The following is a 130,339-nucleotide window of genomic DNA, read 5'->3' on the forward strand; positions in this document are numbered from 1 at the left end:
ATAACCTTATGGGACTGCAGGTCATGTGACTATGTATTCACGAAACATGATTACCTTTTGGAAGGAAGCTCGTGAGGGAGGAACAGATAAAATGAATGATGCATGCCTGGAATTGTATTTTTTGCACAACCTTATCAGATCAGCATATTTTTCCCAAGGGATTTGGATGTACTCAGATCGATGTTGCTGAAGATGCAGAGTGAGGGGGTTTGGTATTTCTCTAAGCCGTTACCCTTGGAACAAGTTAACCTGATACGACACTCCATCATAGATTTTCTGGCACTCCAACTGATGTGGGAGTATAGTTCAAGTTTTAACTTCTTGATTGAATTCCAGTACACCTTCTCATTATTGGAATCGACTTCAAAATTTTTAATGTGTACGGACATTTCTTTAAAATCATAAAAGTCCTCTAAGGACATTTCTTTGACAATGTAAGACTGCTTCAATCTAGCCATTCTGATACAGGCTGCCCATTCTGGAGATGAGGAAATAGGTTTTCTGCCAGCCGTGGCTCTTTCAATAGATGAATGTATAGAATCTCCCTCATTGAAGGTATGTCCCTTTTCTAGGTATTTATGACTTATAGAATTAATTTGTAAATTATGCATTGCAAACCATAGCATGGTAACATAAAATCTGTTTTTATTCTGTGATGTGCAATTATCACTGCATAGGATAAACTCCTTTCCCCTTTGGGACATTGTTTTAAGAAAAGAAAACACACAGGATGCTATTTCGCAGCCACCTCTGCTTGCAATGGATTCATGCCAGACATAGCAATAGCCATCTTTTGTGGCAACAATTGTATGTGTTAAGTCTTCTTTTATAGTACATGCACCGATCAAAGGCATAAGGTGTCAGCAATATTTCCTGCAAGTCAAAAACAGCAACAGGAAGGCTATCAAATTTTGCAGCACTTTGCTTATCAATTTCCTTTTCTTTTTTAGCAAGCTCTTTATTATTTAAGTGTCTCTCAATTTCAGCCTTTAGTTTGACTTTTTCATGCTCAGGTGCATATTTGTATGAGTTACGGAGATCACATTGGTCATTAAGAGGCTTGTGGACTGCTAGATTGTACTCATTATTATACATATATCTGTAATAGGACTCTTTAACTGGAAAAACACCAGCATTGAAACATTTTTTTTTTCATAAGCCTAATGCATTATAGAAACACTTAGTTCAGAAGGCAGATATTTTTTCTTGCTGTTTTTTTCTACAGTAATGACTTTCCACAGTTTCATAAGAGTTAATGTGATCTCGTACTGCCTGTTTGCATGATTCACTGATCTTATTGGCCTGTTTTGATGTTTACCTCTACTGTCTTTTGAAATATCTGCAAGTTCAGCTTTTTCATAGGCTGTTCTAACAGTCGCATCTGAAACCCTAATGGTATCAAGAAACATTTTTTACAAACCCTTTTTGCTACCTTCAGGTTTCGGCAAGAACCACTCCTTTGTTTTTATCTTCTTTTTTCTGATTGTGTTTAATTGACGAAATGTATGAAATGCCTTTTACTTTGTGTGCTATCTAAATGGTAATAAGCATGAAACAAGAGTTTGTCTATCTTCAAATGAGAAGTTGTCATAGCATCTGTAACGGCATTTCAAACCATACCCTTGTCCTATGATTTTAGCAGGCCTTACTCTACCTGTTCTATCAATATAACTTTTACCTTCATTTCTTCTTCTCATTCTGACATTTCGTTTCCAACTACTTGGATCCCTCTTACGTCTACGAAATTTAATCGGCCAATATTACCTTCATCTGAACAAGACCGACCACAGCTAGCTTGTACAGGCTCTTATATGTTTTCCTGTTCTGTGTGTGTGTTCGGGTTTAACGTCTTTTTCAGTCATATAAACGACGGGTTCTCCTGTTCTATATTACATGTAATTTCATTTTCAGTTCTCGGCGGCTGCTGAGTATTTAAATTACTGTTTTCACATTGATTTACAGAACTTACCCTTTCTATACATTTATCTACAGATCTGCTAGGCTGAACAGCAGAACGTAATGCAGCTAGTGGTATATCATCTTCAGTGTCATAATTGGTATTGCAGTTTGGAATACTAGCATTGCCATTATATTTAGACTTTAATCTACTTAATGGAGTATTGTCATCTAACCCTGACTCATCAGTGTCACTGACATTCTTAAAATCAGTAAAGTAATCATAGTTTTCATCAACGTTACTGTCATCATCGTCATTATCATCATCATCATCATTCTTCTGATCACCAGCATCATTATCTCCTTCATCATCACCATCATTTTCATTGTCAGACATATTGTCCAACTCATTGACATCAATAGACTGTAAGAACAATGAGCTATCATTCAATGTCTCTAACACTTGATCAACATAATTAGAATCAAAAGATTCTGTGTCAGAATTTTCTGAGATATCTACAGTTACATCAGACATCTCTGAAATGTCTGTGTTTTCTGAAAGCCTTTGCTGTGCAAAGAGCAATTTCTTCTTTGCAATATTTTCATCTTCAGAGACAAATCCAGAAAACTCTGACCCAGAGCTGTAATCTAAAGTCCACAAGTTTAAAGAAGCCAACTCCAATTGTGCATTTTTACAGTCTAGTGAAGCAGATAAATGTCTTAGGAAGAGACAAAGTGCTGCTAGATTTTTATGTTTAGTCATACATGCAAAACCATCCGGATGTAACATGCCAGGTCAGAACGACTGTGTGGGTTTAAGAAGTAATACTTTTCTTCTTCTTCCACTTTTTGCGTTAAAGTCCCATGAACAGGTTCAGAAACCCGTATTGAGGTACCATCAATTTCTTTAGGTATATCATCAATACATAAGGATGAATCCTTTGATATTTTTGAAAACAGTTTGTCACCACCATCTAGAATTGTGTACATTGTTGATCTGTTCCATTTAGATGGAGCAAACTGCCTTGTTTTAAGAAGGCACTGAAATGCATTCGCCATACATTGTCTACCATTTGCAGTGTACCGTGGGTGACCCTCGTGGTATGATGCTAACATTTTAGATCTGGAATCAAAATTGGAACCTTAATATGGAACCTTAATACGGATTGCAGTAAAGCAACATGAGCCACGTCATGAAAAACCAACAACAAGTGCAATTGCGACCAGCATGAATCCAGACGCGCAGTATGATCAAGATCTATACTGTTTGATACAGTTTCTCTAACTTCTGTAGAGTTTGAAAGCGAAAAGTATGGATCCTGATCAGACTGCGCAGATGCGCAGGCTGGTTTGGATCCATGCAGGGTGCAACTGCAAATGCCATTTGTTGGTTTTCTCATGGTGTGGCTCATATATTTTGATGTATTATTGAAGTTTGATAAAAAACAGTGCTGTTTTTAAAAATGCAGTATTAATTTTTGTATTTTGTGTTTTATATCAGTTCTAGATTTTACCAATGCATGCCTGTTCAAAAAATGTATTAAAATGTACCAGTTTCCAGGAGTCGTTAAGAAAATCTAGATGTACAAAATTAAACTAATTGATACATGTGAAAGTAAACTTGTCGAAATATTATCTGTAGATCATTTGAATTAAATCAGGGTACCTGGTGTTTATTTAGCTTTGAATAGACTGTCTCACAGTAGCATTTTAATTCTTCTTGGAACAAGACAGTCTGTAAAACGATATTTATGATAAAATTATATTATATATTACTCAATTTAAATGAAAAGCAAAGGAACAGCTCGATTCTAATTTAAATCTGAATTTGGATTGGTTTCCAATTACAATTAAGTTATTTACAAGTATAAATGATTTAATTATGTCAAGATTAAGAAATATGAGGCAATGATTATAAAAAACACATTTCAAATCTGTTTCTAAATTTACAATATAGATCTAACACTTAGTAGGTACCCACCCTCTTTTAATAGTTGATCAAACTTTTAAACTTATTAAAGTTTAATCGAAATATGATTATAAATATAATTATATTAATTGAAAATTCTTTATAAACATGAATTTAAAGTAAACTTACCACTCTTTTTCTTGCTTGATAAAAAAATGTCTTGTCTGGACTTACGAGGGTAAAAGTTATGTCTGGACTTTTGAGGACAAGTTATGACATCATGAATAATAGGTAGAGTGATGATGTCATAAGTAGTAGACCATGTATTATCTACACTCATGTCTACTATTTTATTGATTTTTTGTGCTTTTTATAACTCTATTTACCTACTATACTTACAACAATCATGCACAGAACTGTTGGAAAGTACCAGTGTGCGCATTTGTTGTAAGTTGAGATACAACATTCATGCACAATGAAATAATATAAGCTGAGATACAACTTTGGTGCATTTTCTGAATTTTGCTAGTTACATTTAGAATATATTTATAATGTTTTGTCATATAGTGAATATGTCTAAAATATGTCTAAAAGATGTCTGGAGTAGCAGCATGATGAGCATATCTACTTGGAGTAAAAGCTATAGGCTTTCCAAAGAAGAGGACAATTTTGAAAACAATTGACATTAATATCGGAAAGATTTTCATTGTTCCGCTTCAGGACAAGTGACCACCTGTCGAAGCAGAGAGGTAGACATAGTCTTATGCACTGCTTGAAAACAGAAAGCCCAGGCTTTGTACCGTAAATGTTTTGTTTTTACTCAACCCGTTTAATCGCACATGTGACACCCTGATCCATGATTTTCTTCATTCATTTATTTTCCAGTCGAAAGATAACAATGTGGAACTTTTTGCTTTTTTGAGTATTGTCAACACCCTTTTATATCATAAAACGCATTCACGTTGAAGTCACGTCGAAATAAATCATAGTACGGTCATTAGTTGAACACGGAAATGGTTATACGCCGAGTAGAATAATTCAGACAGCGCCCTTTTAAAATCATTCCGCAAGTGTAAAATATCTTCGTCGTCTTTCAATGTATCAATAATGGTTTTGCTGAATGTTATTTCTTAATTCTAAATTAACATTTAAATATAGGCATTGGCTTAAGTAAAATGACATTTAAATGACCTTTAAATGCGAAATATATTTTATATCTATTTACCGCAGAATGGCCAAATAAAAACTAAAATTGACACAGTAGACGGCAATAAGTGTTCTGGTATTGACTACAACGTGACCGCGTTTTATTAATATTTAAACACGTGATCTAACACATCCCGCAGATAAATTTAAGAGTGCGCAGATGTCCACTATTAAATATAATACCGTTCGTTTTTGTAATTTCGATCATGAAATGTCTTTTATAATGATTTATGTAGTAGCACTTTCGGCGCTTGTATGGCGCCAAATAATATTTCGACCTAACGTTAATACTGTCGTGATTTAATGAAAATGTGCATGATTTTGCCATATTAGAATAATGAATGAAAGATTTTTCGGTGACGGCTTCAGTAATAAAAACAATTTTAATGGCGTTCATCCCGACACTCGCGTTTTCTTGTAGTACTGTTTCATATGCTTATTATAATGCACCCATGTACTTCAGTGAAATTGTAAAATATATAAAGAAATATTTTTTTAATTAATTGGCAGAAGCAGTCATTTACGTTTTACGAAAACATAAATTGAGCCGTGCCATGAGAAAACCAACATAGTGGGTATGCGACCAGCATGGATCCAGACCAGCCTGCGCATCCGCGCAGTCTGGTCAGGCTCCATGCTGTTCGCTTTTAAAGCCTATTGGAATTGGAGAAACTATTAGCGAACAGCATGGATCCTGACCAGACTGCGCGGATGCGCAGGCTGGTCTGGATCCATGCTGGTCGCATACCCACTATGTTGGTTTTCCCATGGCACGGCTCAATTTATAATAGAACAATTTTCAAAACAGTAACAACAACACTGTATTTCTTACGTTTCTATCATATAAGTAAGGGCCAAATTTTTCAACGCGTCGAGTTAAATGTTAAGTAGTACCGAACTTACGTTAGAGAATATACTAATAACAATAATATATTTCATTTAAATACTTAATTAGTAGTATTCATGTACATTGTATATTGTCTGCCATTGAAAATGACACATATTTTTGTAGACTTTATTGCAACATTTTATGCTTGCTACTAAGTTGTGTATATATAGTTATCTTTGACAAAAATAAGTAGTCTGAGCTGGTCATTTCATATATCCTTTCCGCAGCCTTAACGTACTAAAACGTATTATCGTCTGATGGCCCTTTCACGCTTCCGTAGTAACAACATTTATGACACGAAACTTATTTTGAAAAAATTTCTGAAATGTCTAGGTCTGCAGCTCTCAAATACGGTTATATCTTACATCTGAGGCATATACTGACTCTCTCAGACAACATCAAAAATGACATTTTGAGCGATTTGAGGAAGTTCCAAAATTATCAATGTACCCTTGGTCCGTTACGGATCCCTGTGGGATTTGTGTTTATCAAGAGCTCAAATAGTGTTTCATAGATTAAAAGGTGACATGCTGTACTAAAGCCCACGTAATTTCAATTCGTAATAAAGTGCTGAAAATTGGCTCCCCAATAGCGCATACATGTAGACGGGGTGACCCCTGCGCGTGACCCCTGACTATCTACGAATCAAAATGCGGCTTTCGTTTTCAAGTCTAGCATTTCTACTTTCATTTTATTTACTTCCGGAAATAGCTGAAGGTCGAGTGACGTCATTTTCTGTGTTGTCAAAAACATACATATGCCTGGCGAGATTGCATAAGTATGTGCTGGCCGTCCTAAGGTTATCGCAGTTATAGCTGATATCGTATTCACACTTTCTGTACATTGTAGCACCTATTTCATTCGCATATTTTCTATACATGTTTTACATAATTTGTGCTATTCGCATATTTTCTATACAATGTTTTACATTTTGCTTTTCGCATTTATTCACATACAAGTGCTGAGAATAAACTCCTTTTCATTTAAAGATCACTAAAATGTGTTATCTTTAGATATTTACTTCAGATGTTTAAAGTTCTCATCAAAAGTATTTAACTTGCATATAGAGCTACATTCATAATTAAATGTCATTCAGTAACAGTTGATTGTTAAAACAAATACAGTTTTTACAGTGAAAGTACACATCTATACTGTTTAGTATTGTTAATACACATAAACTTGTTAATTTTATGTGTATGCATATACTATATGAAGTAAGTTTTCATGTTTTTCAATATGAAATTTGGATGTAAAATACCTTTAATAATTTTCCCTAAATTTTATCAAGTATCCACGTACAGTAGAAACAAATACTTGGCGTGGCAATAAAATTACAGTTTCATTTCATAATTCCTCATGAAGTGACTCAGAAAAAAAACGAGCCTATGATTGGTTTGCCTCCATGGGTAATATGATGTCTACATGATATATTTTAAAAGAATATGTTCATAATTATATTTCTTTTAAAATGCATATGGTACAGTTCATTGATTAACAGTCCCATCCATTAACAAATTAGAAGTGCTTTTTGTTACTTGGCTGTAGGTACTCTTATATTTATGCATAATTTGATGGCAGCTTAGACTTTAAAATTCCATCCAAGACGGGATTTGAATTTTATTCAACTAAACGTATGTACTTGGTCTCATCCGTATTCAATGCGAATACAATGTGAAGTCCTTTGTCCAGAAGGAGCACTAACGCCACTGTTTTGCTCCTACATTCCGTATGAAATACAAATGGTCAAGCTAATTAATACAGTATCAATGAACACATACAAAGAAGTTATTATTCTGATGTTATACGATTCCGGGCCTCTACGCAACACAGAACAATGTCTCGCTATGATAAACAATCTACAGTGTTTATTGTATTTGTAGTCAATAAACAGTGTATACAGTTTCTTATAAATCATAGATTGAATTGCTCTGTTATTAACGATAATTATATTGTTATAAGTATATATATGGTAAGTACCCAAATGTATGACGAAAAGATAAATGAATAAACACTCGTTGCCAGTTAATTTGTCAGTATTTCTTGTCTAGATTTAAAATTCAATATTTGTAATAAAGAATGATTTCGAGGTATTTTAGATTTTTTATGTAATTTTACAATCCAATTTGTGCAAAAATTGCCTCCGTACAAAGATCCCTAGGGTAAGACTATTTTATGAAGATCACTTTTTATATTTTCTCGTTTAACCATGAATGATAAGATTAAACAGTACAAATTTACTTGTGTCGAGAGATCGCTTGTCAAAACAGACAACATTTTTGATATTCTTAACATGGACTTTAGAGACAAGTTTGACGGTGAAATGATACTAGATATAAAGCTTGTATCTTAATACGTATTTAAGGGGCATTCGTGGCCAAGTCGTTATGGTCGCTGGCTACAAATCACTTGCCGCCTACCGATGTGGGTTCGAGCCTCACTTGGAGCGTTGACTTCTACATGTAAGGAAGCCATCCAGTCGGCCTATGGAAGGTCGGTGGTTTTACCCAGGTGACCGCTCGTGATGAACCCAACAAAAATCCTAAATACGTATTTAAAATCAGATTTTAAATCATTGAAATATTTTGTTCGAAGACAATATTAATACAGCACGACTAGTGTAATTATACTCTTTAGGTTAATATAAAATACTAATTTGATTACTGCATAGCAAAGAATTCGATCAAAAGAACAATCACAGTTTTAAAGCTCTGAGGAAGAAATACAGGTAACATTTTAAGTACTTGTGCGTTGTAACTGATATCTTAGCCTTCATACATACAATTTAGATTTTGTGGAGTGAATACACGCAAAATTTTATTGACAATGTAACTATCACCCAATGGTTCTCCGTAAAATCTAGCAATGCTCTGATACTCCATATTTTCCAAAAATGACCAAGCGGCCGATAACATATCAACTATCAAATAATAGTTTATTACCAACCTTACGAAGCATCCAAAAAGGGTATGTGCAATAGAAACTTTCAAAATTCGGTCCATAAAAATATTCTCACTTTTCGATATTATTTGTTTCGAAGTAGCTTTCCAAGAAATTAACAACAAACTACACTATAACATTCCCATCACGTCCACGCCATTTCGGCAAACGTGTCGTCAGTGGCATTTAAATTGCGTGGCGGAAATGAATATATCTGACAGTATAGAGGTTTCTAGAGGGAACCAAATGAAGCTAGAAAGTCAGAGAATCATTTCAGACTGGACTATGGGGACATTTGTTATTTTTCGTGGACGATGTTTTATCATTCTTGACGAAAAAAGAAAGAATAATGACAAAAAATCATGATACCGATTTCTTTCAAACGAAATGAATTGTATTCAATTGCGATTACATTTCTGTTGCTTACATTTTATTAGAGGTCATCGAGTACATGCAATAATATTACAATAGCGGTTACATAAGTACGATTACTTTTGATTTAAAGATACACAAGAAATGATAAATATTCATGCATACAGTTATTTTATTTACATTTATTTTTGATATTTTTATCAAGACTACATAGAACTGGACATATTTCTGCACGCAAGTAAATTTAATCTTTTGCATATATTGCAGTCCAATATTGTTAAAGAAGATTAAGGCATTTGTTATATCGCTAAATAGTTGTTCAGCAACTGAACAAATACAAATTTGCTTTAATTTGATTTCAATAAATTCAACAAACTTATAAGTAATACTGACTGTTCCTTTCTTTTACTAGATTCCTTACATACTGCCAGTATAACGTTTATTTCGACAGTTTGGAGCTTGCCAAACAATGTATACCTATATGTTTTTGTAACCGTTCGACCAAAGAATCAGCCCTTGTATGATAGTGAAATACGTCGTTATTTGTAAAAGAGAGGCCGGCAAAAATCAAAATCTATTCGTACTAAACTAGAATCTGACTAGAATTTTTTTAAAAACTTTGAAACAAAGTAAATAACCTAAAGAAATATGCAAAGGAATTATCTCAATACAAATAATCTCAGGCAATATTGGAAAATGGTAAAAAATGTTGATAAAATAAAATAAAACAAAATAGTGATAAATGTGAAAACATACTGTCTTTAAAATGTGAAATGATAATGATATGTATGCTTTTTCAGATTTAGAAATAGCAAATTGTTTAAAAGATTATTTTGTTTCAATATCAAGTATTGAATTTGAATCAACCCTTCCACCTTTTGCAAGAAAAACGTATACTTTCATAGAAGATATTACTATATTACTATAGCCGGAGTAGAAATGTCGGATATTCTACAGTCTTTAAACACAAATAAAGCAAACGGTCGAAATAAAATAAGTCATAAAATATTAAAGGAAACAGCAAAAAAAAAAAAAAAAAGAGTATATATTCAGACATATGGCATTTTGCTAATGTAATGCCACTTTTTAAAAAGGGGGATAGGAACTGAACCTCATAATACAGACCTATGTCTTTGATTATCTGTATGATTAACGTGATGGAACGTGTTGCATATAAACATATATATAATTACATACACTTTAATAATTTAATTTTAATTAATCAGTCAGGATTCTTAACGGGCAGACCCACCGTATACCAATTTATAGACATGTACAATCAAGTAACATATGGACTAGATAATAAAATCCCAACATGCATGATCTTCTGTATATATTTTATATATCAAAAGCGTTCGATAGGGTGTGGCACAAATGTCTTTTATTCAAAATTAAATAATATGGTATTGAAGGATACTTATGGTCCTGGTTATCTGAATATTTTACATTAGGAAATCAAAAAGTTTTTATCCATTTTAGTTTCTCACAATCAAAGTTTATAAAAGCTGGAGTTTCTCAAGGTTCGATGTTAGGCCCTATAATGTTTTTAATCTACGTAAATGATGCCGCAGGAAACCTTTTCATTCAAACAAAATTATATTCACAACATTACTATAGATGGGTGGGGTACTTAATAATATCAATTATATTTGTTCATAAGTCATAAACAGTTACTGCAATTATTTATAAATTGCTTCTTGAACTGTTTTATTATGTAATGCATGCATGTGAATAAAGAAATGATACAACTACATGTATTTCATTTAAATGATTCTTTTAGATAAATTTGTTTAATAAAAATCTAAAGGAAGCTGCCCTTTAATGCCACCTAATTTTCAGCGTTTTGCTTGGATTTGTTTTAAGGTCTTTTTCCCTTATATCATACGTAACTAAAGATTATACTTTATGTTGGAATTCGTTTAAGGTTCTTACAATTTTTAGGATGAGATGAAAATTAACCGTGACGTGTGATGTCCACAAATTCTTGCATTGATTTCCTTTTTGCTTAATCTCACAAGCGTTCGTTCAATTTCAATGCGAGTATACATCATTTGATGGATAAAGTTTTTTTTTAGTATTTAATCAAACTTTTTCAATATCTAATCAAACTTTTCAATATTTAATCAAACTTAATTGTAAAAGCAATACGGTAGCAGTCATAAAGACTCGCCTTTCCATTTCAAAATATCCTGAAATTCTTTTAATATCGCTCAGATTGGCACCACAAGACTATGTCTATGCTGACATTTGATTATGTGCCTTTTCTATTGGTAACATTTAATTGAAACGTTTTACAAAATTATGTGTGGCGTTTAATATCGGACAGACGATATTAATTAAGTACACAATTAGGTTGAACAATGTCATATTGAAAACTGTCTAGGTAGTAGACTTTTTCCGATTTTTGTTAAAACGATCGTTCTTTAAATTGAAGTTTTGTCATATTATGAACATTATAACATAATGTTTTGTTTCTGATCTATCTCAAAAAGTAAAATCAAAAGGGAAAACACGTCCGCGACGAGAATCGAACCGTTTACGATAGATACCTGTTATATTTATTAATTTATTCGAAGCAGAAAGCAAAACACACATCGGCCCTATAACAGTATACCGCTTTTAGGTATACACAAAACAATAGACAGAGTATATTCAAGAGTGTGTGTGCACGCGTGCGTGTGTTGGTTTTGGGGTTAAACGTCTTTTCCAACAATTTTTCAGTCATATAAACGACGGTGTCTACTTGTAGCAGTGAGCACAATGCCCAACTTTATAGTGTGCCTCAGTGGAATATCACAGGCTGACCAGTCCTAGCACTATCCTCTTAATGCTGAGCGCCCAGCGAGGAAGCTACTAGTACCATTTTTACGTCTTTGGTATGACGCGGCTAGGTATCGAACCAACGGCCTCCCACACTCGAAGAGGGTGCTCTACCACTAGGCTACCGAAGGAATCTGCATGTTCCTTTCCACTGTATTGATCTGGTGACTTGTGTAAATACAAAAGAATTGTTACGTTTAGTGTTGAATTAGACGCCGTTGAATAACTATAATTTTTGTTAATTTTTGTAGTGTTACAAAGAGAAGTTTAAACAGTGGTTATAGTGGCTGACTGAATATCACTTGCCCTTCAAAGTTGTAGGTCCCAAAGCCCCATGGTAAAAGACATCCAGTTGGCCTAAGGGAGCTGATGGTTCTACTCAGGCGGCACTTATCCTATTGAAAATGCTCATGTTTGGTCTTAATCTACTATTTAGGCTGAAAATCACTATATGACCTAAATTGTGTAGTGTTGCTTAAACCGCAATAAAAGCAAAACCTTTGATCAATGATGGTTTCTTCTTTCAATAAAAAGTTTTTCTTATGACTTAATTTTCTTCAGTCCACCGTGTATGATGCAAGTACTTTTCTAGAATATGTTGATGCACTTTTGTAGAGAATGGGTTAAATATTGACTACAAATTATACCTTATCAACATGTTATTTTAGTTCCAAACACAAAAGTGCTGAGTTAATTGTCGCATGAAAGTGTAGCTTACTATCAAGTAATTGAATTACTGTGATTAACGATTGATTAGACCATAGTTTTAATGAGTGCACATCAGTTAGTTCCCATTTTATACATAGATTTAAACTGTATTTGTATATTGTTACGTTTTTCAAATACAATTAAGTCTATTTTCAGTTACGTAATACATGTTTTTATAAGTGCCAAGTAGCAGAATATTCTATTGGCACAGCGTGTCTATGAAGATCAGCCAATACTTACTGTTCAGGTTGATTGCCTGAGTCTACCACTGAAATTGATTGATTACATTTAATACGGTTTGTCGGTTTCCAAGGACAAAAGGCAAGTATTTGTACATAATGTGTACTATTTAACAAATGAACTTCAGAAGAATTGAATGAATGTTATATTCGTAAAAAATACATGTGTAAACTGTCGCTTAAAATCAATGATTTGCTTTGAAGAGATTCGAAATAAATATGCCAATATTTAATAACCACTGCTTTTAAGTATAAGTAATTTACGGAACTGACCTTTGAGATAAAACCGCAGTACATTATAAATTGTTCTTTACATCGTTGTGAATATTTATAACACACGTTTGTTATAACTCAGATCGTTCAGCACGATTTTTATGTCGTGTTAATGGTACTGTTTAGTTTCTCAGCATGACTATTTCAGCCAGGGTGGTTCCAATACTCCCGCTTTCATAGCCTTGTGTATTGTATGATCACCCCTTTGATATGGTGCCTGCTTTTTAATTTTGTATTTTGACAGTTCCTGTGATATGCAGGCTCCATAACCTCAGATCCCCTTTCTAAATTCCAGTTTGTTTAGTTCTGCCCATTGTTTTCTCGTTTGGGGCAAACCCATTTTTTTATCTGGGGACCAAACGCCGCTTTTCATGGAATTACACGCCACAACCCGTGTATCATTGAAGGTTCCATGTTCACCGCCGTTTGAATACATCTGCGGATGTCTCTAAATTGCGTTTTGTGCTTTTAGCATGTGTAAATGTTGAGTTCTGCTCAACCCGGGGCTAGAGGGCGTGGACGGTAACATGCATTTCCACTACCGTCCATGAACAGGCTCAATCAAACCGAGCCTGCAACATTTTCGTTTTTGTCGTGTTGAGCGACCTGTGAAGTTTCCACTTTTTCTATTTTAACAGTGAACATGTTTGTGTCTCACATAGTGGTACAAATATACATTAGATGCGTAGGCAATTCTGAATAAAAGTCATTGTCACAGACTAATAGAACTCTTACGTATCATCGATACAAGCTACTAGAGAGCTAATACTCTGCTTGCTTGTCAATATTCATGTTAATGAGTATATTGTAGTTGACTTTCCATGCTATATATAAAAGTTCGAAGGATAATTACATGCACACGTATCCAATCCTAAAACGAACAGGTAATACAACTTATGATCCCTTAAATAAAGTTAATTTATAGTGCATTGAATTTCTTGAATATGAAGCCTTACATTTGCTATGTATGATATATCAATAATAAATATTTCAATATACATATTTTTACTGTTTTGTGTACACATTTTCTTTAAAAGGGCAAGGGACAGCAAAATCAAACATCCCGCAAAATAGCGTTGAAACCAGTGCGGCAAAAAGGATAAATTACATATTAGATAATAGGCGTACGAAAACACACACCAAACGAAGCAGTTCACGGTGAACTTGGTAGGTTTCCACTATGTTAGAAAATTTAGGATATTCATACCTTTTAACTGATTTTGATGAAAATATTAATTACTCCAATAGTCTAAAAAGAGGTCTTCTAGATCAGTCCATACAAAACTGGCATGTTCCTATTAGTAGTAAGCTTAAACTTGGCTATTATGTAAAATTATTATGAAACTTACTTTGTTTTAAAAAATGATACATTATGTAAACACTACATGTTTTAGAGTAAGTCCACATACACAGGTCGATATAATAATAACAGTAGAAAAATCGATTATGAAAATGTTGTAATCAAAACAATATTGAATCAGTATAACATTTTCTCCTGTGCTGTACATTGTATTCTAACATGTGCCGTATGTATCTTGGGTCAGAGTCCTGGCCAAATATGCATAAGAAAGGTCTTTTGATGAGAAATTCTAAATATCTGAAAGAGGCTATGGTTAAGCATTCTGATACCCCAAGAGATTTGACTGTTTCTTAATATGCATTTGTATGAATTTTGCGTTATCACATTGTATGATTGTATTATATATGTCTTGGCCATATTCACTGACGTCGACGGCCAAGGGAAATTTGCCAATAAAACTGAAACTGTTAATAAGTGATCTGTCAGTGCCTTTCCTTACACAAGCAGTAACTTTATCTTCGGGTGATTCGTTTTGCTTGTAATGCTGATATGTTATATAGGCAATGGCGGGCATGAAGTGGTAATTGGCACGACTAAGCTTTATTTGTACGAGGGCGTTGACCGAATGCCATTTAAGGCTTAACAGTGATAATAACCAAGTAAGGAATGTCACTGTTCATAAAGTACAAAACACGCTGGTTTCAGTCATTAACATGTCAGCTATCGACGTTAACAAACTTTTAACGCCACGACACTTGGTAAAATGACATCAAACACCTGTGGCAGTAAAAAATGATTATTGTGCCGATTCGGTTAATTGGCTTGGATAACAAATTTATGGCCTGTGCATTTTTTTTTTGCTTTTTATTGTACGGTATATGACCAGAAGTATTATCTCGACAACATCTGCACAATAGCAGCTTATTTTAGTGACTGATCGCCCATTACTGAATACATCAAGCTTATTACTTATCAGTGTGAATTACTGCATAATTTATTGCTATTTCTTTCCTAAGGGATTCTTCCTTTACGAGGTTGAAGTAATCAATTTCTAGTCACTCCTCACTAGACAAAGTAGCAAAAAGTGTTTACAATTATTTTGATATGGATATGCTTCATATTCTCGGAATGTGTTAGAATAATTTCCTTACGTAAGAACAATTAGGCTCTAGTCGGTTTGAAATACTTCAGATGCCTGTTGAAACATCATTAGTACATGTTTTTATTGTTGTGATATTAATTGGAAACCAGCTATTCATTTGTTTCAGCGTTGATGAAAATTAATTGCCATTTACTTCCGCGAGGAGTTAGTTTTTACTTTTTAATTGAAAATTATCTGAAATGCAAAGCCGTGGTAATCATCACTTCTAAAATGATAACAGACCTGACTTTGACCCTTATTTAGTTTTGCATTATTTAGAATCACGTTTATATTGCTGTTTACCCTAGATTTATGACGGAATTTCTAAATGATTTAGAAGATAAATGTCATCGTTTGCAGAATACATTAATTTACAGCTTCAAATCTAAATTTACAAAGAATATTCCCGTCGTCAAACTGTGAGACATCAGAATTTGAAATATTCTTTATCCAACAAATTGAAATTCAGCAAAACATTTTTCTATTTTCTAAAACATTTGCGTTAAAATGGGAAACTACGTGCAATATAACAATCCTTGTAAAACGAATCGGTAAATATATAAAATTGTTAGCATTACAACAATGGTCTAAACTGTCAGAAAATGGTTAATCAATTATATTAAAGGGAATTCCTATAGTTTTTTATGCGCATCTTTCTGCGCAGCCGACACTTTCTATGGAAAACGGAACTGAAGTCAACATTTGTTGAAACATATTACATACAATCTTAAATATGAGGAATCTTGAATGAAATAACATTTTTGATAAGTTTTATCAGTAATCAAGTGTTGATACTGGTATATGTTGTATTGACAAGTATCATGCCTGACAGGTATCTTGCTATTTTTCGGCGACGCCGTCTAAATTCGTTTTCGTTACCTATGCCACGTGACTTCAGTTTGCAAATCAAACTACTTGATAACGCATTATAGATAATTCATCAAAATGGAAGATTTATGCAACACTCTGCCTGATTGGACGAGAGCGTCAATTTCTTTCACTCTGTTGATTGTGCTACGCTGAGTGAAATGTAGACAAAGCGTTTATCCTAAACGACGCTGTTCACAGTTTTAAAGCTAACTTTGGCTCAGTATATTTAGCAAGAATATTGATATACCTCAAAATGATAAGTAAGTTTAATAAATATGATAAAAACCTGTTCAAATACCAACATATATCAAATTAAAGAAAGAGCTGAATACGGTCTGCGTATCACATGAATAAGGGTGTGATAAGAGTCTTTTATGTAGAGAAGTACTTTTAAAAAGATTTTCCTTGTTACAATTGTCGTCTGTATATGAAAATGTTTCTTGCTTTTGTGACTTATTTAGATTGCATATTAAAATGAGTACTTGTTTGCTTTGATATATTTGTTATAAATCATTTAACAGATTTATTATATATGAATATATTTCTTTAGTATGGTATGCAAATATTGAACTCAGTTGAAATCTGTGTGATTATATATATGCTATATAATGACTGAATCTCATTACTCTGAAATGAAGGTACGCTGTATACAGTTTATCTATGTGATATGACTACGGTCAAACTTTGCTTATGAAACAGAAATATTGAAATAATTACAATTGTATGTTTTGCTTGACCTTTACTTTTTTATAGGTGTGACGTCATTGTCCAAAGATTGATGAATAGCGAATATGCTATTTGTTAATGCGGGATCAGTTGGCCTATTTTAGAAATAAATAAAAATAATAAATAAAAAAATCCTTTGATTTTTTTTCTCATGTATTCTAATCAAACTTGATTTGTAGCATCTTTATTAGGCCCGCAGCCAACTTTGTTCAGCTGGGACATTTAACCCCTTTTAGGGGCTGCTAGAGCTAAAACTAGAAATGCCTTTATACAGGTCTCATGAACAGCTTGGTGGATCTTTGTCATACTTGGTCTGGAGCATCATTATAAGGTCCTCTTCCAAATTTATTTATATAGGAACTTGGACCCTATTAGGGACCACTATAGCTAAAAGTAGATATGCCTTTCTTCGCATTAACCACTAAAATGTAATGGATTTTTATCAAACTCGATGTGTAACAATATCGTAAGGTCTCCTGCTATTTTGTTTCAAATGGGGATAGGGACCAATTTAGCTAAAAATATAAACACGTTTAATGACCTCTTCTCATGAACCGCTTCATGAATCTTCATCAAACTACTGCTGTAATTATTCGTCTAAGGATAAACGAAACAAAATTGCAACCCTACGAAACCATTGTGAATAATTAAAAGAGAACCATTTAAATTGTTAAAGTGCGGTGTTTAGTTTTGCAATTTGAAAAATGTTAGATGAAAGATGAATGTTAGATGAAAAATTCATAAACTTCTTTCCTTATTACAATTCGCCGACTATCATTTTTAAAGATATTTCTTGTTGTGGTTCTGTTTTCACATCGCATTTTAGTACAAAGACAGTGTTGTTCATATAACGTAAGATAATTGACTTAGTACTGATAAGACAATATCACCTTTCAGACTATTTAGTATTCAATTATAGAAAGAATTAAGAATTTTTAAAACTTTTTTTTTTAATTTTTAGCAGACATACATGTAATCAATTTGGCCAGGTTCGCGCCATTTCCGTCCGAACAGGTGTTGTATTCTAGCGGTCTGAACATAAAATTTAACCTGGTGACCCATACATTTTTAGTAATTTTTATACTCACAATACAATTATCTATACACAAGAAAAACAGGAAAAAGTTCTATGAAAGAGTTTTCTTTTAATTTAAAAAAATATTCTTCGCTATGGGTATTTTTCATTGAAAAAAGTTCACAAAAGTAAATATGAAACAATATTTTTTTTTCATTTGTACCCATTATTGTAAGGATAGAGTATTACAAATATGACTATGATATCAAATAAGTATATAATAAAATCTTTAAAAAGAAAAAACCGTATTGTGCTGTCCTGAAGTATATTTTGGTTGGTATTTATAAAAAAGCAGACAATTATAAAAATGTTGAAAAATCGCTGGCAGTTTCAGCAACAGTGGGTGTGTTCAAACCATTTTTTTCACAAAAACAAGCCTGGTGACCAATTGTTTTTATTTGTTCATTGTTTTCAGCACAAATTTTCCTGTCATATATGTGAATTAAAAAAAAATCTATGAAAGGAAAAAACTATAGGAATTCTCTTTAATTGAAATATTCAAGAATGCAGTTTCTCTTGATAAGTCTGTTTCTTCCGTTGTATATTGAATGTGTCATTAACAGAATAGTTTTCCTCTCAATACTTATTTAAAGTTTTAGTGTTGATTACATAGCTTAAACGATTCAGAAATATATCATTAAGTTCCTTCCAGTAGACGTTTTACTCTGTTTTACTATAGAAATAAGATATTGTCTTTCTGAGAGTGTCAGGTAATTAAAATAAGGACTTCTCAACATTTAAGTATAACAGCCTCACAGATTCATATACATGAATTGTAATTCATACAGACAATCCTAGTAAAATATGTGATGGTCGTGCCAATTCAATTTTGATATTTTGATCGTCAGAATGATACGTTCAGCTACAATTTAGTGTTCATTTTGCGATTATGGTGTTCGAACTTGAAATATTTCTTTGAACGACATTCATATTTTATGTAAATAACGACAGATCAAACGTGCAAACTCGCGAAAAAAGACTTCATTTATATATTTGTACCAGCGTTGCTAAGTACGAAGGTAAACGATTGTGTTCTGTAAAGAACATATAGAGCATGTATATTACCGACAGTTATTAAAACAAAAGTGATATTTATGTCATTGATATGCTCATCAAAGTTAAGCAGTCACTAAACAGTTTCGCTATTTTTTTTAATTAGTGATAATCAGCTTCAACTAAAACAAACCACTTCGTATTGACAATCTTTTAAAATGATTTTGCAATGATGGGAAGATGTTACAGATTTATAACTGCAAAAGAAAGAATCATTGTAGAATATTTGTTTCAAATTAATTTATTTTAGATCATTTGGGTCAATTTTGTCTTTCTTGCGTATGGTTTATAAAAACGTATTGAAATAAAGCCGGGTAAAAAGTTAATATTGTTAATAAGTGAGCTGTCAGAGCACAAGAAGTAACTTTATCTTCGGGTAATATTTTTAATTGATACGTTTTGCTTGTCATGCTGATATAATATATAGGCAATGGCGGGCCTGAAATAGTAACTGGCACGATTAAACTTTATTTGCACGAGGACGTGGACCGAATGCCACTTAAGGTTTAGAGTCTCATTATTTCTCTGAAATAGCATTATTTTCTTTAGAAAGAAGACCAAGAAACATTGTCAGATTGTAGAGCTCCCTAAATGGTACAAAAACAGCATAAATTTGGTCTACGTTGACATTTTATCCTTCGAAAGATAATCGCCACAAAACGCCGTTTAGCATTTTGTATGGATGACAAAATACTGCCAGTGTTTACATATTTAATCGGCGGGTCTTTCCGATGACAGTTCGTAATAACTCGGAAGGACGCATAATTGAATGACGTCATTTGCACAAAAATTCAAGATGGAAGCTATGCACACACCAAAAAAAAAAACCCGAAAAAGTAGCAGGGGCCAGTTACGTATTTGGCCCGGGTACGATTAGATAAAATAGATAGCTAGTCTTTAAAGGCATTTATATTCAACTGGTTATTTATGATGTTTATAGAACTAAGGATTCCTGCGTACGAGTAATTATTGGGTAAAATAAATATGTGCTTGAATCGATTTTCCTAGCTCCGTGAAGACGGTCGGGTCCAAAATCTTACCTGAGGTAACCGAAGTCAGAAGAAATGGAAACGGTCATCCATCCATCCAGATTCAGCTCAAAATTGCAGAAAGGTAAACGGTTATGAAACACTTCTCTTCCCACCATTATTTTCGCCTGGTCACATGCTTTAAAAAATATACATATGTTTTAGATCAGTCGTTTTCAGATAATTCGGTACAGGTCGCGCAATGTGTGCATTTTGGGCCATTTTTGCCTCAAAATTTTGTGTCCTGAAACCGGAGTTTACTCGTTTTTATCATAAAAACAATAGAATCAGCAGGCTGAAACTGTCACATAATGAAGTGCTAAGTATATGCAAAACATCCGCTCAAAACTTCCCTGGAATGTCTCAAAATTGGATTTTTTATGATTTTTTTGTTCGCACTGGTATAAGCTCAGATTTCCCTTGTCCCTTGCCCCTAAAACAACTTACTCCGAGCGTTTCAACCAATGAATATGAGAATAGATCCGAGCAGAGCCGGGACACAGACGATATCATCAGCGGTATAATAAAAATACTCACTCTAAAAGTCAATTGCTGCGGTGGCCGAGAGAGAGAAGGCGCTGGTACAGAAAACTCTATTTCTGTCAAGGCCGCGGGTTCGCTCCCTGCTGAGGACAATCTTGTTTTTTTTTTTGTTTTGTTTTTTAATGATTTTTTATTCTTGAGATTATATCGTTAAAAGAATATGAAAATAAATAAAAAATTTTAAAAAAAAAGATTGTCTACAGCTGGGAGTGAACCCGCAGCCCTCACAACAACAGAGTTTTCTGAACCAGCATCTTAGCTCTCTCGGCCACCGTGGCAGTTGGCATTTAGAATGAGTATTTTTATTATAACCACTGATGATATCGTCTGTATATTAATTTTTCATCAATGAATAAATATAGCAAGTTGTGCCAGAAAGGAAGAATGGTTGACGATTAAGCTTTTACCTTAAATTCCTTATTTCACTAGTCCAGACAAGGCGACATTACTTATAAAACAAACGTATCAATTTGAATCACTGCATAATTTATTGCTATTTTTCCCATGGGATTTTTCTAATACGAGGTTAAAATAATCACTTCTCCACCACTTAGTAGTGAATAGACAAAGTAGTAAAGAGTGTTTATAATTACTGTAATATGGAAATGCTTCATATTCTCGAAAAGTGTCAGAATGATTTCCTTATGTCTGAACAATTAGGTTCAAGTCGGTTTACAATACTTCAGATGGCTGTTGAAACATCATTCCAGTGCGTTTTATTGTTGTGATATTAATTGGAAACCGGCTATTCATTTGTTTCAGCGTTGATGAAAATCAATTGCCAGTTATCTCCGCGAGGAGATAGTTTTTTAAAAAATCTACCGCAGCTGGTTGCTGAAAATTGAATTTGAGGTAAATTCATAAAAATGTATTTAAGCCTGTGTTTGCCATCTTAATGTAGTATATGAATCGTATTTCCTGACGAACAATATGATTTGTAATATAGACATGTAAGTGCTGGAATCAGACTGAAATCTTTTTATTTTGTAGAAGAGGCCATCATGCTGATAAGTGAGGTAGTGAAGCATTTTGTTTATTTACATTTTCGGCCCGTTCTAACCTCGTTCTTATAATTCTAACTCTAGTTTCGAGACTAAAACAAGATTTAAACATTAACCGAAATTGCTATCGGATATGGAAATATTGTATCAGTTTACTACAAAACACTTTCACCGATTGGCATTATTACGGAAGCCTATAAGGGACATTTTGTCTTAGTTTTTATGCATTACCTCTTATGTGTGATGTATTATGCGTTACGTATTATTTATTACCTCTTAGATTATACACGTAAGGTAGAGGTGAAGCGGGAAACATGAACTGAATCCTTTACTGATATGTGGAATGTATAAAGTTTTCTTTCACAAAGCTCGACCGAATAACTCTGTTATCTGGAATCTAGATTCCGCATGGAAAGCCTGATCTTATGCACTTTTTTACCAAAGTATTTGATCGGTATGATTTTGGCAAGAAAGTACGCTAAGAAGATAACAGTATATGCTGTGAAATGTGTGGTTCCCATAGGAAGATATATAGCAAAGACTCAGAACGTCTAGTAAATAAAATCTGTAAAAAGATCCTTTGGAAGCAAAGAATGCGACCAAGAAGAATAATAGCAGACTCGGTTTGATTGAGTCTGTTCATTTGGGTAAGACTGCTCAAACCCATAGTGTTCAAATTTCCATACATGTACAAGATGCTATACAGAGAGCTATTAACACTTGTTGAAGAAAAGTTTGATTTAATCACTTATTAACATAATGAAAAAATCTTTCATTTCATCATATCAGTTTTCATTGCATCTGTAAAAATAAAGATACCATTGGATATGATACAGGGGACACTTCTATGACGTTTGAACCAATTCCTTTGCCTCAGGGAAGTTTTATGTAAATTTAACTTGGGTTTACGCAGAACATTTTGTAGCAAAAATCGCACGTACGCTTTAAGAATATTTTCATCGAAATTCTTAGCTGAAAAAGGGACACTAAACTGTCGAAGTGAAGTAGTATATGTTTTGTTTGGTGTAAGGTGTTAAATAGCCTTTAATACTGGTGAAGTTTTAAATACGCTGGAAAAAAAACTTCAGTCCTTAGTGCGGCGCGAACTGCGAATTCCTACTATCAGCTCTTGCATATATAAAATGTACATAATTTTGCATTAGGTGTTTTATCTTACATCTTATGTCTAAGGTATTAGGCATTATGTATTTCATCTTATGTCAAAAGTATTAGAAATAGGGTATTTCATCTTATGTCTAAGGACTTATATACTCTCTATTGTGGCTATCGTACTTTATAATAAATAAAGTATATAGTTTGTATAAATATAGTGTTCAGTTACAGACATAAGTTAGTTCAGAGATTACTAACTGTGCAGTTAACAAAAGACGACGCACAAGATTTGTAATGAAATATATAATGCAGCAAGACAACAAACCGAGAAAAACAAACAAACAAAAAACAAACAAAAACAACAGAAAATAAGAAATGGATTTATTTAGTCTGTTCATGGGCAGTAATGAAATATATATTCCTCCAAGACAACAAACTGAAATGAATCACTAGGAAATAAGAAATGGGTTTTATCGGGTCTGTTTATGGGCATTAGTGAAATATATAATACGGTCTGCACATGCCTATTTGTGCCAGTTTAAGCCATTATCTATTTTTTGAAACAGACAAACCCCGACTTCCTTTTACAATAAGTATATTTTAACTAAGTCATGGCCGTGGTCTGGCTTTGTAAACTCCAACCACAACACCAGAAGTACAACGTAACATGTTTAATAATAATCCTAGGTCTGGTGACTCTAGGTTAAATACATTTTGAGATATACATGACATATATTCAGATAGACGTACCGACAAGAACAATTTTAGGTCTCCAGTAAAACAACAAGAAACAAAAGCTGTCGCTTGACAGCGCACTCGACTATTCGAAGAATTGTTGGAAGTATGGGTTCAAAATATTAACAGAGATTTTCTGACAAACGATAAAAAATAGACGAGACAAACAATCTAACTGTATTTGTGGATCTGGATATATCTTGCCCTATATGGCAATGTGTGACTATGATGGTAAGCAAGTGTTCAAAGTTTCGAAGTTATATATCAAAAAATATTAGACAAAATATGGAATTGTATGCGAAACGTAACTAATTTCTATGCCAAAAGAAAACGCCATAACTGAGCTAAAGACCTTGTCCTAGTTATGTAGTCTTACCTACATATGTATACTTTGATGGTAAACAAGTTGTCATCAGAAAAAGTTGTTTAAAGGTACTTCTATTTCTGTCTCTAATGGCTTCAGAAAGGAGTCAAATGTCCCGTGTTTAAACTACCGACAAAGTTTAATGAAAATTCAGTAAAAAATGTTTAAAGGTATTTCTGTGTTCAGCTCTAGAGGACCCTACAAGGGGACCATTGCGCGTTTTGAAACAAATTTGGAAATGACCTTATAATGGTGGTACTGACCAAATTTGATCAATATCCATTATGCTGTTCATAGCATAAGTCGTTTAAAGCTTTTTTTTCCTAGTTTTAGCTCTAGTGGTCACCAAAAGGGGTAAAGTGCCACAAGCAATAATCGTTAACTTCCGCAAATTTTGTTTCCCTATTGAGAACTAGGCAAATCTAACTTTTGATAAGTAACACACAAGATGTAACACCTAAAAGGTAATACATAACATGTAAGAGGTAACTGATAATACGTAACACATAATATGTCATACATAAGAGGTTATGCATAAAAACTAAAACAAAATGTCCCTAATAGGCTTCCGTACATTATTGAAATATCTAAATTAAACACATTTATAAAGTCTTGTATTAAATACGCAAAACGTTAAAATTTAGTGTCTTCATATCACCTAACTCTGTTATTAAACAGCTCAAGTGTTCCTAACCTCATGCCTTAAATTAAATTCCCTTGGAGAATGTACATTACTTTCTCTCAAATAATTAGCAGGATGATTTTGTTTTGATTTATATCATAAGTAACTTTATCAGGAAAGAAAAATATCAAAATTAAATACCAATCAGAAATAAAGTCAATAGAATCTGCCTATTAATATTTGTGCAGTCGAGTTCTTTGGAGCAAGGTCGTTCAAAAATGCAAAGATACATACACTGTGGAAAAATAAAGCGCTCTTCTGTCGAGATACCTCAGGACAAGTATTTAACCATTTTGATGTTATGAACAAATTAGAAATACAAAAAATCATTTCAGTTTCGAATGTTCCAGCGCTGTATTAACGGATGTTCAGCAAATAAAGGTTTTATTAAGACTGATTATCTTTAAGTACTTTTTTCATTTAACCGTTTCTTGTAAATAGTTTTATCCGTTCTTATATCCAGTGCAACATAACTTTCAGTTGCTTCTGTTATTGGTCCACAATGAAAACGCTATGTTATGTACAGAGATTTTATAAATAGCCAGAGTATTCACTAGGCTTCATTTTCTGATTTCCACTGCAGAGACCAAGTGATGTTAGACGCAGTATTTTTATTGTATTATTTGTATTCGACAACTAGTACGCGATATATGGTTTGTTCATTTAGCACAAAAAATTAGTGATCGTATTAAACTATAAAAAAGCGATTCACTTAATAATAATAGTTTCTATACTGGATCTATATCATTGTGAACTAACATGTGAACTTTATTACATGTCTTATTATGATATATTGTTTTATATAAATAATATCGTCGTTATACAAAAAAATGGGTTGCTTATATTCCAAAAATCGAAAGGATGCGTTGCGTAAAAATAAGACTGTAAATACACAGCCACGCAGAAAATATTTACCTGATAAAACTGGTGATGAAAATGAAAATGGAAATAATAAAGGAAGTAATCTACCAGAATTTACAGATGAACAAAAAGAACTTGTTCTCGAATCATGGAAAGAAGTAAAGGTTGATATGGATAAAGTTGGAATACAAATGTTTATGAAGTAAGTTAATAATTACTTTAAATGGAAGGTAAAATGATAGTCAGTATTTGCTTGTAGGAGACATGAGAAATGTCTACAAGCGCATTTAATTTAGAGCTACAAAGAATGAAAACACATGCATAACACGAAACCCTTACTTATTAATTTCTCGTTTAGAGTTGAAACTTACCTTTTCCGAATGAGAATAGAAGGTAGTACCAATAACTCAAGTAGATCAAGATTGCTAACCTCAAGGGTAAAGAACACCTTTAGATTGCTTGGTTTGCATTATATCTGTCCAAACAAATGACATTCATTACTATTATTTCCATGCTCAGATGGAGGTCACGTCAGATTTTGCAGACAAAAACTCCTAAATTTATGCGTTTCTTCAGAACATGACATTAATTTTGATTAATGGTATTTAGCTAGCTCTCGTTTTTCCTCTCTGTACTGTATCACCTATATATTAGTTTTAATTGAAACGTATGTGAAATGTAAAAATTGTTGTAATTATCGCTTCTAAAATGATAATAGAATTGATTTTGACCCTTTTTACACTTTTGTGTTATTTAGAATAACGGTTATGTTTCTGCTAGATTTAAGACTGAATTTCTATATGATTTGTAAAATAAATATCATCGTTTACAGAATATATTAATTTACTGCTTCAAACCTAAACTTACAAAGAATATTCCCATGGTCAAGCTCTGATGAATACACGCACAAAGATGTATTCGAGTAGATTTTTGCATGCAGACATCAGAGTGTTGAAATATTATTTTGCCAAAAAATTGAAATTCAGCTGAACTTTTTTCGATTACAATTACGTAAATATATCAAATTACGTACAATTTAACAATCCTTGTAAAACAATTGATTTAAAAAAAATCATAATCACCCTTGAAATATGTAAAATTGTTAGCATTAAAACAATGGTAAAATGATTAATCCTTTATAACACTAAAATATTTAAAAATGCAGTTACTATTGGTAAGTCCGTTTCTTCCCTGGTATAATGGATATGTCGGTAACAGAACATTTTGCCTTCCAGCGCTTCTCTAAATTTTAAGTGTTCAATTTGTAACTCAATGAATTATCTTGCAGTTTTCCAGGATTTGTTAATTTTGTATATTGCGCCCAGTTTTGTAAATTTAAATTCAACAAAATATTATTTTACTTATTAAACTAAACGATAAACGCACGGCCATAAAATCTGTTTAAGAAAAAGAAGCAACAAACAAATTCGCAAAACAATTCACAGAAAATCTTTCAACTGCATTAAATTTTGTTTTCTCATCAGATCTATAAATTTTATTGTGCATGTAGCACATTTAAAAATAATTGTTGATATTTTTTTGTACATCGTCTGTAATTACCATATGAGTTTTGTGATGAAAAGAAATAGTAATATTGTTTCCACTTTTCAATATAGCAGTAATAATCGTATGGAGACATATGCAAACTATTTCCGGTGTATTTATAAAAAGCTTCCTGAAGTACTTTGTATATATTTGTGTTCACTCTTTAATGTTGTGATAACGTAATACACGTTACACGTTTGTTTTCCTATTTTTGTTTAACGCCACACCTGCACAATTTTAGGTCATATGGTGACTTTTTCAATCTTTTGATGATGGAGGAAGACCACAAGTGTCCCTCTCTGTAATATTTCAGGTAATGACCGTATAACCATCAACCTTCCGTAAACTCAAGCAATGTTTCGAATGCACAGAGGTGAGGGTAAGAAATTCGAAATCAGCACCCATAACGCCGCTATATTTTTTGTTTTGTACTTCATAATTAGTTTTATTGTGTCCAGGTTGACTGGCAAAATACAAAAGTACGTGTTAACCTTTTTCAGGTGTAAACAATCACAGTGTACACGTTTGTTTATTTTGTTTCCAATAAATGAAACATTTGAAAATTGAAATTTCTTTTTTAAAAAAATGCCTAAATGAAACTATATGAAATGATTTCATATATCCATCGGATTGAACAATTAATCAGACAAAGACCGATCTGCCTATATGATATATCTAATACGCTCCATACATTTTCCAGTTTCTCTTTCCTCTTATTAGCAGGCAGAATAATACTAAAATATAAAAGAAAAATTATATATTATATATATATTACTCGTCAATCTTTCAAATGTCGTCTTATTCGCTGATCAATGTGTATTATTCAAGCACAAACACGTATAATAACTTTCGTAGCATGCATTGATTTAAAGCGTCTCGCTCACACTTCAAATCTATATAAACTAAGGGACTACTTCGTCGTTTTTGCATAATTATGCTGTACTTGATTTTCTAAACTCGACTAAAGCTAATATTAAGTTCGCAGTTTATTTCAAGAGGTTGTCACGTGGGCAACTCCGGTGAAAATATTAAATTGCGAAAGGAACTCATTGCCACGAAAATGAGTCATTGGCCCTTTGATAATCTATCCATCGACCATCTTCTCATTTCACTAATTAAAATAACTACATACACAAAAGGTTTTTGTCCTAATTTCTTTCAGCCTTAAAACAAAGTTGAAAAATTAGCAAATCCTTTAAAGCAGCTCTGTAGCCCAGTAATTAAAGCGTTGGAACGTTAATACGTAACTTTTGGTTTCGAGTTTTGGTCAAATTGATCATTTAACCTTGTAAAATTATTTCCACAGTGGTTGTTTTAAATCAGTTTAACAGCGTTTTTTAAATACCTTTTTATTTGCATAGGGTAAACTTATGAATTTTCTGAGCAAGATGTCGAGATGGGGACTAGTCACGACTGATTCAACTACGCTACCAAAGAGGAGTCAATGTTAACTTGTTCTATCTCTTTTATGGGCTTCATTTAATTATGCAATGAATGAAATTACTCCATTCAAAATATGTATTGCCAGTTAGGTCATATCTGCTTTTCTACAGTTCCTGTAGACTATATGATTGATATTAAAGTAGTTAGTAAGAATAACGTATGAATTATGGTTTATCGGTAACAGTAATAGGGTTGTCAAGATGGTGTTAGATATGTACACGCTACAGACCGATGTATTGGAAGACTTTCAACTTGATGAGGTATTGTGATTGCCTTGTTTTTCGTCTTTCGTCTTCTGTTGTCATCCTCCGCATCAGTTGGCTTTTCACAATTTTACTTCATTCTTAATAAAATTTGTTCACAATTAATAATAATCTAAAAAGATAAACTAAATACTGGGCAATCTGGAATGAAAGATTTTGCCACCAAGTAAATTAAACACTACAGATTTTCTTATTGGTGTAATCGGAAAACGGTCAGAATGTATATTTTTATGAAATCCTGATCAGGCTGTTTGAAAATGGGTCGCCTGTATTTGAAAACAAGATCACTAAACTAGATCATAGACAAACACCATTAACACTACAGAGGCCTCATTTAACCTAATCTGCATGCAGTCTGGTCAGATTGTTTGTCTTTACGAAAGCTAGGATTAGTAAACTACGTCATATGGGATAAATAGGTCACTAGATAATGTCACAAAACAATGTTAACGCTCTACGAGCGTCATTTTCTACTTGTTTTACATAAAGCATGGCAAGAATTCTTTTCTGTATTAATAAAGGTTTACGTTTAGTTCGAAACTGTTAAATTGCGATGTCAACAACTTGATTATCGAAATCAGTCTTAGTAAATCTGTGTTTGTCTGCAGTTAACTTTTATTTGAACCATGTGCAAGAGATGTGTACTTTTGTTGATCCATATTATTACATGACCAAATTAGTGCCTAAAATTGAAAATCGTTGAAGTTTCTTCTTGACTGTAAAAGTACCGTTCCAGGCAATCGTAAACTCATATTAAGATTAAAAAGCTGTTATAGAATTAATGATTGCATATACATAAACTAGATTTACGAGTCATTAAGTTCCTGGACCGTGTAATTTTGAAATGTAATAAGTAATATATGTAATCTTACACGGCTCCCTACATATATCCAGTCCGTAGATTGTGTTGTTGCCTCTTATACTTATTGAATTGTTTCGGACCTCTGGCACTAGTTTGACTATTGACCAGGAAGCCATTCAGTAGGTGTGTACTACATTATATTTAAAATTGGACGATTTCTGTTTAATATACAAAGTTTTGATGTCTATATTAATAAGTAAATTTTAAGGTATATAAGACTGATGTATAGGCTCGCACTGAGCACTTCAAACGTCAAAATAGTAATATAATACTTCATTTGTGCTGTGCTTAAACTACATTTATCATAAACATGCCTGTAATTTATCGATATACTAGTATATGTGCACTAGCTCTCGGACAGGCATCTTGGGCTTTTGTAAAAATTCATATGCCTGATGCCAGAACTGTGTGAAGAATGATTAAGACGCCCAAAGTAAAGGCATAAAGTCGTATCAAACTAACTGAAGTTTCTATTTAGAGACAGTGTATTGTTTTCGTTGTAATTCTTCCCAGAATACAGAATTATTTTTTTTACATGTTATACTAAAATGCAAAGTAACTATAAATATTATATGATAAAACCAAGAATCATTTATCACATGCTCTTCCATATACCCTTTTAATCAACGAATTTCAACCGGTTTCCCAAGATTTAATTTCACAAGCTATGAAATTATATTCGAGCATAACAATATCATGCGCTCTTTAAATGTCGCTTATTTGTAATATTTTATATTAGAACGTTTTTCACGTTGGCTTTATCCTTTTTTCTGGTGGAGGCAGTTGTTGTTTTTTATATTGTAATAATAAAAATATGAGAAATCAAATCACACACACTAGAAATTTCTGTAATAATGTAATCTAATTTAAGTGTTCAGGCAATACGACAGCAGTCATTGAGTCGCCGTTTGTGTTTCAAAGTAACCTAAAATTCTTAAAGTATCGCACAGATTGGCACCACATGCCTAATCTTACATCCTAACATTTAATTGCTTGTCATTTATATCCGTTTAGTTTAAATTAGATTATTGAAACATGTTCCAAATTGTTCCTGTTAGTTAACATTAAAAAGGGAATATTCATTATTATACAGGAAAGAAAAAATTCAGGTTGCACAAAATATAATTTTACAATAATTATACGATTCCCTAGTTTTGTTAAACACAATTATTCGTCATCTGATTGTAAGGATACTGTAAAATTCATATGCAAACTACTAGATCAACTAAACATTTATTGTTTCCTTGTATCAAACATATTTGCGATTACCTCATCTAAAGTATTATACTTTTGTAGTTATATAATGAAAGAGAATAACGATCGCGCGCATGGAAATAAGAAATAACTAAATACATCACAGAATTTCATAATTATCTTTTGTCTGTTGAAATCATATTATGTTTTATAAGTTTCAATAGGAAAAATAGGAAAAACTATGACAATATAACAACAAATGTCAATCTGGTTTCCTTTACAATGAGTCAATTAACACTTACTGTTTATTTGATATGGATATACGACATCATGGGAATTGAGGGCATGAGAAGCGATTTGACTAATGAAATAGTACGGATCTCTAGAAATTGTTGACTTACTGAAACTAAATATAGACTGTTCGAAATACAGAGCTGTCAGGGAATCGGTTTATCGTACTTCCGCCAGGCTATTAATACAACAAACTTCTACCCACTGTGATCATACTGGGACAGAACTTAACAAGAAATATCTTTAACAAGAAATATCTTTAAAAAAGATGGTCGGCGAATTGTAATAAGGAAAGAAGTTTATGAATTTTTCATCTAACATTCATCTTTCATCTAACATTATTCAAATTGCAAAACTAAACACCGCACTTTAACAATTTAAATGGTTCTCTTTTAATTTTTCGCAAAGGTTTCGTAGGATTGCAATTTTGTTTCGTTTATCCTTAGACGAATAATTACAGCAGTAGTTTGATGAAGATTCATGAAGCGGTTCATGGGAAGACTTCATTAAACGTGTTTATATTTTTAGCTAAATTGGTCCCTATCCCCATTTGTAACAAAATAGCAGGAGACCTTACGATATTGTTACACATCGAATTTGATAAAAATCCATTACATTTTAGTGGATAATGCGAAGAAAGGCATATCTACTTTTAGCTATAGTGGTCCCAAATAGGGCCCAAGTTCCTATATAAATAAATTTGGAAGAGGATCTTATAATGATGCTCCAGATCCACCAAGCTGTTCATGAGACGGTGTATAAAGGCATTTCTAGTTTTAGCTCTAGCAGCCCCTAAAAGGGGTCAAATGTCCCAGCTGAACAAAGTTGGCTGCGGGCCTAATAAAGATGCTAGAAATCAAGTTTGATTAGAATACATGAGAAAAAATCAATTAAAGGACTTTTTTCTATTTATTAATTTTATTTATTTCTAAAATAGGCCAACTGATCTCGCTTTAACAAATGCATATTCGATATTTATGAGTCTTTGGACAATGACGTCACATCTATAAAAAAGTAAAGGTCAAGCAAAACATACACTTGTAATTATTTCAATATTTCTGTTTCACAAGCAAAGTTTGACCGTAGTCATATCACATAGATAAACTGTATGCAGCGTACCTTCATTTCAGTGTAATGAGATTCAGTCATTATATAGCATATATATAATGAAACAGATTTCAACTGAGTTCAATATTTGCATACCATACTAAAGAAAAATATTCATATATAATAAATCAGTTAAATAATTTATAACAAATATATCAAAGCAAACAAGTACTCATTTTAATATGCAATCTGAATAAGTCACAAAAGCAAGAAACCTTTTCATATACAGACGACAATTGTAACCAGGAAAATCTTTTAAAAAGCACTTCTCTACATAAAAGACTCTTATCACACCCTTATTCATGTGATACGCAGACCGTATTCAGCTCTTTCTTTAATTTGATATATGTTGGTATTTGAACAGGTTTTTATCATATTTATTAAACTAACTTATCATTTTGAGATATATTAATATTCTTGCTAAATATACTGAGCCAAAGTTAGCTTTAAAACTGTGAACAGCGTCGTTTAGGAAACGTTTTGTCTACATTTCACTCAGCGTAGCACAATCAACAGAGTGAAAGAAATTGACACTCTCGTCCAATCAGACAGAGTGTTGCATAAATCTTCAATTTTGATAAATTATCTATAATGCGTTATCAAGTAGTTTGATTTGCAAACTGAAGTCACGTGGCATAGGTAACGAAAACGAATTTAGACGGCGTCGCCGAAAAATGATGGTCGGCGAATTGTAATAAGGAAAGAAGTTTATGAATTTTTCATCTAACATTCATCTTTCATCTAAACAAAACACCGCACTTTAACAATTTAAATGGTTCTCTGAAATGGTTTCGTAGGGTTGCAATTTTATGTCGTTTATCCTTAGACGAATAATTACAGCAGTAGTTTGATGAAGATTCATGAAGGGTTCATGAGAAGAGGTCATTAAACGTGTTTATACTTTTAGCTAAATTGGTCCCTATCCCTATTTGTAACAAAATAGCAGGAGACCTTACGATATTGTTACACATCAAGTTTGATAAAAGATTTTATACTCAATATAACATATCTATAAGTAATAAAAACCATATTTTGTATATCAAAACAGTCCATATAATATTAAGTGAATTATTTGTTTTTTATTGGCATGAACATACCAAATACAGGTCATCTGTATTCTATATGAAAAGAGAAATTTCCAATGGTTGCAGCACATATCATGACCTATTTTAGACAACTGTAACTAATATTTTCTTTTAGAATAATGTCAGTGCATCAGTGTTTCATAAAAATTTAGAAAACTATTGACGGTCATTTTTAATGCAAAACTATAAGTCAAACAATAAGCTTAAAATGACAGTGATGTAGTGGTCTTATTAAGTTTCAACGATGAATTCTGTTATGCAATAATTCTATAACGAAAATTCTACCTTAATGTCAAGCATGGATCTGTATTGTAATTTCAGCAAAACACAAATGTACTTAAAATAAGTCTAAGAACTATTATAAATCACCGCTATGCCATTTCCCTATTTAGTGTCTGTATATCTATTACATTTTATCTGATATTTAGCCTCAAAAATTATGTTTTTAAAGTAAAATATAAGAAGCAAATTCGACGAATTGGTATCCCCCCTCGAATGGTTTTGTGTTGAGGAATGGCAAAGAAATATATCCGGTAAAACATTTAGGATGCTACTAAGAAGCAAATAATTCCATTACATTTGAACAGACGTCCTTAAGAGAGCACAATCAAGTAAGAAATCTGGAACGTGGGTGGTGACGGGGTGGGGGTTTACAACTTCACATTGAAAAATTAAAAAAGAAAATTGTGTGTGTGTGTGGTGACGGGGTGGGGGTTTACAACTTCACATTGAAAAATTAAAAAAGAAAATTTTGTGTGTGTGTGGGGGGGGGGGGGGGGGGGGGAGGGGTAAGGTAAGGTGACCTGGAGAGGGTACAATACTTCACATGTTGATAATAGATATTGATGAAAATAACAAATAAAAAAAAATGTTGCTGGGAGGTGCATGATTGGGGTATTGGGGGTGACTGGGTTGTGGAGAATGGGGGGGGGGGGATACAGCTTTGCATGTTGATAAATATTCATGTGGGGGAGGGTTAAAGGGTGTGACCAGGGTGGTGGGGGTGACCGGGTGTGGGTACACAACTTCACATGTTGATAATAAATATTCGTGGAAAAAAAATGAAAGAAATTTAATGAAAATCTAATGGTTAGTTTGTTATGTAGATATGTACAAATATGTGAATTTTTAAACAATTAAAGGGCAATAACTCTGAAGTTACTAAAGAGATGCTGACGAAATTGAGTGTGCACTACCACATAATGGTGATCTAAATACAATTTATGTTTAATAGTTCTAGGTTAAATATGTCACAAGTTATGAAGCAGAAATTGTCATATTTATACATGTAGTACCCTATAATAGTTAACACTGGAAACTTCTAAGGGCCATAACTCTGGTGTTACTTGGGCAATCTGACAGGCCGCATTTCCCTATAGTGGTGAACATGTATATGAAGTCTTATTTAAATATTTCAAACTAATTTCTAGATATGGCTCCGGATAGACGGATGACGCCAAAATTATATCCATCGGCTTATTTTTTACTTACAATATCATCATAACAGCTCAATCGTATTTATTATTATATTATCATTATATATTACGTATAGGTTAATAAATGGGAGAGCGGTGCTTTTGAGTGATAATGGCCCTGGCAAGGTGATAATAGCATGTTTACATGTTATTACATGTTTACCTATAATATAGTAAGAAATGGGTTTTTTGTGTCATTTATATGGGTAGGCCTACTTGCATCTTCTGGCACAATAAACTTCAGCTTTTCAGTTTCTATATTATTTGTATAAGAGTGTATTTACTGTATAAAATCAAATACCTGGATAGTTTTACTTTCTTGCTTATTGCATAATTTAGGGAGAAAAATATGCTATTTCACGAAGAATACACGATGTTACGCTCAAGATGATCAAATAAAACGGAAATATTCCTGTTTTACCTCCAGAAACGCCATGACGTCATTTTTGTTTACGGACGTTAATTTCCCGCGCTAACGCTAGGGCCATTATCGATAATGACCCCGGGGCTTATTATGATAATGTGATAATACACGACGCAATGCGATAACAGGAGAATTTTCAGCACAAATGTGTTACTATTTATAGGTACTCATGTAATAAGTATAGGTTAATAAATGGGAGAGCGGTGCCTTTGAGTAATAATGGCCCTGACAAGGTGATAATAGCCCGAGGGCTGTTATCTTCTTCCAGGGCCATTATCACTCAAAGACACCGTTCTCCCATGTATTTACCTGTTTATTACATGTTTACCTATAATATAGTAAGAAATGTTTTTTTTTTGTGTCATTTTTATTGGTACTTGCATCTTCTGGCACAATAAATTTCAGCTTTTCAGTTTCTATATCAGATCTACTTGTATAAGAGTGTATTTACTGTATAAAGTCAAATACCTGGATAGTTGTACTTTCATGCTTATTGCATAATTTAGGGATAAAAATACGTTATTTCACACGAAGAATACACGATGTTACGCTCAAGATGATAAAATAAAACGGAAATATTCGCTGTTTTACCTCCATGAAACGCCGTGACGTCATTTCTGTTAACGGACGTTAATTTCCCGCGCTAACGTCAGGGCCATTATCGATAATGGCCCCGGGGCTTATTATGATAATGTGATAATGCATGACGCAATGCGATAATGGGAGAATTTTCAGCACAAATTTGTAACTATTTATAGGTACTCATATAATAAACCAGATTTATATAGCGCCCTTTTCATGATAAACACGTTCAAAGGCGCTTTACATTGTGTAATCTTGTTTACTCTTAAATTCTTTGCGTGTCTCTTAATCTTTACAATGCCTCTTTGTTTTAGTCTTATACCCGTTAGAACCAGTTTCATAATGTTTAGAATAGTATTTTTAACATCTCATTGCTTGTTAACGGTACATAAACATTAACTATTTTACAGTAGCAATAATTATTGAAATTAAATTTATTGAAAGTCGTTTTAGGTCTGGTTTTAGGTGTTGTCTTTCGAAAGATGGTGGGATTTAGGAGTTAAGTTTAAATTCTCCAGCGGTATGTTTGCAACCGCAAGGTGATGTCCAACTGTGTTCCATAATTTTTATCGTTTCGTCCTAATTTCTAAATGTTTTACTTTGCCTTTGTTTTTTTGTTTTTTGTGTATATGTTCATTGTGTAAAATCCTTCTGTACACTGTTAAAGGATTGCGGTTGAATGTGACGTGACTTTTCTTGTTGTGCATCATCATTGACATTCTGATATAACCCTGTCATATTTAAAAAAACAAACTGCACAACTCGACAGTTCTCTCAGAGCAATGGCACCACTGTGACAAAACGTAAATGTTAAAACTGAATTATTCCTGTAGCAGTGACTCAGTATAAAGGTATATATCACCATTTTATAAAAAAAAAGAAATAAAATGTTATAAATGATATTAAGACCAGTCAATTTACTGTTTTTGATGACATCAAATAAAATGAACCTTTGATAGCAAAAGCCAAGCTGTAAATAATTATTATTACATTTCGATATATGATGTTATCTGAAATATTAAAACATCAGCAGTATTTTATTCATTCTTTTTTGTACATTTCAAATATTCATGATACTTTTACAACCCATGTACCTAACTTATTCTTCAGAAAATGGTATTTGGTATTCATTGTCAAAGCATACCGCAATTATGTAAATTGTTTATCTTTGCCAAATAGAGGCTTTACAGGCAAAGTGTAACATTATGCGATGTTGTTGCGTTCAAATCAATCATTTCAGAGACATTGGGATTCCATCTACAGTTAGGCTCTGATATGCAGGTCAATTATTTCCTGTTTCGCACAAAAATGCTATGCGCAGGAAGTAGATGAACTTCCAGATCCGATCATTTGAAAACTTATGACGTCCCAATAAATATAACTGTGTCCAAACTGTACAACTTAACAAAGGAAATCAATTTATATCAATCCTCACTGCTTATGAGTGAAATTAAAGTGGAATTTTATGCATTTTTTAAGTAAAAATCCAGCTGAAATAGATGTGTGTGTAAAAAGGGTGGAGGAAATGTTAGCTTTTAACCCAATGTACAAAACTCTTCCTGTTACCAGTGCGAAATAATAACTTTCCAAATATGACTTTTCTTTTTTTGACTGGGGCAGTCCTATTAAGAAAAGTCAAACTGCACGCAGGAGTTGCTTCCCTTCAACTTCTTAATCTCTGCCTATAGGTAAGGGAAATCACTGCGTAGAAGATTGAAGAAAAGAACTATTATTTCATTAGTCTGATTTCTTTATTTCTAAAGCATCAACTTCAAATACTTATGCGGCACTGTCGTTAATTGTACAACATTCACCAAAAACACACTATGTGCAGTAAGATGCGAATAATGCCACTTTAAATGAGAATATTGAATGATGAGAAAAATGTTATCTCAGTATAATTCGGAGGTAAACATGTTCGAATGAAGAAAACTTGGGAACTTGCAGTCCTTGGTTTGTAAAGATACTTACGAGTTTGTTTATGCAGTAAAATATATATAATGTTTCAGACTGGTTAGTGTGCACGCCCTCGACTAAAGATTACGGTATAAAACGAATCACCTGGTTCCTGTCTTGAAATAAGTTTAATCTTATATATTTAACCGATATTCTAAAAATAAAACGAACTTTTCGCACGAAGAATATTGTGACTAGCGGCACATAGCTTTACAGCTCAACCTAGGTCTGCGAATCATGAATAATAATTGTGTGCGACGGCTGTCTGTTTTGTTTACTTATTAAGGTATCCTAACGATTATCCTAGTTCATCAATACAAATAAGACTGTATCACATTAACATAATTTCGCCATTTTCTATATGATCAAATTAGAATCGTAATTTGCTGTAATTTAACTCTGGTTTATATATGTGCTTGCTCAGAATGAGTGACAGTAACTGGATGAGGATTCATATTTCCGTCCTTTCCTTTTATAGATACAGTAACCACGAGACATTTAATAAATGTTGGAACTTTTCTTTAGGCATTAGTTCATTATTTTGAGAGAAATGTATTGATAATTATGAAATATGTAGTAATTTGTATTGTAAATTATATTAACTACTAGGTGCTATCTGCATAACACGTCAATAATAATTGATATTAAAAGAACGTAACATTTTCTGACATGTAGTTGTTATGTCATTAATAAAATCTATAAGAATATCTGTTCGCAGTATGAAACGCAACTAAGCAAAATACTGTCCGACTGGTTTAATTGAGTTTAGCCATAGTGAATCACCGTTATTGCCCTCCACACCCATAGCACTGGCCTAAGCAGAACTGATTTATAGAACATTAAATGGATTCAATATAAGTGTAGACTTGCAACACCAACCATACTAGAATTACTGCATATCATGTATAAGCACTGTAGGGGGTCTTACAAATGCTTTTCTTCAGTTTAATGATCTCTTTCTAATAAGCTGTTTCGAGGACCGTACATACGACGAGCGTTTTTATATCATAAACAAATAAAATCTTTAGAAGCAGATGATGTAGGCAAGCAAAATTTATCTTGAATCTGTTCATGATAGATTATGAAATTTGCAAATCACCTCTTAGGTCACATAGCTACTATTAATCTAAGCGGAACTCTAGTAGCCATAATCTTTGCATGATAAAAAATGACAAGGAAATTTGCTTGCGTTTGTCAGTGTGTGTTTGTGTGTTTTGTGAGGGTTGGGGGAGTAGTTTATGGGAGAGATCGGTGAAGTTGAGAAAAGTTGACCCTCAGTACAATGCTTAAGGTACAAGATCAAAGTCGGCGATCGTATCCTCTCGGCCACGGAGGCCCCAAGTATGGAGTTATATTGACTCCACTGCCTGAGTATCATTTAAACCAACAAGTACAAATTGCTATGTTAATGAAAATTATTATGTTTATTATGTATTACCAACTGCAGCAAATTCAGAACTAAATCATGATTCATGTAAATAGGTGTACTGAAATTGACAACAAAGTGTGAAGTAGTCATGTAAATTTTTACCATACTTAAAATATCGATGGATAATTTAAGTACAATGGCATACATATGTCCTTGGAAGTACAGGTATTATAACCAGGGGTCCTAATGAAAAGAGTTCTATAGTTACAGTGCCTTTAAGGAACGAACATGAAACAAATGGGATAATTCTATTTGGCGGCTTTGTGGGATCGGGGCTCATTCGCGACTTTCATGAGCTTTATCTTTATAAATGTTTTTTTATTATTTTATGTTCCTTACATGGATAGCCTGGTCCTGAGTTGTAATATTCAATTATAAAGCCGATAGGAAATCACTCAATTAATGCACAATTAACTAATCAACTGTATAATATTTATTAAAACGCTACGGTCTCGCACTATTAAATTGTGCTGCGAACCAGAAACGCAAAAAGAGATTTTTTTTCATTTTTCTGTGATTTTTGAACTTTAACCTCGTCCTGATTTACATTCGTGATTGTTATGAAATAAGAAAAGCTCGATCAGGTTAACGTTCTTATCAAACTTGCCTACTGTGTGATGAAAATCCTCGCTGCAAACTCAATGAAATGTCAAGCCATTAAGTTGAAATAGGGAAACAATCCACAGCCAAGTAGGTTTAATTGTACAGGACAGAGTGCAATATGTTTTAAAGAGTGCCTGTTTACTAAATCCGCCGGCCAGGAAAGTGTGAATTCACCGAAAGTCCTTTCTAAATACAATTGCTGAAGGTAAATGTTTAGACCAATGCCAATATATTTGTGATGATCATAAAATACTAATTTTATACATTGTTAAAATATAAATTGAGCGATCTTTTAAGGCTCGTCTACACTATTCAAGAAAATCTTGTAGGGCCCATAAATCACTAGATAATTTATAGCTTGTACAAGCAATTAATGCTTTGCAATATTTCTTGAACTTGGAAGACAAATTAATTTTAAATGGAGGGAAATCATGACAGGTAAATAAAAAAGATGGCCGAAATGATACGGTACAAAGTGTTTATAAAGATCAAATATTTGTACATTTAAAAAATGAATCATTGTTGAAAACATTGATTGAGAAAAACTCTAGTTGAAGTGATACATTTCCAGTTGAAGAACAAAGCTACTTAAAAGATATTATTTCAGGAAATATGATATAACAGTCATATTTTGTTAATATGAAACCTTGTGAGAAACATCATTGATAATGTAAAAATACTTTTTGAGAACACCGAACTTGCTGATGTTACTCTTCCACTGGAGAACTAGATATAATTTTATTATTGAATTATATAAACTTGGCTTTTGAACATGACATTCACTTAAAACATTTTTTTTTTCTGCTGTCAACACTGCCATGTTTATTGTTAAATTATCAAAGCCCAGTATACAATGATGGTTTTATTAGATCTCAATACACATTTAATGAAAAAATGTAAACAAAATACCATACCGGGCAGGTGCTCCTCATCAAAAACCCTTTATCAGAGCATTTGACAGCACTACCATCCAAGAAAAATAGGATGAGTTCTAAAGGCTACAAGATCTTGTAGCCGAAAATTATCAGGAAACTGCCACTCAAAAAGACACTAATGGGGGACACAATGTACTGTCTACACTATACAAGAGGCTGTGATTTATATCTTGTGCAAGTCTTCTTGAATAGTGTAGATGAGCCTTTACGCCGAGAACTTTGTGTAAGAACCGTAATTGGTTACCAGGCAGTTTACAGTTTATGTGTGAGATCAAACAAAACATAGATAGATAAGATAGATAGATAACTTTATTACTTTCATATAGGCTACAAAAACCCATGATGACATATAATTTTCATAATACAAGATATAGCAAAACAGTGGTGAACATCACACTATGCGAAATTTTTCAATTGGAATTCCGGAGCAGGTCAGAAATATCTATGAGAAAAAAAATCTGTCCTCTAACCTTTTTACTACTGGAAATAATGCAAAAAAAAAAAAAAAACAGCAAAAACATTTACTGTAAATTGTTAAACAATTTGGGACTCGTGGCAGTAACTACTCCAAAAGTGTTTGTTTTACCTGATACTCTTAGATATTTCTGACACTATCAAAATACCGACAGTGTAAAGAGTGCAAAATTTAGAAATTGTTATCGGTATATAATAGATACATTTACATACATGAAAACAATAACAAACACATATTACACCTATCTATACAGATATACATGTGGCACATATCAATATATAATTAAAAGATTACGAAAAAAATTACACTCACAATATTACATATACATACATATAATTATGTACCACATATAATATAATAACAAAGATGTTATGTGACTAAAAAAAAACAGAACAAAACTAAACAGTTAACCTTTAACGAAAGGAGACAAAAGACAAAGGATAACTGAATGAGTTTCATTCCGACGAGATAGTACAAAAATTCAGGGTTTTTTATTTATTTATTTTATTATATATATATATATATATATTTTGTTTTTGTTTTGGTAGCTCTTACCGAAAACCGAAAGCGTAAGAGGTTTTTTCGTTTTTTTTTTTTTTTAATTTTGCACACAATCGATGCTTAAAACAAAAGTCGTTCCTAAATATTTATAATGAAGATGAAAGCAAAATGTTTTGAAAATGTAATGTCCTACAAAATTGTTTTTCTGATTTCAAATGCATTATGTATGAATTTTCCTAAATTTCGTACTATATTTTGATTTTCTGAATTTAAAAGTTCTACGAATTTGAACATATTCGGTCTGTGCCAGTATCTTTTTGGTATGAATTGTTTTCTTAAGTCCTTAAATATTTGACACTCTAATACAAAGTGATACTCGTCTTCAAGTGTCTGACATACAATACATTTTCTATCATTTACAGGAATACTAACTGGTGTAACCCATCTTCCTGCCTCAATCTGTAACCTATGAGAGGAAACTCGTAAACGCGAAATTGACTGGCAAAATTTATTAGTATTAAAACAACTAAGATACGGTTGAAATCTAAACGACTAAGATACGGTTGAAATCTAAACGACGAAATGTGTCTGTACAATAAAGCTCTACTTGAATTATTTAGTCTTGAATTCCAATTTTGAATAAAATGGTCACTTAGTCGTTGTTTAACTAAACACAAGAACAGATCTGAATTGCCCACACCTTGAAATATCCAAGCATCAACAAAACCTAAAGAAGACAGTAAATCTTTAATTAAAGGACACCAATTACGTACATTATTTTGTTCAAGATCATCCTTTAACAAGTTATATGTCATATACACATACTTATTGTGACTAAGTTGTAGTATTTTTAACCAGTATTTTATAACATTATACATATGAACTGTTCTAAAAGAGACACGACCTAATTCACCATATATAAAATCATTTTGTGTACACTTTTTAACGCCTAAAAGTTTCTTACAAAATTGCATGTGTACTCTTTGAACTGACGGATCGTTAACAAAACCACATACTTCACTACAATAATTCAATATGGGTGATACAAGCTTATCAAATAGGCCCAACTGGTGTTTTGGCGGTATGTATGTAAATTTATGTAAATATTTATTTAACTTAAATATAGCTTTTTGTGCTTGACCAGAAAGCGTATTTTGCGCTGTGCTAAGTGAACCACTAGAGGTAAATGTAATCCCCAAATAACAAAATTTGTTAACAATTTCTATAGGCTGGCCATCATATAAAAACTCCGTATTTCTAGAAATATTTCCACCTTTTCTAAAAATCATTACTTTTGTCTTATCAACATTTACTTTAAGTTTCCAAGTCTCACAATAATTATGTAATAGGTTAATATTATTTTGTAATTCCTCTGCTGAATTAGCAAATACCACTATATCATCTGCATAAAGTAATAAAAATATCTTAAACATACTAACATCTATACCACTAGCATCACTGTTTATAAATACATCTTCTAAATCATTAATGAACATGGAAAATAAAAAAGGAGATAAACACTCCCCTTGTCTGACGCCTAGCATGCAACTATATTCTTCACTTAACTTATTACAATGTTTAACTCTAGATTTTACTGATGTATAAATAGATTTAACTATGTCTAAAATTTTACCTCTTAAACCTAATTGTATTAATTTGTACCATAAATTTTCCCTTACGACATAATTAAAGGCCTTAGTGTAGTCCACAAATAATGTGTAGAGTTGCTTCCCCTGATTCAAAACATGTGAAATTAAACCATTTAATACAAATATGTTATCTACAGTACTCATTTTAGACCTGAAACCCGCTTGAGCTTCGATATAAACGTTGTAATTTTCCGCCCAAGCTTTCAATCTGTTATTTATTAATCGAGTAAAAAGTTTTCCGATACAGCTTAGCAGAGTAATACCACGGTAATTTTCTACATTATTTATGCTCCCTTTTTTATGTAAGGGTATAACATACCCTTCCGACCATCGTTCAGGAAAGTATCCAAGTTCAAAAATCTTGTTAAACAAAGAATACAAAACAGGAACTAGAATATGTTTGCCATGCATAAAAAATTCATTGATAATTAAATCTGGTCTGCCACTTCTATTAGTTTTTAATTTTTTAATTGCCACCTGTATCTCATCTATGGAAATTTGACGATTTAGTTCCTGAAACATTACCTTGAACTCATTTTTTTCATAGCGATTTACAAACTGGATAATGTTCATCTGGACAGAAAAATCTATCATTTGGATTATTTACAATTTTGAAATATTGCTCAAAAGCCGACAATGGTATATTTGATTGTTTTATCCCAGTAGACTCCTTTAACATGTTCCAGTATAGACGTGCATTTTTGTATCGAGCTTTCAACAACTGATTTGTTTTTTCTTTATCAAAATTAAATCTACATTTTCTTAACAATGTTTTGTATTCGGATCTTGCATTTACCATATTTTTTCTATTTACGTCAGTTTTATAATTTCTGTATTTATTCAGGCACTTGTAAAACAATTGTTGTTTCTCATAGCACTCCTCGTTATACCACGGCTGATTAAATTAAAAAGTTTGTGTCGATGATTCGTTACCTACTTTTATCTTTTTAATAAAAGGAGAAAAAACTAAAAATAGATTCAAAATTTTGTATACAGTTGTCAATATCTGACGGTGAAGAGCTAGATGATATATCGTTCGATAAAACATTAAATAATTCTTTATTTTCAGCATTTGACAGTGACTCAATATATTGATCTTTCAGATTTCCATACATACTTAAAACCAGGACACATGTATTCACATTGTGTAGTGCACGGGTTGCACTCGCACTCTGTACTTTCAAATGAAAAGGTCACTGACAATAAGCAATGATCTGATAATATATTCGGGCAATCAACCTTAAAATCATGAATACTATCAAACAAAGTCGGTTTACATAATAAATAGTCTATCACACTACATCTCCTATTATTTACAAAAGTATATTTCCCCATATTTAAATCTTCTCCCTTTCGGCCATTTACAATCCTGTATCCTGTTTGTCTACAAAAATCGAGTAATAATCTTCCGTTACTATTCACATGCCCCTTATCTTGAGAAAAACGATTTAAACTGAGTCTTTTTCGTAATCATCCGGTAATATATCATTAATGCCACTATTTACGTTATCATCGACCACAAAATCTGGTAATGTAGAAGTGCGGGCATTAAAATCGCCAATAATCCAGGAATAACATTGGTCATTTGAGATATTTTCTACATGTATAACAGAATCAACCAATCTATCAAACACATTATTTTCAACAACAGACTGTCTACTGCTATTATCCGGTATAACATAGCAAAGACCAATAAAAACATCCCTATCTAATGACAGTTTTATCCCAGGTATTTTTACCCAAATAATGTCATCCTGCGAAGTAAATACCAAAGTTTCGTCTGATACGAAATCATTTTTAATATAGATTATAACACCACCTGAATTTCGTTTCGCACTGCTTTTCACATCAGTTCTATGAAGGACATAATGCTCAAAACCGCCAACCTGTAAATCAGAGTACGCATCTGTCCATGTTTCTGTAAACAAAATGATATCGTTTTTAAGAAAAATATCTTTAAGAAAATCTGAGTTCAGTTTATTTGTACGTTGAGTCTGCAAACCATTGATGTTCATATACGCACAACGTACACAGACCATCTCCGTAATGTCCTACCTATTAACATCGCGTCCACGATCTGGTATTTCCCGATTTCTATTTATAGAAGCCGGGGAAAACCTGTTTCTGTTGGATGACACGCTTCTCCTGTAAGGACTTGATGACTGGTTGCGTCGCATAGAGCGATTTCTAGCACGTGAAACGTGTGTAAAGTGTGTTGTAGTGTTACAGTCAATAGATTTTGGTATAGTCTCATCATTTGATGAATTTGGAGTGTTTGATTCATTGTGCGGATTATATGTTTGTGTTTCATTTAGGATAGTGGACGTATCTCTTATCAAGGTGAGTGTTTCTCCTAAAGTAATTCTTCCTGATTGCACTTCCTGGTCGTTATGTGACAGAACATGTGTTGTTACCTCCGTGCTCGGCAAAGTATCCTGTCTGAATTTTGTGTCCTGAGATACCGTATTCACATGGGTTGATAACTGCTCAATATTGTTACACTGTATTGTATCTCATTATGCACTGTCGGCATCGCGTTTGCTATACACGGTTGACTGGTCGTACCTGTAAACACACCTGTTGAACTGAGCAAATTTGTAAATTCACCCAGTTGTTTTGACTGATCTGGGGTGTGGATTGTCTGGCCGAATCCGGGGGAGGTCTGACAGGACCAATATTTGTATTAGCATTGTTTTGTACCTGTGTATTTTCACCTGGGCACATTTGCTGCATGTTTGGACTTGTGTTTGAGTCGAACTCGGTATGTCTGTTCATAATATGATCACTGATGAATTCGATTTGTGTGAGTCTGTCATAATTTACAAAGTAGTTCCAGTATGGGAACTCATCATGAATGACCCGACCATCAGCAATTATCTTAGCCGGATATGCTATACTAACTTTGGATCTTTGGTGCTGTGATCTGTATTCCTTAAATTTTGGCCAGAGTCTAGATCTAGCTGCTTGTATTTCCTTCGGGAAATCTGAATCTATAGAATACCCGGGAAAGTCTCTCAACTTGGTCACTCTACTCATTATATAGTCTACATCTCCATAATCCCTAAAATTCACTATAATGGGTCTCTTATTGAAATTCTTACCGGGTTTCTTTGCTCCAAGCCTGTGTGCCCGTGCAATGTAGATTTCTCTCGTATCAATATCCAACTTTGACTCAAGAAAATCACATATTACAGAAAAACATCTTTCGTTCCTGTTTTCATGTATATTTTAAGTGGTTTGTCTAAAGTTAGATAAAATAAATATATAATCAATCCGTTTGTACATCATACTTTAATAAATGTTCAAACTGAATATTGACATAATTTTGTACTACAACAGTATTTACCCTTCACGGCTTTGACCAAGCTGTCCGTACATAAAACAGTGTATTTTTTTTATCGATATCAAACTATTTACAAATAGTTTAAAACTTTATACCAAACAGAAGAATATCAAATGACAGAAATATCTTCAAAACAACATATTTTTGAGTTTGTACACAAATGTAACACGAACTCTTATTTTCATTTTTGAAACAAAACAAAAAGTGGATTTTCAACTTTTGCGTTAAGTAAAATTACATCGAAATACAATCATATGTTTTTCTAAATATACCAAGCATTTCATGTAAAATGTCCACTAATATTTTTTTTTATCAAAAAGCCAGTCAATTGCTAAAGCAGAAAAAGATTATATTGCTATTCACTGAAAAATTTGATAAACTAAGAGAACTATTTTTTTCCAAATAAGAATCTAAAGTACCGGCGTTTTTGAAAGAAGCTACTCGTATCGTAGCAATATCGTGGAAATATTTTATGTGCAGAGAAATGGAGTACTGAAGGAAGATAATTTGTAATTATCAACAAAAGTTTGGGTATTAAAGTATCTGATTTGATAAAATGGGATAATAAATGCGTAACCATGACAGTAATACCAGACACAGTCTGCCTGAGTAGACTTTTCCGCAACTAATTGGAGTCTTGTTCAGAAAGTTAAGATTGCTGAAGCTCGAGATTACTTAATCAGTAATAATATATAGAGGTTAACATCAAAAGCACATAGATCTTAGTCGTAATTGACGACTTACGTTACCTAAATTAATATATTAGTATTCCAATCAATTTCTTGGATGTTTGTCTTTCACTGTAAACTTGCTTTATAGTCTTGTTAGGAGTGATGCTCCCTGCAGCTCCTCTTACGAGCAAATTTGATCAAATCGACTCTGCTTACATTTTGCTTGGGTTTGTTCTATGATTCAAAAGGTCCTCTTAATATCTTTATAACGTAATTGATTTGTTCTTAGTTTTATTAATTAATTATCTAGTTCTTAATTTTACTGACCATGACCAGATCCGGTAAATTAGTTTTAGATTATATCTCTGCTGCATGATATCTGTTAACTGTCATAATCTAATTAACAAAGAGAATGATATCGCGAGAAATCTATATACTTAGCTGGAAGTTACAGGACAAATATGGGAATTTGAGTTTAGAGAGCAAGTAGTGTTACCCCAATCACAAATATAGTCGTACACGCAGTTATATGTCGAACTTCAGCTGCTCTGTTAAAGGGTCTATAAAACTCTCGTAGCGATTGAATACGTATTTAACATTCCTGATGAAATACTAACATTCCATACATATTTGTATGCTAAAACAGATCACATATATCTGATTTATTGCTTTCATATACGTCTGATGTTTCGAAAAATAAGAAACTAGCCTAATAAATTTGTTCTGATCGGAAACATATGCAAAATACTACTCTAACGATATCATATAAAGTTATATATCTTAGAGGTATAAATCTGGTACTGTCTGTCAAAAAATTGGTTCGATAATCTTCTGTTTACAAGACTTTTGAAATGTTTAATAATACATTGCTTGTGATAAAGGGTAATATAAGTATAATTATGTACACTGTCACATGTGTCAACATTTAAATATTCTACTTATTAATTAGGATGAAGCGTGGTGTAATTGCAGATCATGAAAATTTCAAAAGAAATTAATAAAATATGAAACTACAGTACCAGTTTTTTTTTTAAAGCAACTCGGGTGTTTTTCACAAATGCACATGAGGAAAATCAGTGCGTCCGACAGTACCACGTTGTACCTCTTTGCACTACAAAGAGATGCGTAACTACATTTGAAAGTCATTTTAAAGGTTAAAAACAAACAAAATCAAACATTTGATGTATCTTACACATGATTCCGATCAGATATAACAAAGGTATGACGCTAGGAACATTCCTTGTTACGAGATTTTTGACAAAATCACAGTAGTCGGAGAAATGGAGAATCACTGGAAGTGTAGGTTTCAATTTCCAATCGAGCATACTTAGAACGTTCCCCGTCTTTGAACGAGTTTTACACTCTCAGATGAATAGGCTGATCAGCTCTTCCAAATTTCTCTATAAACTATTCAGATCTTATGCAATATTGGGAAAACCGTAATGGCAGGATAGTGACAATTTTGTATGATTTTTAAACTGTAAGATATAATTACTTCTAGCCTCTATAAATGACATGAACATTTTTAAAACAATATTTATTTTTAACTATTTTTCGATGTTAGATCACATAATATCATGACGTTATTTCAGCACCAGTTATTTAACTTGCATAATTTTCATACGACACAAACTAAACAAAAACCAAATTGTCATCAAGTTCTGTTTTAAAAATAAGAAATGATATAACATAGAAAATGAATACTGATACCTATGTGTTAAATAAGATAGAAAATAAAATCTGTAAAAAGATCCTTTGCAAGCAAAGAATGCAACCAAGAAGAATAATAGCAGACTCGGTTTGATTGAGTATGTTCATGAAAGGTAATGAAATGTGCAACACCTCTCACGCCCCCTAGCACCGACTTAAGTGGATCTCTATTACACATATGTAGAATGTTATCGCTTTTTTAAATTTTACTGCTGCTTGACTTGGTCATGATGCAACGCTGAATTTGCGTATGAATACAAAAATACAAGCAGTTCATCTCGGTTTCAACGCCTTGGCTAAACAGATCTCTTCAGTCAATAATATTTGGAATCATTTAAAGTTGTTAGGTGAATATAACAATTAATCAAAAAGATTCAGTTTGTAATTTTTATGTAACGCTTGAGACTGCAGATATTCCAGAGGTAACTGGTATTATTCCAATGACAACCCAATGCGCACCATTCATCGCAAATTTGTTTCATGGAATAACTTTTGTGTCGAGCTTTTCTCCCCAGGGTTTTTTATTTATTTATTTTATTATATATATATATATATATTGTTTTTGTTTTGGTAGCTCTTACCGAAAACCGAAAGCGTAAGAGGTTTTTTCGTTTTTTTTTTTTTTTTTAATTTTGCACACAATCGATGCTTAAAACAAAAGTCGTTCCTAAATATTTATAATGAAGATGAAAGCAAAATGTTTTGAAAATGTAATGTCCTACAAAATTGTTTTTCTGATTTCAAATGCATTATGTATGAATTTTCCTAAATTTCGTACTATATTTTGATTTTCTGAATTTAAAAGTTCTACGAATTTGAACATATTCGGTCTGTGCCAGTATCTTTTTGGTATGAATTGTTTTCTTAAGTCCTTAAATATTTGACACTCTAATACAAAGTGATACTCGTCTTCAAGTGTCTGACATACAATACATTTTCTATCATTTACAGGAATACTAACTGGTGTAACCCATCTTCCTGCCTCAATCTGTAACCTATGAGAGGAAACTCGTAAACGCGAAATTGACTGGCAAAATTTATTAGTATTAAAACAACTAAGATACGGTTGAAATCTAAACGACTAAGATACGGTTGAAATCTAAACGACGAAATGTGTCTGTACAATAAAGCTCTACTTGAATTATTTAGTCTTGAATTCCAATTTTGAATAAAATGGTCACTTAGTCGTTGTTTAACTAAACACAAGAACAGATCTGAATTGCCCACACCTTGAAATATCCAAGCATCAACAAAACCTAAAGAAGACAGTAAATCTTTAATTAAAGAACACCAATTACGTACATTATTTTGTTCAAGATCATCCTTTAACAAGTTATATGTCATATACACATACTTATTGTGACTAAGTTGTAGTATTTTTAACCAATATTTTATAACATTATACATATGAACTGTTCTAAAAGAGACACGACCTAATTCACCATATATAAAATCATTTTGTGTACACTTTTTAACGCCTAAAAGTTTCTTACAAAATTGCATGTGTACTCTTTGAACTGACGGATCGTTAACAAAACCACATACTTCACTACAATAATTCAATATGGGTGATACAAGCTTATCAAATAGGCCCAACTGGTGTTTTGGCGGTATGTATGTAAATTTATGTAAATATTTATTTAACTTAAATATAGCTTTTTGTGCTTGACCAGAAAGCGTATTTTGCGCTGTGCTAAGTGAACCACCAGAGGTAAATGTAATCCCCAAATAACAAAATTTGTTAACAATTTCTATAGGCTGGCCATCATATAAAAACTCCGTATTTCTAGAAATATTTCCACCTTTTCTAAAAATCATTACTTTTGTCTTATCAACATTTACTTTAAGTTTCCAAGTCTCACAATAATTATGTAATAGGTTAATATTATTTTGTAATTCCTCTGCTGAATTAGCAAATACCACTATATCATCTGCATAAAGTAATAAAAATATCTTAAACATACTAACATCTATACCACTAGCATCACTATTTATAAATACATCTTCTAAATCATTAATGAACATGGAAAATAAAAAAGGAGATAAACACTCCCCTTGTCTGACGCCTAGCATGCAACTATATTCTTCACTTAACTTATTACAATGTTTAACTCTAGATTTTACTGATGTATAAATAGATTTAACTATGTCTAAAATTTTACCTCTTAAACCTAATTGTATTAATTTGTACCATAAATTTTCCCTTACGACATAATTAAAGGCCTTAGTGTAGTCCACAAATAATGTGTAGAGTTGCTTCCCCTGATTCAAAACATGTGAAATTAAACCATTTAATACAAATATGTTATCTACAGTACTCATTTTAGACCTGAAACCCGCTTGAGCTTCGATATAAACGTTGTAATTTTCCGCCCAAGCTTTCAATCTGTTATTTATTAATCGAGTAAAAAGTTTTCCGATACAGCTTAGCAGAGTAATACCACGGTAATTTTCTACATTATTTATGCTCCCTTTTTTATGTAAGGGTATAACATACCCTTCTGACCATCGTTCAGGAAAGTATCCAAGTTCAAAAATCTTGTTAAACAAAGAATACAAAACAGGAACTAGAATATGTTTGCCATGCATAAAAAATTCATTGATAATTAAATCTGGTCCGCCACTTCTATTAGTTTTTAATTCTTTAATTGCCACCTGTATCTCATCTATGGAAATTTGACGATTTAGTTCCTGAAACATTACCTTGAACTCATTTTTTTTCATAGCGATTTACAAACTGGATAATGTTCATCTGGACAGAAAAATCTATCATTTGGATTATTTACAATTTTGAAATATTGCTCAAAAGCCGACAATAGTATATTTGATTGTTTTATCCCAGTAGACTCCTTTAACATGTTCCAGTATAGACGTGCATTTTTGTATCGAGCTTTCAACAACTGATTTGTTTTTTCTTTATCAAAATTAAATCTACATTTTCTTAACAATGTTTTGTATTCGGATCTTGCATTTACCATATTTTTTCTATTTACGTCAGTTTTATAATTTCTGTATTTATTCAGGCACTTGTAAAACAATTGTTGTTTCTCATAGCACTCCTCGTTATACCACGGCTGATTAAATTAAAAAGTTTGTGTCGATGATTCGTTACCTACTTTTATCTTTTTAATAAAAGGAGAAAAAACTAAAAATAGATTCAAAATTTTGTATACAGTTGTCAATATCTGACGGTGAAGAGCTAGATGATATATCGTTCGATAAAACATTAAATAATTCTTTATTTTCAGCATTTGACAGTGACTCAATATATTGATCTTTCAGATTTCCATACATACTTAAAACCAGGACACATGTATTCACATTGTGTAGTGCACGGGTTGCACTCGCACTCTGTACTTTCAAATGAAAAGGTCACTGACAATAAGCAATGATCTGATAATATATTCGGGCAATCAACCTTAAAATCATGAATACTATCAAACAAAGTCGGTTTACATAATAAATAGTCTATCACACTACATCTCCTATTATTTACAAAAGTATATTTCCCCATATTTAAATCTTCTCCCTTTCGGCCATTTACAATCCTGTATCCTGTTTGTCTACAAAAATCGAGTAATAATCTTCCGTTACTATTCACATGCCCCTTATCTTGAGAAAAACGATTTAAACTGAGTCTTTTTCGTAATCATCCGGTAATATATCATTAATGCCACTATTTACGTTATCATCGACCACAAAATCTGGTAATGTAGAAGTGCGGGCATTAAAATCGCCAATAATCCAGGAATAACATTGGTCATTTGAGATATTTTCTACATGTATAACAGAATCAACCAATCTATCAAACACATTATTTTCAACAACAGACTGTCTACTGCTATTATCCGGTATAACATAGCAAAGACCAATAAAAACATCCCTATCTAATGACAGTTTTATCCCAGGTATTTTTACCCAAATAATGTCATCCTGCGAAGTAAATACCAAAGTTTCGTCTGATACGAAATCATTTTTAATATAGATTATAACACCACCTGAATTTCGTTCGCACTGCTTTTCACATCAGTTCTATGAAGGACATAATGCTCAAAACCGCCAACCTGTAAATCAGAGTACGCATCTGTCCATGTTTCTGTAAACAAAATGATATCGTTTTTAAGAAAAATATCTTTAAGAAAATCTGAGTTCAGTTTATTTGTACGTTGAGTCTGCAAACCATTGATGTTCATATACGCACAACGTACACAGACCATCTCCGTAATGTCCTACCTATTAACATCGCGTCCACGATCTGGTATTTCCCGATTTCTATTTATAGAAGCCGGGGAAAACCTGTTTCTGTTGGATGACACGCTTCTCCTGTAAGGACTTGATGACTGGTTGCGTCGCATAGAGCGATTTCTAGCACGTGAAACGTGTGTAAAGTGTGTTGTAGTGTTACAGTCAATAGATTTTGGTATAGTCTCATCATTTGATGAATTTGGAGTGTTTGATTCATTGTGCGGATTATATGTTTGTGTTTCATTTAGGATAGTGGACGTATCTCTTATCAAGGTGAGTGTTTCTCCTAAAGTAATTCTTCCTGATTGCACTTCCTGGTCGTTATGTGACAGAACATGTGTTGTTACCTCCGTGCTCGGCAAAGTATCCTGTCTGAATTTGTGTCCTGAGATACCGTATTCACATGGGTTGATAACTGCTCAATATTGTTACACTGTATTGTATCTCATTATGCACTGTCGGCATCGCGTTTGCTATACACGGTTGACTGGTCGTACCTGTAAACACACCTGTTGAACTGAGCAAATTTGTAAATTCACCCAGTTGTTTTGACTGATCTGGGGTGTGGATTGTCTGGCCGAATCCGGGGGAGGTCTGACAGGACCAATATTTGTATTAGCATTGTTTTGTACCTGTGTATTTTCACCTGGGCACATTTGCTGCATGTTTGGACTTGTGTTTGAGTCGAACTCGGTATGTCTGTTCATAATATGATCACTGATGAATTCGATTTGTGTGAGTCTGTCATAATTTACAAAGTAGTTCCAGTATGGGAACTCATCATGAATGACCCGACCATCAGCAATTATCTTAGCCGGATATGCTATACTAACTTTGGATCTTTGGTGCTGTGATCTGTATTCCTTAAATTTTGGCCAGAGTCTAGATCTAGCTGCTTGTATTTCCTTCGGGAAATCTGAATCTATAGAATACCCGGGAAAGTCTCTCAACTTGGTCACTCTACTCATTATATAGTCTACATCTCCATAATCCCTAAAATTCACTATAATGGGTCTCTTATTGAAATTCTTACCGGGTTTCTTTGCTCCAAGCCTGTGTGCCCGTGCAATGTAGATTTCTCTCGTATCAATATCCAACTTTGACTCAAGAAAATCACATATTACAGAAAAACATCTTTCGTTCCTGTTTTCATGTATATTTTAAGTGGTTTGTCTAAAGTTAGATAAAATAAATATATAATCAATCCGTTTGTACATCATACTTTAATTTATGTTCAATCTGAATATTGACATACTTATAATTTTGTACTACAACAGTATTTACCCTTCACGGCTTTGACCAAGCTGTCCGTACATAAAACAGTGTATTTTTTTTATCGATATCAAACTATTTACAAATAGTTTAAAACTTTATACCAAACAGAAGAATATCAAATGACAGAAATATCTTCAAAACAACATATTTTTGAGTTTGTACACAAATGTAACACGAACTCTTATTTTCATTTTTGAAACAAAACAAAAAGTGGATTTTCAACTTTTGCGTTAAGTAAAATTACATCGAAATACAATCATATGTTTTTCTAAATATACCAAGCATTTCATGTAAAATGTCCACTAATATTTTTTTTGATCAAAAAGCCAGTCAATTGCTAAAGCAGAAAAAGATTATATTGCTATTCACTGAAAAATTTGATAAACTAAGAGAACTATTTTTTTCCAAATAAGAATCTAAAGTACCGGCGTTTTTGAAAGAAGCTACTCGTATCGTAGCAATATCGTGGAAATATTTTATGTGCAGAGAAATGGAGTACTGAAGGAAGATAATTTGTAATTATCAACAAAAGTTTGGGTATTAAAGTATCTGATTAGATAAAATGGTATAATAAATGCGTAACCATGACAGTAATGCCAGACACAGTCTGCCTGAGTAGACTTTTCCGCAACTAATTGGAGTCTTGTTCAGAAAGTTAAGATTGCTGAAGCTCGAGATTACTTAATCAGTAATAATATATAGAGGTTAACATCAAAAGCACATAGATCTTAGTCGTAATTGACGACTTACGTTACCTAAATTAATATATTAGTATTCCAATCAATTTCTTGGATGTTTGTCTTTCACTGTAAACTTGCTTTACAGTACTGTTAGGAGTGATGCTCCCTGCAGCTCCTCTTACGAGCAAATTTGATCAAATCGACACTGCTTATATTTTGCTTGGTTTTGTTCTATGATTCAAAAGGTCCTCTTAATATCTTTATAACGTAATTGATTTGTTCTTAGTTTTATTAATTAATTATCTAGTTCTTAATTTTACTGACCATGACCAGATCCGGTAAATTAGTTTTAGATTATATCTCTGCTGCATGATATCTGTTAACTGTCATAATCTAATTAACAAAGAGAATGATATCGCGAGAAATCTATATACTTAGCTGGAAGTTACAGGACAAATATGGGAATTTGAGTTTAGAGAGCAAGTAGTGTTACCCCAATCACAAATATAGTCGTACACGCAGTTATATGTCGAACTTCAGCTGCTCTGTTAAAGGGTCTATAAAACTCTCGTAGCGATTGAATACGTATTTAACATTCCTGATGAAATACTAACATTCCATACATATTTGTATGCTAAAACAGATCACATATATCTGATTTATTGCTTTCATATACGTCTGAAGTTTCGAAAAATAAGAAAGTAGCCAAATAAATTTGTTCTGATCGGAAACATATGCAAAATACTACTCTAACGATATCATATAAAGTTATATATCTTAGAGGTATAAATCTGGTACTGTCTGTCAAAAAATTGGTTCGATAATCTTCTGTTTACAAGACTTTTGAAATGTTTAATAATACATTGCTTGTGATAAAGGGTAATATAAGTATAATTATGTACACTGTCACATGTGTCAACATTTAAATATTCTACTTATTAATTAGGATGAAGCGTGGTGTAATTGCAGATCATGAAATTTTCAAAAGAAATTAATTAAATATGAAACTACAGTACCAGTTTTTCTTTTAAAGCAACTCGGGTGTTTTTCACAAATGCACATGAGGAAAATCAGTGCGTCCGACAGTACCACGTTGTACCTCTTAAAAATTTGCACTACAAAGAGATGCGTAACTACATTTGAAAGTCATTTTAAAGGTTAAAAACAAACAAAATCAAACATTTGATGTATCTTACACATAATTCCGATCAGATATAACAAAGGTATGACGCTAGGAACATTCCTTGTTACGAGATTTTTGACAAAATCACAGTAGTCGGAGAAATGGAGAATCACTGGAAGTGTAGGTTTCAATTTCCAATCGAGCATACTTAGAACGTTCCCCGTCTTTGAACGAGTTTTACACTCTCAGATGAATAGGCTGATCAGCTCTTCCAAATTTCTCTACAAACTATTCAGATCTTATGCAATATTGGGAAAACCGTAATGGCAGGATAGTGACAATTTTGTATGATTTTTAAACTGTAAGATATAATTACTTCTAGCCTCTATAAATGACATGAACATTTTTAAAACAATATTTATTTTTAACTATTTTTCGATGTTAGATCACATAATATCATGACGTTATTTCAGCACCAGTTATTTAACTTGCATAATTTTCATACGACACAAACTAAACCAAAACCAAATTGTCATCAAGTTCTGTTTTAAAAATAAGAAATGATATAACATAGAAAATGAATACTGATACCTATGTGTTAAATAAGATAGAAAATAAAATCTGTAAAAAGATCCTTTGCAAGCAAAGAATGCAACCAAGAAGAATAATAACAGACTCGGTTTGATTGAGTATGTTCATGAAAGGTAATGAAATGTGCAACACCTCTCACGCCCCCTAGCACCGACTTAAGCGGATCTCTATTACACATATGTAGAATGTTATCGCTTTTTTAAATTTTACTGCTGCTTGACTTGGTCATGATGCAACGCTGAATTTGCGTATGAATACAAAAATACAAGCAGTTCATCTCGGTTTCAACGCCTTGGCTAAACAGATCTCTTCAGTCAATAATATTTGGAATCATTCAAAGTTGTTAGGTGAATATAACAATTAATCAAAAAGATTCAGTTTGTAATTTTTATGTAACGCTTGAGACTGCAGATATTCAAGAGGTAATTGGTATTATTCCAATGACAACACAATGCGAACCATTCATCGCAAATTTGTTTCATGGAATAACTTTGTGTCGAGCTTTTCTCCAGGTACATGTAATAATACATCATGCTTTGTGGATGGTGTTATTAACATTGTTATTCTATAATTTGCTACAATGATTGAAACTGGTTATACCCAGGAGCCACATTTAAATAAATCTAACAATTTGAATATAACTACATCGTTTTTTGAATGCATCACTTTGCATAAAGAAACATTATCCACACATACAAATTTATAACTAGAGTTATTTTAATTTTAGTATTGCAAATTGTGTTCATTGATAAAAACGGTGCTACTTATTTTGCTTGATTGCATAATATGCTTGCGATGTTCTTAGAGTAAATGTAGGCGATATGAAATCACTGTTAAAATCTGCAAGACTGTAGTGTAATGAATTCATCAAATGGACTTATTAATTAAACAAATTGGAAGATGTATATGCGTATTCTGGTTACCTTTTATTCCTTCTTTTTGCAAGTTGTTTCCACATTGACAATTTAATTGCCCTTTGCAACAAACATAGGTATTTATGGTAAGTCATGGTTAGCCATCAGATAAATGTATGCTACTTAAAAGGTTTAGAATTTATTTAATTATCAAAGTTTTGCAGTATCTATCCATTTGTTAAACTTCGATACTTTTCATGTATTATAGATTTTATTATCTTTTTTACAGATTTTATTATATTCTATCAGTCGGAAATAGACGATTTAGATTTTCAGTTACATTATTCATAAATATCTAATAAGTTTTGACCTTAAACTATTATTTGAAACAGTAACCTATAATTCTTTTAAGATTTTTTAGAATTAAGTTCAACATTACATGCAAATATTGTGTTCAATAAAGCACGTATAACTAATGACTAATGTCAGTTCGGATTTTATAGGTTCTCTTTTCTATATTCTTCATGCATGTCCATTAAAACTGAAACAAAACTCACAAGTTATCTCATACATTTTTCTGTTTAATTTGTATCAGGTAATTTTTGTTCTTTCATTGAAAGTAATTAGTAATAAAATGCGTAATTTGTCCAACATTTGTAAAATTGTACTTATTAAATGCAGAAACTCTAAAATGAAATCTCACATAATCTGAGAGTTAATGAGTTCATTCATTTTGTAGCTGTCATAATTTGACACACGTGGAAACAGCTGGCTTATCATTTCTCACATGGAACTTAAAAAAACTTTTATTGCAGTTTAATCTGATATTATGATAACCAAACATATTGTACGAACAAGAGTAAAACATAAAACGGATACGTCATTCAAATAAATTACATTTTTGTCCTTTTGTGTTGAAAATGCTAACTTACAAAATGCAAGACAAAGTACCAGTTACAAACTAGGTAGGTAGGCTATGATTTGTTGCTTTTTTATTTGAGTGTTATACAGTATTATTAGCGAATTGGAAATTTTGTTAAAATCCATTATTATGTTCTTGAAATATTATTACTAAGAATAAGTGTGGAGTGAGAGACGTTTTTAAGTATTGTTTCATTAATTGTTTGCAAATGTCGGACACAAAGCGGAACAACTGCTAAGCCTTCATTCATTGGCAAACAAATCAAATGTTAGTGATAATGGAATGGTTACATGCGCTCGATTTGGGTTAGAAATGCAATCACTGATATTCACATTAACAGAGCCATCTTGCAATCCTTGTGTCGGGTATTATTCCAGTTATATTACTGGTTTCCTCTTTACCATCCTGCTTAAACTCTAAGGGTACTGCACACTAAACCTTAGTTACGAATGATGTGAGTTTTCATTTGAGAAACATATACCAGTATTTATTCTATATCTATTTTATCTGTCCAATCGTGAATGTTTCTTTGCAACACGTGACCGTACAATATATTACTGTATTGGACGCACGTGCGTACAAAATAACCTGTATATTTTCCGTATTTAGACGGTTCAACAGTCCCATGCTAAATTATAGGTTATAACACACTAAATAGTTCTTGTTCTTTATTCTATATAAAATTGACCTATTTCCAATGACCGCAGCACACATCAGGACCCATTTTAAATGTCTGTAACTTACATTTTCTTGAAGAATATTGTTAGTGCTAACTAAAAATCAAAAGAAAAGTGGGGGTCATGTTTGATGCAAGAAAATTAATTTCAGTCCAACACACAAACTGCAAAATCAGCTAAAAAATGAGACCCCAAATTATACTGGTTGTGTATGATCTAAGTTTCCATGAAAAATTTTGTCATGTTGTTATTTCATTATAAAAATGCAAACAAATTGCAAAGAAAAAAGGAAAATAGCTCTACAGAGCAAAAAAAACTGAGGACTATTTGTATCCGCCATTATGCGACTGCAATTTTGGTTATAATGCAGTAATTCGGTCCAAAATGTGCTTCCGTGGTGTAGTCGAAAGAAGTCCCTCATAAATAGATCCTAATTTTTCCATTTTTCGCGCATTTGCGCGTAAATCGGGGGCCAAATGGGCATTATTTCACTCGTGGAATGAATTTTACATAAAATAGGACACGTTTCATGCTAATACTCGCATGTTTTCGAGTTTTTACTTGAAAAGTACAATAGGGTGTTTATTCTGCGGACAGCTTTCTGAAATGCGGCAATATGAGGGTACCTGACTTCAGTTGACTTGCATTTCACTGCATACTATTCAACACTCCTTTTTCTTTTCGTTTTCTTGAAGCAAATGTATGGATATCTTGTGGAAAATAGGTCTACAACGGAGTGAAAATCTAGAAACTGTAACAAAATTGGTCTGAAGTAGCTCAATTTTATATGAAACAAAGAACAAATTCTTTTATTGGTATATAGCCTTTTTTTCCGCGCCATTTTTCTATTTAGTGTCTGTATGCCTAAACATACGATAAAGCCCGAAACGCGTGAAAATGTTCCGGAGGTAAATCGGGTGAAGTAGGCGCTTTATGTACAGAGTTTGATTATGCGTCTTGAAATCAGGATTATATATCAAGAAAAGGCAGAAATAGCTGCAATATTCAGTAAATCATTTTTAATTTAAACTAAAATAAAATAGATATAGAATAAAAAGGTTATTTAACATTCTAACACGACAAGCAAATAACCTACATACATGTAGAGCAAAATCTATTTCGGGTTATTCTGCAATAAACCACTCGCGTGCAATGACGTTCTTATGCGAAACGATATATCACTCAGGCCTACGGCCATCGTGATATATTCTTACGCATAAGAACTCAAAACTCTGGTTATTCTACGATAAATCACGTTTGGGAACTTATTATTTCTTAATTGTACTGTACAATACAATACGAGATATATTTGGACTCGTACCCAGCTTGGAAAACCATATTGGTTTTCTCAACTGGGTACTCGTCTTAATATATCTCCGTATTGTAAAGAACAATGTTAAATAATCAATAATATATGACTGAAAAATGTAGTGATTTTCAACGTTTTAGGTTAGTTCTTAGTTTTGCACTTGGTGTTTCCATGCAAGGTGAATAGGTAATATTATTTTCAATATTTCTCTTTTTTTTCTCTCTCTCATTTTTCTATTAAACCTTGTTCATCTTAAAAGGAGTTCTTATGATATTCTACGATTGTGCGTCTGTCCATTTATGTCAAGTTTTACGCATTTTATATCTTATTCATTAGATTTTTGGTATAATGTTAAAACTCGTACAACCAATTCCTCTCGATCCAAGCACTCTCGATCCAAAATTAAAAAGTATTCGAGCTCATGATATTTATTCACATTATGTCTATGGGAAGTGTTTTTTATAACGGTTTTCAAAGTAGACAAAGCTTTGAATTGGTACAAGCAAACTTTTCACGTTTGGTAGAATTGGTTCTAAATATTCTTAATGATGGAGTACAAAATATCTGGATAGCATAATTATGTTAATTTGTTCATAAAAAGACATAAAATTTACCTTAATTTTTCCGTTTGTAATCAGGTGTTCGGGCAACCTGGGGCGACTTCCACCCAAGTACTTTAGTTTTGATAGGCATGCTATCACCAAACCTGGTGTATTGTTCCTGGTTTAAGTGCATATTAAAGAAACACAAGATTCTTTGATTATATTTAATTCTAAACTAATACTGCAGTCATAATGTATATGTGTATAAAGCCGTGGCAGAGAACTAAGTACGTATGCATGCTGCTATCAGAGAGGACACTATCATATAAAGGTGGAGTTTGAATATAATTGACGTTTAACAACATTACACCTGGTGTGTAGGTTGCGCAGTGGATAGAGATGAAAGTTGTGATTGCGATTTGGGTCGCTGGGATCAAGGTCAAGACCACTGGTACTATAAACAGAACAAAAGGGCCATAGTGGCCCTAAATTGCTCACCTGACCTTTATTTTTTGATTGAATCAAACTCTTAAATCATAAAATAATTTTACATACCATGTCCAATTAAGATCCACAAAGTGGTCCCTGAGAAGAAGTCGTATAAGGATTTCTTTATTTTTAGGTGTAATGACTCCTATTTGGGGTAAATGTGCCCTTTTGAATAAATAAGGAGTGTGCTTTACAATTATGCTACCTGCATAAATTGAAGATGAAGATCTATCAATTTTTTATTAAAGAAGTTGTTTAAAAATATTTCGTTTCTTAAAGTTTACATGTCGGCTTGCCTAATATATGTTTCGATCAGCTACGAGTCCAACTATATCCTCGTATTGTTACAATGTTGAATAATGTAAGAATGTTGTATATACATCATTGACATAAAATCAGATCGTTAAGTTATGCTAAGATAATAAGTCCATTTCCAGTAGGTGACTCTGTATTGCATTACAATACTTCATTTATTTGTTTTAACTGCATTCTTACTCAGTACACGTCCATTGTTGAAATTCATACAACAAAACGCTTAAAACAGCGTTTCAGTTTCTTTTAAAACCAAATTTACCATTTCATACAATTTGAACTGACAATAATTCAATTATTAATCATTTACAGATATAATAAAGCGAAAAGCATCTTTGAACAAGGGTTAAATAACACTCTAGGTCATCTGATCATATCCGGTACGAATGTAAAAGGAAGCAATAGAATATTTATTTCTATTAAACAGGATAAAGACAAATGTACGTATTAAGGAATCTCCATTAAGACGAACCATTTTCTGTTTTTATAATGTATAAAACTCGTCCAATACTTTATTGAAAGTCCATTAATACAATGACAGCAGTGGATCTACACGGGAAGCACACGGCGATAAAGAGTGCTAGCTTCCGTTAAGCTCATTTAGGCAGGAACTATTTATACAAATAGTACGAGTATATTTGATTCTTAATCGCAAAGCCACAGTTTCGTTTTCCTCCCTTTTCAGTAAATACTTTAAGGCATACAGACACTAAATAGGAAAATGGCGCGAAAAACAATGGTAGTCGCATAATGGCGGATTGAAATAGTCCTCAGATTTTTTTGCTCTGTAGAGCTATTTTCCTTATTTTCTTTGCAGTTTTTCTGCTGAAATCACATGACAGATCTATGCTTGACATGTAGGTAGCACTTTCATACTGAAATAACAACATGACAGAATTTTTCATGGAAACTTAGATCATACACCACCACTACAATTTGGGGTCTCATATTTTAGCTGATTTTGCAGTTTGTGTGTTTGAATGAAAACATTTTTCTTGCATCAAACATGAACCCCACTTTTCTTTTGATTTTTATTCAGCACTGACAATATTCTTCAAGAAAATGTAACTTGCATAATTTTAAAATGGGTCCTGATATGTGCTGCGGCCATTGGAAATATGTCAATTTTATATAGAACAAAGAAGAACAGCTATTTAGTGTGTTGTAACCTATAAGTGAACATAAGTTAAAATTGAAATCTGGCCAGATGAGGGTGGAAATGTGCTACTTTGATTAGAATACGATAGAAAATGAGAAATCTATTGCAATTTTGCTGTGAATCAGGATAAAATCCCAAAATGTCACATTTTCACAGTTTAGTGTGCATTTGTTTCAAAATCTGCATATTTATAGCCTTAAGATTGCTAATTTCTGGCAATCAGAGGTTAAAATGAACATATTTAATAGTTTAATGTGTAATTATTATGCAGATATGAGTAGAAAATGACAGAACAGGTCAAAACAAGGCTACGGATAGGGTAAATGCTAGAGAATTATGTCGCGACAACTTTTTTTTTTGCAAAAACTGACACGTTGTCTTATGTTACTGAAAATGCCAAAACACCTAAGAAACTGTTGATATCAAGCTAAAACCTTGTATTTTTTCATGCATTTAGGTTGTTTGTACATTTCAAATGAAACTGGCACAATGTCAGAGAAAAAAGTTTTTCTTATAGGCATACAGACACTAAATAGGAAAATGGCGCGAAAAAGATGGTAGTCGTAAAATGACGGATTCAAACAGTCCTCAGTTTTTTTCGCTCTGTAGAGCTATTTTCCTTATTTTCTTTGCAGTTCTTTTGCTGAAATCACATGACAGATCTATGCTTGACATGTAGGTAGCACTTTCATACTGAAATAACAACATGACAGAATTTTTCACGGAAACTTAGATCCCTACAATTTGGGGTCTCATATTTTAGATGATTTTGCAGTTTGTGTGTTTGAATGAAAATATTTTTCTTGCATCAAACATGACCCCCACTTTTCTTTTGATTTTTATTCAGCACTGACAATATTCTTCAAGAAAGTGTAAGTTGCATAATTTTAAAATGGGTCCTGATGTGTGCTGCGGCCATTGGAAATATGTCAATTTTATATAGAACAAAGAAGAACAGCTATTTAGTGTGTTGTAACCTTAAGTACGTTTTGTTGTATAGGTTAACAAGAGACATATAAAGCTTTTCTTTTATATTTTATTCCTGTAGATTACACGTTTGCATTATGGTAATGTTACTTCTAGTGTAGAATATACAACATATAAAATTATAGTGTCGAAAAATGTTAATATTATCATACGAATGATAGGTTTAATGTCGATGAAGTTAGTTATTACATATTATAATTGTAAAGTGTTTAGTTCAGTTTACACTATTTTATGTAATCTCGAATGTGATGTTAAGTTTATGTTAAACACTCTTTCTTATCGCAATCCACTGAGTGGTGTAAGATTTGTTTACGAAACGGAAACACGGTCGTAGAGACGGATAGGCTAAAGTGATTCCAATAGCCTCCCAGAGAAAATGATTTTGACTGTTCTACGCCGGTACTCTGTACCTTTATTTCTTCCTCAGTACGTTTTACTATGTGTGTTGAGTGTACGTTAATCATGTACTTGATCTAATATACACTGTAATTTGGCTGCGAATTTAGGAGGCTTCATGTTTTTGGAGCGCGGCTTTTCCTGTTTGATAACTATCTTTGATTTTAGGAAGTATAACCTGTCCAGTAAAATTGTCGTACGTGAAGGAGTGGTCGTGACCCAAGCGAGACTCAAAGTAACAAATTCTAGTTTGAGAGACTGACAAATTAACCATAAGCACGACGCTCCTGTTCTAATAACATTAAATGATCAACGATATTTATACCCAACAGAAATGGAATTTGACATTTTTATTTGAGAGTTAGAATCAATATCAAACGCATATATCGTTAGTCAGATCATGTGTAGAAGTAATTCAAATATTATCATTAACGCTATTGCCTTACATTATTATTTTGACGAGAAATCATTTGCATATGTGGTTGAGGATATAATTGTTATGTGTTAACGCAATGGCAGCGAAGCAATAGACATAAGCTTATTGTTTTGAATGGCCTTTGATATTGTTTTCTAAAAATGCTCTTCTTTCATATCACGTTAGTTATTTGTTCGTTATATCCAAAAAGGTAACTTTTCTGCTTTCAGATTGTTTGCAAGCCACCCTGACGTTCAGGATGCATTTACAACATTTAAAGGGATGAGCCCCGAAGATCTTACCCACAGTAACCAATTACGGTCTCACGCTATGCGTGTCATGGGAACTGTAGACAAGTGCCTTACATGTATTAACGAACCTGATACAATGTATAAAACACTGCACGAGCTCGGTGCACGTCACGTGATGTATACGGCAAAGGTCGATTACATGGATGTAAGTTTCTTCTAAATTATTCAGATTTTCTCAAGGGCGGTATGAAGTATATCATCTTCGTATTTTGATATTTTTCTTTTCAGTTGTAATTGTGTGATATGACGAACATGGCGCATCGTTTAGGAACACAATGTCAGCCTCATTTATTTAAAGCTAAACTGAGCTAGTTTGGAAAGAACACTCGTTCATCTGCTGTTCTTCTCATTAAAGTATCAAACAGTTCATTCCATGAGATTATGGCCATATTGTTTTAAAACATATTGCATTTAAAATGTACAGTCGTTTTACGGCTGGTCGATAAGCTTTTTATTGTGCAATAACAGGAATGATTGATAACTCTGAAAATGCTTTAAGGGGCGGGCCACCGGTTTTGGAGTTATTCCCTTATCCTGCTTCGCAGTGCCTTTGATGGTGTTTCTTTTGGTGTTTTCGGCTACACGAAGTAATTTAGCACACACATTAACAGTATCATGGGTTTTGATTTATTTCTTTATTATGTTATGTCTTCAAATGAGCTTATTTCTCTTTTATAATGTTTGTTTACACATTCTTGTAATATATAAACTAAACATAGTGGGGGTTGGTGCCAATAAGCCGATTCAGACTGGTCAATAATGGTTTTGTCCTGCATTGTTCCTACAGTACAGGTATTGTTTTGAATGTCTACCGGTATACATTCCTCTATGTAGTGTTGTATTTAAGGCTGCTGCGTTCGTTCAGTGTTTCATTTCCTACTGCACTTCCATCCGTGTTTTCTAAACATATTCATCTTACTACACATATACCGTGCAAATTTCAATTTGTGATATGTTCAACACTTTAATATTTTAGTACGCGACAAGAAGTACATTTTAACAGACCGTCTTGCCTTGTACAACATATCTTACCTTTCGAGTAATTCAGCAAATTCCTTTTAAATTGGGACATTATTAATACGAGTTTTATTTAATTTCAGCTGATTGGACCGCAGTTTATACTGGCTATACAGCCAGTTATTGGTGAAAATTGGAATTCAGAACTGGAGCAAGCCTGGTCAGACCTTTTTAAACTTATAGCCCATATAATGAAAGCAGCAATGACGTTTTACTAGCAAGTTATATCATTTACTCGTACACTTACCAGATGTTCAGGGTCGGGAACATGCTACAGCTTATGCATTAATAAAGCATTACTTTTTTTCATGTAATGCCAAGTATTGATGAATGCCAAAGTTTTAGCATTTAAATAATGCAACTATTACTAAAGCCGATACTGGAACAACTGAACTCGTTATTTGTAAAACTACATATATGTTCTGTATACATATAGCTAAATGTTACAACATATTATATAATTATTTTGCATTTACTAAATTGATAAAAAAAGTTTTTTATAAAACATATGTAGAAAAAAAAACTCACTTGATTGTTTTCATGTATTTCGAAAAGGTTTATGGGATTAAAAATATTGTTCATCCATTTAAATATTCAATTGATTGATTAGCGTATGCTGTACCAGCTTAGAACGATTAACATCTCCTTTTAGTTTGTGTTTGTATTATAATACAACTGAATAGGTGCGGGAACTCATGAAATGACATAAGCTGAAGACTGAGTGTGTTGTAGTTTGATTTGATGATGTTACATTTTATGGTTCCTCTGTTATTGTATTTGGTTCACATTATTGTTATACAGGTGTTGTTGCGTGTTCTCTTCACTAAAACAATGCCTATGTAAATGCATGAAAAAAGAGCCAAATTGTTTTATGACTTACATAGGTAAATGAGTAATGTTAAACAAAGCCAGATCCTTTTCAAACATCATTGTATTTTTATGAAATTTTGTAATTATCTCCCCTTATGGAAAACCGTTTAGTTAGGTTTGTTTTTCAATAAAATGTCCTCTTTACTTTTATTTTGGTAGTTGTTAGGACATTTAAAAGATCTGATAAAAGTTTTTAAGCCGCATAAGTATTATCTTTAGAAGTGGTTTATGTTCACTCTATCTCAGTACAGAAAAAGGGAGATAATCTTAACTTTCTATTTGATTGCTACTGTAACTATTACTGTACATTTTTGTAATGTAAGACTAGGATCCTGTGTTTCTATTTTAGGTTTACTACATAGGTGTCTGCGTTGCTTGCCTTGTTGGTAATAAACTTAATATGTAATAATAACGTTTTATGTTAGTTCAGTCAAAATTAAACATCAGATTCTGTAAATATTGCAAATCAAAATCGAACATGTAAAACGTGCTCACTGAATATAATAAGCAGATAACGTTTTGAAAATGATCGAATTCAGACTGAGTAACGTTAAAGAGGATTGATTGACTTTTGCTACTTGAATATAGAAGTACGGTTAAGTAATTATGTGAAAAGCATTTGCTATTCTTCTGATGTATTTAGAACGTTCTCTTAGACGTGAAAACAAATGTTAAAAAATATTAAACAGTCTTAAAAAATTATAATGGATTTGCACATATTTTTAAAACTAGCATGACTTTCCAGTTAGACCAGTCTACAATTTTCACTGTTTGCATTGTTCTCCGTGCTTCCGAGGGATCTACTTTCCAGATTATATTCTCTACTATTGTCAATGCCGAAAGGACATCAAATTTTTCATCGGCATAACTATTTCTATAAAAGTCCAGCGAACAGTTCTTTGCAAAGCTTACATTCCATATGAAGATTTCAAAGACAGTCATTTATCTAGTTCATATTCATCGCAGATGAAATATATGTAATGCAAATTCTGTAGTATTTTGATAACTGCCTAACCTTTAAGTGTCCGTAAAATAGGCTAGTAATTTATGTTTTCAGAAGGTCAAAAGTATAAAAAAAAAATGCATTATTTACGTACGTTTCTGTCAAAATTGATTTTCAAACAAAACGCGAGCGTTATGGTTTCCGAAAATGTTTTCCCATGAGCTTTGCATATTATCAAACGATTAAAAGATTCATTGATATTTGCAAAGGGGGCAATTTATGTGTAATGACTACTCAAAATGAACCAATTTAAAGACATATCTTTTGTCTAATGCCAGCGATGATTTTTAAAAAAAATTTCGTAAATTTATGAAAATTATTTTACATATGTGTCAAATCTTGCCTTTAAAACATTATGTTCTTCATCTCTGAATGCTGTTTTTATGTTTTTGCAAATATTTTTTGCGGGTTTGTAAGATAAGGCTTTAACTGCTCTGAAGGACGGGAGTCAAGTGTTTTGAAATACATGCACATAAGTGAAACACACCAGTATAACTATGATCAAATAATGATCTTGGCTCAAAAAAAAGTTAATGATATTAAGGCACTTTATAGCAACTATTTCTCACACAGTATCATTATACAACCAATTGCATTAATATCAATTCCTAATGAATACAGATCAAGCAGATTTGAGAGAAACTGGAGTGGCATTTCATATAGTTTACAAAAAGATCGCATCAAATGAGATTCAGACAAATAATTGGTGTGTTTCACTTCTGTAGTTTGTTTTTGTGTGGAACATGAAAAAGGACAAACGAATTTCGCAATATGTTTGTAATGTGTTTGGTTATATTGACAGAGAAAAATATCAAATACGTTTTGTTAAAAGTTGTATGTTTGATTGTAAATAAATCTATATCGAAACTAACATTTTCAGTTAAATGTATTGATGAATGTATGTGTATTTTATTCATATCTTCCTTTAGGGAAAATCTTCAAATATAGTTTATTGTTAATAACTGATGTAGCGACTGTGTATTTGTAATAATTGTTATCGAAAATGGCGCCAGGTAAACATGTAGTGAAGTGTAGTAAATATTTTGTTCCGTTTGAATCATCGGGATTTTCACTGTGTTCCCTTTTAACTACGATGATGAGGGTCGAAGTAATGATTGAGAAAAATACGAAGGTACGAAGATAAAAAACATAAAATCGCGAAACCACGATGGTGAAAACGCACTATAATTTAAAAGTTATCACCATCTTGGTTTCGAGTTTTGTCATCAAGATTTTGACAATGTGGTCCCGCAATTTCATCATCGTAAATTCATATTTCATCTAGATATTTTTCAGCTTGAAACTAGAATTTATCGATTGATATTTCTATCGCTGTGTTCATTTTCGCATTGAGTATTCTTTGTATTAAGTATAATGTTCATTTTACATGCGTCTGTCACACGTACTATGTGTATTGTAAGAACTTGCCAGACAACACATACTTTTTGTTTGTGATACTTTTTAATAAATTGAATTATCTAATGTTTGATTTTGTACTTCTCAGGGCCTTAGTTTGTTCAGATAATAATGCATGATTGTTATTACTGTAATTTGTAATTGCTATAAAACAACTGCATATAAAAGCCCTTTGGAAATAACAATAAATTTAACTGTCAAAAGGCACTTCAGATAAACTGTAATTAATAACAGTTCCAATAAATCAAAGACAATGCTACCAAATAGCAATAGAAAACATTTAACTACAATGCTAGCAAATAATAATATAAACATTTTTGAGGAAATCATATTATGTTAAAAGTAGAATCTTCAGATATGCTGTAATTAATCGTAATATACAAAACAATGTTACAGAGATAAGTTACTGACAACACCCATTTAGTAACAAACATTTTATGGAAGAAATTGATAAATTGTTAATAACTGTATTTATGTTACTTACCAGCACAAAGGCATAGTGAATTTACTACTGGAAGCGAATTTAAATGTTCGACCGATTTTGAAAATCGTACATCGATAAATTGAATACTTATTCTACAAGTATTACACATGTTCCTCAACTTCATCCACTCATGAAATTTGTGCATAATAACTAACTCACGATTTTTCCAAAATGATACATGTATTTAAGAGGGCTTAAGTCCACAACAAAAAACCATAGCGAAACATGCCGACGCTATGCTATTAGTGCAACAAGGTCTTTTGGTGTTTCATTCAGATATATCTAATAGTTAGAAGAGTTAGGCAGGACAAAATTTATTCCAAACTGACCGTTCATGAACTTTAATTCAGCCACAAATAATCCGGAAGGATGACAAAAATATATTCCGAAAATGCGTTGAAATCCAACTAGCAAAGTGGAGTCTCTTTGTCAGTTATAAAAATCTTCCAACCCTAAAACCAGCATAATATTATTATTCAACAAGGCTTAGTACCGATTATTCATGTGCATTTTCAAAAATAAATCATAACAGTAGAATAGTAAGAGAAGTTGGGATAACTTTCATTCAAACATTACCTTGAATGAGCTACAACTTCGCTAAATGAAATCCGAGGAATACATGCCATGTCAAATTATGAGCAAACTGATTTCATACCAGTCGCTGGTATAAAATTTCTTTAAAATTTAAGTGTCAGTTTTGTATATATGTGCGGCCAAGAATTCTTTTGTAAACATTATTTATGAAAATTAAAGGCCCATAACTCAATTAAAATTATTAAATCGTAAAAGGACAGAACATGCGAAGCAAGTTTTGGTAATGATCGTTATTATGAAGTTTCAGTACAATTCTTCTAATAAATAGATATGAAAGAAGTAGCCCCAACAAATTTTATTGAAAAGTTACAATATAAGAGGCCATAACTCTAAACATAACCACAGACGAACGTACAGAGGATATGCACAACAATATTTCATACCAATTACTCCCATATGAATATGCATGGATTTAGGAGATGAAGCACTGACATACTAACTGCAGGCAGTAGGCAGACAGCCAGACGTAGAGGGCAAAACAATCTGTCTTCTTTAAACGGGAGACATAATATTAAACGTACACAAATACACAAATGAAGGCGCAATAAAATAAATAAAATGTTAGAGGGCGTATTATTTTCGAAATGCACCTCAACTCAATAATTTAAATGTTGTTTCGTAAATTCACGGCGACAGAGAGGATACATTATCAAGATATGCCAATAGCATACATTGAATGTACTTCAAGCAAACCGAATGATATTTATTCTTAACATCAAACACGTATGAAATTCCCTAGTGCCTGGTCTCTTAGATATAACAAACATTGCAAATTGTATATGTGGCACAGTAATAATGAACTATAACGGCTGTAAAGGCAAAATTGATTTTGTAAAGTATAAACGGTAAAGTGAAACTATTGGGAAGAAATACAAATGTAAAGGGAACCATCAAAGGACGACCTAACGCTAGAAATACATATAAAGCCTACGAATTGAAGTAAATATCATGCAAAAGTGTACAATGTATTTGTTAGAACTCCTAAGTTACTAAAATTTGCATACCACTTTTATTGTAAATCGTTGATAATTTGGCTCTCACTGGCCAAAGCTTTATCAAGTCAGATATGTTTATTACAAAATATATCAAACAATTGTAGGCGCTACCGTCAACTGTTACATTGTTTTAAAGCAGCGTTTGTTGCCAACCATTCGTGTTGTATTGATGAAATTATTTTACGTTGGCTATTTGAATTTACGCTAAGATCTTAAATTAATTCTGTACAGATAGCACAATTTAAATCTCACGTGCGTTGTATATATGATTATGTTATCAGGACTGTATCATGTTAAGATATGTAATGCGTCCAAGGAAGAAACTTGTAAAATGATTCTGCAAATAATGATACCCTCGAGATATAGAATCTATATGTCACGCAGTAATGAACCTAGTATTGATTAGGAATTGTCATCCAAATACGTTGAGACTTATTAAAGAATGAATGAGTTGGGTTTTACGGCGAATCGACACAAAAAGGTCACATATCGCCGAGAAAAAGTTAAATGGTAAATGGATTACGTTAATTGCAAAGCATAAATAAAACTATTAAAGTAAAAGTGTAAAAAATCAAATGCAAACATCAAAAAGTATAATGTTCATTCGTTTTTTTTTGTCTACTTTCTCGTGAGTTCTGTCGTAATGTTAAAAGTACTTACCAGTTACTTAAAAGACTTTTTATCTTGAAGTTGTTTTAGAACTATCATTCCTAGCAAGTTTTTTACAGTTCGTAGTGACATCTGGTAGATAATATTGTACTTTTTGTTAGTTAATATGAATTATTATTCGTCTGTTTATGTAACAGATTATCAAAAAACATATACCATCTCATGCAATTACTCAAACGTCTGTAAGTCTGATATAATTATCAGTTTCAGTTTGACATATTTTGTCTCTGATGGTGCCTACATCATTTATTATATTTTGTATCTTAGATAAAAAGCCATTATTTATAAATCCAATTTAAACTTTATCTTGTACAATTGATGGCTGTACAAATCCCAGAAGAATTTTTCGCAACTCTAACATAATTTAATGGACACTTTTTCGTGACAGAAACCGATTCTTCCCGGGACAGAATCCCATTCCTGTCTTATATATGATGTGAGTCTGTCCTAGTGGCCTGGATCTGGCTACGATTTCAGCATTGACTATTGCTCTTACAACAGCAATAAATTTAACTCACTATATCATACAGTTGCGTTAATTCACATGTAACAAAGCATGAAAGTATCTATGACAAATGATCATATAGTATAAAACATTTTACGAATATTAAACAATCAAAGTGTATATCGATATTGATATTATATATCACTTAAATCCAGGTAGTGTATACGTTATGACATTAGAACAGGTTTGTAGACAGTCATAAACAGGAACACATTTAATAAAGTGCAGAAATTGATTTCCAAGTCATTCAAAAATTATCTTACAAACGGTAAAATTTTGAAGGTTTTCTTCATTTCAATAACTGAAGTTCTGATAAAGTGGAAAAGTAAGACACAATGTTGAATGTAGTAATGCTTTTCACGGCAAAGACAACATTTTTGTCAATCTGTTTATCGAAAAAATAGTTTTAACAATACGTGAATAAGATTAAATATCCCTAAATATGTTCAAGTGAAAACTTATAACATTCCTGCTTGTAGCAAAATGTCACATTTATTAACAGGTAGCATAAATAAAGATGTAAGTATACTGATCTCTACTGTCTATGCCTATTGTTTGAACTTCCCTCATTCCTGAATATAGGTGATCAGTACATACACATACATTAACATTAATTTTTCTGAACTCGGAGAGAGCGCGATATTTCAACCGAAATAAAATCATTGGAATGCATTTCTCGCTTACCTTGTAAACTTTGAACAGTTTCCAAGCAATTCTCAGAACCTTTGGTACTGACATTTAGCGAGAGTGACATGTCTGATACAAAACCGAGACAAAAACAATGAAAAACTTTCAAACAGATTAGTTGTATATGTGTAATTTTACCCATATACATATTTAATATAATAAAAACTGTTTGAAGATATCAAGTACTAAATGGCGAACCAGTTTCAAGTAGTCTTCATCCAGGGCTGAATGTAAATTTTTGTTTTGTTGAAAAATACATACGAGTCGCGCCACGAGAAAACCAACATAGTGCGTTTGCGACCAGCATGGATCCATGCTGTTCGCTAACAGTTTCTCTAACTGCAATAGGTTTTGAAAGCGAACAGCCTGTATCCTGACCAGACTGCTCGGATGCTGGTCGCAAAGCCACTATGTTGACGCAGCTCATATTTGAATCAGTTGGGCAACGCATTGTAACTGCTTCGTAAAGAGATCAAACATATAGTAATGTGATTTTAATAACCGGAATTATTTTTAGTAGTTCCAGATGCGTTGGAGTTATTTCCTGGATTGATTATTAGCCTGCATTTTTCGCACAGGTATAGGAATCTATTATGACAGTTTGTAAATAATGTTTGGCAGTAGATAATGCGGAATCGTTTCTAATTACTATTCTAGTTATTACTGTTCCTAATTATACGGAAGCCTATCAGGGACATTTTGTCTTAGTTTTTATGCATAACCTCTTATGTATGACATATTATGTGTTACGTGCTATAAGTTACCTCTTACATGTTACGTATTACCACTTAGGTGTTATATCTTGTGTGTTACTTATCAAAAGTTAGGTTTGCTTAGTTCTCAATAGGGAAACAAAATTGGCGAACGTTAACGATTACTGCTTCTGGCACTTTACCTCTTTTGGTGATCACTAGTCTAAAGAGCTAAAACTTTAAACGACTTCTGCTATGAACAGCATGATGGATCTTGATCAAACCTGGTCTTTATCACCATTATAAGGTCATTTCCAAATTTGTTTTAAAACGCGCAATGGTCCCCTTGTAGGGTCCTCTAGAGCTAAACACAGAAATACCTTTAAACATTTTTTTTCATGAAGTCTTTTACTGAATTTTCATCAAACTTTGTCTGTAGTTTAAACACGGGGCATTTGATCCCTTTCTGAAGCTCTTAGAGACAGAAATAGAAATACCTTTAAACAGCTTTTTCTGATGGCCACTTATTTACCATCATAGTAAACATATGTAGGCAAGACTACATAGCTAGGACAAGGTCTTTAGCTCAGTCATGGCGTTTTCTTTTGGCATAAAAGTTAGTTACGTTTCGCATACAATTCCATATTTTGTCTAAAATGTTTGATATATAACTTCGAAACTTTGAACACTTGCTTACCATCATGGCCACACACTGCCATATAGTGCAAGATATAGCCAGATCCACAAATACAGGTAGATTGTTTGTCTTATCTATTTTTTTCTTTTGTCAGAAAATCGTAATATTTTGAACACATACTTCCATCAATTCTTCGAAAAGTCGAGTGCACTGTCAACAGACAGCTTTTGTTTCTTGTTGTTATATGGGAGTCCTAAAATTGCTCTTGTCCGTACGTCTGTCCGAATATATGTCATGTATATCTCAAAAAGTATTTAAACTAGAGTCATCAGACCTAGGATTGTTATTAAACATATTACGTTGTACATCTGGTATTGTGGTTTGAGTTTACAAAACCAGACCATGACTTAGTTAACATATACTTATTGTAAAAGGAAGTCGGGGTTTGGCTGTTCCTAAAAATAGAGGATTGCTTAAACTAGTGCAAAAGGACATATGCAGCGTTATGTATTTCATTACTGCTCATAAACAGACTCGATAAAACCCATTTGTTATTTCGTAGTGATTTATTTCAGTTTGCTGTCTTGAAGCATTATATATTTCATTACTGCCCATAAACAGACTAAATAAAACCCATTTCTTATTTTCTGTTTTTTTCTTCTGTTTTGTTTTAAGTATATCCTTAGACATAAGATGAAATACCTAATTCCTAATACCTTTGACATAAGATGAAATACCTAACACTTTTTCGTGACAGAAACCGATTCTTCCCGGGACAGAATCCCATTCCTGTCTTATATATGATGTGAGTCTGTCCTAGTGGCCTGGATTTGGCTACGATTTCAGCATAGACTATTGCTCTTACAACGGCAATAAATTTTAACTCACTATATCATACAATTGGGTTAATTCACATGTAACAAAGCATGAACGTATCTATGACAAATGATCATATAGTAAAAAACATTTTAAGAATATTAAATTATCAAAGTGTATATCGATATTGATATTATATATCACTTAAATCCAGGTAGTGTATACGTTATGACATTAGAACAGGTTTTGGCATAGTTTTTAAATTGTTTGTAGACAATCATAAACAGGAACACATTTAATAAAGTGCAGAAACTGATTTCCAAGTCATTCAAAAATTATCTTACAAACGGTAAATTTTGAAGGTTTTCTTCATTTCAATAACTGATGTTCTGATAAAGTGGAAAAGTAAGACACAATGATGAATGTAGTAATGCTTTTAACGACAAAGACAATATTTTTGTCAATCTGTTTATCGAAAAAATAGTTTTGACAATACGTCAATAAGATTAAATATCCCTAAATATGTTCAAGTGAAACATTATAACATTCCTGCTTGTAGCAAAATGTCACATTTATTAACAGGTAGCATAAATAAAGATGTAAGTATACTGATCTCTATTGTCTATGCCTATTGTTTGAACTTCCCTCATTCCTGAATATAGGTTATCAGTACATACACATACATTTACATTAATTTTTTTTTCTGTACTCGGAGAGAGCGCGATATTTCCACCGAAATAAAATCATTGGAATGCATTTCTCGCTTACCTTGTAAACTTTGAACAGTTTCTCAGAACCTTTGGTACTGACATTTAGCAAGAGTGACATGTCTGATACAAAACCGAGACAAAAACAATGAAAAACTTTCAAACAAATTAGTTGTATGTGTAATTTTACCCACATACATATTTAATATAATAAGAACTGTTTGAAGATATCAAGTACTACATGGCGAACCAGTTTCAAGTAGTCTTCATCCAGGGCTGAATGTAAAATTTGTTTTGTTGAAAAATACATACGAGTCGCGCCACGAGAAAACCAACATAGTGCGTTTGCGACCAGCATGGATCCATGCGTTCGCTAACAGTTTCTCTAACTGCAATAGGCTTTGAAAGCGAACAGCCTGGATCCTGACCAGACTGCTCGGATGCTGGTTGCAAAGCCACTATGTTGACGCAGCTCATATTTGAATCAGTTGGGGCAACGCATTGTAATTGCTTCGTAAAGAGATCAAACATATAGTAATGTGATTTTAATAACCGGAATTATTTTTAGTAGTTCCAGATGCGTTGGAGTTATTTCCTGGATTGATTATTAGCCTGCATTTTTGGCCCAGGTATAGGAATCTATTATGGCAGCTTGTAAATAATGTTTGGCAGTAGATAATGCGGAATCGTTTCTAATTTCTATTCTAGTTATTACTGTTCCTAATTTTACGGAAGTCTATTAGGGACATTTTGTCTTAGTTTTTATGCATAACCTTTTATGTATGACATATTATGTGTTACGTGCTATAAGTTACCTCTTACATGTTACGTATTACCTCTTAGGTGTTATATCTTGTGTGTTACTTATCAAAAGTTAGATTTGCCTAGTTCTCAACAGGGAAACAAAATTGGCAAACGTTAACGATTACTGCTTGTGGCACTTTACCCCTTTTGGTGATCACTAGTCTAAAGAGCTAAAACTAGAAAAAAGCTTTTAACGACTTCTGTTATGAACAGCATGATGGATCTTGATCAAACCTGGTCTGTACCACCATTATAAGGTCATTTCCAAATTTGTTTTAAAACGCGCAATGGTCCCCTGGTAGGGTCCTCTAGAGCTAAACACAGAAATACCTTTAAACATTTTTTTCATGAAGTCTTTTACTGAATTTTCATCAAACTTTGTCTGTAGTTTAAACACGGGGCATTTGATCCCTTTCTGAAGCTCTTAGAGACAGAAATAGAAATACCTTTAAACAACTTTTTCTGATTGCCAATTGTTTACCATCATAGTAAATATATGTAGGCAAGACTACATAGCTAGGACGAGGTCTTTAGCTCAGTCATGGCGTTTTCTTTTGGCATAAAAGTTAGTTACGTTTCGCATACAATTCCATATTTTGTCTAAAATGTTTGATAGATAACTTCGAAACTTTGAACACTTGCTTACCATCATGGCCACACACTGCCATATAGTGCAAGATATATCCAGATCCACAAATACAGGTAGATTGTTTGTCTTATCTATTTTTTTCTTTTGTCAGAAAATCTTAACATTTTGAACACATACTTCCCTCAATTCTTTGAAAAGTCGAGTGCACTGTCAACAGACAGCTTTTGTTTCTTGTTGTTTTATGGGAGTCCTAACATTGCTCTTGTCCGTACGTCTGTCCGAATATATGCCATGTATATCTCAAAAAGTATCTAAACTAGAATCATCAGACCTAGGATTGTTATTAAACATATTACGTTGTACATCTGGTATTGTGGTTTGAGTTTACAAAACCAGACCATGACTTAGTTAACATATACTTATTGTAAAAGGAAGTCGGGGTTTGGCTGTTCCTAAAAATAGAGGATTGCTTAAACTAGTGCAAAAGGACATATGCAGCATTATGTATTTCATTACTGCCCATAAACAGACTCGATAAAACCCATTTGTTATTTCGTAGTGATTTATTTCAGTTTGCTGTCTTGAAGCATTATATATTTCATTACTGCCCATAAACAGACTAAATAAAACCCATTTCTTATTTTCTATTTTTTTCTTCTGTTTTTTTTTAAGTATATCCTTAGACATCAGATGAAATACCTAATTCCTAATACCTTTGATATAAGATGAAATACCTAATGCCTAATACCTTAGACATAAGATGTAAGATGAAATACCTAATGCAAAATTATGTACATTTTATATATGCAACAGCAGATAAATTAGACTTAAGTAGGAATTCGCACTAAGGACTGAAGCATTCTTCCAGCGTATTTATAACTTCACCAGTATTAAAAGCTATTTAACACCTTACACCAACATTTAAAATCAAAACATATATCACTTCGGCAGTTTAGTGTCCCTTTTTCAACTAAGAATTTCGATGAAAATATTCTAAACCCAAGATAAATTTACATACAGTTTCCCTGAGGCAAAGGAATTGATTCAAACGTCATAGAAGTGTTCCCTAACCAAATCTGTATCATATCCAATAGTACCTTTATTTTCACAGATACAAGGAAAAATAATATAATGAAATGAAAGATATTTTTATTTTGTTAATAAGTGATTAAATCAAACTTTTCTTCAATCAGTGTTAATAGCTCTCTATATAGCATCTTTTACATGTATGGAAATTTGAACACTATATGTTTGAGCAGTCTTACTAGACATTCTGAGTCTTGACTATGTATCTTCCTACGGGAACCACACATTTCACAGCGTATACTGACATCTTCTTAGCTAACTTTCTTGCCAAAATCATACAAATCAAATACTTTGGTAACAAAATACATTAGGTCAGGCTTTCCATGCGGAATGTAGATTCCAGTTAACAGCTTTTCGATCGAGCTTTGTGAAAGAAAACTCTATACATTCCACATATAAAGGATTCAGTTCATATTTCCCGCTTCACCTCTATCTTACGTGTATAATCTAAGAGGTAATAAATAATACGTAACGCATAATACATCACACATAAGAGGTAATGCATAAAAACTAAGACCAGATTTCCCTGATAGGCTTCCGTATAATTCAGATCGTTCTTAATAAAATCGTTGCTGCGAAAACGCAAAATCATCGACAATTATTTAAAAATGCATAATTACAACGAATGAGTAAGCGTCTGCTAGCAGCCTATCATTTCTGCCATACCCGTCACAATTTATTCATCACAATAAATGAAAACTAAATTCACTGTTTTGGGATAAAGCAATATTCCGTTCAAGATGATGCATAAAATGAATGCATTATATATAAAACTTCATGTATATTTGACAAAACCTTATTTGATTAACCCTAACGAAAACTGCAAAGAACGAATTGAATTGAATTGAAAGTACAACATTTCCAAGCGACGACTGCACAGGGCAAATGCTAAATTAGGTTAACTCTGAATTTTAAACGTGTACTTTATATTCGATTTATTTTTTAATTTGGAATATATTTGCTAATCGGCTTTCTTAACAAATTTATTGATCAGTTACTAATACCACAGATATGTTGAGGCTCAGCCTATGACGTCACTTTATGAAACAAACCTACGACGATAGTTGATGGCCAAAAATAATGTCATTGAAATCACACTCAATTACGTTGCACTAAGATTTTTTAAACACAATTTTCAATAATAAACTTTTTAGCAGTAACATAAAAAGTATGTTATAACATGATTGTGTTTTGTCCCCTTTTTTCTTTTTTTCTCATTTTTTATGGTTCTTACATTTTTGTACATTTACTAATAGTGCTAACACTTCGAATGTTTGCCCCATACAGGCATTAAATTTCATTTCCTACATACTCTTGCCGGAAATAATTTCGCAGAATATTATTGTGATAGACTGCATTCTACATACATGCCTTTAGACGTAATTACACAAGAAAATAACTGACCAGTCATTATACATAGCCTTGTGTGTTTAGATTGTAGAAATACGACGTCCTTCTACTGTCCACTTCTTTTATGAGACTGGTGAGCGCCATCACGTATCTTACTAGCATGCGTCTGAAAAATTGATTTCATGTAACAGAAAGCGGCAGCAAAGATTTTCAATTCATTCGCAGTGTAGCGTAGCCTCTCCTTAAGTCCTCTGGATAAATAACTTAAGACACTGTTTTTGTATCTAACTAATTTATTTTCCGTAACCAGTAGTATAACTTCTAACTGACAGAGCTAACACAATTCCATCTAGCACAAGTTAGCCTTTAAGCATTTCATAACTCTCTGTCTCCGTCTTCAGTCCTTCTCGGGCTGTGCACAGCGCAAGGCCTTAACCCTGGCCGGCCTCCGAGCCACCACGTGGTTGCTGTGTGAGCGGGCGTCCCCTTACAACATAAATATTGATTCAAAACCCCAAACATTGATTAAAACACAATCCTTACGCAACACATGCGATATATAAACAAAATAATCAACAACAGGTAAAACAAAATATCGGATGTTCAACTGATCTGATGTTGTAATAGTGTTATACATTGTCCTATTAATCACTGTAATTCTATCCAAGAAAATAAAAACGAAATTTACTGTCCTAATCACTTCTGTAAACTCTCTGCAAATCGTTTATGTCACACCTCTGCAAATCGTTGATGTATCACACCTCTTTTTTTAAAGAATTTACGTTTAGTTTAGCCTACGTCCTCCGTGTGTGGCATTTACCTGTAAACCTCAGATAACTATTCGGGAAATTACACTACCTAGATACCAGATATTTCTACCATTTTCGATGAAAATATTTAACAAATAATTCCTTAAATTTAAACTATGTCCGTTTGTTCATTACACTGCTAAATCTGTTGTTTCTGATAGTTTAAACAGCTTTGAATTTCTTTTTCCGTAACGTACATATAATATTCAATATCGAACAGTAATGACTGTACATATACTCCCCCTTTTTATAATTATTATCTTATTGTGCAGCACCTTAACATAACCTTACTTCAGATTCATAAAGAAGGTATCAGTGAGACGGAAGTCTGGCTGTCAGCAAAATTACCAGACTTCTTTCCCCATATTGAGGAATGGGTACGTTTGGGCGTGTTTTACGTTCCCAACGACCAACGCTTTTAAGCGGCTTAACATTGCTCACTGATTTATCTTATCAAGCCTTATCGCTTTCCATGCGATTAACAGCAATTTCCGTATGCTCCCGAGACGTTACGTACGTCAAAATGGTAATTTCAACCATATGATCTGTAAAGCGTTCCCCTACGCTTGTATGTTATACCATAAACACATTATAAATGACTTCATTAAAACAACTATCAACATTTAGCCTTACTCTATGATCAAAAGAAATATACCCATCACCCATGATAACTACACATATACATACATAATAAAGATTACATGTTTCTATGAGTAGGCTGTTTCAAATAGTTAGCTTGCTGCACAATATCTTTGTATTTTATTACAATAAACATTTCTGTCTAACTGCAGAATAATGTGCCACACTACAACGCAATATATGACACATTAGTTAGAAAACGACTTTTATGTTATTTACCCCCCTGCGAAAATGTACATCATTCATTCATATTTTTATTGATCAATATTGAATTTGCATACATGTCAAAACTGTTTTGTTAATTACCCCTACATAGTTGATGGATAACGTAATTGATATTATGATATCTATGCACTGACGCAAATATTCCATAAAAACGTTTATAATTTATTATTCCTTGCATATCTTTCTCTTTTGGTATTAAATTTCTCGCCGAATACTTATTTATTTACACTGAATTTAAGTTATTTTAATACAAATACTTTGTCAAACTACCTTAATGACTTACAAAAATTTTGAATTTTTTATCAAAAAGTTTCAAAATAAAACCTTAATATGCCAACAATATTTGTAATTTACCTTTCTTTGAACTTGCAATTTCTAAACAAATCTACCTATTCCCGAATAGCCACATTGGTTTAACAGATAATATTTGAACAGCTACTAACCTTTTTAAATCTATACATTTTGTTGTTACTCTTCTGTTGTTGCTTGAAAATAAAATAAATGTTTTTCTTTTAAAATTCGTCCAGAAAAACTTTAGTTTTTGGTTCTCAACGTTCCTTGTGTAGGTATTGTACCAGTTCTCATTTTGAATACTATCTATCTGTCTTTGATCCCGATATTCTAGTAGTTATACCATCTCAGCCAAATCTTGTTGTGTTATTTCTTCTCTTGATGTTGCATGTCTTGCTTGGGTATTATAATTTTGTGTCCAAAACAATTTCCTATGATATGTTTGATCCAATGTAGTATCATCTTATTTACTCGTGATCTAAATAATACTTGTAGTGTTTTACTCCTTGTTGTGTTTCCGCGACGACTTCCAAAATACATTTGGTCCATTTTACTGTTATCGTATTGCCAGTGATCAAAGTAGCCTCTTGTAGTGTAGTACTTCTTGTTGTGTCCCCGGGACGATATCCAAAATATGTTTGGTCCATTGCACTGCTATCGTATTTCTGGTGATCAATGTTGCCTCTTGTAGTGTAGTACTTCTTGTTGTGTTTCCGCGACGATGTTTCCGTGTTTGTTCGATCCTTGGTCGTACGGCGCCAAATCAACAGTGTAGCGTAGCCTCTCCTTAAGTCCTCTGGATAAATAACTTAAGACACTGTTTTTGTATCTAACTAATTTATTTTCCGTAACCAGTAGTATAACTTCTAACTGACAGAGCTAACAAAATTCCATCTAGCACAAGGTAGCTTTTAAGCATTTCATAACTCTCTGTCTCCGTCTTCAGTCCTTCTCGGGCTGTGCACAGCGCAAGGCCTTAACCCTGGCCGGCCTCCAAGCCACCACGTGGTTGCTGTGTGAGCGGGCGTCCCCTTACAGCTTAGTCCGACAATACACAGTTTGTCTCCATATTTATACAGATTGGTCAAATACATCATTTACATAAGCAAAATTAATGAATTCTGGCACAAACCGAAAGTAATAAACAATAAAAATATTTCTCGTAAAATATAGATAAATTGTCACTCAAGTTACACCCAATGTCCATCATTTTACTGCAATATAACACTTATATGACCAGACTAATAACTTTAGATGCATTTTATGTGCACTTCGTGAGAAAAACAACATGTTTTTCTACAGTGACTTACTTATTAATTAACCTAGATATTAACCTGTGTAGTCTCGCCTTTTTGTATGAAAAGAGTTTCTTAACTCAAGAAAAGATATAAGGAGAGTGTGTTTTCTTTCAACAAAAAGAAATTATATCAATTTCTTTACAGCAGAATTATATACAATATCTTTCAAAATAGGCATCGGCGTGTGGGATAAAATCAATGAAAGTCAATATTCTTCCGTTGCTGACCAAGATTGAAATGTCAGATCTGACGTCTAAAATCCAAAAATAAAATCAAAATTCAGACTTTTTTTATTAAAGTTACTCCTAAAAAGCGGAACGCAACGAACATGTTGAGTATTGTCTGACACGAATAGATACTGAGACATCGTTGCCGTCATTGAACTGGATTTATTACAGCGGTTTTATGTAGAAACTACAACAGAATTTCCAGAATTGAAAAAGACCATGGGCTTCTTCGAACTAGTAAAAACTAGTATTCAAATATTGAAACAATTCATGATTGTCTAGAAACATTCCGAATAGTGTGAAGCGCACAAACATTTATTTTACTTACAAAAGGCTATATGGGCATATTAATATTATTTTGCCCTCTCTTATTGAAAGCAAATTATAATGGAAGAGTAGAAATTGAATTGTCTGCAGTATAAAAACTTTTTTCATATAATGCCAACAAAATTTCTAATGCAGAAAGAATAATATTTTAGGACATTGTGCGTTAAGCTGTTTTCTTCTGTATATAAACGATTTATTTGAGGCGGCGTAATACATTGAAATGGGGCTCGTTTTTTCGTGTATACATAATTAATCATTTATGTCGTAACGATTTCAAGATGATGATGGAAAGTGTACTGAGTCGGTCGAAATAAGGCGCTGCAAATAAAATCTTAACACGAGTGCCAAACTCGTCAAAAGTTATTGTATACCCATGAAAAGATTTTACCCTTTTGATATCCACGTTACGTAATTGCTAATTATTTATAAAGCCCGTAAATTACGCGTTGAAAAAGAGATCGCTGATTTCTTTCAAGTTTTTTTATCACATCAGAGAGATTTGTTCTTTCCATTGAATTTAACACAAACTTTTCGAGCGCTTAACGCAAGTTTAAGCGCAATCGACAATAATAGTTAAAAAAAACTAATAAGCTTCATTATAGAATTTTATATTTAATAAGCAGTGTTCAGACAAACTTTAAGAAAAAGTATAGATGAAGCAAGGCGATCATATTACTAGATTGAATGGGTACCTTGAAGACAAATTGGTAATCAGAAAGTGAATAAGTAGTTCAGCATAATTTTATTGTAGTTCTTTACTATTTTATTTTAGCCCGATTATGCTTATTTAAACAAATCTTGAGTCCACTTCCTGAGAAAACAACCAATACTGATGTCGTATGAGAAAGCATGCTCGTGACACAGGTGGGAATCGAACCCACAAACAATATAATATAACAATCGGGCCAATCTAGCATACAAATATACAACAATATGTATCACACGTAATTAAAGTTATATTATATACACATTTAAGTCTGTCCAAGAATGTACAGTTCAAGTAAAGAGACATCATAATATAGTTATAACGTTGAAATAAGAACAAATTCTTAGTCAATGAGTAATGTAATCTTTAAGTACGTATTAGCAATATATTTAACTAATAAGTTCGACACTGACCCAATGCGTCTGATTTTAAGACGATGCTAAAACGACTTCTTGGCATTAAGAAATAATTTTTGAAATAAAAATATATCTAAAAAGTATTAGGCATTATTTTAACTGGGGACCATACGCCGCTTTTCATGGAATTACACGCTAGTGTATCATTGAAGGTTCCATTTGCACCGCCTTATGAATACATCTGCGGATGTTCCTAAATGGATTTTAGTACTTGCAGCATGTTTAAACATTGAGTTCCGCTCAACCCGGGGCTAGAGGACATGGACGGTAGCATGAATTTCCACTACCGTCCACGAACGGGCTCAATCTAACCGAGCCTGCAACATTTTCGTTTTTGTCGTGTTGTCGTTTTTTCATGGAGACGGAAGACCCGCTAGATGCCCCTATGAACACTATTTAATGTACGGACGGGCACCTGGATAGAGCCTTCTTCAAGTCAACTGGATTGGGTCTCACACGAAAATATTCTACACCCAAAGTGAAATTTGAAAAAAAGCACATTTGGATACCATTTTTATAGATATTGTATTAAACCGTTGATAAGTTGGCTATTATTCATGACGGAATGAATCACACTGACTAAAGCTTTATCAGATCAGAAATATTAAAGTACTTTATTACAAGCTATGTTACACAATTGTAGGCCCTGCCGTCAAGCGTTTGTTGCTAACCAGACGTAATTCTTTTACGTTGGCTATTAGAATGTCTGGTAAGGTTTGATGTCTCTGTAGATAGCACAATTTAGGTCTCTCATATATATACGAATATGTCATCAGGTCTACATATTGCTTATATGCGTAATGTGTCCGAGGAAGACTAAAAGGATTCTGCAAGTAATGATACCCACGAGATAGAGAATCTATATGTTACGCAGTATTGTACCTAGTATTGATTAGGAACTGTCATTTGAAAAAGTTGAGACTTAGCGGTGATATAATTTTCATGCGTTTGTTGTCTACTTTCTCATGAGTTCTGTCGTAATGTTAACAGTGCTTAGCATTAACTTAAATTCTAACACGATCCGCTGCAGTTGCTATATAAACATATAGCGAAATCGCCTATACATGAATCTACGATAAAATATAGCTCTTCCATTCCGCCCTACGATTGTAACACGACTGAGATTCTACTCTGCTTCCGTTATATACCGACTAAATACTCGACTTTTTCAGTGTTATGTAGTAGTAATAAAAAGTACATCAAAATTTCTGAAACAAACAATATCTAACTGATGAATTTATTTGTTTATATTTTACCGTAAGAATATGTTTCAGCCCGGTAAGTTTCAACTTCAACACCAGTGCATCTATGTCTGGTCGTGTGTGTAGTTTACAATTTCTGCGTTGTAGGCACCATAAATGTCAACTAGATTCTACTTTGACAGTAAATAAATTATAATTAATTTTCCAATCTTCCAGACTCAAGTTTTTACGTGTTTATATGCCGCCGCAATGTTCTGGCGTGTATGTTTCAGTGCCATCATGTAGGTGACGTGTACTATTTTTAGAAACTGCATATATAAACCTTGAATTAAGTATTTACCTCTGATTTCTATATCCGACCTTTGATGTTATTGAAAATAACATTTTCACGGCAATAACTACTTAATACTTTAATTAAAATTTACTGAATATCGGAAAATTCCGTTTGATGCAACGCTTTCCATTCGTGGGGAGGTTTTTATAATAGCATATGGCCAGCCGAATGACAATCGCGCTAAAATGTAGTGCTGTAAAATGCGAAGAATTTACGTGGTTAGAATCGACATAATAAATATGTTCCAATAATTTTATCAGTTAATAAAATATGGGCAGTCGTTCGGATGCGAATATTAAATCACTCGTGCTACGCACTCGTGATTTAATTATTACGCATCCGAACTCCTGCCCATATTTTATTAACTGATAAAATATAGGCACATATTTATTATTTCTTAAATAATCTTTATCTTGAAATTGTTTGGAAGGGTTTACACAACTCTCATTCCGAACAATATTTTTTACAGATCAACGTGACATGCACATATAAGTCTGGTAGATAATATTGTACTTATTGTAAGTTCAGATGAATTATTATTCGACGTTACCTGTTTATGTAAAAGATTATCATATAACATATTCTTTCTCATAAAAATACTCGCGCGTATGCAAGCCTGATATAATTGCCAGATCCAATTTGACATTTTTTTTCTCTGATGGTGCCTACATCATTTATAGCACTTTTTATCTTATATAAAAAGCCATTATTTGTTAATCCAATAATTTGTTAATTTATTTTTGTACAACTGATGGCTAGACAAATCCCGAAAGAATCTGTGCAAGTCTAGATTAATTTAATGGATACTATTTCGTGATAGAAACCGACTCCTTCTGGAACAAATTTCCTGTTTTCTACATGATGTGAGACTATCCTAAGTAGCCTGGATAATTGAGTGATTTGGCTACAATTCAGCATTGACGCTTGTTATTACAACAGCTAACGCGAAATATAATTTCACTTATTATATATTATAGAAATGTGTTAATTTATATGTAACAAAGCATGGGAGTATTGACAAATGATCATATAGTATCAAACATTTTAAGAATATTAAATATCAAAATGTAAATTGATATTGATGTTATATATCATTTAACATCAGGCACTTTATATATGTTTTTACATAATTGAAAGTGATTATAGATATACAACATGTACCAAGTGATGAAAAAGTGCTTTGTAAAATGATTAAAGAAAGAATACTTTGATTTTGCTTGAATTATAAGTTGATGAAATATTCGTGGAACATTTTGGAAAATTAAGAATAATTTTGTCAACCTGCTTATTGAAGAAAATTCAGTTTAACAATCAAATAATAAGATGAAATATCACTGAAATTAGAACTTTTTGCTTGTAACAAAATGTAACATTTATTTACAGGATGTTATACGTAGGATTAGTAAAGGCGTAGGTAGGTATATTGATTTGTATTGCCTATGCCTACTGTTTGAACTTCCCTCATTCCTGAATATAGGTTATCAGTACATAAACATACATTAACACTAATTTTCTGAACTATACTCGGAGTAAATGAGATATTTCCATCGAAATAAAATCATAAGAATGCATTTGCCGCTTACCTGGTAAACTTTGAACAGTTTCCAAGCAATTCTCAAACTTTTGGTCCTGACATTTAGCGAGAGTTACATGTCTGATATAAAACCGAAACAAAAACAATGAAAATGTGTGTAAATAATGTTTGGCAGTAGATAATGCGGGAATAGTTTCGTCGACTGTATAACTGATCCAAAGTCTAATCCACTGATATTAGTATGATCTGACTATTATTTTATTAGTCTGATTTCTTTATTTCTAAATTTCTATAAAACTTCATGTATATCTGAAGTTATCTTATTCGATTTACCCTTACGAAAACTGCAAAGAAACGAACTGAATACATAATCGCATTTTTATCACCGCGAAACTACAACATTTCCCTTCCCAGCGATGACTACACAGGGCAAATGCTATGGATACCCACTGTTACACAACCAGCGAGATAAAGGTTTGACAAACGTCTTTAACTCTGAATTTTATACGTGTACTTTATATTGGATTTTTTTTTTAATTTGAAGTATATTTGCTAATCCCATGCTATGCCCGGTATTGGAGGAGAAGGGGCAGTGACCTAAAGTAATACTGATACACGTTACTCAAAATCAAACGAAAGTTGTGGCTTTAGCAAAGACTTTCTTAACAAACCATTTATTGATCAAAGTTACTAATAAAACATATAAATTGAGACTTGGCTTACGGCGTCACTTTATGAAATAAATTGAGGTCAACCTACGACACTCAACTATGGTGCAGTACTATTTTTTAAACAAAATTTTCAATAATAAACTTATTGTAGCGGTAATTTAAAAGGGATGATGTAACAAAACGTTTTTCTTTTTAGTCCCGTATTTCATTATGTTTATGGTTCTTACAATTTTATAGCTTTACTAACAGTGCTAACACTTCAAATATCTGCCCCTACAGGCATTTTATTTCATTTCCTTCATGCTCTTGCCGGAAATAAACTCGTAGAATATTATTGTGATAGGCTGCATTCTACAAACATGCCTCAGAAGAATCCTTTTTAGATTTAATTACTCAAGAATATAATTGACCAGTCATTATACGTAGACTTCTGTGTTTAGTTTGTAGAAATACGGACGTTCTTCTACTTCCCTGTTCCCTTATGAGACATGCTGAGCTCTATCACAGATCTTCCTAGCGTGCCTCTGAAAAAATAATTACATGTAACAGAAAAGCGGAAGCAAAGATTTTCGAATCATTTTCAAATTAATATAAAATAGGCATAGGCGTGTGGAATAGGATCGATGAAAGTCAATATTCTTCAGTTGCTGACCAAGACTGACAGATCTGATGTCTCAAATCCGAGAAAAAAAAATCAAAATTCAGGCATTTTAATTAAATACAAACGCAAAATGCTATGGTCAACGATCATGTAAAGCCTTTTCTGACACAAATAGATACTAAGCTTCGTTATCGCCACGACTTTTCTACATTGAAGTCCGGTTTTATGTAGAAAATACAACAGTAAATATTCCAGTTGAAAGAGACCATGGTCTTTTTCAAAATAGTAAACAACTTACTATGGAACAACTTATATTTGCCAGGATACGAGTTATATGACCCAGGGAAGTGCCTACGCCTTTAGTATCTTGAACAATGAAATGGGTCTAATCGCTACGGTGACTATGTCTTAGACTAGCTGACAAACGATGTAGAATGTCCTTTGTTAAAACGTATAGCTGGTGAGACCAAATATCTCGTATATAAACTTTTCCTCTGGCTACTTTGCCTAAATGATTCGTGTACCAATGATTCGTAAATGATTTCAATTATGAGCTAGATAATTTCAGGGATCTGGCAAAAATCATTCAATGTTTCAACTATCACACTTCAACTTAAAAACCAGCAGCTTAAACTCCTATAGGCTGGAGATACTATACTTGACTGGTCTTTGTGTCGAAGATTCCTTCAGACTATGTCTTTGAACAACAACGTACTAGTCCTATCGCATAGATGCTAAGCCTATGTTCTCTTAATGAAAGCTGCAACTCAATAAGTTTGCCCCGACTCCTGGATGCTCAGCGCCTATATGCTATCACATGTAGCATTCAACTACCATATAGGTATAACCCGGATGCCTTGACTGTACTTTGCCAATAACGCTGAACCTCGGCTATAAGCTGGAACTCTCCTACTTTCTCAGTAGATCACCAAAACCTATGTCTCTGCCTCAGCTTTCCGATGTTCAGCCTATATTTGCTATCGTCTATAGCATTCAACTAACCTTAAGGTATAACTCCTATGCGCTGGTCCTATAGCTCGAAACCTTATTGAAATTCTGCAACTCTTCTTTAATCTATGAACTTCAAAAGTTTTCTTTTTAATAATTTATCCGCCCTGACAGTGTAGTTGTAATAACTTCCTCATCAAGGTACTGGGATAAATTATTAGTTGAATCCTCCATGTGTCTTCTTCGATCGCTGGATACAGAATGATCTCCTGGCATCCGTCTGCCTATTTATACTTTAGCAGTGGTGAGCTTTGATTGGTGCTATTTATAGAACTTGTATCTGATTGGTCCAAATTTATACATAGGGTTTTACAACGTGTACTTGCTCTAACAAATATCTTGTTCCCTTTAACTATTGTATATGACATAATATGTGATGCTGGGATCCAGCTATCAACATAATGAACCCAAACAGCCACAAATGACCCAAATTCTATTATTAACAGCAATTCAACAATAATTATAGCAATGATAGCATTAAAAGGGAGTAAAGCATTATCTGTGCTTATGTGTTAATTATCAATATATTCAGATATACAAATTATTCTGACAATATTCTAGAAATGTTCCGAATACAATGAAGTGCAGAAACATTTATCTTCGTTACTTTGAAAGAGGCTGTAAATATAACGGCATTGCCCTCTCATATGTTGAAAGCAGAAACGGAAGAGTAGAAATTGAATTATCTGCAGTCTACAAACTATTTTTATCTATACAATGCCAATAAAATTTCTAATGCAGAAAAAAATCATTATTATAGGACATTGTGTGTTCAATCTATTTTCTTCTGTGTAATAATGATTTATTTGCGGTGGCGAAATACATTGAAAGGGGGCTCGTTTTTCGTGAAAACAAAGTTATTATGTAAAATTAATCATGTAATGTCGTGACGACGTCAAGAAAACGAAGAAAAGTGTACTGTGAGTCGATCAGAATCAGTCGCTGCAAAATAAAGAATAAGTTTTGCTTTCTCAACTTGAGTTACTCTCACTGTTTCTCATATCTCACGGCAGTGTATCAACAAACGTTAGTAAATGTATAATAAACCATTCAGAAATATTTTATATTTTCACCCGGTCAAATGTTATTCTACTTCAATGAAAAGATAATATCCCTTTGATTCCCGCATTACGTAATTGCTAATGATAAAGGCCGTAAACTACCAATAAAGCACAAAAAGTACGCAACGGAAAAGTGATGGCTGATTTTTTTTAAAAAGAACATGTCAAGCTTTTATCAGATCAGAGAGATTTGTTCTTTCTAGTAAATTTAACATAAAATTTTCGTGCGCTGTAACTGCGGGCATGTTTAAGCTAGCAATTGACAATAATAGTTCTGAATGGAAGTTACTTTTTTTAGCATTTTTGCAGAATTTTATATTTAACATGCAAATTCGATGAATTGGTATCCCTCGCCGAAAGGGTTTGTGGTGAGAAATGGCAAAACAATATATCCGGCTAAAAGTTAAGGATGTTACTAAGAGGCAAATAATTTCAGCGGGGGTGACTGGGTGAGGGTACAAAACATCACAAGTTGATTATAAATATTGATGAAAAATTAAAAATGAAAAAAAAAAATTGGGGAGAGGGAGGGGGGCGGATGATGCATGCTTAAGGTGGTGTGCATGACTGGGTGGAGGAGTGAGGTGGGGGAACGATACAACTTTGCATGTTGATAAATATTCATGAAAAAAAAAATAAAAGACGTTACGCTCATTGTTGGCGTACATTAGCGTAACTGACGTTATCGTCGTTTTTAACCGCTTTGACGTTACAGGGATTACTTGGGGTGTTTGGGCTACAGTTTTCATAAATCATATCGTTTTGATATTTAAAAGAAATATTTGATATAGATGTCGAATGATGCTTATTCAATCAAATTATTTATCAGACAGTGAATTATATTGCAATGTTCGGATACAATTTTAATGCGTATACGTTATTTAGTTTTCAGACATAACGTCGTTTTTACACTAATTTCACGGTTGTGACATTTCGGCCAGATTTTGCAATTTTCATGTGATAAATTTAATTTATATTCAACGTTAGACTTATGCATATGAATTTGCAGACAATTGTATGTACTTTCAGACTGTAGTCGCAGATTTGTAAACAAATACATATTTCTGTAAATATTTCGGCACGTAACAAATTCGTAATTTTATTTTTTGCATTTTTTTACACGTGTGACATGGCGGCTAGATTAAAGTATACATATATTAAACGCCATTATCAAAGTTAAAACAGGACAACAACTTACTAATTCAAAAGTAGAATTTATGTACTTTTTGTCAAAATAAATAGTATAGTAAGCATACAATAGTTAAAGAAACTACAGAAGTTTTAATAAATCCGGTCGAGGAAAGACTTAAAATCTTACGTTTTCAGTTGGAACTGTCTTTCGCTTCCGATTTGTTACAGAAAGTATTGAAAAGCAAATGATTGAAATGACGTCAAATATAGTTGACGTCTCGTCACCGAGTCTTCTTATTTGACGGAAAAAATAATTTTATGAATTAACTAAGCCGTTATGTAATGCGCATTGGTAAATTTTGTTACATCTTACATGACGTTTTTGTGTTCTTTCTATTATACTATGTCGAATTAAATTTTTACTAATTATTTAACGCAGATGCGATCACATTTACTAACAGGGCGATTGTTTTGCCTTTCTTGTGATATAAGCATATAAACAACCGTATTTCTAAAACGAATTTCATGAACCATTGAAGTGTAAGGAACTTACAAATTCCCAATGTTCGCCAACAACGTACGCAACGTCAAAAAGGAATGAAAAATTCTTTTTTTTTTTTGGTGGGGGGGGGGGGGGGGGGGACCAAGGCAAGGTGGTGACCAGGTGTAGGTATACAACTTCACATGACATGTTTATAATATAAATGTTCATGGAAAAGAATGAAAGAAGTTTAAAGAAATTCTACCAATTGGTTGGTTTGTTATGTACAAATCTGTAGATTTTTAAACAATTAAAGGGCAATAACTCTAAGGAAAATTGAGAAAATTGATCAATTAAAAAAAATGACAGGCATCATCGAAGTATGTTGGTTCATATTTATTTCAAGTTTCATGAAATTCTATCATCTTATTACTGAGAAATGGCTGCAGACGTGGACTTTTCATTAAATCAAGGGCAATAACTCTAAGGGAAATTGACAAATCAAAAAAAAAAAAAAAAAAAAAAAAAAAAATTGACGGGCATCATCGCAGTATGTTGGTGCATGTTTATTTCAGGTTTTATGAAATTCTACCTAATAGTTACTGAGAAATGGCTGCGGACGGACATTTTTGGGCTTTTTTATTAAATCAATGGCAATAACTCTAAGGAAAATTGACCAATAAAAAAAAAAAAAAACTTGACGGGCATCATCGCAGTTTGTTGGTGCATGGCTGCGGACGGACGCATGGATGCACACATGCACGGACGTGACGGACAGACACCGCCATTTCAATACCCTCTTCCCGATTTCATCGGCGGGGGATAATTAAAAGGCAGTGTTCAGACAAAATGTAAGAATATATGGATGGAGTAGGACGATCATATTACGAGGAAGAATGAGAACCAGCAAGACAAATGCTAACAATTACATTTATCAATGTATATTTGTTTTTAAATTAGTGATCATGAGTAAATGGCTCAATATATTGTATTGTAGTTCTGAACGTTTCATTTATACTAATCTATTTTATCACGCTTATGATGAAAACATCAAGCTGAATTTAAATAGAAAAAGTGGAAACTCCACAGGTCGCTCAACAGGTCGCTTAAACCGGTCTGGAGTCCGCTTCCTGAAATAAAAAGTACTGAAGTCAAAGTATATAAATGAACAATTTGATGTAACAATCGGGCCAACCGACCTGGATGTCACCAAGTATGCATTTAAATACATTATGTATATACCAATAATGTATATTGTTTGGCACCCCGCCTTGTCAGAATATTTCCAAGAAATTGTTGGCAACACCATCTCCCTGGTATACACGTTTGTAATATAAGTACCACCGGCGTGTTGTTTTATGAAGTATGTAATTCGAAATTTTCAGTTTAGTAAATACTAGCTCTATATTTCAAAATCTTGAGATACCTTACTCGAAATTTCGTCTTATTAGCTCAACATTTCGAATTAAGTAACACGAAAATTGGATTTACTATTATTAAATACAAAAAATTTCATCTAATTTCGACTAAATTATTCTTTGATTAAAACTGGAGTTTGATAGCAGGCATTACGGTTCAATCTCTAACTTCCGCACAGGCAATGCTATCTATCATTTATTATGTAGCAATACTCTGCTCGTACCCATATGGTTGACAGATTGAAAGTCGCATGACCGACCGATCGAGCGACATCCGCAAGGATGTATAGAGCTCTGTAGGACCACATTCGTAACAGATCGCATTTGTAACAGGTGTTACAATGCATCGCATAATACAGTGTACGATGAGATCGATATGTAACAGAATCAAGACATTGTACATTTGAGACAAATGTATCGAGCCGATTTTTGATGTGACATCTGATCACATTTGTACAGTCATTCAATCGAAAATGACAAAGTGATTTTACTCTGAACCATTTGTACTGTTAAGCTCACTGTACGAATGACAAAGTAAACTGTTGTGATCATCTTGTACGTCGTCGTCTCCGACCGTCGTCGTCACATTTTTCTTGTGAATACGATAGAGACAACATTTATTATTTGATTTTGACAAAACTTGCACAAACTTATATATACCTATGATATCTCGGTTCTTTTCAAAAACCAACCATATAACCTTATTCGTCTTAGAGTTATAGTCCCAGAGATGGCAATAATTACTGATTTTAGCCGTGTGAACGCGATAGAGACCATATTTTTTGTTTATTTTGACTAAACTTGCACACAACTTATATAACTATAAGATCTCGGTTCCTTTCAAAAACAACCGCATTGCATCATTTGACTTGGAAATACGGCCCCTGAATTGGCAAAACAATACTATTTTTTTTCCTTGTCAACATAATGGAGACTACATTTGTTATTTAATTTTTATTAAACTTATGAACGATCTCACTTCCTTTAATAACGGCCATATCGCGCCATTCGTCTCGGAGTTATGGCTGAAATGGCAAAATTTACTTATTTTAGTCTTGTGAAGACAATAGAAAGAGACCATATTTATTATTTCATTTTGACCAAACTTGTATAGAAGTTGTATATCTATAACATCTCGGTTCCTTGCGAAAACCAGCTATATAGCACCATTTGTCCTGGAGTTATGGCCCTTAAAATGACAAAATTTGCTGACTTTAGCATTGTAAACATGACAGAGATCACATTTGCTATTTGATTTTGACCAAACTTGCATTGAAATATTATATCATTAAAATCTTGCTTTTTTTCCACAAAGAGTAGCCACATCACACTATTTGTCTTAGAGTTAGGGCCCCTGAAATGGCAAATATCGCAGATTTAATAACATGTATAATGTAGTGTTACTCATGTGAGCGATAGTGGGTCATGACGACCCTCTTGTTGATTAGAGGGATATTTCCGGTCAGGTTAATATCTTGGTACAGGTTTGTTATCTGGCAATTAAACTTGGCAAGAATACAGTTATCATGACTGGTCTGATCATAGTACCATGGTACTACATGTACATATCACTTATAAATTTCCCATATCGGTTTTGGTTTGTAAGATTTCATTTTTACTAAATGCATATGAATATGTATGATTAAAGGGGATGATGCACACCACATGCAATCCCTGTTCAACTTTTATAATCGGTAAATCTCAGCTAACAGAGAAGTATTGTAAAAGCTTGTTTCCGTAGAACACCGGGTATATATACATTTATGTATACTTTAAAATAGTGACTAGCTTGACTATTCTTGGACTGCTCATGGCTATTGTTCTGATCCTGATGTCGTCGGCGTCCGCGGGTTCGCTGCAAGATAGGTTTTTCGTTTTCGTTTTGTTTATCTTTGTCAATTCGCATTGCTTTAAACATCAAAAATAAAAAAAAAAACTTAAACTGACGACAATTGATACATCAAATGAAATATGTCCCATTTAAAACCCTGACGTGAACTCTATTGGATTATATTTAATAAGAGAGTTTTGTTGCTAGGCCTGGTGTCTGCATTCGGGCCGGAATGTCCAGAGATATTGTGTTTTTCATCCACCCAGTTAAGACTTAAAGTGTATCGGTGCGTTTTACCAGACCCGTAAACGAACGTACAAGTGTAAACTCGTATATGAGCCAGGGTATAATTTCATTTGAAATTAATGGGAAGAACTAACCATCGGCTAGAGTGGCAAGGGACGAACGTTCGAGACCGGGTGAAAGCTACTCGTATCTGTTGCGATTTTCGCCTATCGGTGCTGTTTCAAGCTGGGAAATTGTCTGTTACTAACAAAGATACTGTTGTACTGATTTTAATATTATTGACATTTTTATTATCATTATCATCATCATCATCTTCATAATCATCATCATCATCTTGGACTGGTCCGTTGTAGGATCAATGGTAAGATTGTAACTGCCCTAAACTGTATTACCTAAATACTGTTGAAAACAGGCGCTCTGAATCCAACAAACAAACATAATATAAATCAAAACCATTCTACAGGGTGCCAAACTTTGAGACGTTTGCAGTAATAAGTGTAATATGATCACTACAGATTGTCACTAAATGGTGGTTATTTGTACCAAAGTATTTGGAAATCTGACTAAAGCGAGTTATGATCTGGACACAAACGTATATATTACAACAAAATAACAAAACAGCTGTGACCTTGATCTTGGATATAGCAACATGGATCATGATCGCAACAAACCTTCTATCCATGCTGATCATTTATACCAAATAATTTGAAATCTAATTATGCATGGGCAAGTTATACCAAGGACAAGAACCTATATATAACTGCACGAACGCACAAAGTCCGCTATTTCACGGCGGGATTATAATAAAAGAAGGCCTATTACCTCTGAGGCGGGCTCAGTGGGGTGAGGGTTATAAAAAATAAAGTGTAATTTGTTAAAAAATCATAGACATTAGTCCGCAGCACAAGATCGGCCCCTAGACTTAAGGCTAACGACTCCGTCCATGACAAGTTATATATAATTTGTCCCACGACATAGCAACTTCCTGTTTGTCACCCAACTTGAAACAGCTCTGGATAACGAAAGATAGCTACACATGTTGACGCCACCGGGTTCGAACCAGTGACCTGAGCCTGTAGGTCTACATTTCAGCTAGTCGAGGTAACAGTAGAAGTAGCTGAAGTTGTAATCATATTATAGTGGTAGTGGCAGTGGATGCAGAAATGATAATGAGAATTGAGCCACGTCACGGGAAAATTGGCATTCGGACATTTTCGTGAATTTCCGGAAAGTCTATATTCAGGCTGACCTGTGCATTTATGCATCTGAATTAGGGTCAGAATATTCCATATTCAGGTAGAATAAGCCATCTTTGAAATAACAGCGAACGGTGTGTTCCCGTGATCAGACTGCGTGGATGTGCAGGCTGATCTGGGCCTGATTTGGGCCCACAATGCTTGCAAAGCCTCGAAGATTCCCGACGGCCCATTTTCTCATTATGCGGCTCAAATAATTTATGACGTCGATGACGACGAACTTGTGATGGTGCTTATGGCAGTCATTTAATGATGTTGCGATGGCAACCGACTGATTGAACATTTGCAGTATAAAACTCAACATGATACATATGTGCTTCTCATGTCAACCCCCATGTTGGACAAACCCATTCGTAACACATTTTACCTGTTACGAATGCGATCGCATACGTATGAAATCTGTTACAAATGTGATCTGTTACGAATGTGGTCCTACAGAGCTCTAATCCATGCACATTTCGTATCACGTGTCGCGTATTAAACCTAAACGGTGTGATATATTCGAATGTAGTTTTTCACATACGAGGAAAGAGGAATGTTGTTCCACATATCTCTGCATTATTAATTCGCTCTTACCACCATTTTTGTCATTTTTTAATATCTTGATATTTCCTAGTTAGTAAGTCAAAATTAGGGTTAGTAAGTCGACATTTGGAGGCAATAATGCAAAATTTCGATTTGCGTAAGTAGAAATGTGAAGTAGGTAGGTTAAATTTAAACGTCTCTGGGAATTTGGAGTGAATGTGTCGAATTTTCAAGTTAGGTCTTCCGTATGATCACTAATTTCCAGAATATAATAAAAAATATTTTTCTCAGATTCTGATGTTAAAAAAGAAATGTAAGTTTAATTTTCTATTAATCTCGATTGCGTATTAATCTCGACTGCACAGCTAAGATAGGCAGAATAAAACTTACTTCTGAAGTCAGAAGCTGTTTTAAAATGTATTTGAAAAAATTAATTTGAATTATTTCAGTAACATAATCACTGTCAAACAGAAGAGTAGAACATACATTATGTTGAAACCAAGATTTACAAATATATAAATATTAATAAAACATAAAAGTAATTACTACATACATTTGATCTGATATGTATGTAAACGCATACAATGTACGTACAAAAGTATTGAAACGCACCGAACTTAAGAATTAGGTTCATGTTTCGGAGAAAAAAGTTCGAATATCATCAAATCATATCTAAGAAAGCATTGTTTTACATGAAATTTTAACAGCATAAAAACATTTATATTATTCTACAAAACCTTTGTCAATTTACTCATATATGTATTGAATTTCGGAAAGGGGTTGCATGAAGGGGCAACACTTCTGGACAGTTCAGCGCCTTTAAAAACTCACCATTTTTAAAAAAGCTGTAACATGTCTTCGTTTTGATGCATTTGCAACAACGTATCAGTGTTTAAACTAAACATAACTTGGCAAAACATCGTTTTTGACAATTGTTTACATATATTTCTTTACAAATGTCATTAGTTTTTAAAGGGGGACAACTCCTTTAGAATATGTCAAGTATCCAACTCTATGGGACAGAACAACGGAACATGTATCGGACAGGTAAGTTGTTTGTCAAGGTGCTGTTCCTTTACTAAAAATTTCTGTTGTTTTGTGATATACTGCTAAACCTTAAAATATATGCAAGCACTGACGTAGTTGACGCTCCCTAGAAACAAGTGAACATAGGTGTGTCTCTTTTTTGAAGGAGTAAACGATTAGAAACTATGTTTTTAATTAGATATAGTAACAAATCAATCGAATTTAATTTCTAAAACAGTGTATAGTGCTCCCCTCGTGCTATAACCGCCTCAGTAGCCTAGTGGTAGAGCGTCCGCTTCGAGTACGGGAGGTCGTGGGTTCGATCACCGGCCGCGTCACACCAAAGACGTAAAAATGGTACTAGTAGCTTCCTCGCTTGGCGCTCAGCATTAAGAGGGCAGTGCTAGGACTGGTCAGCCCTATGTCAGTATAATGTGACTGGGTGGGGTATTATGTCACGTTTCTACGGCGTGATATTCCAGTGAGGCAGCACTATAAAGTTGGGCATTGTGCTCACTGCTACAAGTAGACACCATCGTTTATATGACTGAAAAATTGTTGAAAAAGGCGTTAAACCCGAACACACACACACACAGACTTGTATCTAATTTACATGTGATTCTACAATGACAGAAAAGTATTTTATCGTCATACGACATTTCAATATATTACTCTCAAGCTGCAGTGCTATTTAAGTTTTTTTTATTTAAGTTTAATTACGGTCCCTCCGCCCTTTCAGACACAATGAAGCATATAAATGCCACATAGAGTATAGACCGTTCAAGCTGCAGTTAACCGCATTTACACATAAGTACCAAAGCTTTCATTACAATCACAAAAGTTATAGAGAGTAATATTTTATAATTATTTTTGTGTAATCAATTTATTATTTCATATAACGCTCAATCTGAGATGTTTTTGTTATTTTGACTGTAAGAACAGAGAAAACTATATTAAATCTTATATTTAATTACCTCCCTTTTTGCTGAAATGTAATTACAAAATCATATCATCCATGCTCAAAGACTATCGTTATTTAAATGATTTTTTTTTTGGATTTAACGTCGCACCGACACATGATAGGTGATTATTAAAACAAACTTACTATATGTATACAGTAATAGGTTATTTTGTATCATAATGAAACAGAAATGTTCACTCCAATTTTATTGTTCCTCAGACGCCAAGTACGGCGAAGGAAATAATGAAAGAACGCAAGACTGACGAGACCCAATCAGGTGAACTCCACTTTAAATCAATAGGCCAAAGGAAAATAACAAAAATCGCTACTGATAATCTTAGTTTTCTTGTTATATTATAAAATACTATAATTATTTGTAGAAAAAACGTAAAATAGGCCTACTATGTATTTAGTGTTTAGTCTATTGAAGTAGACTTGAATTCAAGTTAACCGTTGTAGCAAATGCCAGATAAAAATATTTAATTAGGACGGGATACAGAAAATCCCCTGGACAAAATCCTCCTGCTCAATTTGATATTGTCAAAGGCGGACAACCGACCCAACCCCGCCATACTTTTTCAATTATATCCAAATTTTCACATCATTCCGTTAATATTTGCTTTTACAAAATCAAAGGCCTTGGTCAAATTAAGCAGTGAAATTGTTGTCCTACATTCCTTTAAATCATCTTAGAAATAGACCTGAAGACAAAATACTTGTTACGGCGATTCCAGAAAATAAATACTACAAGAGAAAACAATTAAAAATTGTGAAATATATTACATGAAATATTATACGAATAAAAGTAATATCGATAAAATTAAATTACCTTAAAAAAAAAGTTTATAGCGATTCCGAATCGATATAGTGACGTGCATGGAAGTCTGACACTTTACCACTACGCCACCGTGTGAAACTTTATATAGGTTATTTTAGTAATGTAGGAATTTTCAGGATACAAATATTGCGTAAACTAGCGAAAACGACCGTAAAATCTTAGCGAAGATTAATGAGTGTCTGGTCAATACGGACAATACCATGTCCATACATTTCTATTGTCCCTTGAGAAAAATTATTCACTCTATTCCTCTGTTTAAATTTCTATCTTATTTAGCAATCGGGTTAGTGATTTTAAATTAACTTCTAGTTTAATTTTACTGTTATTCACCCCGGCGTACCGAAGCTTTAAAAATTCATATTAATAACCATGTACAGGTAGTAGGGGTTTATTAATATAGAGTTACCCTTGTCCGTTCCTACGCAACTCTTCATTTTGATTTAAGTACAGAAGCTTATATAATACCCATGAAAGTTGTAAAAGAGTAATATCTTATAAATATTTTTGTATGGTAATTTGAAAATATTATATAATACAACAAGCAGATTTCTTTATTTATTTGACGGTTAAACAGAAAAAATACATTAAATAAATTCTATTTAATTACCTCCCTTTATAATTTTTACGCTTATGTCAAGCTTAAATGTCTTTTTTATCATTTTTTAACGAATATCATTACTTAAATAAATAAACGTTTATTTTCATAGGTATCTGGTTAATTTTGTTTCATAATGAAACAGAACATAATTCAGATGCAGACCTTAATCAGATAAGATCTGTACAAAGAAATAAATACTTATTTCACGTGTAGCGGCGTAAAAAGTCTCTTGGGTGGTTCAAATACTCCGGTTTTATACAGTTTCTGTACGTGATATGCAGGCTCCGTAACCTCAGGTCCCTTTAAAAATTCCAGTTTAAGACCCGAATCCAGAAATAGTTGATTGGGAGGGACAAGCGTCACCGTCGAGTCGCATCGATAGAGCTAAGAGGGGGATAGCTACAGGTGGGGGACCGGTCCTCTGCTCGTGTTGTGGGGGGGGGGGGGGGGGAGGGGGGATACTCCCTTCATTTTTTTGGGCGGGGGAGCTGGCTCTCACCGGGGAAATTTTGAAATATAGGTGTTACGGTATAGGACTTTAATATTAAAACGGGGAGAAATGGGTAGGTTGCCGGGTAGCTCAGTCGTTAGAGAATCGGAACGGTATTTCGAGGTCCCGGGTTCGAGTCCCGGTCTGGCTGCACATTTTTCTCACCCTGTGCCATTTGGCGCCCAACATGGGACCGTGACTGAATATACTCCGAGATCATGTTTACCTTGTTCTCTATCCCATTAGAAGTTCAAGGACGAATTTCATATAGCGGAGGAGTATGTCACGGTATAGGACTTGAATATCAAAACGGGGAGAAAATGTGTAGGTGGAATACTGGTACAAACATTATTTACATCGTGCTACTGCTCACAATGCACAGTGCTAGTCTAGTATACGTAGCAGTAAACAAATCAATTATATTTGATCATTTTCCATATAGAAGATTAGTGTGTGGTGAAACGGTTTCTATAGGCCTAACTGTAGAATCGGATCTTCCTGGGCGGAGCCAACCAGATAACATGCGGAATGTCTATGCTCCCACACTTGACTACAATAGTATCCTGAGACGTCCATGGGATCTTCCTGCACTATTAAATGGTTTGAAAGTTACCATATGACATGAACACACTCAATGAAACAGAGTTATTATTTTGCTTTGCTACATTCTACGCTCAAAAAGGATCTTCTTTTAAATTTCATTAACTATCACTACACCAGAATTTAAGTGTCGTATGGTTTATGTAAATATCTCTCCGTTCTTCGACTCAGTATTGTTATATATCTGGGATTCGATCACAGAATACTTTCAATATATTTGACAGAATTACGTTAATATCGTACTAGGGGCGTTTGGGTTTCATTAGCTCTTATCTCAGAAACAGATTCAACGAAACGTGTGTGCTATAATTTTGCTAAGTTGTATTCTATGCTTCCAAAGGACATTCTTATAGATTTTAACAAAAAGAATTAATGAACCAAAAAAAAAATCAAACAAATAAATAAATGAATATGTAAATAAAAAATTATGACGGGTGTTATAAAAGTTAAGGGATTTTTTCCTGTAAATAAAAACGTTGCAAACTCCATTGTTGAGGCCTTGGAAAGGAAGAATCTGACTACAGTATATGTTTAATTTTGAGCGTTCGATCAGCCACTCGTATGTTTTGCCTGAAATACATAAAAGCATTCCACTCCGGATGACCTGAATTTAGAGCAATTGTTCTTAATAATACGTTATCAAAATATTTGTCTAAATGTATATAAATTTAATAAATGTACTGTTCGAATTATGAAAGATATTGCCAAGTCTTTTAATGGGGGTTAAAAGATTTGACTATTATATTTACGAACTGTCATAATGCAACGATTTTAGAGTACAAAGCCATGTGGTAAAGTAAAAAAAATCTGTCAAACTAACTTACATTCATTTACAAATATTCAGGCTTTTTAGTATGTGGAGACCGCATATTCAGGCTTTTTTAGTATGTGGAGACAGAATGATTTCAAGCCCTCTTAAATCACAACCGTGTATGTCATACCAAAACATTTTTTTAAACCGCAATCATGTATGTTTTATATTTCCCGAAGTATTTTCTTTCTTCAAAACTGTTTAATGGAACGGCGTTGATATAAATTGATTTAATTTTGTTGCCAAACATACTTAACTTTGTTTTTGTTGGGTTTAACGTCACACCGACACAATTATTATCATATGGCGACTTCCTAGCTTTGATGGCGGAGGAAGACTCCAGGTGCCCATCCGTGCATTTTTTTTCATCACGGGCGGGCACCTTGGTAGATCCACCGACCTTCCGTAAGCCAGCTGGAAGACTTCCTCACATGAAGAATTCAACGCCCCGATCGAAGCTCGAACCCATCGATGAGGGGCAAGTGATTTGAAATCGGCGACCATAACCTACCTTTGAATATAATTTTTTTATGAGTACTTACTACCATACAACGATCAGTAATTATACAGGAAACCTGAAACGCATTTAGGGCATACAACCTCAAAACTTAATATATGTAAATGTAAATAAAATGAAGATATATTGCAGCTTCAATAAGGTATAAAACATATAAGAAGGGTCAGTCCGGTCGGTGTATCAGTACAAAAATGTACTCAGTAACTTTTCTGGAGCCGGAACACCAAGAACATAAGCTTGAAGGCAACGGCTAGTCAGGTTGCAAGACAAAAATCCACTCCATCCGTCCGCTTTTATAGGAATAAGCAGAAAAATTCTGAGCAGCCATCACAAATCATAGGAAATCGTAGTGACTAGCTGCAGAATGTTCAATTACTTAACTTGCAATTTGCATTGTATATTCTTTTAATAACTTTCTAATATATTTTACAAATATTTGTTTAAAATAAGCATTATTTTTAATTTTCCTTAATTTGTAAACCATATGCACATAGTATACTTGGTGTGCGAGACCGTACAGTGTTATATTTCTTTAAAACACCTAAACATACATCCATCAGTGGTTTAACTATCTAAAGAAAAATGACAAGATGAAATTTGATGAAAGGGTACACTGAAGAAAATCTTTTCAGACAACAAGAACATTTGCACACGAAGTTCTCTATTTCATACGGCGGTGTACATAATACCCTTCAATGATGTACTAAAATGCTAAATTCATTGGCACCCGGTTACAATAATGGGAAAAACTAAACAAACTAGAAATTGATTTCCTGATTCTTGATTTATAACCCAACAGCGAATCACGGCCGCGTTGCAAAAGATAATGTGCACGGTCAGACAATTTGCAAGATGTATGCTGACGTGACATAAAACGTGACTGCGTTCTGTAAAACACTGGTGTCCTAAGTGTTGTCTCTTTGATTATTTCGTATATTTAGTAAAATTTAAACGAGGTTATGACTAGACTGTTCAGAGGCAAACCGAATATTTTCTGCAAATTTAATTCTTTGTAGAGTCTGGAGGTGGTTTGTTTAATTTGCATAGCTAATTATTCCATTTGTATACACTTCCGTGTGTAATCTTGAGTTCTTTGAAAGTGTAATTTCTTGTTAGACGTGAGCTTTTGATATAACACTTGGGATAAGCTTATTTCAAGTTGGTACTTGTCCTCTTTCTTGTTTTGTTAGGCTTCATTGCTATTTCTGTCGCTCTCACATCTGGTAGACATTGTATTAGAATACCGCACAACAGGTCATCAAAAAGTGGTATCTCGTTTATGGCAAGTAATATACTGACTTTTGATTAATATACCATGTGCACAAAATGTAAATTTTGTTCAAAGTATAATATTATAGATGGATACCTTTCCAAGTCCACTGAAAGTTTGCAAGACTACTCGACTGGTTAACTATTTTCATGTGCAAACATGTCCGCTGATCAGGCAGGTGTGAAAGTTGTGTTCACTTTTGTTAAGTTATTTTGCAGATACCTTTGTCTGCTTGGGCCGGTTTTATAGTAAACATGTCTAGGCCGGACACTATAGAAAAGTCGCTTAATACAGGTGGTCGCATGAACAATGTCGACTGTAAAGGAGATCATGATTCAGTAGGTCTAAGGTCTTCGTTTAGTATTTGCATCTGGATTTCTGTGTTTTACATGCTGTGTCTATATTACCTTTTTCAACTGTTCGTTCACCTGGAGTACCTTTCGGCCATGATTGGGATTAAGAATGAGGGTATGGTCGTATATATCTGTATCGATGTAAACTCTGCATTTGTATGTACCACTTACCATGCTAAGGCGGAGGCTGTGTACCTTCATTTTTTATAGTCACTGTATTCTATATATTTTCCCTTGCCTAAGTTTTATATCCCCGTGAACAAAGTTTAGGAGGATATATTAGAGTCACGATGACAGTACGTCCGTCAACCCGTGTAGTTCTTGTAATGGTTGGTTCTTTTTCTTCGTTCGCCCTACACTGCCAGACCAGTAGTCTCGATGAAACTTGTGGTTTGCCGCAGATACTTAATGCCTCCATACAGTTTCTGGCGGATCGAGGTATCTGTCGGCTAAATCGCAGCTCGTTTTACATTTCTGGATAATATGCTCCGTAGTCTGATCTTCCTCGCCGCAAGGACTGGTTGGTGAGGATGCCAGTCTGTATTTCTTTTACTTGTGAGCATTGAGCTTGTTGTGCCCTGAGCGAAGCGTAATGGTTGGTTGATTAAGTTCAGTTTTTGTACACAGATATATACTAATATGATACAGGTTGGGGATTATTGTAGTTTCAATCCACTTTATGTTTTTTTACAGTTTTGGATTTCAGCATTATGCAAATCTTTGCGTTTGTTTTGCAGACAAAGCATAATTTGCGATTAACACACTATATCCTACATTAATGAGTTGTTCAGCGTTCAATACGTCTTTGCCATTATAAAAGTTCGTAAATGGCAGGCAACTCAATATCTGTTCTTCATTTACTGCGTTCTATCAGACACAATACGAATTAACATTTGTCTGTCAACATCTGTAAAGCCTTTAATGAATGTTTTGTGTACTTAGTAGTGTTCGTAATTTTGACTAGACAGTCGTTTGTACTTTCATCAAAGTCTGTTTGCGGTTTATTTAAGAGAGTTTCGCGTTCTCTCCAACATTTTAGGATGATCTGATTTTTGTCCGTAATAAAGCTTATTGAATAATACACATTTTACACGGCCTGCCATGTACTTAAGGAAATATATTTAAGGCAATAATACTTTTAACATGCGTTTCAAATTTGTACTAGTATCATTAAAAGAAATATGATTGATCTTAAATTACGTTTTCGATTTGATCCTCGGGTACTTACAGGTAATTATGTTGTTGTTTTGCCTTGTGTCGTGGCAATGGGTACATGCACATATGTTTTAAAAATATTTTATACACGGCCAACTTTCTGTCTTACAAATCGTACTTTTGTTACCACTGTACGTGTTAGGCCCCGATTCATCTGGCTAAGATTGATTTCATTCACACTGGTTTAAGCTTAGTTCCAATTCTTCATAAAATTTGAAAAATCTAGACAGACTGGACAAAAGTACCAAATTTTGCACAGAGGTAGTTTGGACCAATACAAGACTTTTGGTTGTAAGGGCCAAGGTCACAGCTCTTTGGAATTCTATTTTTAGAACATTCAAAATGGCCGCCATTAAAACAAACAGCTATTTTAGTAAAAATTAGTTTTTATCTTATTCTTGATACATATATATGTGTAAACTGATTCATACCTACTCTTAGGGTCAAGCGAAGCATTTGCACGAAGAGATATCAATTTTCACGTCCGTCTGTCTGTAAATCCTTCTGTCTGTAAGTCAAAAATGCCGTTTATGAACAGTATATTTGTGGTTAGAACTATTAGATGAGCCCCGAAATGTGCAGCATGACTTTAATTATGTATTGGTGCAGTGGAAAACAGTATGTTTGACCAACTTTAGGTTGAAGCATGTTATTATTTGGTCCGTCCGTCTGTCCGTCCGTCCGTCCGTCGCAAAAATCATATATCTGAGAACAGCTGTTTTGGCTAAATCTGAGGGTTATTTTTAAAAGATTTTTGACATTATTTATTCTATAAATTGTTAAATACCTTTTGCTATTTGTAATATTCAAGTGACTGTTTCTGAAATACCCTGTTAAAAATGACAAAAAAAAATGTATAAAACGTTTTGTTTTTACTGCTTAAAGAGCCATAATGGCTTTGTTTATTATGTGACTGCCGCATGTGCTGTTATGAACATAAAATATATTAATAACTTGTTAAATTTTTTTTGATACTTTATTAATGACATATTTTTCAAAGGTATTTAAAGTATGATTCACAAAGTAGAAAGTATTACCGAGTCCATTCTTTTTTATTACCTCCCTTTTATATAAAAGGATAAATACATGTGCGGTACTGAAAGAAGTGCTTTTACAATCATGTAATTATGCATATTCTCATTTTTGAGAGTTGCTGTAACGGGTTTTAACATTATGGAATTTTAACAAAGTGAAGTACATCTAAACAGACGTGTCAAAATATCCTATTGCAAAGTACTTTAGGCATGTTGAACAACTGCTAAAGATGCTTAAGAGGAACATTTTCTTAATCTCTATTCAAAATCATGTTTATTACATGTACCTATTTCTTAATGTCTTGTATAGAAAGCATCATTTGCTACATGTACCTATATTATCTAAAACAAATGTGTTCTCTTATGGCAAAGTTTTTAACGGTGAGATTGCCATATTTATCTTTTATCTATGTGTCAACGGGGCTGTTGCATTCTAGGGGTTATTTCAAGGTTAGAGAGTTGGGTAAAGTGTAAGGTCATTTCTTAGCATTAATAACTGCAAATTGATTTATTAATCAATGTAATGATGATAGTTGTATAACAGCTTATGTATTTTACATGTTGAGAAAGAATACTCTGTATATAAATGAATTATGCATACATCAATCATTACGTATATCTGAAATAAACTAACTAATTGCCCGAACAATGCCTTTTTAAGCCAGTGTGATGAAAACATACTGAATTAACATTGAAGATAAAGGGGAAATAGTTTATTCCATTTCTTTTATTACTGGTGTAAATACTATATACTGTTTTCAATCTATTAAGACATGTTGTCGTCTTTTAAGAAGGAATTGATGTCATTGATCTAAGTGGGAAATTTCGAAGTATTTAAAAGGCAAGACATGTATGCTGCAATCAAGGCTTTGACTGTGTCATTATGCTATACAATTTTGTTGCATAGTATTTCCATTTATATATTCATAAGGAATATGTCATAAAGGTGCAAATACTTCTGATGATATAATTTGTAGTGAAATGAAGCTATATATTTTTGTCCTTAACTGTAAATATTTAGCCGATACAATAGATGTAGGCTTAGCAGTATTATTACTTGCAAAATGGGGAATTTACATTTTTCCATTTCTAAAATAGGCCTGAAGTTACAAAGAGCATCAGAATCCAATGCCAGTAGAATGTAACATATTACAAAAGTCACAAAAAACTTATACTTGGTGTGTATTTTTCAACTTCGACATTGCTAGAACCCTTTTATACATATATATAACAGTATTAGTAATGCTCACACAGTCATTGTTACAAGTTTATGCATAACAACATAACAAGTTGAACATGTTGTCATAAATAGCATAATCATATGGGAGCCTTTAGTGATAAATGTTTGAGAATTAGCAATCTATATCTCCTTTTGGCTTTTTACCATCATATAGACGAGAATGTGTACGTAAAATGGCAAGCTTTTAAAATTCTTAGAAAACTGATACTTCTAAATTATTTTTGAACATTGACATCGCTAGATACATTTTGTACATATATGAGATAGTGTTAGTAATGCTCACGCTGTTCTTATATTGCAAAATTACAACAAGTTTATGCATAACAAGTTCAACAAAGTTGTCAAAAACAGCATTATTATGTGGAAGCTTTTAGTGATAAATGTCAGCATTCTATATCTATCTTCTTTTGACTTTTAATCATCATACAGAAGAGAATGTTTATATAAAAGAAGAGGCTTTTTTGAATGTTTATATAGAAGAAGAGGTTTTTTAAAATGAAAATAAATAAGAAAGATCTCATTATGTTCACAAAGTGCGTGTGCATACATCTATTCCATCTCTTGTCTATATGAATAACTATAGCTTTTTAGTTTATACTGATTTATTTTCAAGCTCGATTGTGATGAAAGCTAGAAGCTTATCTGAACCGCACTCGAGTCCATTTCCTGGAAAATCGAGTACTGGTGTCATTTGAGCAGGCTTAGTCATGACCCAGGTAGGTATCAAACCCTGGGTTGAGCGGCCGACACCTTAATCTCTAAACAACCGCTTCCTTTACTTATAGTGTCTTGACGAGTGACTTATCCCAACAAAAATATTCCAGTACTAGAAGGCTCTGGCATGATATGTGACCCGGATAAACATGAATAGTATCACACCAGAAGACGTTGGTTTGATGATTTGAACAGGAAAAATGTCCTGTGTGGTCAAAGCTTTCAGTTGCAAGTAATGTTAAAATTGTTTTGAGGTAACTATTTGTTCATGCAAAAGATGAAGTAAGGGTGCATATAAATCATGTAAACACCTCTAAATGATAAATTATAACAAGAAACCACCAAATAAAGACATAATCATTAAAACATTTTACTTTTCCATTACAATAAAGCTTTTCAAGATACATGTATATAGATATGACCATATTGATACTTAGCTATATCAAAATAAAACTTTTTGAATACAAAGATTTTATATAAATATATGTAATATGTGTTCTATTACGGAAATTACAAAGCTTGTCACAAAGCTTTTTTAGTCGCCATATGAGCTAAAATTGTGTTAATGCGATGATAAAACTACCAAAAACAAAAGAACAAAGCTAATATTATTTGATACATGATGTAAAAGAACCATAAATGAAAATGAACCATGTCTCCGAATATATAGCTTTATTTCAATAGGAGGATGAATGGAATTGCCATCCGCATTCCATCTGAGGGCAAACGTTTGTACCAAGTTACTAGCGGACATGAAATTCTGCCTTTATATCATTTGATCTACAATGTATAACAGTAATATAAAACTGATGTTGCGTTCCACATGTGGTCAAATTATGACTAATACAGAGCGGACACGATTTTGCGACAAACAGACAGACAGACAGACAAACGAAACAAAAAGGAATATCTTCTACAAAAATTTAGTCTTTACACATATTTATCACCTCTAGATCAATGGAGATCGAGCCTTATGATGTATGTACGTAAAAGCCTATGGCTTTAAAAAAGAAGACATTTTTAATGCATGTACGGACGAATGTACAGACAGACGTTCTGTAGCATGACCTAACTTTATGCAAATGCACCACTTGACCCTAAGGGTAGGTTTGAATCAGTTTTCATGTAAATATGTATCAAGCAAAAAAGACAAAAACTAAATTTTACTAAAACAGCTATTTGTTTTAACGGCGGCCATTTTGAATGTTCTAAAAATAGAATTCCAAAGAGCTGTGACCTTGGCCCTTACAGCCAAAAGTCTTATATTGTCCCAACCTACCGTTGTACAAAATTTGGTACTTTTGTCCAGCCTGTCCAGATCTTTCGAAATTGGCACTCTACTACATATTATGGGTTAAGAATGAAGTATAGATAGGTAGATAAATAGATTATTTTGATACGAAGTGCATTCATGGTTACAAAAACAAATCATGTTGCATTAATAGAAAGTTAAATACACAGACATGAGTAATGAACCATACCCTGCATCTCAGTACCAAGGATAAGACAAAAACGAGATTAAAACCCTTATATCCACTGTGGTCTTTTGTTACTGATGGCATAGCAAAGAGAGACGTGAAATACGTATTGTCACAAATAGACATTCTTAAAATTGATACCGACACTGAAGTGGATAAGAAGAAAATAATGTTTGCATGACAGTTAGAAATAGCTGCCTAGTAAAAGTTGAAACAAAATGCACACATACTGACTAGTAAACATTACATAGAAAACTTAAAACAATGGAATTCACTTAGAATATTCACATAGTACTGTTTAGTATTACTTTGATAAAAAAAATGTTAAAATCATATTTGACTTAGCAACTGTGTTTGATAGCAGCCATGGATATGTGGAGTTTTAGTAAATTATTTCATGGAAGGTGGTAATCCATTCCATAAAGTACAACACATGTAGGCAAAAGATTTAATCCCAATACCTTTGACCTTTGGAGCTGTAAACGAACCTTTCTCCCAGAACCTTGTATTGTGACTGTCGAGAGTTTTGGGTGAGACTAAATGTTCACAAATATAAACGAGCTGCGATGGCCTAACGGACAAGGCACCTGTCCCGCAATCGGGTGGTCAAAGGAAGAGAAAGAAACGCAATAAAGCGAAGTTACATAGAAAAAGTAAAAATCTTGAAAAGGAGAGAAATTATTACACAGCTTTATGGGAAGCCAGTCAGAGGCGGGTCGTTTTACTGAATAGAGACCGGTATGTGCCTGGCATTGAAAAAATAGGAATCGGAATGTTATGCTGTTAGAGGTATATAGGTGTCTCATAAGCCAACTTGGCTGACCCTTTCAATAGGGTTGGCACTATAATAAACAAACACTTTACTTTGGTTATAACTTACTTCTTTCTTATCGGTATGAGACCTTGGATCTAAATCTAAAACAAGCCTTAATGATTAATTCTAGGCTGTTTGCAGAGGTTTTTTTCTCAATAATTTACTTAATCCATAATACAAAAAAATTAGACAATCAAAATGACACTGAAAGAGAGACCATAATTAAAATGACATTGAAAGAGAGAAATAACTAAAAAGTCTTTTTGTATGCTGTGAGATATATTCACGTTTCCTATACAGAAAGTTTAACCTTGAGCTCAGATTTTTAATGACCGAACAAGCCGTAGAATTACATGATAAACATCAACTTCCGAGTTGGCTCAATAATCTTATTACAAACTATGTTAAATTGGGACTTGACCTCAGTCTTGGATTAGAGCCGAACATTACATTACATTCCACGACCTGTGGAGTTTCCACTTTTTCTATTTTATTATCACAGCAGCGTTGCTTGTGCTGTGTGGCGGCCGTAAAAGGTCTCCCCATACATTCAATCAGGGCTGTTATATTTTGATTTCTCAGATCGTTCAGCACGACTTTTATGTCGTGTAATTGGTACTGCTTAGTTTCTGAGCTTGAACATTTCGGTCTGGGTGGTTCCAGTACTCCCACTTTCAAAGTTTTGGGTATTGTATAATCACCCCTTGGATATGGTGTCTGCTTTTTAATTTTGTCTTTTGGCAGTTCCTGTGATATGCAGGCTCCAAAACCCCAGATCTCCTCCCCCTCACCCCCCTTCGAAGAAGGAGGTGTATATTGTTTTGCAGATGTCGGTCAAAGGTCAAGGTCACAATGACCCGGAACAGTTATACGGTTTCCAGACGATAACTCAAGAACACTTGGGCCTAGGATCATGAAAATTGATAGGGAGGTTGGTCATGACCAGCAGATGACCCCTTTTGATTTTGAGACCAGAGGTCAACGTCACAGTGACCCAGAACAGTTAAATAATTTCCAGACAATAACTTGAGAATGCTTGGGCCTAGGATCGTGAAAAGTTAATCTTGACCAGCAGATGACTCCTATTGACTTTGAGGTCAATAGGTCAAAGGTCAAGGTCACACTGACCCAGAAAAATATAACTTTTGTGTACAGTGACCAAAATAATTTCTGTTCCTTGTGCATAATGAATGCATCAAGGGGGCATTTCGTGTTCGACAAGCTCGTTTTATTTGGGGACTATACGCCGTTTCTCATGGAATTACATTCAAGTGTATCATTGAAGGTTCTATGTGCATCGCTCTATGAACACATCTGTGGATGTCTAAATTATTTTTGTACTTGTAGCATGTGTAAATGTTGAGTTCTGCTCAACCAGGGGCTAGAGGGCGTGGACGGTAGCATGCATTTCAACTACCGTCCATGAACAGGCTCAATCAAACCGAAGCCCGCCCGCTTAGCTCTATAGGGAGAGCGTTGGTCTACGGCTCGCAGGGTCTTGAGTTCGATTCCCGGGCGAGGCGTATGTTCTCCGTAACGATTTGATGAAATACTTTGTGTCTGAAATTGTTCGTCCTTCACCTCTGATTCATGTGGGGAAGTTGGCAGTTACTTGCAGAGAACAGGTTTGTACTGGTACAGAATCCAGGAACACTGGTTAGGTTAACTGCCCGCCGTTACATAACTGAAATACTGTTGAAAAACAGCGTTAAACCCAAAACAAACAAATCAACCAAACGGAGCCTGCAACATTTTCGTTTTTATACGCCCGAAGGGACGTATTATGTTACGACGCTTGTGTCCGTCTGTCCGTCCTTCTGTCCATTAGCAATTTCGTGTCCGCTCTGTAATTCTTTAACCCCTTGAAAGATTTCAAGGAAACTTGACACAAATGTTCACCACACCGAGACGATGTGCAGAGCGCATGTTTTGGATATCTCGCTTCAAGGTCAAGGTCACACTTAGGAGTCAAAGGTCATAACAGTTTGTTTTGTGTCCGCTCTGTAACTCTTGAACCCCTTGAAGGATTTTAAGAAAACTTGGCACAAATGTTCACCACACCGAGACGACGTGCAGAGTGCATGTTTTTGATGTCTCGCTTCAAGATCAAGGTCACACTTAGGAGTCAAAGGTCATATCAGTTTGTTTCGTGTCCGCTTTGTAACTCTTGAACCCCTTGAAGGATTTCAAAGAAACTTGACACAAATGTTCACCACACCAAGACGACGTGCAGAGCGCATGTTCCAAACGGTTCGCTTCAAGGTCAAGGTCAAACTTAGGGGTCAAATGTCATATCAGTTTGTTTTGTGTCCGCTCTGTAACTCTTGAACTGCTGGAACAATTTCAAAGAAACTTGGCAGAAATGTTTACCACACTGAGACAATGTGCAGAGTGCATGTTCCGGATGACCCGCTTCAAGGTTAAGGTCACACTTAAGGGTCAAAGGTCATACATGACTTTGCTTTGTGTATATTGCTCTGTGGGTCAAAGGTCATACATGATTTTGCTTTGTGTATATTGCTCTGTATTGCAGTGCTCTTGTTTTTAAAAATGGGTCATCTGGGGTCAAAAACTAGGTCACTAGGTTAAATCAAAGAAAAACCTTGTGTATGCGGTAGAGGCTGTATTTTTCAATTGATCTTCATGAAATTAAGTCAGAATGATTGCCTTGATAAAATCTAGGTCATATTTGAATATGGGTCATCTAGGACTAAAAATTAGGTCACTAGGTCAAATCAAAGAAAAATTTTGTGTATGGGATAGAAGCTATATTTTTCAATTGATCTTCCTGAAATTTCGTCAAAATGATTGCCTTGATAAAGTCTACGTTAAGTTTGATTATGGGTCATCTTGGATCAAAAAGTAGGTCACTAGGTCAAATCACAGAAAACCCTTATGTATGCAATAGAGGCTGTTTTTCAATTGATCTTCATGAAAATTGGTCAGAATGATTGCCTTGATGAAATCTAGGTCAAGTTTGAATATAGGTCATCTGGGTCAAAAAGTAGGTCACTAGGTCAAATCATAGGAAAACCTTGTGTATGCGATAGCGGCTAAATTTTTTCAACTGATCTTCATGAAATTTTGTCAGAATGATAGCCTTGATGAAATCTAGGTCAGGGTCGAATATGTGTCATCTAGGTTTGAAAACTAGGTCACTAGGTCAAATCAAGGAAAAACCTTCTGTATGCAATAGGGGCTGCATTTTACACTGGATTTTCAAAAAACCTGGTCTGTAGGTAGCCTTGATGAAATTTAGGTCAAGGTCGAATATGGGTAGTCTGCAGTCAAAAACTAGGTCAAATCAAAGAAATACCTTGTGTATGCGATAGAGGCTGTTATGGTGTGTTTCTCAGGTGAGGTGTGTGCGCATGTGTATGTGTGTTTGTGGTGTACGCATCCGCGTGCTGTGGGTTTCGTTTTGGGGAGGCTGCATTTTTGGTACGTGGCATTCCCTGTTTGATATTTGTCTTTGTTTTTTTGTGATGACGCGAGCAGCCGTGTTCTAGATATGTTGCAACTTGTTAAGTGTGCTGTTTGGAATACCACTTAACAAGGCATTACAGTAGTCTAACCGTGAAGTAACCAGGCTGTTGATAAGGGTCTTTGTGGCATCACTGGTAGGATACCGTCTGATGTGACCTATTCTGCGTAGTTGTGCATATCCAGCCCGGCACACAGAGTTGGGCAGTGCTGCATTTTCCATTACTGCTCATGAATAGACTCATTCAAACCGAGTCTGCAATTTTCACTGTTTGCCTTGTTCTCGATGCTTCCGAGGGATCTACTTTTCAGATTTTATTTAGTTGGACGCTACGCTTTCGTCTTTGATTGTGTCTGACGGAACAGGTGGAGGACTCTATGATAAGTAGTTCTTAAATCCCACCAGGACTGAGCTATTTCGATTTCCGTTTTCTGGCCTGTTTCTTCGGGCCCTGAAGGGAGTTTCCCTTGTTTCTCTGTCGTCTTCTGCAAAGGAATTGAGTACATGCGTTTTAGGTTATTAAGGATTGTATTTATATATATATATATATATATACATATACAAGAGCATTTTGGTGTTTTACATTACCTGCCTTCTGTTGCCTTTGCGTATGTTAGGGTTTCACTTGGCGGGGATAACTTTTATTTACACTGTCCTGTTACTTTGGAACATGAAGGAGGGTAAGAGTGAGGTTAGGTGCACCATAAACCGGTTTAAGCTCCCCAGTGGTGGTTTTGCCACTGACCGTTCAAGGCGGTGCCCCACTGTGTTCCTTTGTTTTGTCCTTGTGTGTTTGCTTTGTGTGTGTGGTGTGCATGTGTTGATCGTGTGCGTGTTTGGGGAGGCTACGTTTTCAGAACGCGGCTTTCCCTGTTGGATATTCTTCCTTGTTTTTTTTTGTTGTTGTTCCATATCCATACTGTTGTCAAATACTGCACCAAGATTCCTAACACATTTTGTGGATTTTATCACAGAGTCACCGACCTTCACAGAGACGTCATCAATGTACTTGAAGTTACGCTTTGATGTGAATAGCATTACCTCCGTTTTATCAGCATTGAGCTTCAGTATGTTGCAATGCATCCACGAGACATATTCAGCCAGATAGCTCTCAATGCGGCGCAAGGTCTCACTTCTAGCCACAGCCTCTATCGGCTAAAAGGATAGGTATAATTGAGTCCATGATGTCTGCATATGGCACCCACGGGTTTAGTGTACATGATATAGTTCTTTGGACCCAGCACTGATCCCTTTTGGGGCACACTGTATTTCATCAACATAGGCGTCGATAACTCACCATCAACGCACACAGTTTGATAGCTGTCACTAAGATATGATGACATCCATGCAAGTTCTTTGTCTGTGACTTTAAAATGATGTTCGAGTCAGTGTAACAGTGTCTGGTGGTCATTCATGTCGAAAGCTGCAGACAGATCGAGTATCACGAGGACTTTACAGAATTTTGGTCGAAAGATGTGAGGATGTCATTCTGTACCTTTATCAAAGCCGACTGTAAGCAGACTGCAGTCCCTAATGTAGCTTATTTTCACTCAAGTGCCACTCAAGGCGCACATCTACTACCTTTTCTAAGATTTTTGAAATAAAAGGGAGGTTAGACACAGGCCTGTAGTTTTTGAGAATGTTTGGTTCTAGACATGGTTTCTTAAGCATGGGTCTTATCCTAGCACTTTTAAACTCTTCTGGTACATAACCTAATTCCATTTATGTATTTATGATGTTTGTTATCAACGGCAATAGCTCATCAAGACATTTCATCAAAAGCCATGTTGGTAAAGAGTCAAGTTCACAGGATTTGTTCGGAGATTTTTGTATGATTTGTTTTACCTCTTCTGTCGTTGCAGGAGCCAAATCAGCAAGATAGTACTTCCTGGTGTTCAAAACAATGCATGTCTAGTGAATCACAATCAGTTTGGCTATGCGAAATAATGTCATTCCTATTTTTTTCCATTTTCTCGATGAAAAAGTCACTAACCTTCTGCGCAAGTTCCTTTAATGATGAGTTAGAGGGACGGGAAGCATCACGGCTGTCTCCTAGGTTTGGTTATCCTGGCCAAACTTTTGTGGTCACTGCCACACGACTTAACCTTATCAGAGAAGTAGTCGGTTCGGGCCTAAATTAGGAGTTTATTAACGGTAGCACATTGGTCCCTATAAAGTTTGGTCCCTATAAAGTTGATAGTCGATTGTTAGTTTAGATTTACGCCATTTCCGCTTAAGCCTGCGTTTTAAGTGTTTAGCCTTATGAAGTTCGTCAGTAAACCACGGACAGCTAGGTCGAAGAACGATAGTTTTTGTGTGTAGGGGAGCATGTTTATCTATCAGTAAGGATAATCCTTTTGAATATGCATTTACTAGCTGATCCTTGTCTGTGTTTTCTGGAAACGTATTTAATGCAAGGGACGCTGAGATGTCTTGTTTGAAAGAACTTACGTCAGTAGAGCGTAATTTACTGGCTTCCGTATTGGAGCTGGTTTTGTGGCACAGGCGTTGAATGAATTGCATAATGATCCTGTGACATATAACCAGTATTATCACAAAGACCTGGATCGGTGACATCGACACATGATATTATTTTGCTGTCGTTCCTGGTTATTACAACATCTAATGTATGACCGCGGGCATGGGTTGGTCCATCCACATGTTGATGTCTACCAAATGACTGAAGTTCACTTTTAAATCTGACAGCATCTCGGTCTGATGGAATATCGAGATGGAAATTCATGTTTCCCACAATGATGATGTCTTTATCAACTGTTACATACCTGCCCAGGAAAGTAGGCCATTCTTCCTCTAGAAACACACGTCTTTAAACCGTTTTGTTTTGTTGGCGGTGGTCTGTATATCACTGCCACTCGTGCAGAAAATCCATTGATACTCAAATTACAATCCATGTAACTATTCAGATTGTTTAAAATCTTTATCACGACTAGATGCAACAACACGAAGAGTAAATGCAGATTTATGTATGAGAGCTACACCGCCTCCACGGCTGCCGCTGCACCATGCAACATTTTTAATTGAATATCCATTCGGTACGCCAATGCACGTTATATCCAGAGAAGTTCCAAGCCAAGTCTCGGTGTGTGCTACCAAATCAAAATCATTTAAAACTATATAATCACACAGAGAAATTGTCTTATTTTTGACAGATCTCTGGTTGAAACTGCATACACGAATTTTCTTCTCACTTCTTCCTGTTGTAATGGATAAATATCTAATTTTGGTAACATTTTTGGTATTGTACTGCTAAATCTCAAGATTTTGGCTATCCATACAATTTGAAGTGTTTATACAGATTTCATTTCGTGGTCGAACTATAATTGTGATTGCTTCATGCAGTATGTAATTTATACAAATAGACCCCTACATTGACATCCCATATTGACTTAACTTTATATTTACCCCCCTCTTGTAACTCTGTATTTTAAAATACCTAACAGTTTTATTGATGTTAGAAGAGTAATATCTGGCCGAGCATACTTATAACACGAAACTTTCCTCACTACCACTGTTTACGTCTATCTTCAAGCTTTTAAATATATATGACATATATAGATATGTTAATCCATTTACAAAATATAAACGACTGAATTGCAAGCCTGATAAATGTCCTGTGGTGAAGTGCTACGTATATTTAATTCATTTCCTCAGCTTTTCTTCTTTACATTTCTTGATTTCTATCTATACGATATTTTGCATCTTCCCCTTACTCCCATCATCTTGAATATTTGTTGGTTTTCTATCATAGTTTCAACAAGCCATTCTGCAGCATCTACAAACACACACCATTATATGTACATAGCTGGTCAAAAATTTATGATACTGATTGGTCAATATTTTAACACTGGTTCGCTCAGCTAGAGTCAAAAATTGAAATAAAATAAACTTCAAATGTTTTCGAATGTCATGTAAGTAAGCACTTATTGAATTGCATGCCGGTCAGTAATCAAATGACTAAGAAATCGAGGGTTGATACTTTTGGATACTGAATAACAATTGTCCTTTGACTATTGACAGGACAGTTTCCTTTAAACATTGACCGGCGGCAAACTTTTGTGATTCGGTGCGAAGGACAATAGTCGGAAGGCAATTACCTTAAATACAACAGTTGTGACTATTGATTTGAAAGCTATTCAAGAAGTTTATATTTGTTACGATTTGAATTTGCATTTCGAACCGTTTTTACTACTTTTTAACTCTGCTTTATACAGATCGCCATCTCATTCTATTTTTCCATGTAAGACAGTTATGTATTTATCCTCAGTCAAGATGAATGATTATTCTATGTTACGTATGTAACATATGTGGTACTACTATATGTTTTATCTTATGAAATATTCATGTGTCTATAAACCTAGATAAATTACCATTTTTCATTCTGGTATTTTGTGTCTTTTAAGACCTACGCCATTTATCACATTTGTTTGTTATTCCATACTCTTTGATATTCATCCAATATACACCTTATCTTGCGCAATATATGACTAGACATATCCCAATAGACGTTTTCGCACTGCGAATGGAAATTCATTGTTTAACTTTATGATAGAAATCGTCTCATTCTGAAACAAACATCTATTTCTGTAATAATATAAATCTGAGAAAGGGCTGCCAATTTATTTCTCTATCAATATAATCATTTATTATTCTTTAGAAACCAAATATCTTATTTTAATATGAGCCGCGCCATGAGAAAACCAAAATAGTGCGTTTGCGACCAGCATGGATCCAGACCAGCCTGCGCATCCGAGCATTCTGGTCAGGATCCATGCTATTCACTAACTGCATAATTGCAGTAGGCTTTGAAAGCGAACAGCATGGATCCTGCCCAGATTGCGCGGATGCGAAGGCAGGTCTGGATCCATGCTGGTCGCAAACGCACTATGTTGGTTTTCTCATGGCGCGGCTCAATTATGTTGATTTTTGATACATGTATTTGTCTATATTGGCTATACTGTAGAATGATATTGCCATTGTTAAGATTTTTAGACATTAAAGGCTGAAAGGTAAATTAAAACCATTTTACTGTTTCAGATCACTTTAATCAAGGTAATTGAGATGTTATTATTACAAAATTAGAGGGATATCTCGACTCATAACACTTTCGTCTGGCAAATGTAAGGTATTCCGTTAAATACTCCTGTATCTTTGAGTTTCGTTAACTAAATAATCTGAATATTTCAATAGCATCAATATTACAGCCAACACAGACATATTTCCGTTAGACAGAGGCATTTTGAAATAAAATCCACTGCAAGTATACCATGAAACAGATCTAGATCTTCCGCAACACAGATGAAAACATGCAACTGAAGATGTAAGAAAGAGTTGGAGTTTCCACTTTTTCTATTTTACGTAAAGAGCTAAGGTGAACGTCTGAATCATGCCCCATAAATATTTGACAAGACATTTTTTGTTCCCTTGCTGAAATGGATAGAATCATCCTGTTAGTCATATGTCAGTTCTGTCAGTAAAGGGTTACTAATGGTTTAATTATTCAATTTCTAGGACATTTTCATTCGTCAGCATTTATTTTCTGAAAAATCTATATATTTATGATTACTTTTAGTATCTGTTACCAGAATAGAACTATATGTCTTTTGTATACGAGAAGACTGAGATGGTTCAAAATTCTGCTAATACATCATCAAGATACAAAAAAAAACGCATTATTCCATTATAACCACAGACATGTTAGTATAGATGTCTTTAACGGGCTTTATTAGTGATAAAAATAAACTCTGAAAGTCTGAATTTCTCTGTGTTAAAGGACATGAGCTTCTCCGTAATGGTACATGACTTTATCAACCGCACTCTAATGATTGTCTGTGGAAAAATTAGAATACTCTAAAGTGCACGACACTTTGGTTTCCTTTAATATGTACATAAAAACGTTAGATTTTCGTCTCTCGAATGAGTACGAAAGGTGGAGAACAAAATGACGTCTCTGTCATCTGCAAAACACTGAAATTTGTTTAATTAGTTTCATTGCTTATTATAAGGTCTATTAATCGATTTAACTTCATTTGTACCTGCACGATTTTAGCCAGTACACCGAAATATTATACTGATATATACATGAAGTTGGATAATTGGAAAACAAATCCGCACAATTACACGATAAGAAATCGTAATATATGTGTATTTATTTTGGACATAAGGTCAAGCAGAGACAAAGTAAAATAGCTAATACCATGTTGCAACATTCAGCAGTGTCTTTATATGTTTTAATGTGTGTATTGTTGAAATCTTCGAAAACTACATGGGATAAGTGGCAAAATAGCCACTCAGAAGTTTAAACCGGAAGCTTCACTCGTATAATTTCCACTGTATAACATGTAATCCAAAGTTAACGCATGCCAAGATAACATCAACCGTCCTAAGTAAATATAGACATTCTCATGTGTTATCTTGAAAATAACCTTACGAATCCTGTATACTTGTACTCAATGAATTTGAAGACAACGCTACGTAAGAAACATCATTAATGGTCTAGCAAACAGGACAGATGACAACAGAAATCAGAGCAACTGAATCCTAGTGTGCTATGCGAACTATCTATTATGGAGTCTACCACCTGTAGCTTTATACACAGTCAAAGAGGAAAGTGTTTTGTCCAGCTGTAAAACGTCTTAACAATAGTTGCTTTTAAAATAACCAGGTCATAGCCACAAAGTTCATCATAGGGAAAGCGACAATAACGGAAGCCAAGGTTTAACGTCACGGTTGTATGGTAGCTGATTTCTGCCATCTCCTTTTGGCATGCAGGTGCCCTTTAAATGCGCCAACAAGCCAGAATGACAATATAAGAGCGCAAACACGCCAGTTACAGGGAGTCAAAATGACAATGTTTGAAAACGTCGTACTGGTGCTAATACTTGACGTTCACTCCTGTTGTCTTAACAAGCAACGATAGACAAAACGAATCTGATAGTGTCACATTATTACTGACAATGAAACAAAAAGACCGTGGCCTATAAATTTCCCTATCTCACTTGACAATTGTTGGCAAATTCCTACCCAGCCAAATTTAGGACTGACTTAAGTCAATTGGGATACAAGGGATTTAACCTTTTAATACACATTAATATTTCGGTTGAAATATTTTTTTTTTGGATACCGCAAATTGCTTGGCAGCGGTTACTGCCAGGAGCCGGTAGGGCTAAATGGCTCATATATTCATTTTGAGGTTTAGGACAATATTGATCCACGTCTGTTAGGAAGGAAAAGCCATAACAATTTGATACATAATTTCAACTTAATAGTTAAAGAAACAGTGTGTAACAAACTAAAACAAGAGCTCCGGCAATCGGGGCATTATACGCCCGAAGTGTTACATCAGAGGATGGGAACAAAATTTAAAATACTTGGAGTGTGAAGCCCAAAGGACAGGAACAACAAAGGGAAGAAATTCCAAAAAAAATCCTTACCAGGCAAAGGTATGTCAAAATACACCTAACAATTGGAGGTACCATCCATGTTGTACTACAAAAAAGTGGTCTCGGCTTTTTCCATACGGCCAATCATAAAAAAATCAAAATAAGCTATTTATAGTAACATAACATGAATGTAATTCAAATTTGTTTTATTCTAAGTGAACAAAAGAGGGATCTGGCAAATAAAAACAAGAGCACTGCAATGCAGAGCAATAAACACAAAGCAAAATCATATATGACCTTTGACCCCTAAGTGTGACATTGACCTTGAAGCGAGTCATCCAGAACATGCGCTCTGCACGTGTTCTCAGTGTGGTGAAAATTTGTGTCAAGTTTCTTTGAAGTCCTTCAAGCAGTTCAAGATTTACAGAGCGGACACGAAACAAGTTGATATGACCTTCGACTCCTTAGTGTGACCTTGACCTTGACCTTGACGTGAGACATCCAAAACATGAGCTCTGTTCGTCGTCTCGGTGTGATGAACATTTGTGTCAAGTTTCTTTGAAGTTCTTCAATGGGTTCCAAGTGTTACAGAGCGGATACGGAATTGCTAACGGACGGACGGACAGAAGGACACCAGCGTCATAACATAATACGTCCCCCTTCGGGCGTATAAAAATTGTTCTGCAATATTATAACTGATCAGAAAAATGATTAAGAAACCTATAAATATATAAAATCCCTTACATAGTATGACTTTATATCATGCAAAGTGTGTAATTTCAGAAAATAGTATTCAGTAATCGTGAGCTATAGCTCAATGCAAAATACACGTCTACTATAAACAGAAACAGGGAAGTTTATTATCAGGTTTGTTTTACGATCTATGGATGTGTTCGCTTGGTTATAATCAGTGAATGGATCTTTCGTCATAAACGATATATTGAAGGATTTTTGCTTCAGGCTAGCTTTATTCCTTTAAGACATGGAGCAATAAAGGTTATTTTGGACAAAATATTGCACTTCTGATATTACAATTCATGCCACCCATGTCAATGAAATTATAAATACAACTCGACAACATTAAATAGTACTAAGGTCATGTACCGAAATGTTTTCCCGGATGAGGTTGTACTTACATTTTACCTGTATTCTACCAACACAGGTAGTTTGAATACAAAATGCTACTAGATGTAATAACTGACTTGTATCTCATGTTCCATACCTAAATTTGCTTTAAATACCTGTCAATTTGCAGACCTATTCTTGAAACCGTTGTTTAAAACCCTTAAATAGATAGTCTGTTTCGAATCTGTTATTTTGCTTTCAAGTGATCTTCTGAATACATTTTAAATTATTATCTTGCTTTTGTTGTGCTTTGAACAATTAATTGTTCATCACTATAAATAGTATTTAGTGTTCAAGAATGAAAACATGTAAACATTGATGGAACAACATTATCTTCATAAAACCACATCAGATTGTAAAAAGCTGCCCATCGGAGTTTTTTCCGAAACAAATAAATTTAGACACTGGTGTTAGGGTTTGAGGTAAACAGAAGCGAGCGAAGAGAAAAGGCATATATTTTTTTTTATTTGGCTTTCACGTGACTGAAGAAAAACATAAAATAGGAAGCGTAATTCTCTATATCAACAATAATTCACCAATGATAAAGAATGCAAGACAATCAAGGAAACGAGTGAGTGAAAAAGTGTAATATCAGTACATGTATTATTGTATGTTACTGAAATGCTATTATGAAATATGCACTGTCTATATATATGCTAGAATGCATAACCCTAAAACAATAATGACACATAAGATGTATTGCACTTTTCATTATGTCCCATGAAACAAGTTTTGCTTGATTGCGTTCTAGCAGTATTTAAATGCTATTTGGCGACCATAAAAGTTATTCCCGTACTTCGAATCAATTCAATAAATAATTCTCATGCCCTTTTTGATGATGGAGTTTAAAGTATCTGTAAAGGGTTCCGCTTAAACAGGTGCTAGAGGGCGTGAGGGGTGTTACACATTTTATACCCACTCTTATACAGACCTAATGAAACCAAGACTGCATTCTATGCCTCGACATATTTTATAAATATGTATTATGTTGATAATAATAAAACAGAAAATGTAGAAACAATAAGGGCGCTCAACATGACAAGAACGAAAATGTTGCAGGCTCGGTTTGATTGAGCCTGTTTATGGACGGTAGTAGGAATGTATGCTACTGTCCACGCCCTCTAGCCCCAGGTTGAGCAGAACTCAACATTTACACATTTACAAAAGACAATTTACAGACATCCGCAGATGTGTTTACACGAAGGTGAACATGAATTTTTCAATGATTCACTTGCGTGTAATTCTAGGATAATAGGCGTATGATCCCCAGTTTAAATCGGTTAAAAGAATATTTTTGTGGCTGGATACCATCGAGTTCAGACAAAGTGACTCTTTTTGGAAAACCAACTCGCTTCGTGTTGCTGTTGTTGATCTGATATCCTAGATACGGCGAGTGATGCTGGTATTTTAGAAGGAATTATTGCAAAGGATGATGGTCGTGTATCTGATTTAACATCAGATGAAGCAATGTAAAAAAGAACTTACAAACATTAAAAAAGGAAATTACGAAAATTAATTTAAATTATTTCAGTATCATTACTATGTAGGATGAGTTAACTTAGCACTAAACTTATTCATGGCGGATCAATAATTTGGTGATAAATTTTAGTAGTAATGAATACCAATCTTCTAAACAAGATGAAAAGTAAATGTGAATATGTGCCAATAACAGACTTGGAATAATCTTTTTATTGTACAAAATGTAGCAAAATGGAATGTACTCCGTGATGCCAAAGGACTAGAGAATATCTTAAAATGAGTCCAAGTATTAGGCAACATTTAACTTGCCCTGTATTACGTTGGATTAGAAACTGTATTATCGAGAGATTCAGCTCGGACTTTTCAAAATACCAGATACAATAGAACTGTATTGCCTCTGCCAAGACAAGATTTAAATAACGTCTGGCCTATTGACACCAATTTTGATTTCATTTATGATTGTCACATATCACAGAACATCTGGATGTGATTCATAATTGGTTATTCAACTGGAATTTGATTTTCTTAAACAAACAATGTTATCAATTCTGATATTACAACTACGGCAGACAACCTATGAATTATTTCAATATGGAATACGTGAACATGTAAGACAGACAGATAATCTTTATTTTTTTCTCCCACGGTAAACATATTGCAACATGAGGATGAACTGCATCCAGGATTGAAGCTACAATAACACTTCCGGCAGCACCTTATTTACTGATGAATGTTGTGCTAATTTTGTTTTTGAGAGGATTCTAGTGTATAAAATTATAATCGATCGAATATTTAAGCAGAAAATTAAAATCTGTTTTATCATAATTATTTTATCGGAATTGTTTTTGATACAATCGCTTTTGAAAATTTTAAGCATAAGCACCATAAATACATGTAATTTACTTCATATGCTTTTCTGTCCGCGAATTGACAATAACCAAAATCTCGAATTTATATAATTAGCTGACTAAATGCGGAAAAGAGAAATATTTGACTACTCTGTAGCATGAAATAACTTCATATATTTTTAATGTTATAGAAAAACTTTCAAATAACCTCTTCTCATGAACAATATCCGATCTTCACTAAACTTGATCCTTGGTCCTAGTATAGACGTTTCTCAAGTTTGTTAGAATGATTCAATTTGTTTCTTTTTAAGGGCTGTAAAAATTTGTTATGAGCCACATGATGAAACTTCTCTTAACTTGGTCTGTAGAGTATTTGTTATGAGCTCTCTCATGATTGTTTAAATGGTTCCAACTGGAACATTGAAGAGGCCATCAGAGCTAAAAATTGAAAACAATCAAACAACTTGTTCAATCGAATTACTGAGTTAGTGTGATACGTAGCATTCATGTAAGGAGCTTTCTTTAGTTTGTTCAAAGCTTCCACATATATGTTTAACATATGATTGGCCAAGTTAGTGATAAAAGCCTTCATTGCCCTACTGTTTATTCAAACCTTGGACAAAAGCTACCTGTTTACAATTTTAGATTTCAGCATATCATTGTAATATGGAACAAAGTACACCAGCTAGACAATATCATAACCAATTAGCCGTGCATGCAATGTCGGGTTAAAGTGGCAGTATTAAACCCATTGAAATATATCACTGGTTGCGGGTTTACCCCGCTACCAAACTTACAAGTGTATTTCTGACATTCCTATAACATCTTTATTTTATTCCTAATCACATCAAAAGGATGTTCTTGTGCCCATTCATGAACATTGCGGATGAATTATCAATGATCAAGCAGTTCTAATTTAACCTGTATCCATTCATACTGAGAATATTGATTATACAAGATCTATCAATGATAAGGTATTCCAGTCCATGCTTCCTCCACACGGCCCAAACAACACTTCTGTGATATGGAAACTACAGGTTACCCAACATTACATAAATGAATATGTTAAAGGCTCCGCTCGGTTGACCCTGTTCCTAAACGGTAGTCGTAATGTATGCTACTAATTACGCCCTCTAGCCCGGATCGAGCAGAACTTAACATCTGAACCTGTTACAAATACCGAAAATCAAGAACCATTAAGAGTCATCCACAGATGTGCGTATACGGCAGTGTACACTAACTTTCAATGATACACAGCGTGCAATTCATGGTAAGTTGCGTAATTTTCTCATTTGAAATAATGGACTTATAAACGAGAAAACAGTGGGTAGAAATAAGCAAACTAGAATTTAGACAGGGGACTGATTTTATGGAGACTGTACATCAGAGAAACTGCCAAAAGACATAATTCCAAAGCATGCACCATATCTAAGGAGAGACAATAACAAAAGCTATGAAAACGGGATTATTGCAACCAACTAAGCCGAAATGTTGAAACTAAAAAACGAAACATTACCACTAATGCATCATAAACGCAGTGCTGTACGATCTGGAGAGACCCCGAATGAATGTACAGGGGAAACACGTAGAACAGTCAATATCAGACCGTCATCAGCACAGTACTAAGAAGACTATAGTGCGTACAGACACACATTTTGCTGTTTAGTTCACAGTAATAATTATAATAATGCCTGCAGACAGGATTTATTGCTAAGTGACCCTAGAATACTGACATACAGAATTGTGAGCATCTCCACTGACTGTTAGTAGTGTTATGTGATACTAACAGGTCATCAAGACTCAAAGCATATTTAGCATGACATAATTGATTTATTATTTGTGACAGTTACGTAATCGTTTGGAGGTAAGGTTCTCGAAGCCTTTCAGTCATCAATGCTCCATTTTGTAAAAGATTTATACAAATAACAATTGTATACTTGCAAAAATATATTATTTTTTCCGACATTTTCAATACCATTTAGTGTTTATATAGAAACAACGATACTAAGGAAAAAACCTCGAAGAGATGGACAAGTGGCTACAACTGAGTTAAAATTGTGTAACTCTAGGTGGTCTTCACTTAAGATTATCAATAATTTATACAATTCAGTTCCCATATCACTTGAAATAGAAAAAAGAAAACACTGAATATATTTTCATGGATTAGGCATTTAAATAAAACCACGACTTAACACGAATTTTGTAAAGACGAATTAAATTTCATTAAATCGTTTTCTAAGAAAATTCAGTTTGGAAAATACTGTTAATTTTGTATGTGCAACTGTGTGAATTTAATATCGGAATTAAGTTCTATTATTTAATCAAGATAAGATTATCAATGTTATGGCTTAAAGAAAGCTGGGGTGAATTGTTTTCAACATGTTTACTTCTTACAAGTTTGGCATAAAATATATATATATGACACTAAGGATGGTGGAGTCAGTAAAAAAAGATCGATGCATTGTTGAAAGAATCTAGAAGTATGTTGATTTTCTCCATTATTTCAAAATTGTTACAACGGTTAACTCCCTTCTGCACAATACTACGTTTTTATTCAACTTTCAAATACTGGTTAGAAACCTGTTGAGTTACGCACATTCATATCAAGTTATTATAGCATTATTAATTAAACTCTAATTTGTAAAAGAATCATTTTAGCCAGGTAAAAAGATAGGTTATCTTGTAGGTATGTGTGTGGTTTATTTTTTTAGAAATATCGTGATGCCTCGATTTAATCAGCTATATTCGGAACCTACCATGTTTTTATTTTCACTAATGATGTTTTGAATCATTTGCTTTTGAGCTGCTTTAAATGTCATTTCTTTGCAGACTGCAGGTAACGACACGTTTGTCTTGATGAAGATAATACAACCGACCAAACACATATAATACACTCAAATGCCTTGCTATAGGGAAAGGGCAACCTTAAAGTTATAAAGCTTCCTGTCAAATCCTTTATTGTATATTTGTAGTCATGTTGTGAAGTAATTCAAAGATAAAATATGTTTAAACCAAGTGCCTTGCTATATTTTTTATCCCAAAGTTTTTGCAGGTACATTTGACATCGTGTTCGCTATATCATATGCATCTTTCACTGGCATGTGAATCGATTTTTAACTGTCAAAATGTTTGTATAAGGTAAGTTTAAAAATGCACTATGTTGGTTTTCTCGTGGTGCGGCTCATTTATTTTGCATACTGCACTACCGACGCAGTCAAAAGGTATCGTAATCGTTTAAAAAAGATTTTGGATAGACATTGTTCTTCGCTCAGCCACACTTACTAATTAAATGTATCAGTGCAAAAATGACAGTTT

At 33.7% G+C, this 130,339-nt stretch overlaps 2 protein-coding genes across 2 annotated transcripts; one reads left to right on the forward strand and one right to left on the reverse strand.

Moving 5' to 3' along the window:
• Positions 1 to 1,858: 1,858 nt before the first annotated feature.
• LOC128555163 (putative uncharacterized protein DDB_G0287265) lies at positions 1,859 to 2,659 on the reverse strand. The gene has a single exon (XM_053536741.1). The coding sequence runs from the start codon at positions 2,657 to 2,659 to the stop codon at positions 1,859 to 1,861; it is 801 nt and encodes a 266-aa protein (XP_053392716.1).
• A 22,768-nt stretch (positions 2,660 to 25,427) lies between these two features.
• On the forward strand, positions 25,428 to 69,958 carry LOC123543586 (uncharacterized). The gene is made up of 3 exons (XM_045329653.2): positions 25,428 to 25,943; positions 65,491 to 65,716; positions 66,672 to 69,958. Exons 1-3 carry the CDS (start codon positions 25,711 to 25,713, stop codon positions 66,804 to 66,806), a joined length of 594 nt encoding a protein of 197 aa, XP_045185588.1. The 5' UTR covers positions 25,428 to 25,710; the 3' UTR covers positions 66,807 to 69,958.
• The last annotated feature ends 60,381 nt before the right edge of the window (positions 69,959 to 130,339 follow it).

This window comes from Mercenaria mercenaria, chromosome 1, assembly GCF_021730395.1.
Source record: "Mercenaria mercenaria strain notata chromosome 1, MADL_Memer_1, whole genome shotgun sequence".
Lineage (NCBI taxonomy): Eukaryota > Metazoa > Mollusca > Bivalvia > Venerida > Veneridae > Mercenaria > Mercenaria mercenaria.

Bases quoted from the DNA above. Each gene is read 5' to 3' on its own strand.
- LOC128555163 (XM_053536741.1), bottom strand. From the start codon at position 2,659: ATGACTAAACATAAAAATCTAGCAGCACTTTGTCTCTTCCTAAGACAT.
- LOC123543586 (XM_045329653.2), top strand. From the start codon at position 25,711: ATGGGTTGCTTATATTCCAAAAATCGAAAGGATGCGTTGCGTAAAAAT. The intron at 25,944-65,490 runs GTAAGTTAATAA...TTCTGCTTTCAG, and splicing joins GGAATACAAATGTTTATGAA to ATTGTTTGCAAGCCACCCTG. The intron at 65,717-66,671 runs GTAAGTTTCTTC...ATTTAATTTCAG, and splicing joins CAAAGGTCGATTACATGGAT to CTGATTGGACCGCAGTTTAT.